Source organism: Palaemon carinicauda, chromosome 13, assembly GCF_036898095.1.
Source record: "Palaemon carinicauda isolate YSFRI2023 chromosome 13, ASM3689809v2, whole genome shotgun sequence".
NCBI lineage: Eukaryota > Metazoa > Arthropoda > Malacostraca > Decapoda > Palaemonidae > Palaemon > Palaemon carinicauda.
The window spans coordinates 3,864,430-4,008,608 of record NC_090737.1 but is presented as its reverse complement, the minus strand read 5'-3'; the positions used below and the strand labels follow the sequence as shown (position 1 = coordinate 4,008,608).

The 144,179-nt window shown below is 43.4% G+C and overlaps 1 long non-coding RNA gene across 2 annotated transcripts; it reads left to right on the top strand.

The window, feature by feature from the left end:
• The first annotated feature begins 44,152 nt into the window (after positions 1 to 44,152).
• LOC137652135 (uncharacterized) lies at positions 44,153 to 122,494 on the top strand. Of its 2 annotated transcripts, none has more exons than XR_011046203.1 (4): positions 44,153 to 44,205; positions 64,070 to 64,244; positions 85,670 to 85,799; positions 113,657 to 122,494. It is a non-coding gene; the product is annotated as an uncharacterized lncRNA (long non-coding RNA). The 2 variants fall into 2 exon arrangements; XR_011046204.1 differs by having other exon boundaries at positions 44,153 to 44,209.
• The last annotated feature ends 21,685 nt before the right edge of the window (positions 122,495 to 144,179 follow it).

The following is a 144,179-nucleotide window of genomic DNA, read 5'->3' as shown; positions in this document are numbered from 1 at the left end:
GAATGGACTGGGTTGGAGCTGGTACAGCACTCCACCCCCATGCCTTCGGTTTTTCCAACACTCCACCCCCATTTTGGAGGAGTACGTTCAAGAACTGTTGGAGAAAAATGTGATCCGAAAGGTGAAGTCCATCAAATTCCAAGGGAGACTGTTTTGTGTTCCCAAGAAAGACTCGGAAAAGCTCAGAGTCATTCTGGACTTGTCACCACTCAACAAGTTCATAGTGAATTGCAAATTCAAGATGCTAACACTGCAACACATAAGGACCTTACTGCCCAAGAGGGCATACTCAGTCTCTATAGACTTGTCAGACGCCTATTGGCACATTCCAATCAGCCGTCGACTCTCCCCCTACCTAGGGTTCAGGCTACAACGGAAACTGTACGCCTTCAGAGCCATGCCATTCGGGCTAAACATAGCCCCAAGGATTTTCACGAAGCTTGCGAGCGCAGCTCTCAAACAATTACGCCTAAAGGGAATTCAGGTAGTAGCCTACCTGGACGACTGGCTGGTGTGGGCAGCATCCGAGACCGAATGCTTGCAAGCTTCCAGTCAGGTGATCCAGTTCCTAGAGTACCTAGGCTTCAAGATCAACAAGAAAAAGTCTCGACTTTCTCCATCCCAAAAGTTCCAGTGGCTGGGAATCCACTGGGACCTTTTGTCACACAGTTTCTCCATCCCAATGAAGAAAAGGAAGGAGATAGCGGGCTCTGTCAAGAGACTTCTAGATTCCGAAAGGATATCAAGACGCGAACAGGAGAGGGTACTAGGCTCTCTCCAGTTTGCTTCAGTGACAGACCCAGTGCTAAGAGCACAGCTAAAGGATGCAACCGGAGTTTGGAGAAGGTATGCATCAAACGCGCGAAGAGACCTGAGAAGACCAGTGCCGCCTCGGCTACGTACTCTTCTCAGACCTTGGTCCCAAGCCAGACATCTAAAGAAGTCGGTTCTTCTTCAGCCACCTCCCCCGTCGATGACGATTCACTCAGACGCCTCAAAGGAGGGATGGGGAGGTCACTCTCATCGGAAAAAAGTCCAGGGGACTTGGTCCAAGCTATTCAGGACCTTTCATATAAACTTTCTAGAAGCTATGGCAGTGCTCCTTACCTTAAAGAAAGTCTCCCCGCGTCACTCGATCCACATAAGATTGGTGACAGACAGCGAGGTGGTTGTGAGATGCTTGAATCGACAAGGGTCAAGGTCACCACCTCTCAACCAAGTGATGTTAGCCATTTTCCGATTGGCGGAAAAGAAGAAGTGGTACCTGTCGGCAGTTCACCTTCAAGGAGTCCGCAATGTGACAGCGGACGCTCTATCCAGGTTCACACCGATAGAGTCGGAATGGTCCTTAGACGCAGGATCATTTTCCTTCATTCTGAATCAAGTCCCAGAACTGCAAATAGACCTCTTTGCGACGAAAGACAACAAGAAGTTGCCCCTGTACGTGTCCCCGTACGAGGACCCCTTAGCGGAAGCAGTGGACGCAATGTCCCTCGACTGGAACAGATGGTCCAGGATTTATCTGTTCCCTCCTCACAACCTTCTGTTGAAGGTCCTCAACAAACTGAGATCCTTCAAGGGGGTAGCGGCAATAGTGGCCCACAAGTGGGCGAACAGTATGTGGTTCCCCTTGGCGTTGGAACTACAGATGAAGTTCGTGCCGCTACCACATCCAGTTCTGACCCAGCGAGTCCAGAAGTCGACTGTCTGCGCTTCATTACAGAAAACCCAGACCCTGCAGCTCATGATTTTCTCGCCCTAGCGGTGAGAAAGCGCTTCGGGATTTCGAAAGCCAGCATAGACTTCCTAGAGGAATACAAGTGCAAATCGACTAGAAGGCAATATGAGTCATCTTGGAGAAAATGGGTGGCCTTTGTAAAGGCAAAGAATCCGCAGGAGATCTCAACAGATTTCTGCTTATCTTTCTTCATCCACCTCCATGGCCAAGGATTGGCAGCTAACACGATTTCAGTGTGTAAATCGGCTTTGATGAGACCCATTTTATTTGCCTTCCAGATCGACCTAGGTAACGAGATCTTTAATAAAGTTCCGAAAGCCTGCGCTAGGCTCAGACCTTCAGCACCTCCAAAGCCCATCTCATGGTCTTTAGACAAAGTTCTTCATTTCGCCTCCTTGTTGAGCAATGAAGAATGTGCGTTAAAGGATTTGACGCAAAAAGTTATTTTCCTATTTGCACTCGCGTCCGGGGCCAGGGTTAGTGAGATCGTAGCCCTCTCGAGAGAGGCAGGTCGTGTTCAGTTCCTGGATGGGGGGGAGCTGAACCTGTTTCCGGATCCTACGTTTCTCGCCAAGAATGAGTTACCCACCAACAGGTGGGGTCCCTGGAGAATCTGCCCTCTGAAAGAAGATGCATCTCTATGTCCAGTAGAATGCCTAAAGGTCTATCTTCGTAGAACTTCAGACTTCAAGGGTAGTCAACTATTCAGGGGAGAAACATCAGGCTCAAATTTATCTCTGAATCAACTCAGAGCGAAAATGACATATTTTATTCGCAGAGCGGATCCTGACAGTACACCCGCAGGTCACGATCCGAGGAAAGTTGCCTCATCCCTAAATTTCTTTAATTGTATGGATTTTGAACATCTCCGTTCATACACGGGCTGGAAGTCTTCCAGGGTGTTCTTTCGCCACTATGCGAAGCAAGTAGAGGAACTTAAGAGATCTGTGGTAGCAGTGGGTCGTGTAGTTAACCCTACTGTTTAACTCTGCGAGGAACAGTGGTCTTAATTGGGACGATTAAGTCCAGGGTGAGTGTGTAGGTACATACTGTACTACAAACTAAATAAGGGCACCAAGTGCCCATATAGACTGTTCCTTCTTTCAAAGGTGAACCTTGCATAAGTTCAGACATGTGTGCCAAGCGTTTCTAACGCTAATGTGATTGATTTGTAATACAGATTTTTTATGACTTGATACCTTGGTATCTCATTAAAGTGGTGTTTAATGGTTTTTCTTTCAGATAAACAAGTTCTGTTTACTATCATACTTATGCTTAAAGTTTTGGGTTACCCTCTTTTATATAAATATATATATTTGTTGTTAACCTGTCTGTTTATTATCTGTCAATAAACTTGTTCTTGAGAACCTTGCGTCTCTTTCACCTGTGTCAATTTATTGGTATAATTGAGCATTTTAATTCTATGTATCTTATCTGGGATAATTCTGATAGAATTGTTCTGTTTTGCAAGCTATGTTGCATTGGTTTATGTAAGTCCCCTAATGGGAGGACTCCGTCCCATAAAGGGACGAGGGCGGTTTTATTAGTTTCTTCCTATGCGGATATAAACCTTTGTCCAATACAAGTATTGTGCGGATTACTGGTCAATATATTGACGCAGTGGTTCTATACAAACTATGCTTTACTTAATATAGGGCGAGACCACTATATTAGCTTGCCTGGTATTCATACATAGATATATGTACTCTTCGAGACTTTCCAGAGTCTAGTAGGACTCTTCCCTGTAGGGGGCAGGAAGCTCTAACATAGTTTATAGTTAGTTGAAAAGATGTATAACGGTAACATCTTAGGTCTCTAGGTCTAGTCGACCGGGAATAAATATCTCCGGGGAGTACGGCACGTTCTGAGAATCCACAGATACAGTAATGCTCTGGTACACTTCCATCAGGACGACATGGCTTGAGCCCAAAAAACGGATTTTGAGCGAAGCGAAAAATCTATTTTTGGGTGAGATAGCCATGTCGTCCTGATGGACCCGCCCTTGCCTTTCTAAGAAAGGGCTGTAGGACCCCTCCCTACATACAGTATCTGTAGCACCTCGTGTACGCTACAAGGAATACAGATGGCGCCAGGATTGGCGCCAGGCACGCATACGAATCGGGGGATAGGGAAGCCTTGGGAGCGGCTCCCCTTTTTCTTTCCCGAATTCGTATCTCGTCAATCTCCCTCCTACGAGACGAATCTCTGTTCAGGTCGTAGATTGCCATGTGACGTGTCTAGAATACGTCCTCTGATATGTCGCGATATCCCTTTCACGAGGGATACTCGCTCCAGGAGTTAGAATTCTGGTACCTTAAGGTAAATTCTCTGGGAATATCGCCGTAGTTGTAATATACCCTAGGAAGCTACCCTATAGGAACTTCCATCAGGACGACATGGCTATCTCACCCAAAAATAGATTTTTCGCTTCGCTCAAAATCCGTTATATATAAATATATATATATATATATATATATATATATATATATATATATATATATATATATATATATATATATAGATATATATATATATATATATATATATATATATATATATATATATATATATATATATATATATATATATATATATATATATATATATATATACACATACATATATATACATATATATACATACATATATACAATATATACATATATACATACATACATATTGTATGTATATATATATATATATATATATATATATAATATATATATATATATATATATATATATATATATATATATATATATATATATATATATATATATTTATATATATACAAATATATAAATATACTCATATATGTATATATATATATATATATATATATATATATATATATATATATATATATATATATATATATATATAAACCCTTGAAGATCTGATACCTTTATTATACCAATGAAGAGAAATCCTTGTTTGGAAAGGATTTATCTAAGAGGCTGTCCTTAAATTCCTTCCCTTTAGAATGAAATCCTTTCCCTTAATCCCTAAGGCTTCTGGTGTTTAAAAAGGCCTATCAGTGTGACTGTAGCTAAAGGCAAAGTCTCCACTTGATCCGCAAGTGACAATTCCTCCCCGATAATTAATCCACCTTTTGATCCTATTACTCATCTTGACAATGACCATAATAATGTTATCAGAGTTGTTGTTGGGAGTTATCACGGGTCATAGGTGTTATTAAGGGATGGACCAAAGATTTGAGGTTTCCCTCTGTAATCTACAAAAATACACACAGTTTTATACACGGCTTATATATCATTGTGGAACATATATACATGTGTGTGTATTTATAAGTCTATACATACAATACATTAGAAAATAAACTTATCTATAGAAATAAATCTTTAAAAATAATATATAATGAAAATTAGTATTAACCTACCTTGAACTCTTGATTCACTCTTAATGCAAAGACAGAAGATCATCTTACCTGAAAAATTAAAGGAAAAAGATTTGTATCAAACCAACATGAGAGTAATAAAATGAGATTCAGTTATAACAGCTTAGATAAGGTCAGGTCAGTAAAAATATTACTTAATATAAACGTGTCATTCATTTTCTTTCATCAGTTCAAAGTAGTATACCAGATGATAAGGAGACTTGGAAAGAAATTAAATTTAAATTCTTTCATTAAGAAAAGCTAGATAATAGAGTTGGTTATAAAAACAATAATATTTTTAATATATTAATTGTAATACGTCTAGGAAGTTTTCGATATATGGCTCTTGTTTCTTATTTATTCCCTCAAAGAATGAAACTAAAGTTAACTTCGCTCTTTGTGCAATACTGTATAACTACTACTGGGTTTAATACATGTTCTGTTTCAGGTTTTCGTAGAATAAGGTAGGACCATATAGTTGAGTGTTGGGGTTGGGGAGGCTAATCATTGCCGTGGTGGGAGAAAACCCATACGTCAGGCACTTTACCTCCTAAAGGAAAAATCCCCTTAGACATAAACTTCTAATTTCTTATCCATAAAAGGATAAACCCTTACTCAAGTATTTAAACCCAACAAATTTCCCTGAAAATCAGCCAAAATTCCTACCGTTAGGAAGACAAGTGTCTGAACAACACAAACAAATAAATACACATTAAATACTAAAGAAAAAATACGAGAGAGAGATCCCGTATCAAACTTCAGCCAACGACTCGCGCGCCATAAGAGAGCCCTGTATAAAAAGAAGAAGAAGAGGAGGAGGAGGAGGAAGAGATATTATGTAAAGAAACAATGAGGACATCACTTGGGGTCACTTGGATGTCAGATGGGAGACGAAGGTGACTAAAACACATCAAGGGAAAGTGACTGGAACCTTTGATGGTTTTGGGTAGATTTGGAAGGTGACAAGACTTCTTTTAAAAAGATCTCTTGATGTCGATGACAAAGTTACAGTAGAACTTTGGAATATTGACTCGCCACCGTTGACTCATAGAACTTTGGTAGAGGTCCCTTTCATTGATTTAAAGGCTAATGATGGCAACAGAGTTCACAGGCGAGCGAGGACCCGTAGGCGAGCAATGGATACTGCAGGAATCGAGCCGGCGTTCGCGCGACGGAACACCGTCGGTTCGCGCGACGGAACACCGTCGGTCCGCGCGAGGTAACACCGTCGGTCCGCGCGACGTAACACCGTTGGACCGCGCGACGGAATACCGTTGGTCCGCGCGATGGAATACCGTTGGTTCGCACGTGGGCGAGCGGCCGCGCGGGCACGTGGGCTGTGTGGTCACACAGGCACGTGGGCGCGCGGGTGAGCGCAGGCGGTTGGGAGACCGATGGCGCGTAGGCGAGCGATGGCGCGTTGACGAGCGATGGCGCTTTGACGAGCGATGGCACGTCTTGGCTAGCAATGGCCCAAAGGCGAGTGAAGGCGCATTGGCAAGCGATGGTGCGTTGGCAAGCGATGGCGCGTTGGCGAGCGGTGGTGCGTTAACAAAACGCTAGCGCGCAGGCGAAGAATCGCGTGGGCGCGTAGTCGATCGCTGACGCGTAAGAGACTAGGGCTGGTTAGCACGCATCGCACTAAACAGAAGGCGCGCAGGAGCATCAGGAAGGTGAGCGCTGAAGCGAGCTATCAATCAGGCGATCCCGGACAGACAGGAAAAACCGTTGGCGCCCATTGATGCGTGGCAGAGAAGGGCGCGCAGATGTGCGCTGGCGATTGAAGAAAGCTGGCGCACAGAAGGACAGACGTAAAGGTGAGCGCTGGCGAGCATGAGGAAGATCTACGGCAAGACTCAGCTACCGGAGATCGTCCACAGCAGGCGAGCGCTAGATCGCTACTGATGCTGTCCAAGGGAACTGACACGCGTAGCAGATCGATGGCGATCGTTGACGCGCAGGAGATCGCTGACGAGCAGGCGAACGTTGACGCGTCTGTGGTCGCTGGCGAGCTGGTGATCGCTGGCAAGCAAAAGGCAACGCGTGGAATCCTGTGCGTAGAAGAAGAGTCCTTGTCCAAGACCTGAACCGAAGTTCTAGATTGCGCGGGCAAACGTGGGCGCACAGGGCGCGTATCAGGAACTGGAAGCGCAGGTGCGCTCTGACGGGCAGGAGATCTAGAGCGCTCAGGAGACCGATGGCGCGCAGGGCGCACAACAGGAACAGCAGCGACGATCATCAGGAGAGCGCTGACGAACAGGAGAGGGCTGGCGATCAGGAAAACGCTGATGAGCAGGAGAGCGCCTGTGCGCTAACACTGAGCAGGAGAGCGCCTGTGCGCTAACACTGAGCAGGAGAGCGCCTGTGCGCTAACACTGAGCAGGAGAGAGCCTGTGCGCTAACACTGAGCAGGAGAGCGCCTGTGCGCTAACACTGAGCAGGAGAGCGCCTGTGCGCTAACACTGAGCAGGAGAGCGCCTGTGCGCTAACAGTGAGCCGGAGAGAACACTGCAGAAGGGCGCGCAGGGGAACCCTGACACGCAAGGGAAGCAACCCCGTGGGAGGCAACCCTTTGCACCGAAGGGACCGTTGTCCGTCAGAAGACGAGGTCAGACTACTGTCCATCTGCACCAGGGGCGGAAGGTCAAGAAGGCATTGGAGATCATCCCCGGAGAGATCTAAAGAGGAAGGAGCTGCAGGCTGCATACGGGGATTCAAAAAGGCGCCTCTTAGCACCCTTATAGGGAGATGGGAGGCCCTTACAACGTAGCGGACGGAGAGCCTTAAGGCGAAGGCGGCCAACAGCAACAACAGCAGAAGAGTCCTCCGAAGAGGAGTCTCTATATGAGACGGGTCAGCCAGCGACCTAAAAAGAGCAATCCTCCGAAGAGGGGCTCCTGCAGTTGCCCAGCCCCTTGAGCATAACTGCAGGTGCGACCGCTCAGCACCAAGAGCATAGTCGCACGAAAAAAAAAAAAAAAAAACATTAGTTAACATTCATTCCCCCAGGAAGGCTCCGAAGAGGAATCCCGAGGGAAAGGAACACAAGAATTACACAACAGGCACGAGCCCTCACAACCACTTACACTCAAGAAAAAAGAGCTGTAACCAACACAGAATTATAACAATTATAATTATGTAACTATGTAATTATGTAATTTAAAAATGAATGAGCACTAAAGAAAGAACGAAAAATCAACAAATACAATTAGATTCATAAACTAATTGAGACAAAACGTACGACGTAGCAACCCCCCCACACGGGAAGGAAGCTACTCAGACGTAGTAAAAGTAACGTAGTAAAAGGGTGAACGACCTCAAAGAGAGAGAGAGAGAAAGACCGAAGTCAAACTCGATCGCGACCCATGAAATTACACCATGGTGGCCTAACTGCCGAGGGCTCCACGGATATATCGTACACTACACACACAAGCACAAACTCTGAAAAGGAAACTTACTGATTTCTATACTCAAATATAAACATAAACACGAAAAAAATGTTCACATATATATTGAGTAAAAGAAAAGTAAGTGATTAAGTAAAGACAAAACAAACAATGGCTGCCAAGCGAGGACAAAGACAGAGACATCTGTCCATTGTCCGAGCCAAAAGTGAAGTGAAGCAGTTCACTAGTGTGTGAGGGGGGAGGGGTAGCTAGCTACCACTTCCCTACTCCCCTGCTAACTTGCGCGGGGGTAATACACCCTCGTTAAATTCTAATGGCTCGCCATTTCAGCTACGCTAAAAGGTAAACCCAATGTAAATAGCGTGATTTGTATTTCGGTTACGGAACAATTATAAAATGTTAAGGACTGTACATAAGGATGCAACTGAAGGGTGCGATCCAAAAGATAAACCAAACCACAGTAGGGACAATAAGTGAGGCAGGTAAGGGGAGGAGAAAAAGGGGGGGAAAGCAAGACCCTGTGATTAAGATTCATGATGATCAGGAGGAACCACATTCCCTGCTGCCAATGTAGCAAATTTTAGGGCTTCCAAAGGTTTCAAATAGTAGCGTTTGAAAACTATTGGGGACTTCCAGCCTGTATATTTCGTGAGGTCATCAAATTTCATATGATGGAAATAATTAATAGAAGTAGCTACAGCTCGAATATCATGAACATGTGGGAATGATTCTGGGTTAGCCTGTTTAATGAAGTACAGAATCTGTTGTCTGATCCCTTTAAGGGTGATGGTTCCCCTGTTCTCTCTAATAAATAAGGGCCCCAAGGACTTAGTGGAAGTTCTATTTAGATAGGCTTTCAAAGTCGCAACTGGGCATAAGGATGGATCCCGTGGAAGGGGAACAATCTTCCAGGGGGACCATCTATTTTGGGGGTCCTCATTGTTTGCTAGGAATGTTTTGTCAGGAGAGAGTAGAACCTCTCCTGACGAGAGAAAATCAATATGGCCTGGATTTATAGACAAGGCTGAAAGCTCCGAAACTCTGGCGCCAGAGGCTAAGCTCATTAGGAATAGGGTTTTCCGTAATAATGGGATATAGGCACATGATTCATTAGGAGTGTCAGAAGCTAATTTGAGAACATCATTTAGAAACCAGGAAACTGCGCTAGGACGAGTTGATGGTTTCAATCTGGCACAAGCTTTAGGAATGGAAGAGAGGTATGAATCCGTAAGGTCAATATTGAATCCAATTTGAAAAATCTTTTTCAAGGCCGATTTAATGGTAGTAATAGTGCTAGCTGCTAGGCCAGATTCAAATAGAGTCCTAAAAAAAGTTACTGTTAGGTTCATAGTCATTCTCTCAACCTTTGAGTCCTTTAAGAACTTGGTGAGTTTCTTGACAGCCGAGTCATATTGTCGAAGGGTGGACTCCCTCTTATCCGATTCCAAAAATAAAGTATTTTGAGGGTCAAAATCTGCGCCTCTTTGGGCCGCGAATTTCATAAAGTCCATAAAGTTAGAGCATTCCCGAGCGTTTGAGGGAGCGAACACAGTGCAAGTTTGTACTGTCTGTGTTAGTATTGGATTGGGGATCCGCCGGGGGTGGAGGCCCAGTTCCACCAGAAGAGGGAACCAATTGCTCTTGGGCCAGTTGGGGGCTACTAGAATGCTTGCCCCTTGAAAGTTCTGAGCTTGTCCAACACTTTCATCAACAGGTTGATTGGAGGGAATAGATAAATCCTCTCCCAAATGTTCCAATCCAGTGACATTGCGTCTGTGGCGTAGGCTAGGGGGTCCAGGTTGGGGGCTACGTAGCACTCTATTTTGTGGTTGGACTCTGTCGCAAAAAGGTCCACCTGGAGGCCCGGAACCTGGGATAGAATCCAATTGAATGACTTGAGTTCCAGGGACCATTCCGACTCTAGCGGGGTTGTTCTGGACAGAGCGTCCACCAACACATTGCGTACTCCCGCCAGATGGACTGCTGACAGATGCCACTTGTTGGATGTTGCCAAGGAGAAAATGGCTATCATCACATGATTTATGTGTCCCGATTTGGAGCCTCCTCTGTTTATGCAGCGAACCACGACTTCGCTGTCTAGAACCAATCCAATGTGTTGGTTTCGGGCTGGCGGAACATTGGTGACCAAAGACCTTGGGTCTTCTTGAACTGGGAGTATCCCCCCCCAGCCTGTTAAGGAGGCATCCATGTGAATGACCAGCTTTGGAGGTGGATATTGCAAGGGGATGGATTTTGTCAAGTTTTTGACCAATGTCTATGGTTGGAGCCTTTTCTTTAGGATTGGAGGGAGACGAGCTCTTTTGTCTCGATACCTCTTGTTCGCCCTGGAACGCAAAATCCGATTTATGTCTTTTAGTCTGGCCTTCAGTAATATGTCTGTTACTGAGGCAAACTGGAGGGCACCCTGAATCCTCTCTTGGTTCCTTCTGGACGTCAATTTGTCCTTGAGGAAACGCTTTGTGTTTTTTGTTATTTCTCTTCTTTTGGCCGATGGAAGGCATAGGGTGTGGGAATTTAGATCCCATTGTAATCCTAGCCATTGGAATGTCAACTTTGGGACTAGGCAAGATTTCGCGAAGTTGATCTGGAACCCCAAGTGTTGAAGGAATGATATGACCTTGTTTGTTGCCGTCAGGCAGTTCTCGACGTTGTTCGACCAAACGAGCCAGTCGTCTAGGTACGCTACTACCTGAATTCCTTGGGTTCTTAATTCTTGTATTACTGTCTCTGCCAGTTAGGTGAATATTCTGGCTGCTATATTTAGTCCGAATGGCATTACTTTGAAGGTGTATGCTTGTTTGCCTAGCTTGAAGCCTAGGTACGGACGAAAATGCCTTGCTATCGGAACATGATGGTAGGCATCAGTAAGATCGATAGAGGTGGTGACGGCCCCACGGGGATGTAAGGTCCGCACCTGAGAGACGGTTAGCATGTGAAACTTGTCGCATTGAATGTAAGAGTTCAGATGGGACAGGTCTAGGATTACTCTTCTTTTGTCCGAGTCTTTCTTTGGCACGCTGAACAAGCGACCTTGAAATTTCAAGTGACGTGCCTTTCTGATTGCATTCTTTTGAAGCAGATCGTCTGCGTACAAGGCTAACTCTTTTGTTGGGTGTTGGTAAAAACTGGTTGGTGGAGGGGGCCCCTCTATCCAACTCCACCCCAGACCTTTGGAAATCATACTGAGTGCCCAACTGCTGAAAGTCCAGTTCTTCCGGAAGATGTAGAGTCTTCCCCCTACCTGGGATGTTTCAATAATTCGTGGAGGGTTTACCTCCTCGTCCTCCACGGAGACCTTGGCCTCGGGGGGCGATCCTTCCACCACCTCTGGCACGAAAGGTGCCTCTCGCGCCAGAGCCTCTGGTACGCTGGTACCCATCAGAGGCCCCCTGAGTCTCAAAGGTGGGGTTCAAGACCGGGGAAGCATAGGTAGCGGAGGCTATCTGAGCTTGAGGGACCAACACGTACTGTTGTTGGGAATGGCCCTTTGAGGTGGAAGGGAGGTTTCCCTGAGCTAATGGGACCGGTTGAACCATCTGATGGGGCTGACGGGTTTGATAAGAGGGGAATGGCCTCAGTCTCTTCCTGCCGCGAAATTGGGGAGCGACAGGTTCAAACTTACGTTTAGGGACTAGACCCCAACGAACCTTGAAACTCTGATTAACCCTGGCCGCTTCACTGAGGACGCTATTCACCAGATCTTCGGGGAATAGGTCCGTACCCCAAATTGGGGCCTCAATGAGCTTGTTAGGCTCATGCCTGATGGTGGCTTCCGCTAAGACGTGCTTGCGGCAGCAGCGCCTAGCTGTCAGGAAGTCGTAAGCATCCGACAACAAGGTGTGGAGCAACGACTTTGTTAAAACTTTGAAGAGGGGTTCCTCTTCATATAGTAAGGAGGTCAATTCCACCATAGTTGCCGAGTTAATAGAGCGACTCAGGCGCATACGAGCCTCATACTCGAGGCGAGTCAGGGACTCCGGAAGCTTTGGGAGTTTCTCACTAAATTGAGTGGAGGCGCAATCAGGGCTCAGTTTACCCACAGTAAATGTCCCCGGGGCACCAGTCCAGCACTCATGGTCCCCCGGGAAAACAAGGGAAGTCAAGTCTGTCTCCCGCAACTGCGGTAATGGCTTGTCTTCGTTCACGGCCTGCTGGGTAAGGTCCATAATCTTAGTGACATACGGTGTAGGGGTGCGCTCGTCTGCCACAAACATAGTGTAAGAGCTCTTAAAGGGAGTGAGCATCATGTTGACGCACTCCAGCTCATTTAGGGTCCGAACCCAGTGGATTGGGCCTGTTCTTTAGGGTAAATCACGGTCTCCATAGGAACTTTGTCTAGGCGAACCAGAGCCTCCTCAGTGAGGCGAGCGAAACCAGGGAAAGGAAACTGCAGACCCGGCGGGTAGAACTCAAAATCTTCCACCGGCCAGGTGCCAAAACCCTCGATGGTCAACATCAAGTCCTTAAAGGGAGCATGAATGGCCAACTTCCACGGATTGTTTTTGACAAACTCCGGGAGTTTCGAGGCATCTGGAATAGCGTACTGTTGTTGTTGGGGCAGACCGGAGCGCATGAGACCCTCGACGAGAGACTCTTGGTTATGTACCTTCGAGACGAGGGTGTTAACCAAGGTACCCAGGCGTTCCAAGGTGTCGGAAAAGGCCAAAACGTCGAAGGAAGGCACCGGGGTGCTTACCGCCGGCTGCGTAGGTTGCGAGCTGGGTGTCACTCTCGACTCCGGGGCGGGAGGAGCATGTTTGACTGGGTCCGCAGGGACCATAGAAAACGAAACTCGCGAGGACGAAGTCCTTGGGGTTTTGAGCGATTTCGTCGGATTGGAAGACCTGCGGGTCTTAGATAGGGATTTGCGTGACGACTTAACCTTGGGCAACACAGAAGGGTTGCCGACATCAGTGGGATGTCGTCCTGAGAACCCCAGAAAGGAAGAAGCGGAAGATGTAGAAAAAGTCGGGCTAAGGACAGGAATCTTAGACCGAGACACACTCGCTTCACTTACAGTCCTACCTGGGTCTCGCTCATCCAAGGCCATGGGCTCGACATCCAGATTCATAGCCGCTTCGTCACTGGTGATGGATTCTCCCGGAACACCGAGGTCTTCGGAGAGGAGTTGTTCAATGATCCCGGCGATGATAGGGTCCGCCACCTCCTTAGGAACCGCCGCTGAATGTTTGGTGTTGGGATAAGGGAGGGTGCACATCTCCTCGGAGAGAACGTAGGGGTGCCGGGCCTTGACATTGCCGGCGAACCCGCCGACCCATACCTTAAGAGTCACCAAGGCTGAAGACTTGGAAGACTGTGAACTCTGAAAGAGAAGGTACCGCTACTAATGAAGGGGAGGTAGAGAACCCCGAGAAGGTGAATATACCGAACGCATGCATCGTCGGAGCCTCCTATGACTAATTCTATATTAAAATGTAACAGGATAGCAGGTAAATCCCGAGATTAGCCTAAGTAAAACCATAACATATAATAACGGTAAGAACACTTACCGAGTTCGAAGTGAGAATGGAGACAAGGTCGTAGCAGACCACACAGTTGTCGGGGTGTCAAACAGTTAAATCACCGACGTGGACCGCACAGTGGGCGTGTGACCTGCACACATCATGGCCGCATGCTTGCTGCAGAACGGCAGCACAGGCTGTCATCATACAGCGAACAACCTGTAATATAAAGGATACATAAGTATCACAGATGATTCAGTATCCTACGGGGATCCCGGGTGTGCCGGAACTATAATAAACGATAAGTAACGTTAGTATTAGGATACTATATGAGGTCCTCCCGGTAGGGCCAGGAGAAACAGCATAAAAATTAAATTAACTTAATTAATTTAAATTAACCGTATAAGTTAATGATTAACGTAATAATAATAAGGGAATTCCGTGTATGGTGAGATCATTCCGGGTAAAGGGTAAAGGAGATATACAGTAAACCCTTAGGCATCAGTGTGTGAACACGTAGAGATATAAGGTTAACATAACATGCTTCCGTTGGCTCCGGAGAGACAGCTGAGTAAGGGAGATGGGCACCTGACCTACCGGGGTGGGGGGGGGTGGACTCCCTACTAATAGGAACCTTAAGTTGATAAACACTCGTTAAAACCATGTAATATCCCGCATGGGGGATGAACAGAGAGCTCACAACCAAAGGAACAACCAATCTCCTGATGCCAATCGAAGAGGGCAGGGAATCCGGCTGTGGCGGAAGGAAGTGAGCAACTCGCAAGTGTAACGGCAGATCTCGGCTCTGATAAGGCAAGGAGTCAAGCGGTATCCCGGGGTGGGATGGGGGGGAGGTCGGGCGTACGGACGAGAACCCGAACAGCTGACTCCAGGTCTCTAAGAGACAGCAGGTATCCCCAGGGGGGATGGGGTGTATGCGGTGGCATGCTCAGGTAGTGGGAGGAGCCCCAGAGGGGAAGAGGAGTATGGGGAGGCATACTCGAGATCAGGGAGTGGGAGGAGCCAAAGAGCCACAGGTGGATACGAGGCGATCGCGAGAGGCCGAGCGAGGACAGGAGTACCAACCTGTCCGACCAGGATCGCGAGATACTAACATAACGAATGATCACAACACGGAATAAAATAACTAGGTTAAGGCATGCAAGGTATGTTGATAAAATAAAGATGAGAGAGAGGGACGCAAGAAAAGGCAGGGAAAAACAAAACAAACGCAAGGGCGCGCCCGCCAGTACGGGGAAGACCAGGGCTGGACAGGGGTGCCAACATAACACCAAACGGATACAAACCGAACGGTAAACTAAAATACGTTAAACACTGCCGATCTAGAGTCCCCCTCAAGATAACATGACTAACCTCTTAAAATAACAGCGATTCCATAGAATCGTGAGAAGAGTAAACTAATCTTGAAATACCAGCACAAGGCATCTTCACGGTACTAACCGAGAGGGGCGCTGCCATAACCTAACACGGCATGGGATAACCATGGTGATAACAATAACAGTAAAATAACTGCTCAAGCATCGGTAAAAGCGCAAAAGTTCAAAACGAATAACAATTAGTAAGGGAGACCAAGTGTAAATTGTTAAGAACGAGCTAGGAGGTAGCAAGAAATAAAATGGCTGCCAACAATAGCGAAACAAATAAACATGAATAACACTAAAAGTAAGGTTAATGCTACCTCCGAAAGCTCAGAAAACATAAGTCTGGTACTTAACTTTGATGAGGAAGCTTGAGAGTCCGACATCATGAACAGAAAGGGCGCTAAAATCCAAAAAGCACAAGCAAAAAAAATCACAGCAACAAAGCGAGAGTAATGCTAATGAGGAGTGCCGTCATTGGCGTGGGTGGGCTTGTTGGTAGCGACGGTCAGTAGTGGACTTGGGACGACTCCTCTTGGTTTCGGAGATATTTGACGAGGAGATATCTAATTGGTACGAGACCTCTGCTTGTGATTTTCACGCCCTTGTTATAATATACCGACACCTTTCAGGTGAGCGAGCTGGGTTCATACCTGGCATTTCTATACAATTTTTTCTCTGGTATTATTTAGCAGTTATATACCTTAGAAATGATGCTAAAGGAGCATTTCACTGGGCGGCACAGGTCGGAGCCCAGAAAAAACACATTTGGATTTTCATCCACATATTAATTTTGCTATATATGTTTGTGTTTTTGCTTACTTATTTGATTTTTTTCTATATAAAAGAATTGAAAAAAATGAAAATGAAAATAAAAAATCGACTTATTTGTTTTGACTCAGAATTTTTATTTAAATTAGTTCTTTTTAATTTGAATTATTTTTTTTAGAGTATATTGAAGGTTGCTTGGATGAGGATGATATAAAAAATTAAACTTTGTAAAATGTAGCTAAAAAAAATGGGTTTTGCATCCACATATCAAATTTGCTAGGCTATAAATCCACAAATTAAATTTGGCTATATACGTTTGTGTTTTTGCCTACTTATTTCTAGGATGCCATTCTAATTATAAGTAAGAGCTTGGATTATATCTAGCATCAAGAACAAGAACAACAACAACAACAACAACCACAACAACAGCAACAACATAATAATAATAATAATAATAATAATAATAATAATAATTATATTACAAATGAAAATGAATGACACAATTCACATTGGATTAATTATCCAAAATCAAAAGAAAAAAACACAATTGAAAATTTTCCGATAAAAAAAAAAGCTATAGATGCTGTCAAGTAATATCTGACAGTATATTTCCTTTAGATTTAAATCATGATTTGATTACAGTACACTGAATTAAATCATTTGGTTTAAATCCCTTTAGTTAAATCAATTGATTCAAATCAAACTAACGCTGATTGTGACTATTGTCCAAGGCAATTTCTGACACTATATTTCCTTCCGAGTAAAATCCGCCCTAATTGTGTCCACCGTTGAATGTTACCAAGTAAAGAATAATGTCAATAAGAAAAGAATAGAAAGTGTTCTCTAAGAATCTGCTGAATCTCTTGAGATTGTGTTTATCAATAAAACAATATAGAAGTACATTTTATGTTTAGCAAGTAAACATGTTCTTAATGGCACATTTGATTCCTTTTTTTTTAATATTATCAGTATAGATTTCTTCAATAGTTCATCCATTGCCTCTGCTATTCATGAGCAACCTTTAAATTTTTAAATAAATGCATATATATATATATATATATATATATATATATATATATATATATATATATATATATATATATATATATATATATATATATATATATATATATTTTTGGGCTCAAGCCATGTCGTCCTGATGGAAGTTCCTATAGGGTAGCTTCCTAGGGTATATTACAACTACGGCGATATTCCCAGAGAATTTACCTTAAGGTACCAGAATTCTAACTCCTGGAGCGAGTATCCCTCGTGAAAGGGATATCGCGACATATCAGAGGACGTATTCTAGACACGTCACATGGCAATCTACGACCTGAACAGAGATTCGTCTCGTAGGAGGGAGATTGACGAGATACGAATTCGGGAAAGAAAAAGGGGAGCCGCTCCCAAGGCTTCCCTATCCCCCGATTCGTATGCGTGCCTGGCGCCAATCCTGGCGCCATCTCCATTCCTTTTTGCGTAGCTTAACAACTCGGTGTTTTTTCCTGTTTTTCTCGCAAATCTTGGATTTATTCAGCTTTTCATGGCTTCTTCGTCTTCGTTGACCTCGGATAAGTTGAGTATAGTGTCTGTTATGTATAAATGTAGGCTCTTGGTAAAATTTTGAGTGATTAATAGGATTAATCTTTGATACAAGAGCCGTAGCCTACCAGAGGTGTCCTGGACACTGTCACTCGCTAGGTATAAATTAGTTAGTCAGAGTGACATTCCTGGTTGTTTTGCTTAATAAAATTTAGCTATTTAGCTTTACATAGGATTTCCTTTCGTGCTTAGTATTATTTGGCGAAGTATTCGCCATTCTGGCCTACGCTAGGCCATGTAGCCTAGTCGTTTGGTCCTAGTACTTAATGCATGATTATGGTTTTTCCGAGTGTAATTAAAATTTTATTGAAGCTTTAGGCTATATTTTATACATTTTAGACTGTGTGGAATATTTCCAAGATTGTATACGTGAGAGTTTCGGTGAATTAGGTAATCGATTCTCTTGGTGCCTAGGCTAATTGCTTATGGAGCCTTAGTATACTTTATTGTACTCCCCGGTTGCTTTCTTTTCTTCGGAGAAGGTATGCAATCCCTTTCCCTCTGTTTAAGCCTTGGGCTTATCCCTAAGTGGTTTTTTCCGAATTTATTTTCGATAAAACTATACTAGGGTGTTACTGTACCTTCCTGTTCCAGCAGAGTCTGGTTCAAAGAGGGACAGAACAACAGAGTTTTTAGTCTGAGTCCGTGTTGTTTGGATTGGGGCAGAGTCTCCCTCGCTGACCTAACACTTACAAAGGGAGCTGAGCTCCCTTAGGTCACTGTCGAAGGTTTCTGTAGTTATGATTCCTTCTTGTGTGATCGACCAGACTAAGTCCTGTTGCTGTTCTCGGGGAGGATAAATCTTCCCTTGGGAGTTGCAACGCCTTCCTTGCTTTGGTGCTCCGGAAGCTGGCAGGTATTATACTACTGCGCTGGCCCTTTCCCTTAGATCTCCCTTAGGCTAAGACAGAGTTCTTGGCTGCGGGTGATCTGTCACTAAAGCAAGGTTGGCAGGACCCTCTTGTCCCTTCCCCTTCTATCTCCGTAATGGCCTAGCCATTACTGTACTGTACCTTGCCGGCCGGCAGAGCTGGCCGGCAGGGGTATTACTGTACCATATGTCATTCTACTTCTGGACCTAGTATAGGTTGGGATATGGATTGACTAAGCCCATTGCCGGCCGGCAGAGACGCTGGACGGCAAGGGTCTTATGTTTTCGAGTGCTGCCCGGACCTCTCTTGGTCCCTCATCCATGCCTGCCGGCAGAGCCGGACGGCATTGGTCAAGGAAGCCTGAATTAAGTTTCTCCCCTTCCTTATATGCACTCTTTCGGTTGCCGGGCTTGGGAGGTTGTGTACACTCTTATCCTGGCATCCATTCTATTTTCTTCTAGTGCTGTACCTGTCCCGGCAGCCGGCCTATGAGGCCGGCTGCCGGCCTATGAGGCCGGCAGCCGGGCAGGTGTAGTCTTCTGGTTCTTTTGCTGCCGGCTGGCATCGGTCTTGTACCTTTGCCGGCCGGCTTATGTCAGTCCTTGTCTGCCGGTCACCAAGAGTGTGGCCGGCAGCTGGGTACTACCTTGTGTAGTTGCTGGCCGGCAATCATTGCCGGCCAACACTGGCTGTTGCTGGCCGGCAGCTGCTGCCGCCGGCACAGGCATTTGAACCAGAGGGCTGCCGCCCTATAGCTGTTAAGTAGTATACTTTAAAGCTAATTGTGGTGTGTGCCGGCCGGCAAAGGCAGGCCGGCACACATCCTCCTATACTGTACTAGTATTCTTCTGTATAGCATATACAGTAAGAAGAAAACTATAGTAAAAGTTTAGGTACAGCACTGTATCTTCTAACACTATTGTGTTTTCTTACACAGCCCTTTGCTGTTGCCCTCAGACAGGAAGCAGAGTTCTTCCCCGTCTATTATCCAGGATTTTTAAAATCATTGCCTAGGTGTGAGCTCCACCTGTTTCCTCTGGAAACCTTGCATTGGTTACTCTAGTAGAGATAAACCATTCTTGATTTTATTATCTGGAAGGCTGCAACAATGGGTTGTGAGGGAAACACAAGTGTGTGTCTTTCATTTATGAATTGTTATGCTATACTATGCATATCCAGTGATACATAGTTCACTTGATACTCATGGAAATTTCTTCTCTTTACAGGAGGACCCTCCGAAGTGCGGAAATGTTTTCTGCAATGTCCGCAGCAAGAACCTCTGCGGACATGAGTGTTGTAGGAGACACGCAGCATGCGCTGTCTCCAAGGATGATCTCCAGTATTGGGACCCTCAGGTATGTACTGTATGCACTAACCTGATTACTGAGGCTTTTGATTCCCCTAGAACGGCGGAATCAAGGGATATAGCTAGGGAAAAGCTTCGTACTTGGGTAAGGGGCTTCAAGAAGAACACCTCTGGCCCTTATCTTCCAAGTGAGAAGATGAGGGCGTATCTTTTTCCCCAGGCATCAGCTGAGGCAGTGATTCCCCAGCCTCAAGAGGAGATCCTTCAAGATCAAGTCCAGGTGGACGAGGAAGTCGCAGATGCGATGCAAGACATCCAGTTGTGTGACAGGATGTCTGACCTGGACGATCGTTTGGAAGAAGACCTCCTGGCAGAAGGTCAGGATCAAGTTCAAACCCCGGATGTCGTAGAGGATGAGGTCGACGAGGTGTCGGCTACTCCGGTTCAGATGCCGGAGCCTATCCCCTCAACATCGGCTGGCCTCCCAGTAGAACTGGGACAGGCCCTCTCTTCGATTGTTGGAATGATCCAACAAATGCAGAAGGAGAATCAGGAGAAGGCGGCTGCAATGGAACTGCGTATGCAGTCCCTGGCAGAATCACATGGGCCCCGGAAAAGGCTCAATGTGAAAGACCTTCCCATATGCTCAGATGCTAACCCATGGAGGTATGCTGAGCACATGCCGATGACGACTGGAAAGATCGTCATCTCGGATAAGCTGGGTTCAGTTCCCCTAGAGGAGGTAGAATTCTGGCCCAGCAAGGCATCATATCCGGACTGCTATGTCCGGCTGAGAAAAGAACCAGCTTCAAGGGAGGAGACAGAGCCGAAGGAGGTCATTGTTATGGACCACGCTAAGGCTCAAGCCCTACTTTCATCCTCGATGAAAGAGAGGGGCTTCTCGAATTCGAAGGTAGCTGCATTGAGCAAGAAGCTCCCTTCGTTTGTGTCCTCTCCTGATAGAGCCTTCCCCTTTTTACAGAAAGGGTTTGCGGCTGTCCTAAAGGCAGTCGAGGCCGGCAAGCCTTGCCCCTCCCTGGAGGAGTGTAAACCCTTGTCGCTGGCTCTACCTATGGACCACAAAGACTGGAAGGATGTCCATCTGACATTCTCAGTGGGAAAGTTGGAGGCTGATACAGTATTGCCGGACGGCAATTCGGCGAGGACCTCCCCAAGCTGTCCGAATCTCTTTTACGAAGAGAGTTCGAGACAAAAGAAAGACTGGCTGCCTCAATGTCTCATCAGACTACTCTCGAGACGATGGCAAGTGACCCCAAGGTCCATGAAATGTTCATGGTAGTGGCTAAGTCTCACTTAGCCACAGTGACGAAGGACCTTTATAGCTTCGTCAAGGCAAGGAGAGCTTGCAGGGAGTTCGTGTTCACCGGGGCTTCGGTGAGACACGAGCCAAGGAAATTAATCTCCTCCAACATTTGGGGAAAAGACCTTTTCCCTACCGATGTGGTCAAAGAGGTTGTTGATAAGGCCGCCGTGGAGAATAGAAATCTTCTCCAGAAGTGGGGCCTGGCTATCAAAAGAAAATCTTCCCCGGATGAGGGTCCTCAACCAAAGAGGAAGAATATGAAGACTAGGCTACCATCTCGGCCAGCCAAGCCTTATAGACAGCAACAGCAACTGCAATTGCCTTTGCCTCCAGTGCCCCAGATGGTGGCACAAACCCCGACTGCCTTTCAGTGGGTACCCCAGGCGGTGCCAGGTCAGTCAACCACATTCGCCCCAACGTTCGAAGGACAGTCTTCTTCCTTTCGTGCAAAACCTAGAGGAGCAGCCAGAGGCTCGTCTAGGCGCCCCTCAAGGGGAAGGGGATTCAGAGGTGGTCGTGGTCAGGGAGGCAAGACCTCAGGACGGCCGTCCAAGTGAAATGATACCGGTAGGAGGGAGACTGATGAAATTTTGGGATCGCTGGACCTTCGATCCCTGGGCCCAAAGCCTACTCAAGAATGGACTGGGTTGGAGCTGGTACAGCACTCCACCCCCATGCCTTCGGTTTTTCCAACACTCCACCCCCATTTTGGAGGAGTACGTTCAAGAACTGTTGGAGAAAAATGTGATCCGAAAGGTGAAGTCCATCAAATTCCAAGGGAGGCTGTTTTGTGTTCCCAAGAAAGACTCGGAAAAGCTCAGAGTCATTCTGGACTTGTCACCACTCAACAAGTTCATAGTGAATTGCAAATTCAAGATGCTAACACTGCAACACATAAGGACCTTACTGCCCAAGAGGGCATACTCAGTCTCTATAGACTTGTCAGACGCCTATTGGCACATTCCAATCAGCCGTCGACTCTCCCCCTACCTAGGGTTCAGGCTACAACGGAATCTGTACGCCTTCAGAGCCATGCCATTCGGGCTAAACATAGCCCCAAGGATTTTCACGAAGCTTGCGAGCGCAGCTCTCAAACAATTACGCCTAAAGGGAATTCAGGTAGTAGCCTACCTGGACGACTGGCTGGTGTGGGCAGCATCCGAGACCGAATGCTTGCAAGCTTCCAGTCAGGTGATCCAGTTCCTAGAGTACCTAGGCTTCAAGATCAACAAGAAAAAGTCTCGACTTTCTCCATCCCAAAAGTTCCAGTGGCTGGGAATCCACTGGGACCTTTTGTCACACAGTTTCTCCATCCCAATGAAGAAAAGGAAGGAGATAGCGGGCTCTGTCAAGAGACTTCTAGATTCCGAAAGGATATCAAGACGCGAACAGGAGAGGGTACTAGGCTCTCTCCAGTTTGCTTCAGTGACAGACCCAGTGCTAAAAGCACAGCTAAAGGATGCAACCGGAGTTTGGAGAAGGTATGCATCAAACGCGCGAAGAGACCTGAGAAGACCAGTGCCGCCTCGGCTACGTACTCTTCTCAGACCTTGGTCCCAAGCCAGACATCTAAAGAAGTCTGTTCTTCTTCAGCCACCTCCCCCGTCGTTGACGATTCACTCAGACGCCTCAAAGGAGGGATGGGGAGGTCACTCTCATCGGAAAAAAGTCCAGGGGACTTGGTCCAAGCTATTCAGGACCTTTCATATAAACTTTCTAGAAGCTATGGCAGTGCTCCTTACCTTAAAGAAAGTCTCCCCGCGTCACTCGATCCACATAAGATTGGTGACAGACAGCGAGGTGGTTGTGAGATGCTTGAATCGACAAGGGTCGAGGTCACCACCTCTCAACCAAGTGATGTTAGCCATTTTCCGATTGGCGGAAAAGAAGAAGTGGTACCTGTCGGCAGTTCACCTTCAAGGAGTCCGCAATGTGACAGCGGACGCTCTATCCAGGTTCACACCGATAGAGTCGGAATGGTCCTTAGACGCAGGATCATTTTCCTTCATTCTGAATCAAGTCCCAGAACTGCAAATAGACCTCTTTGCGACGAAAGACAACAAGAAGTTGCCCCTGTACGTGTACCCGTACGAGGACCCCTTAGCGGAAGCAGTGGACGCAATGTCCCTCGACTGGAACAGATGGTCCAGGATTTATCTGTTCCCTCCTCACAACCTTCTGTTGAGGGTCCTCAACAAACTGAGATCCTTCAAGGGGGTAGCGGCAATAGTGGCCCACAAGTGGGCGAACAGCATGTGGTTCCCCTTGGCGTTGGAACTACAGATGAAGTTCGTGCCGCTACCACATCCAGTTCTGACCCAGCGAGTCCAGAAGTCGACTGTCTGCGCTTCATTACAGAAAACCCAGACCCTGCAGCTCATGATTTTCTCGCCCTAGCGGTGAGAAAGCGCTTCGGGATTTCGAAAGCCAGCATAGACTTCCTAGAGGAATACAAGTGCAAATCGACTAGAAGGCAATATGAGTCATCTTGGAGAAAATGGGTGGCCTTTGTAAAGGCAAAGAATCCGCAGGAGATCTCAACAGATTTCTGCTTATCTTTCTTCATCCATCTCCATGGCCAAGGATTGGCAGCTAACACGATTTCAGTGTGTAAATCGGCTTTGATGAGACCCATTTTATTTGCCTTCCAGATCGACCTAGGTAACGAGATCTTTAATAAAGTTCCAAAAGCCTGCGCTAGGCTCAGACCTTCAGCACCTCCAAAGCCCATCTCATGGTCTTTAGACAAAGTTCTTCATTTCGCCTCCTTGTTGAGCAATGAAGAATGTGCGTTAAAGGATTTGACGCAAAAAGTTATTTTCCTATTTGCACTCGCGTCCGGGGCCAGGGTTAGTGAGATCGTAGCCCTCTCGAGAGAGGCAGGTCGTGTTCAGTTCTTGGATGGGGGGGAGCTGAACCTGTTTCCGGATCCTACGTTTCTCGCCAAGAATGAGTTACCCACCAACAGGTGGGGTCCCTGGAGAATCTGTCCTCTGAAAGAAGATGCATCTCTATGTCCAGTAGAATGCCTAAAGGTCTATCTTCGTAGAACTTCAGACTTCAAGGGTAGTCAACTATTCAGGGGAGAAACATCAGGCTCAAATTTATCTCTGAATCAACTCAGAGCGAAAATGACATATTTTATTCGCAGAGCGGATCCTGACAGTACACCCGCAGGTCACGATCCGAGGAAAGTTGCCTCATCCCTAAATTTCTTTAATTGTATGGATTTTGAACATCTCCGTTCATACACGGGCTGGAAGTCTTCCAGGGTGTTCTTTCGCCACTATGCGAAGCAAGTAGAGGAACTTAAGAGATCTGTGGTAGCAGTGGGTCGTGTAGTTAACCCTACTGTTTAACTCTGCGAGGAACAGTGGTCTTAATTGGGACGATTAAGTCCAGGGTGAGTGTGTAGGTACATACTGTACTACAAACTAAATGAGGGCACCAAGTGCCCATATAGACTGTTCCTTCCTTCAAAGGTGAACCTTGCATAAGTTCAGACATGTGTGCCAAGCGTTTCTAACGCTAATGTGATTGATTTGTAATACAGATTTTTTATGACTTGATACCTTGGTATCTCATTAAAGTGGTGTTTAATGGTTTTTCTTTCAGATAAACAAGTTCTGTTTACTATCATACTTATGCTTAAAGTTTTGGGTTACCCTCTTTTATATAAATATATATATTTGTTGTTAACCTGTCTGTTTATTATCTGTCAATAAACTTGTTCTTGAGAACCTTGCGTCTCTTTCACCTGTGTCAATTTATTGGTATAATTGAGCATTTTAATTCTATGTATCTTATCTGGGATAATTCTGATAGAATTGTTCTGTTTTGCAAGCTAGGTTGCATTGGTTTATGTAAGTCCCCTAATGGGAGGACTCCGTCCCATAAAGGGACGAGGGCGGTTTTATTAGTTTCTTCCTATGCGGATATAAACCTTTGTCCAATACAAGTATTGTGCGGATGACTGGTCAATATATTGACGCAGTGGTTCTATACAAACTATGCTTTACTTAATATAGGGCGAGACCACTATATTAGCTTGCCTGGTATTCATACATAGATATATGTACTCTTCGAGACTTTCCAGAGTCTAGTAGGACTCTTCCCTGTAGGGGGCAGGAAGCTCTAACATAGTTTATAGTTAGTTGAAAAGATGTATAACGGTAACATCTTAGGTCTCTAGGTCTAGTCGACCGGGAATAAATATCTCCGGGGAGTACGGCACGTTCTGAGAATCCACAGATACAGTAATGCTCTGGTACACTTCCATCAGGACGACATGGCTTGAGCCCAAAAAACGGATTTTGAGCGAAGCGAAAAATCTATTTTTGGGTGAGATAGCCATGTCGTCCTGATGGACCCGCCCTTGCCTTTCTAAGAAAGGGCTGTAGGACCCCTCCCTACATACAGTATCTGTAGCACCTCGTGTACGCTACAAGGAATACAGATGGCGCCAGGATTGGCGCCAGGCACGCATACGAATCGGGGGATAGGGAAGCCTTGGGAGCGGCTCCCCTTTTTCTTTCCCGAATTCGTATCTCGTCAATCTCCCTCCTACGAGACGAATCTCTGTTCAGGTCGTAGATTGCCATGTGACGTGTCTAGAATACGTCCTCTGATATGTCGCGATATCCCTTTCACGAGGGATACTCGCTCCAGGAGTTAGAATTCTGGTACCTTAAGGTAAATTCTCTGGGAATATCGCCGTAGTTGTAATATACCCTAGGAAGCTACCCTATAGGAACTTCCATCAGGACGACATGGCTATCTCACCCAAAAATAGATTTTTCGCTTCGCTCAAAATCCATTATATATATATATATATATATATATATATTTATCTATATATATATATATATATATATATATATATATATATATATATATATATATATATATATATATATATATATATATATATATATATATATATATATATATATATATATATATATATTATATATATATGTATATATATATATATATATATATATATATATATATATATATATATATATATATATATATATATATATATATATATATATATATATCTCACAAGATTAAAACTGCATATTTCTAACAACTAATTCTATATAGCGTTGATGTACCTTATAATGCAGCCGAGACATTGCGCAAGTTTTCCTCTGTCACATCAAGTTCTTCATATGCGTATGACCACAACTCTTGCGACGCTTGTCCATTCTTCATCTCTTAAAACCTGAAAAGACATAAAAGATAATTCAGTTGAGCAAAGACTGAATTGACGGAATCTAATTCTGAGATTAATGTTTAATGAATATTTGGATGATTATCTAAATAAAAACCAAGTGATAATTCATTTCTGTCATCTCTTTCAGCAAGATTTTGGTCACAAAATTAAGATAGGGAAAATAAATGTTCATATATTTGTGGATGTAATCAATAGAATTTTGCCTGAATATATATAAACAAACACACGCTGAATATATAAATACACACACATATCTATATTTAAATATATGTATGTATGTATGTATGTATGTGTATATATATATATATATATATATATATATATATATATATATATATATATATATATATATATATATATATATATATATTTGTTTATATATATACAGTACTTATATATGTGTGTGTATACATACACACACAATATATATATTTATATATATACACACACATATATATATATATATATATATATATATATATATATATATATATATATATATATATATATACATATACCGTATATACGTATACATATATAAACAAAAACATATAAACATATATATATATATATATATATATATATATATATATATATATATATATATATATATATATATATATATATATATATATATATATATATATATATATACAACATGTGTGTGTGACTATGTCATAACACTATAAATACATATAAAGATCTACGGAACTTGTAACACATTCCCACTCCCATGAGAGATGAAGACAAGACACTTCGTTGGAAATAATATTGGTCCTTCGACTTTAGAACACAGCCTTGTAAATATTTCAAATAAATTCCACTTTTCTCAAGGACCTGCTGCAAACACTCCACCATACGAGGGTTAAAATATCCAGAATTACATAAAAGCCAAAAACAAAAATAACATAAAAAATAAAAAAGGAAAATAGGAAGGAATGCCGAGTATATATCCAATGTTTCATGGTTGTCATATTTTAGGGATACTGATGCGAGTTATGAAATCCCAAAGGGATAGGAAGGCAATATTACGAGAGAGAGAGAGAGAGAGAGAGAGAGAGAGAGAGAGAGAGAGAGAGAGAGAGAGAGAGAGAGAGAGACAACAGTTTTGGTAGCCTATTAAATACGTTCTTCCTGGCGATCTCCTGGACAGGAGTTCGAGACCCACTCAATCTCGATAGTTCCTAGTATTGTCTGGAACCTCGCCATCCTTGTGAGCTGAAGACTATAGGTCTACCTGCTGAGTCTAAAGGTAGTCCCCCATCTACTTAAAGTTCTAACCAAACATAACGTTTTCAGCACAGTCTGGCCTTTGACTGCCTCAACAGGATTGGTCAACCAGGACAAGAAAACGAGGATATCTCGTACTACTAGGATATCATCTATCTGTAAGACATCAGAGACTCTCAGAAGAAGGATAAGAATGAAAAAGCAAGTTTTAAGGTCACTCGTGAATGGCTGATGCAAGGGACAGTGACAAAGACCTAGGCCTAGTAGGTCAATACCATAGATCCCGACCATATATACATTTGACCAATGAACAAGACCCCTCACTATCAAGCTAGGACCAGGGATGCCCTGACAATGGCTGCTTATGACTCAGCAGGTACAACCTATAGCCAATCCCAACACCCCATCCTTAGCTCACAAGGATAAGGATAGTGAGGTGGCAGACACTACAAGAAACTATCGAGCTCGAACCCCAGTCCAACAGATCGCTAGGCAGTGACATTCTCTAGGACTAGAGAAAACTATGTACCGATACAACTGTGTTGGGAACAATCTTAGTACTCTCCTCTCATAAGTGGAGAGAGATCAAACGGAGGCACAATTGTGGCCGACTGATAGTTTAGGCCGACATCTTTTTCTTCAAAAAAAAAGAAATGGTATACTAGGCACAGAGCAATTAAGATTAATAACTATCCCATGAGGTCGATAGCATGCGTACCCAAGGAAGCGAGGAATCCAGAAATGAGGTAGTCAGTCAGCTTAGGGCAGATGCGGACTAGCCTGACTAGACAAATTGCATGTCACCTGGTTCCTTACTAATGTCATCATACGCATGCACGTCAATTATACAGACCAAGAGTGTGGACTAGATGCGATCCCAGATTCCAAGCACAAATGTGCACACGTAGGGCTATCCACTAAAAACTAAGGTGATGGTGTCCTAGCAAAAGGACAAGAAAATGAGCGAGCGCTATTATACGAGTGCGCACTAACAGAAGAACGCGTGCTTGAGGGAGTGCGCACTAATAAAAGAGCGCGTGCTTGAGGGAGCACTTCATAAGAGATGTTTGCTCTCTAGACTCCCCTGTCCAGCAAACCAGGAAACAACCAAAATCTTTCCCCTCAGCTTTGTTCTTGGCATTTGACTGATCAAGTCAATGTTCTTCCTTGTCCTTGGGCTTGACAAGCTTTGGATCTAGTGCAGCAAACGACTATGACTACCCAATGATTGAGCTTGGGAGTTGGCCTTGGAGCACCAGACTTAGATGTCGGGACATCGTGTCGTTGTGCTTAAATCTCCATCAGGGTGTGTCCCGACTCCGCTGATTCGATCAATTGGAGAGGGCGTCTGCAGAAAGCCTAGGAATCATGATTCTATCGATCGTTATAGTGTATAAAATTCCATTACTGTGCTTCAAAGAAGTTTGAATTGCCATAATAAGCTCACCTTAAGGCAATTGTCTTTGGCACCTTCCTAAAAAAGATACACAAAAAACACTTGGTTAGAAAAGATCCTTACCAACAACTGTGTGTATGCACAATGTGGCATATCAGTGATTGTTTGAATGCTGAAATCAGATTTGAGAAGTAACCTGTTCCAACACTTTAAGTGTGACAGAGATGGAAGATCTTGGCGACTAGGGAAAAAAGTCATGGACAGGTGTCTGAGCATAGGAAAATCTATGTAGAGAAAGAGTATCGGCGCGTAGGGAGAATTTGGACAATGGTGATAGAAAAACGTCTAGGGAATGTCCTAAAACAACAGAGGGATGAGTGGCTGTCAACATCCCAACCAAGCAGTGCTTGTGCTCAATCACTTAGAAGACTGAATACTGTTAGCAGGAGCAGGAGCTCCGGTACCCCAGACCAAAAAACTTTCCAGGGGTTGGGTAATGGTACAGCACTGCTCCTTCCATGACACCATGCAGAGGAATCAGTTGAAGTCTTGAGAACAAGTGCCATGTCAGTCGTCCTGTGCTTTGGCGATTTCCCCTCTTGAGCAGTGGGAGAGCCGGGAAGGAGTAACAAAACAGGTGAATTAGTTCCTGGCAATTCAAAGGTGATGATGATTGAGGCCTGAGTAAGTTCCAAGCATTGTTCTAGATCATGTCGTTCCCAAATGCAAGATTCCCGATTGCAGAAAGTAAGGGTCCCATTTGTAGTACTGTACAGTAAAAGGTCGTACTATAATGCGATTGAGGTAAACAACCGGAAGGTTAAAGATTGCTGTATACGATCACATTGTTCCTGATACTGGTAAACTATTGTAAGGTTACAGACAGTCGTAAACAATCGTAAGGTTCCTAATCGCAGTAAAAAATAAGGTTCCCGCGCAATAAAGAGTTGTAAAGTTCCCGGTTATCGTAAACAACTGCAAAGTACCGAATCATGGTAACCAATCGAATGGTTACTTAACGATAGCAATAAACGATCGTAAGGTTCCTGAGGGCGGTAATCAATTAGTTTTCCAATTCCGGTAAAAGATCAGGAAATTTCCGATCGTAGTAACTGATCAGAATATTTTTTATCATAGTAACAAATCAGAAGGGTTCCAAATCATGGTAACCAATTGGAAAACTCCCAATCACAGTAACCAATCAAAAATTCCCATGGGAAACACTGATCACGGAGAACAAGTGCCAGGGGGCGAATAGAATCTGAACATTCCAATAAAAACAAAACACAAATGAGTAGGGCACAAAGAAACCTCAGCACTTGTGAAGGTAAGATCTTATAGCCTGTACAGTACTGTACAAGCAATGAGAACATTCCAAGGTTCCTCTTCCAGCGTATCGTGCTATGGAAGAGCAAGATGAAAGTAGATACAAGAAGTTCTGCAACCCAAAGGTCACTAAAGAACATATGAGAAGTGTCTCCTTGTATAGTGTTGATCAAACAAGGTGAAAATCTGAACCTAGTATGAAAACATATTCTTGAGGAAGTAAACATTCCTCATAAGTAACCTCTGAAAACATAAGTGTTCAACCTAATCATGCTGGGTAAAGTCCTTTTCTCTTAATCGAGAGAATGGGAGCTTGAACTCATACAAGACAGTACTAAAAATGGGCAAGAGAGCCTTTGTACCATAAACCAAGCTTTGGGTACAATCTTGGTATGTACCACTTTTCTTGATACATACTGTCCTCATGTACTTAGTGTTTTCCCTCTCTCTTCTGAAGGCAAAGGAGGATCATCCGGGAGGGGGAGAGAAAGGCAAGGCCCTTACTCCTACGAGCAGTGCGTGAACCTATTCTTGTGAGAATAGAGCACAAGGACCTGATGTGAGCACCTGTATCACATATCGATAAGTATTTTTGTGGAAGGAACATTCCAAGTACAGTACAGTACTGTATATATTATGCTGCCTTGCAAAATATGCTGGCGAAAGTAGAACTGTCAAATTTCTAGTCTTACTAGATGGCAAAAGTGTGCTTTCAGAATGAGGTGAGAGCACACACAAACAGTTGATGGAATGCTACTGTAGTGCAAGCATATAAAGTCAAGCGCACGAGAGGACTTATGGGCCCGAGTGGGAGAGCATGTACATGGACAGATGTTGGGCGAGCAAAAAGGAAAACTCCGAGGAGAATATGCACACAAACAGGTGAGGGCATTTGCCAAGAGGTAACACTCTCATAGGGAGAAAAAAGGTAAGAGTCACATAAAAATATCTCCTGTCTATTGGTTTTTAGGACTTCTTTATCAAAAAAAAAAAAAAAAAAAGAGAAAAGAGGGGTAAAAACCCTTCCACCTTGACCAGTAGTGCTATGAGACGAAGGAGCGCTCTGGTGCCCTGTGTATTGTCTCATCGTCTCTCAAGGTAGAGACGGGACTCGTATGTGCAACTCTTTGTTCATAAAGGGGCAAAAAAGACCGGAGCCCTTTCTTTACGACTGGCAGTGTGTGAAGAGACAAGGATGAGGCAGAAGTGGAGAAGAAAATTGAAAACATCTTTCTAGCATGCCTATTCCAGTCTGATAGCAACAACATTCCAAGTAGGAAATATATCCTAAGAACTTTATTAAGATACAGCCCCACCAGGAGATAAGTCTGTAGTGCCTGTCTATAAACGGGAAGATGCTGACAAGCAGAACAAGGGTGATATTCCTCCTCCTCAACTCAGCAGCAGCAAACACCCCTTCCTCTGACAGCATGCAATGATGTTCAAGGAAAGCCAAATCCCAGTCACGATGACATCATCAACACCAGGGAACACTTGCAAAAGAATACAGTAAATAGAAACGGGAATGCTGTCAAACCCAAACAAGAAAGTGTATACCGCTAAGTTACACAAACTGTCCATCAGTTACAGTTATTAGGAAAACTGCAAAATCATTCTTCTTCCTTAATATCCCTTGCACACAAAGAAATGCCACCCATTATCTAAAAGAAAAATACAGTAAAATCAACAGCGAGTGACAGGGCCAGTACATCTGTATTCTCCGGTGGATAAAAACAAAATACTGTAGCTACTTGATGTGCTGGCAGGGGATAGGACTTCTAATCCACCCAACAGTCATAAATCTTAACATCCGAGTTTCAAATACCGTACACTAAAAGCATGCAGTACTCCTGTTAAAGAACCGGGCTTTGTAGTTAAGTAGGAACACTCATGTTATCATAAAATCTAGATGCTCTTCTTGCCGAATCATTTTCTTATACGCAACTTTTGTCATGAACAAAGTTTCCCTTAGCCAGATACAGTAGTTTTTTTAATTTCCCCTCTTTCCTTTGCATTAAAACCTGGCCACCAAATGCAATTCCAGACATATTTTCATGTCTGAAAAATGTTATTTTCATTAGTAAAATAAATTTTTGAATATACTTACCCGGTGATCATATAAGCTGTCAGCTCTGCTGCCCGACAGAAAAACCTAAGGACAAAATACGCCAGCGATCGCTATACAGGTAGGGGGTGTACATCAACAGCGCCATCTGTCGAGCAGGTACTCAAGTACTCCAAGTAAACACAGAACAAATTTTCTCCTCGGTCCACTGGGTCTCTATTGGGGAGGAAGGGAGGGTCCTTTAATATATGATCACCGGGTAAGTATATTCAAAAATTTATTTTACTAATGAAAATAACATTTTCCAATATTAAACTTAGCCGGTGATCATATAAGCTGATTCACACCCAGGGGGGTGGGTAGAGACCAGCATTATATGTTTACATTTAAGAGCTAAGTATTTTGTATTTCATTTTAGCAGTTATTCAAAATAACAAACATAAAATAAATAAGTACCTGGTAAGGAAGTCGACTTGAACAATTACTCTGCCTTTTTAAGTACGTCTTCCTTACTGAGCCTCGCGATCCTCATAGGATGCTGAGCGACTCCTAGGAGCTGAAGTATGAAGGGTTGCAACCCATACTAAAGGACCTCATCAAAACCTCTAATCTAGGCGCTTCTCAAGAAAAGAATTTGACCACCCGCCAAATCAACCAGGATGCGAAAGGCTTCTTAGCCTTCCGGACAACCCAAAAACAACAATAAAAAACATTTCAAGAGAAAGATTAAAAAGGTTATGGGATTAGGGGAATGTAGTGGTTGAGCCCTCACCAACTACTGCACTCGCTGCTACGAATGGTCCCAGGGTGTAGCAGTTCTCATAAAGAGACTGGACATCTTTAAGATAAAATGACGCGAACACTGACTTGCTTCTCCAATAGGTTGCGTCCATTATACTCTGCAGAGATCTGTTTTGTTTGAAGGCTACTGAAGTTGCGACAGCTCTAACTTCATGTGTCCTTACCTTCAGCAAAGCTTGGTCTTCCTCATTCAGATGGGAATGAGCTTCTCAAATCAAAAGTCTGATATAATAGGAAACTGAATTCTTCGACATAGGTAAAGAAGGTTTCTTAATAGCGCACCATAAAGCTTCTGACTGCCCTCGTAAAGATTTAGTTCGTCTCAAATAGTACTTAAGAGCTCTAACAGGGCATAAGACTCTTTCTTGTTCATTTCCGACCAAATTAGAAAGGCTTGGAATGTCGAACGATTTAGGCCAAGGACGAGAAGGAAGTTCGTTTTTGGCTAGAAAACCAAGCTGTAAGGAACATGTAGCCGTTTCAGATGAAAATCCGATGTTCCTGCTGAAGGCGTGTATCTCACTGACTCTTTTAGCTGTTGCTAAGCAGACGAGGAAAAGAGTCTTCAAAGTGAGATCTTTAAAGGAGGCTGATTGTAGTGGCTCGAACCTTTCTGACATAAGGAATCTTAGTACCACGTCTAAATTCAAACCTGGTGTGGCCAAACGACACTCCTTCGAGGTCTCAAAAGACTTAAGGAGGTCCTGTAGATCTTTGTTGTTGGAAAGATCTAAGCCTCTGTGACGGAAGACTGCTGCCAACATGCTTCTGTAACCCTTGATCGTGGGAGCTGAAAGAGATCTTTCCTTCCTTAGGTATAAAAGGAAGTCAGCTATCTGAGTTACAGAGGTACTGGTTGAGGATACTGATACCGACTTGCACCAGCTTCGGAAGACTTCCCACTTCGACTGGTAGACTTTAAGAGTGGATGTCCTCCTTGCTCTAGCAATCGCTCTGGCTGCCTCCTTCGAAAAGCCTCTAGCTCTCGAGAGTCTTTCGATAGTCTGAAGGCAGTCAGACGAAGAGCGTGGAGGCTTGGGTGTACCTTCTTTACGTGTGGCTGACGCAGAAGGTCCACTCTTAGAGGAAGTGTTCTGGGAACGTCCACTAGCCATTGCAGTACCTCGGTGAACCATTCTCTCGCGGGCCAGAGTGGAGCAACCAACGTCAACCGTGTCCCTTCGTGAGAGGCGAACTTCTGCAGTACTCTGTTGACAATCTTGAACGGGGGGAATGCATAAAGGTCTAGATGGGACCAATCCATAAGGAAGGCATCTATATGAACTGCTGCTGGGTCCGGGATCGGCGAGCAATAAATTGGGAGCCTCTTGGTCATCGAGGTTGCAAATAGATCTATGGTAGGTTGGCCCCACAAGGCCCATAGTCTCTTGCATACATTCATGTGAAGGGTCCATTCTGTTGGGATGATTTGGCCCTTCCGGCTGAGGCGGTCTGCCATGACATTCATGTTGCCTTGAATGAACCTCGTTACTAGAGATAGGTTTAGATCTCTTGACCAGGTGAGGAGGTCCCTTGCGATCTCGTATAACGTCATCGAATGAGTCCCTCCTTACTTGGAGATGTACGCCAAGGCTGTGGTGTTGTCGGAGTTCACCTCCACCACCTTGCCTAGAAGGAGAGACTTGAAGCTTCTCAAGGCCAGATGAACTGCCAGTAGCTCCTTGCAGTTGATATGTAACGTTCTCTGATCCGCGTTCCAGGTGCCCGAGCATTCCCGACCGTCTAATGTCGCACCCCAGCCCGTGTCCGATGCGTCCGAGAAGAGAACGTGGTTGGGGGTCTGAACAGCCAGTGGCAGACCCTCTCTGAGGTGAATGTTCTCCTTCCACCAAGTCAGTGAAGACTTCATCTTCTCGGAAATAGGGATCGAGACCGCTTCTAGCGTCTTGTCCTTTCTCCAGTGAACAGCTAGGTGAAATTGAAGGGGTCGGAGGTGCAGTCTCCCTAACGCAATGAACTGGTCCAGTGATGAAAGCGTCCCTATCAGACTCATCCACTGTCTGACTGAACATCGGTCCTTCTTTCGCATGTTCTGGATGCATTCTTGGGCTTGACTGATTCTGGGGGCCGACGGAAAAGCCCGAAAAGCTTGACTCTGAATCTCCATTCCTAGGTAAACTATAGTTTGGGATGGGACGAGTTGGGACTTTTCCATATTGACCAGGAGACCCAATTCCTTGGTCAGATCCAGAGTCCACTTTAGATTCTCCAGACAGCGACGACTTGACGAAGCTCTTAGAAGCCAGTCGTCCAAATAGAGGGAGGCTCTGATGTCTGCTAAATGCAGGAATTTGGTAAAATTCCTCATCAGTTTCGTAAAAACAAGAGGTGCCGTGCTTAGGCCAAAGCACAGGGCTTGAAATTGGTATAGAACCTTCCCGTAAACGAACCTTAGAAAAGGTTGGGAATCTGGGTGGATGGGGACGTGAAAGTAAGCGTCCTTGAGGTCTAAAGAGACCATCCAGTCTTCCTTCCTGACCGATGCTAGAACCGACTTTGTCGTCTCCATGGCGAACGTCTGCTTTGTGACAAAGACATTCAGAGCACTGACGTCTAGCACCGGTCTCCACCATCCTGTCTTCTTCACGACTAAGAAGAGACGGTTGTAGAAGCCCGGGGATTGATGGTCCCGGACTTTGACTACCGCTCCCTTTTGAAGTAAGAGAGACACCTCTTGCTGCAAAGCTAGTCTTTTGTCCTCCTCTCTGTACCTGGGAGAGAGGTCGATGGGAGTTGTTGCTAGAGGGGGCTTGCGCAAGAATGGAATCTTGTACCCCTCTCTGAGTAACTTCACAGATTGTGCGTCTGCGCCCCTGTTCTCCCAGGCCTGCCAGTAGTTCTTGAGCCTGGCTCCCACTGCTGTCTGAAGAAGGTGGCAGTCAGACTCTGCCTCTAAAGGACTTGGAACCTTTCTTCTTGCTCCCACGTTGACCTTCGGCACGAGCACCTCCTCTGCTGGAGGCTCTGCCACGAAAGGGCGGAATGAACCTTGACGCTGGAGTATCCATCCTGGGCCTAGACACGGAGGGCAAAGGGGTGGCTTTGCGTGCGGATGACGCAACCAGGTCATGTGTGTCTTTCTGAATCAAGGAGGCAGCAATCTCCTTGATCAACTCCTCAGGGAAGAGGCACTTCGAGAGAGGAGCAAACATAAGCTCCGACCTTTGACATGGGGTTACTCCAGCTGACAAGGAGCAAAGGTGTTCCCGTTTCTTGAGGACCCCGGAAACGAAAGAAGCCGCAAGCTCACTAGAACCGTCCCGTATGGCTTTGTCCATGCAGGACATTATGAGCATGGAAGTTTCCTTGTCAGAAGGGGAGGTCTTCCTGCTCAACGCTCCCAAACACCAGTCCAAAAAGTTAAAAACTTCGAACGCTCTGAATACTCCTTTCATCAGATGGTCTAAATCCGAAGGAGTCCAACAAATCTTGGAGCGTCTCATGGCCAGCCTGCGGGGAGAGTCTACAAGACTTGAGAAGTCGCCCTGGGCAGAGGCAGGAACTCCCAAGCCGAGAACTTCTCCCGTGGCATACCAGACGCTAGATCTGGACATGCGTGACTGCACTGGACGCAACGTCATGGAACTGTTGTTCAGTCTGTGAGCTGGCAACAACCATAGCTGTGTGGGGACGCAAAGCTTCTACTCCTGACTGTTTAGTCTGCTGCGGGCGAGTAGTGGTAACCACAGTGGGTTGCGGAGGTTGACGCACAGCGTCACAACAAAGCAACTTAACTCCACCCTCCTGTTGTTGTGGTAGCTCGCGAACATCAACGGAGGGTTCCGTGCGTCGGTGAACGTCAACGTGCGGCTGGCAGGGTACACTGCGCATGGGTGGTGGAACTCTCACAGCTGTAGTGCGGGAGAAGGTAGCCTCAGCGTCTACTGGACGCACAACCGTGGTTGGTTGTAGGCTAACGGGTGCAGCGTCAACCTTCTCCGCACGATACTCCTGCATAAAAGATGCTAACTGTGTCTGCATAGACTGTAGCAAAGACCACTTAGGGTCTACAGCAGCAGGTGCGGCAACAGACGGTGTTACTGCCTGTTGCGGTACCACTTTGCCTCTCTTAGGAGGTGTGCAGTCATCTGAAGACTGCAGCGAGTCCGAACTGACCCAGTGGCTACACCTGGGCCGTTGGACTTGCTCGGAAGGGACCTTGCATTTGAGAGGCCGTGAGACCTTGGTCCATCGTTTCTGGCGTGAAACTTCTTCCGCAGACGAGGAATGAACGGGCTCTCTCGTCTTCTTGTGGGTGGGGCGATCTTGGAAAGATACGTCCGAAACCACGGAGGGAACGTCTGTCCGCTGATTAAAGCCTGTCGAACCCTTTGGTCGTACGACATTGCTTCTCCCCTGGGCTTGGGAGCTTGCAAGAGGTCCCGGACTGGGAGGACGACAGGCACGAACAGACGCACCCTCATGCGCAACACTAACTCCCTGACGTCTGCCATGAGTTGGTTGCGGTCACTCGCCAATGACTCGACTCTCTCACCCAGAGCCTGGATGGCACGCATCATATCTGCCATCGAAGGTTGAGTGCTAGAAGGGGGATCAGGAGCAACCACTACAGGGGAAGGAATAGGTTGGGGGCATGGGGAGAGCAAAAATCAACTGAGCGAGATGAACTCCTCCTGACTCTATCTCTCTCTAGCCTACGTGAATATTTAAGGAATTCGAGAAAATTGAATTCCGAAAGCCCAACGCATTCCTCACATCGATCTTCCCATTGACAGGATTTACCCCGACAATTGGAACAAATGGTGTGAGGATCGATAGAGGCCTTCGGAAGACGCCTTGAACAGTCCCTAGCACTACACTTTCTGTATTTGGGGACTTGAGAAGGGTCAGACATCTTGAATTAGTCAAAGGGGGAATTCAAAATCTATCCAAGTCGTCAACAAATAATCCAAAATTCAATCAAAGAATGCAAGGAAGTATTGAAGATAACCTCTGCAAAGCGAAAGCTAATAACTAGAAATGAGTACTTCACAAAAACTGTGAAAATCAATCCAGTAAGCAACAGCGTATTTAGTAGGTCTTGCCGGTGGCACGACAGAGAGAAAATTGGTTCTGTGTTTACTTGGAGTACTCGAGTACCTGCTCGACAGATCGCGCTGTTGATGTACACCCCCTACCTGTATAGCGATCGCTGGCGTATTTTGTCCTTAGGTTTTTCTGTCGGGCAGCAGAGCTGACAGCTTATATGATCACTGGCTAAGTTTAATATTGGAAACCCACATTTCACACGTAAAAAAAAAAAAAAAGCACTGGAAAACAACCCACCTAACCTAATTTAGGTTAACTACATAGCCTCCTGGCTTGTACAGTGGTAACATGTACGTCTAGTGTTTGCATGGCAGAAGATCAATCCCAACACAGGACCGTGAGTTTAAGCTTTTTTACTGGGGAAGCCAATGCTGTGGTTGGGCACCAAAGTGAGGGGTTGGGCTAGCCGGGCTAATGTTTTGGTGAGCATCTATTCTGATGAAACTGAAACTGAAACCTGACACCTTTACCTTTACTGAAGTGGACTACACTAAACAAGCCCTCTAATGTGTCTTTATCTTTATCCAAGTCTCTTTTGTTATTATTTGTAGGTATAATTCCAAGGTTATGCCCTACAATATACTGTAATGGTCTCAGCTCCTGTAGAGGATATGATTAAGGAAAGGAACTATTTTTCATGGCTAAAAGTTTCTTTTTTCTTTGTAGTCAGAAACAGCAGGAATGGCAACATTTCTTGGTCTTTGATAAACAAAATTTCTTGTGGTACCTCCAAACATGAAGTTTTTCCCTTCATATACAGTAATTAGGCCTACTACAGTTCAGCCCATTTCATAATGACCACTTATCAGTAGTTTCTTCAAGTTTAAATCTAATGGAAATAACTGTATAATAGGAATGCTTGCATCCAAGGCACATAAACATCATACCAAAACAGGGGAATGAGTGTATAAAAATACAAATAATTATGTCAGGCATTGATTGGCCATAAAGATGATAATTGCAGTAGCAGCCTAGTTCTAATGATCAGAGCAAATGGGATGCTAAAAATCCCAGATAAAGCAATTCGTATTTTTCATAACTACTAAAGAAGGTTAAAAACGTTTAAAGGTTACTCATGAGTGGCAGAAGCAAGGGACAGTGACCTTGCCTTATCAAGCAGAACAATGCCCTAGATTAAAACTGACCATATATACATATGATCAGCACCCATGCTCCTCTCTCCACTCAAGCTAGGACCAAGGAGGGCCAGGAAATGGATACTAATGACTCAGCAGATAGACCAATAGGTTCCCCCAAACCCCCTATCCTTAGCTTACAATGATGGTAAGGTTACAGCGACCAAAAGGAACTAACGAATTTGAGCGGGACTCGAACCCCAGTCTGGAGATCATTAGTCACGGACGTTACCACATAGGCCACCACAACACAGTCTTTTAATAGGCATATGATTCAGTGAAGCTGGAACTCGGCAGTGAAAATTTATAGAGGTGGTAGTAGTTAATACCAGATGGTAGGTAGGATCAGCCAACCAGACAGTCCACTAAGAAGCAACTTTGGCCTTAACCCACCAGGTAGTGTAACCTCCACTTTGAACTTACCCTTGGACTTGTGTGGCAGTTGAGGCAGGCAGTATAACCTGAAGGTTTCAGGTTTTTATAGTTCATGTGAAACGCATACAAGTGGTGGTTGAGTTTGTAGTTGTGTAGCTGAGACAAGACAGTCAGCTACGTCATCATGCTAGCACTGTACAGTTCATTGATTGTATTATACCATATACCCAGTCCCTTCTGCTGGGTTGTCCACTCTGGAACTCTGAGGGAAGAAGGGGATGAGGGCAGACCCAATCATTCTACACAAAGGTGTGCTTGCTCGGTATCATACTAGACCGATCAGAGGTAACAGGCATCTGAACACCTGTACTGTACCTGGTACGGAATGCATTCAGATCACCTCCTGGAGCACAGTAGATATGTTCTCAGTACTGTCTTTCCCTCAAGGATGGTTCTCTTCATTCGGTTGAGAGAAAAGAAATCTTTGAAGACTCTTCTTAACCTCTGGAATATTTCTTTGCCGTCAGCTTTCATTTATTAAGAGTGTGGTGATGATATCGTAAAAGCGTCTCGGGAACATCCAAAGGAAGGAAAGAGATGACAGTGGCTGCCTACATCCTCACAAGCAGTCTTTTGTGCTTGGTCTTACCATTGCATGAGACGTAATATTCTCTATCCGGATTCTGTTCAATAAAGAACTATCAGAAGAAAAAATCAATTCCTCCAGGACCGAGGAAGGACCGTATTTAGGACGATAGTGAAACCTGCATTGCAGAGTCCCTAGACTTATACTCTGGACTCCCTCCCAGCCATCATTCAAGTTGCTCTCTAGTGGTTTTGGGGAGCATTTATCCCATCATTATCCTCTCTACCCTTGTGTATGTCATGCCAACAATGCATGAGTAAACCTTTTAGAATGAAAAATCCAGAAACGACCTCCATCGCAACCCTAGATATGAGATGCCAATGCATACAGCCTGTATCCCACCAGTGTGACAGGACAATCTTATCCAGCCATCCATCCGAGACCTAACACTGGTTGCAGGAGCATGAGCTCCAGTAACTCGTATGGATACATCTACTTGTTAGGATGGTTGGATTTTGCAACTGGACACCTCATACCACAATGCTTTGCAGAGGAATCTGTTAATGACCTGAAAAACCTAGTTTAGAGGTTATCCTGCGCTTCACTGACTTCTTCCTCAGCCCACATGACTGTTTGGTTGTCTCTGGAACTGAGAGAGAGAGAGAGAGAGAGAGAGAGAGAGAGAGAGAGAGAGAGAGAGAGAGAGAGAGAGAGAGAGAGAGAGAGAGTGTGTGTGCACACTCATTCTCGTAGGAAACAGAGCCCAGGTTGTAGGTGTGTGAGTACGTGCCCCTCGCACTGATGAGTACAGTATATTTGAGGATGGGAATGTTCCACATAAGAACCATCTCGCCTCAAAAATGAGGCATGAACATACAGTACAGTACTAGGATCTCTTCCCCATGTGGAATGTTCCCAGCATAGCTTTTTTCTGATGTTAGCACAGGGTATGGGGGGTGGCAGAGTGGGTCCACTTCTCCCACGAAATAAAGAAACAGTGATTTAGGTCAGGCTAGGTGTGAGTTATTTAGTGCATGACCCCTTCATTTCCTCGTACCTCAACAACATCAGTAATCGCCACCACCATATAATTTCCCACTACTGTATCTATTGTGCTTCTAATAATGACCTGTTCTTGTAATGCTTTAAAGCTTATCAAGTAAAATATGCTTCTTCAGGCAAATTTTCATGTTTTTTTTTATTGTAGCTTGATTTAAGTCAGGCTAGGTGTGAGTTATTTAGTGCATGTCCCCTTCATTTCCTCGTACCTCAACTACATCAGTAATCGCCACCACCATATAATTTCCCACTACTCTATCTATAGTGCCTCTAATAATGACCTGTTCTTGTAATGCTTTGATGCATATCAGGTAAAATATGCTTCTTCAGGCCTATTTTCATGATTTTTTTTTATTGTAGCTTGAGGTATTTTTCTAATATTAGCTTAGGGCAAGGGTGGATTGAATCCCAGTACGCAAGAACATGGCAATTTAGAACATAGTGATCTAGGTCAAGTTAGTTAGGGGTAATTCAGGTTAGTGCATATCCCTTCCTTTCCTTGCAACTCTAATACATCAGTAATTCCTCTCCAAATACAATTTGCCACTTTCTACAATTCCTATAACTTTGACTGTTCCTGTAAAGTTTTGATATTTATCTGGCATTATACAATTTTCTTAGACTATTTTCTTGTGTATTTGGATACTCTAAGGAGTTTATTTACTTAAAATATTGGTAATTTCTTGTTAAATTCCACCCTGCCAGTTTTGCAAGAAAAAAAAATTTTTTTTTCCTGGTAGTTTTCTTGTTATGTTATTGTGCTTTAATGTAAAATAAAACTGTCATCTTCAGCAAAAATATAGTTTCGCGATTACAACCATCCTACGTACATTAACATGTATGGGAGGTATGCGTACACATCGTAGGGTCACCTGGCTATCGCTCACACGCCAAAAAGAGAGGAGGATCTTTCCTAACACTGCTCGTAGAGATTCACACTTAAGCATGATCATATGTAATAATTTACATACTAGTCTTTGCCCAGCTAGCAATTTAACCTTAACTCCTTGCTCATCTGTGCTGACATGCAGTACAGTACATGCTGGATTACGCAAGTTAGCTTAACTCTTAACAGTGCCCTTGTACTGTACATTACACCTCTATGAAACTAACTACAATGTATTTCCAGATGGTTTTATTACATGGAAGAAAGCTAATTGGCAAAACATGATTATGTAAATAAAAAGTAAGTAAACAGTGAGGTGCATTTGTAAATATATACTGGACCGCAAAAGTGTAGGCTACCCATAAGTCTAGCATCTGTAACTTGTCCCTGATTTAGGTCTGACACATGATTTTGTTGGCCAAGATCATTAAAATTAATAAAAATACAGAAAAAAAGAAATTAAAATCAATCTAAATAGGCAAAACACAATAAATTAATAGAATGTGAAAATGGTCAAAATACTCACCAACTAAACATATATTTCCCCAAAGACTTTTAAAAACTCTGCCAATGCATAATTTTGTATATTATTCGAATAATATACAATGAAACCGCATTTTATATTATAAATGTCTTTAATATGAATAGTTACACTTCAAACACAACTCACCAATAAGTAAAACTATTTTAGTAATACAATAAACGTAATAATATTCCACCTGAGAGAATACAGTAAAGACGAAAAATTTATTTTACAAAATTATTACAATAAATTACAAAAACTAATACTTTATGTTATAAATATCCTAAATATCTTTAATGTGAATAATTATATCTCAAACACCAATCACTAATGAAAAAATATTTGAGTAATCCAATTGATGTAATTGTATTCCACCCAACAGAATATTTTAAAAAAATAGGATTTCACAATAAATCACAAAAAAAAATGAATTTGATTTTACTATAAAAACACAAAAATTAATTTTCGTACTTTTATGCAAATTTTCTTAGTTTATAATATGATATTTCTTTATATTCTTAGCAATTTAAATCCCAAATGTTTTGTGGAAAACAGGTAAATTCCCCCTTTCTTTTCTTTTGCTTTTGGCTAGTTCATTGAATCTCTCTCTCTCTCTCTCTCTCTCTCTCTCTCTCTCTCTCTCTCTCTCTCTCTCTCTCTCTCTCTCTCTCTCTCTCACCAAGAGCCCCTGTCTTGCCATAGGCAAAACGTTCTAAAACGAACGACCCCGCCCTTCTCTCTCTCTCTCTCTCTCTCTCTCTCTCTCTCTCTCTCTCTCTCTCTCTCTCTCTCTCTCTCTCACAAAATGTAATCCAATTACAACGTGATATAAAAGAACAGCGACGTAATATCAAAATTCCTCACAATATGTTCTCACTGAAATCGACAAGGGAAACAAATTACGAGTTATCAAAAATATTTAAGTACAGTCTATTTATTTTTCAATTCTCTTGGTATTTCAACGACATTGTTCCCTTTTATTAATATTGTTTTTATATATGTATAATGATTCTATTTTCATTTTGCCTTCCATTTGTCTGTTTTCCATAATTCCTTCTTTTTCAGGAATGTGGAGATGATTCAGATTTTGTGAGGGACTTTAAAATTCCTTCCATTTCTTCATTAAATCATCATCATCTCCAACCTCTATTGACGCAAAGGTCCTCGGTTAGATTTCGCCAGGGAACCGGACGCAGGAAACTTGAAATCAGGAAAACAAAATACGTTTATAGTAGGTATATGTTTTGTTTTATCCTTTTGACCATGCATATTTTATAAGGATAGGGTTTATCATCATGGAGCCTTTGTATATCAGCGGCCAGTTGCTCATGTTTGCTTAAAAAATGAAAATCAACTAACCTAACCTTTCCCCGTTACCTAACCTACAAGCAGCGTCCTTACCTATTTACCTAACGGGGGGGGGGGGGGGGGGGAAGGTGGTGACGCCTTGCTCTGACCCCCCTTACACTGCCGTATTCTAAGTTAGACATAATAATACATACCGGTGGCCGCTATCATACATACACCCCATCATCCTTAAGCCGATTCGGTATTGTATGAATTATTTAGCCGTGTCACCGCAAGCAGTCAAAGCACGCACGCGTGTAGGATAGTGAAATCCCTAATATGTTAATTAGTGCATTTGTTTTGGTATTATAGCCGTTTCTGTGACCATCTACGATAAAGATTTAAGACCTTATGTAATATAGTCCGCCAGTACATGCATTTGATGTATGGTACAATTTGGGTACACTGACCTCAGATGTCAACTGTGCTCGGAAAAAGATTTACAGTAAATTTGACTTCTTGTATACCATAGGTTTAAGACAAATAGGTAGACATTTTAATAATGGCTATTCATGGTTAGAATGCAGATGAGCAGATAGAGTTCCTTCCGCAAATTAGAAAACTTTAGCTAATCTTATTTTCAGAGCTTTTGTAGGAAGTTGGGTGACTGTGTGAAAACTGAAGTAGAAATGTTCTAACTTAACCTTACCTACTCTTTCCGATCCTATCCTATTCCGACATTATACATAACACCCTACCCCTATAAAGTGCCTTGCCATTAAACAGATTAGCAAACTTGGTAAATTTGTATCCATGCACCGTTCCTTGTGACCGTGGTGAAATATGTTTTGGGTAGTTTGTAAAACGGCCAACACACGCTGACTTGTCTCGGTAAAGGATGTGACATGACGTAGGGAAGAGTCGGTTAGGACAAACAGTACAGTATACAGCATCTTTGACCGACTGTAGTTTGTAGTTAAATGGGTTCACTTATCCCCGAGCCGCCCCTAGTCCGCTGATCTACAAACTTATATGTTTTCAGATGTAATTTCATGATTTTTTGAAAAATTTTTATATCCATTTTACCAGAAATTGATAGGTTTGAATTGAGGGCTTATTCCTTCTAAGTCTAGAACCATTTAATGTCTAGTAAAAAGTAAAAATGTTATTAGAACTGTTCAAGAACTGAAAATTTCAACCTAGAAAATCTTAGATATGAATGTAGATTAGCAAACAATTTACTGTTAGCAGTATAGCTAGGAAATGTGTAATAGATTGAAAATTTAAGTAAAAAACTGCTAAAGCTTTAAGTGTTGAAGAGCGTGCATATTGATCCCAGGTTTTATTGATGAGGAAGTAAGTTAATTATTTTCGATGAAAACGGTGCATTTTCAGGAAAATTGTTTAGTATAGAATAATTTAGCACTAATAAGGTTGTTAATAAAAATACCTACAAAGTCATGTCTATGCGCAGTTACTCAGGTACCATATACTGTACAGGGTTTTGCTTTCCTGCGACCCTGACCTGCCCCTGAAAACCTGCGACCCTGACCTGCCGCTTGAAAAACTGCAGTCTTAGTCTTAGGGCAATTGAATACTGTGTTCAAGCATGTACATCGACCTTAGTTTCTGTCATTTTTTTTCAGAGTGCACACCACAGAGTATGGTTAGATAATCTTTGGACGTTTCAAGATACTGTACGTTGAGAAATTATTCTTTTATATGTCCAGAAATGAATTTTTTTTATAGAGGACAAATAGGATGAAATGTGGAACATATCCGCTGATCTACATATTATTCCTACACTTGTAAAAATATCTAACAAACAAGATTGAGTCGTATGATATCACTGTACCATTGCTTATGCTTGGTGCTACCATCCTGAGTGTAGACGTTTTACTTTTTTTATTTTGAATAGGTTTTTTTGTGTATTTTATCAGCAGTGCTGCACTTGTGTAATAGTGATGATCTGATGCTTTCATAAGTTTCTTTTTTGTTCTGAAGTCTAGACTTCATTTTTATGTTACTAGAGACATTTTAAAAGATTCTAGCTATTGGCTTTAGGGCCTAAACTTCAGAACAAATCCACCATATCTATCATCATTATCATCTCCTCCTATGCCTGTTGACGCGAAGGGCCTCTGTTAGAATTCGCCAGTCATCTCTATCTTGAGCTTTTAATTCAATACTTCTCCATTCATCATCTCCTACTTCGGGCTTCATAGTCCTCAGCCATGTAGATCTGGGTCTTCCAACTCTTCTAGTGCCTTGTGGAGCCCAGCCGAACGTTTGCTGAACTAATCTCTCTTTGGGAGTGTGAAGAGCATGCCCAAATCATCTCCATCTACCCCTCATCATGATCTTATCCACATAGGCACTCAAGTAATCTATACACTACTTAGATGCCTAATTCTAAGAATGACTATTAGTATTTAGCAGTGTAACGTGATTTATTGGTCAATAAAACCATGCCTAAACTTTAATGTACTTTTCAATTAGTTTGAGGAATTACGTCAAATTTTAATTGTTCCGTAACTGGAATACAAACCATGCTATTATTATTATTATTATTATTACTATCCAAGCTACAACCCTAATTGGAAAAGCAAGATGCTATAAGCCCAGGGGCTCCAATAGGGAAAAATAGCCCAGTGAAGAAAGGAAATAGGGAAATAAATAACTGAAGAGAACAAATTAACAATAAATCATTCTAAAAAAAGTAATGTCAAAAGAGATATATCATATATAAACTATTAACAACGTCAACAACAAAAATGTCATATATAAACTATAAAAAGACTCATGTCCGTCTGGTCAACAAAAAAGCATTTGCTCCAACTTTGAACTTTTGAAGTTCTACTGATTCAACAACCCGATTAGGAAGATCATTCCACAACTTGGTAACAGCTGGAATAAAACTTCTAGAGTACTGCGTAGTATTGAGTCTTATGATGGAGAAGGCCTGGCTATTAGAATTAACTGCCTGCCTAGTATTACGAACAGGATAGAATTGTCCAGGGAGATCTGAATGTAAAGGATGGTCAGAGTTATGAAAAATCTTATGCAACATGCATAATGAACTAATTGATCGACGGTGCCAGAGATTAATATCTAGATCAGGAATAAGAAATTTAATAGACCGTGAGTTTCTGTCCAACAAATTAAGATGAGAATCAGCAGCTGAAGACCAGACAGGAGAACAATACTCAAAACAAGGTAGAATAAAAGAATTAAAACACTTCTTCAGAATAGATTGATCACCGAATATCTTAAAAGACTTTCTCAATAAGCCAATTTTTTGTGCAATTGAAGAAGACACAGACCTTATATGTTTCTCAAAAGTAAATTTGCTGTCAAGAATCACGCCTAAAATTTTGAAAGAGTCATACAAATTTAAAGAAACATTATCAATACTGAGATCCGGATGTTGAGGAGCCACCGTCCTTGACCTACTTACAATCATACTTTGAGTTTTGTTAGGATTCAACTTCATACCCCATAATTTGCACCATGAACTAATTTTAGCTAAATCTCTATTAAGGGATTCACCAACCCCAGATCTACATTCAGGGGATGGAATTGATGCAAAGAGAGTAGCATCATCTGCATATGCAACAAGCTTATTTTCTAGGCCAAACCACATGTCATGTGTATATAGTATGAAAAGTAATGGGCCAAGAACACTACCCTGTGGAACACCGGATATCACATTCCTATACTCACTATGGTGCCCATCAACAACAACTCTTAGAGATCTACTACTTAAAAAATCAATAATAATGCTAAGAAACGACCCACCCACTCCCAACTGTTTCAGTTTGAAAACAAGGGCCTCATGATTAACACGGTCAAAGGCAGCACTAAAATCAAGGCCAATCATACGAACTTCCCGACCACAATCAAGGGATTTCTGTACTGCATTGGAGATTGTAAGAAGGGCATCACATGCTCCAAGGCCTTTACGAAAACCAAATTGCAAACTAGGGAATAGATGATTACCTTCAGCAAACCTATTATACTTTCGGCGGAGCTGAAATGGCGAGCCATTAAAATTTTAGCGAAGGTTAACTACCCACACCGCTAGTTAGTGGGGGTAGGGGGGTGGTAGCTTGCTACCACTCCTGTTCACACACCTGTGATTTAGTCACTTTACTTTTGGCTTGGATCGAGAGCGGTTGTCTCCTCTCTCCCTCCTCGCCTATTCTGGACTGTCATTAATTTTTGTCTTTTACTTACTTTTTCTTATACTTGTATATATATGAAAACATTCTTAATGTTTATGTATATATACAGTATGTGTATAGAAATGTGGTAAGTTTCCTTTTCAGTGATTGTACTGTGTGTGTGACACATATACGACAACAACACTTGCATAGTAGCAAGGCCAGCACAGTTCCACTTCGTGGGGAACAACCTCTCCCTCTCTGGTCCATCGATCTTCCCGTCGGCATATAACCGTTAACTCGGCTGCCGCAGGGGAATCGTCATCGCCTGGACCCTCTTCATTCAGCTATTGTCTTCGCCTTTTCCTTTTTTCCTACGGGAAACATGGATTCTGAGCGAAGGGAATGTGGCCTTTCAAAGATTGACTACGGTCTCTCTCTTCTCGAGGTCGTTCACCTTTACAACAACAGCGTACTATTGGGGAAGCTCCTTTCCCGTGCGCGGGTCAAGTTGCTCTTCCGATTGTTTGTCTCAATAATTGTATTTTAACTTTTCAGCTTTCTCCGTGGGGAAAACTTCAGTGGTTCTCACTATTAGTGAATATTCTTAGCTGATTTAAATAATCGTAATTCTGTTTTTATTACAGTTACTCCGCTCCCCCCTTCTCCCGTGGATGTTGACTGGGGAAGGAAGGGCGCAATACTAAATTATTTAATTTTATTTTTCCCAGTTAACTATGCAGTTTTTCTTCGTTCGACTAAGAGTGCCAACGAAGCAGAGCTGTTCTGTTCATGCGTAGGGAATCTGCTGTCACTGGGGTCCCTCAGGGGACGTCGTCATGGCGTCATCCCTTCTCTTAGAAGTACTCCCGTGACAACATGACCAGCACTTCAGATCATCTTAGAATGCTTAAGGAGGTTCGCCTCCAGGGGTTGGACAACTTCCCCTCCGAGGGAAGTTTCCTCCCCAGGTGCGAGGTTGTTTCTCCCTTCAGAAGGAGAACTTCCCACATCTTAATAAATTCATTGTCTCCGACTGCTGTTGCTGCCTTCGCCCAGACTTCTCTCCCCCCTTGCTGAGTTTCTCTTCCTTTAGGTGCGGAGCACGGTCTTGGCAAGTCTCTTCTACAAAGTGTTCACCTCTCTCGTTCGCGAGAGAGACCACTCATAGAGACTCCTCTTCGTAGGATCGCTATTGTTAAGGTCAGCTTGCTGATCCACCGGCCCTCAAGGGGCATCATCATGGGCGTCTTCTAATCTCTTCTACGAAGTGTTTACCTCTCTTGTTCGCGAGAGAGGCCACTCATAGAGACTTCTCTTCGGAGGATCGCTACTGTTAAAGGGTCAGCTTGCTGATCCACCGGCCCTCATGGGCGTCATCACGGGTGTCTTCAAGTCTCTTCTATGAAGTATTCACCTCTCGTTCGCGAGAGAGGCTACTCATAGAGACACCTCTTCGTAGAATCAAGCAGACCTACCAGGACCTCATCGGTGGATGCTCGCCCTTCCAAAGGGCACATCTCAGTTCCTGATCGTCCTGCCAGCTGACCTACCGATCTACCAGCGCAACCTTGTGCTGCAACATAGTCCTTTGGACTTCGGTCCTGGACTCTAACACGGACCTTTTTTATGGTCCCCACCGGTGGATGCTCGCCCTTCCAAAGGGCACATCCCAGTTCCTGATCATTCTGCCAGCTGACCTACTAATCTACCAGCGCAACCTGCTTACGGTCCCCATCGGTGGATGCTTGCCCTTTTTAAAGATACATCCCAGTTCCTGATTGTCCTGCCACTGGTCATCCTACCAGCTGACCTGCCAACCTACTAGTGCTACCTTCACGCACGAGTCTTCCGGGCGCGCTCTCCGACAGTCTTACGCGCGTTAGCGCCGACGATCTTCCGCGCGCGGGTGCCGATGGTCTTCTGCACACACGCCGATAATTTTCCGCGCGCGCTAGCGTCAATGCTTTTGCGCACGCGGGCGCCGACGGTCTCCCGCGCGCGTCCCAATGATTTTGCAAGCGCCAATGCCCTTGCGCGCGCGTCCCAATGATTTTGCAAGTGCCAATGCTCTTGCGCGCGCGTCCCAATGATTTTGCAAGTGCCAATGCTCTTGCGCGTGCGTCCCAATGATTTTGCAAGCGCCAATGCTCTTGCGAGCGCGTCAATAGTCTTGCGCCGATGGTCTCCTGCACGCGCGCCAACAGTCTTGCCAGCACGTGAGCTCACCAATAGTCTACCCGCACGCGCGCCGACGGCCTTCGCGCGTGCGCGCTCCAATAATCTTGAGTGCGCGCACGCAGCCTTCCGCGCGCGCCGACGGTCTTCTGCGCGCGGACACTGATGGTCTTCCACACGTGCGCACAAACAGTCTCCACGTAGTACTCTCACGCACGCGCCAATGCACCCACCCTTGCGCAACCAGTCACTCGTTTCGGCGCATCCTAGGGAGAATGCACAAAACTACACAGTGCCTTACAGCACGCCAGCGCTCTTCCTCACTTTCCTTCAGGATGCCTGAAAACTTTAAATCAATCAATCAATCCTCACTTTCCTGCGCCCTCCTGCGCATTTACGGTCCCGGACTCAATGCGCCAGCTCTTGCCAAAGAGTCAAGGCTCGCAGATCCAATGCACCAGCTCATGCCTAAGAACCAGCGCTTGCCTGCTCTCCAGGCAGATATTAAGCACCTGCATTATCCTGTGTGCCATCGCTCCAGTACTCTCCTACACACTCGCGCAATTGTCATTAAAAGGAATGAAACTTTTTGGACAGGTCACCATTGCCCCATTCCTCCCCGCAAACATAAACATTGCCAACGGGAAAAGAGGAATAAGGCTTCACAGAAGGATTCAAGATCCTGAAGATTCCATCCTACAAGGGGAATCAAAATGGGGAATCCTTGGTCCCTGTCTCTTCTGAAGTTTCTTTTTCCTTGACAGACCACCGTCAGCAAACAGGAAAGCATCAAGAGTCTGATCTCTAGACCACTGTTTGCTGATGGCTAGTTCAGTTTACTGATCGCTAGGTCGCCGATCACCAGATCGCCAATTGCTAGCCCAATGCTGATCTTTGACTTCTAGTCCCTCCAATGACTAACGATCTCCAATTGTTACTGGCCGTTCGCCATCACACTAAAGTGATCAGCAAACGTTCGACAACCCTCATCAATGGCTTGCCGATAGGGAACTACTTGCGAGCTCTCTCCAACTGCACAGTAACCACGATACCCAACGGTTAACCATTGATTAACACTCGCCAGATTGATTCTATTCTAAGGAATAGCATCAATCCCATCAGGGCGCATGGTAAGGCTAAGTGTTGCCTTCCTTCTGTTAGTTAAAGAAATTCTCTCTCAGAGAAGAATTCTTACACTGGGTATCGCGCCTGATCCTTTACGACATGAGTCAAGACTCCAGCGTCGACAATCTTCCATGCAAAAGGATTAGCAAGGAGCTGTCCCTTTGGGTCGATGTCCACACCATGTTGGAGTTCGAACAAGGGCTAAGACCTCAGGTCTTCATTTGCACACTGGACCTAAAGGACACTTACTCCCAGGCCCAAACCATCCATATAGGAAGGTTGGAAGATTCAGTCTAGACAAACAAGAAACACCAGTTCAAGGCACTGTGCTTCGGTCTTTCCACTAGACCCATCCTGGTCTCACAGGATCGGCTTCTCTCTCCTCTCTTTCGGGACGACTGACTGACCTTAGCAGACTCAGTGGCAACCTTGCGTTAACACTGGAACTTATGAATTCTTTTTTACCAAGATCCAGTGATCAGGGTAAACCTACGGAAGTCTTCCCTACTTCCCTCCCAGGAGACTGGTGTATCTGGGAATGATTCTAGACACCAATCTCCACAAAACCTCCTCGAAACGAGACCGACTTCCATTCCAAGAGACTTGAGTCGGAAAAAAGAAGAAAGGAGGGACCATAGTGCTGCACAACACGACCTCAGCCCTCTGGACAGAGCCCGAAGGTACCTTCACGTAAATCTCTTAAGAGATGAAGGCCAACTTTCCGATCCTTCAGCAGTCTCATCGGTTCCTAACAGGCCACTCAGTGATGTGATGGATGACAAACCACACACCACATAGAGACTCACTTCGACAAGCAAGAAGGAACTTGCTTCTACAAGCAAGTTCCTTCTTGCTAATAGTATAAACACTAAGATGAACCAAAGTCCGTTCGGTACCACTATCAGCCCGCTTCATTCCAGATGGAAGAACGTGCTCGCCGACAATCTGTGCACAACATCTCAGATAAGGTATAATGAATGGACTTGGATCGCCATGTAGCCAACAAAGTCCCGACTTTATGAGGTCTTCCAACTAGGGGGTCTGTTCGCAACGCTCCTGATTCTCAGGCTACCGTTGCTCACCAGCCCTAGACCCCAAGGCTCTCTGGCAACAACGGTGGGTACAACAATGACGTTAACGTCTCGTCCCTGTTTTATCTGGAGAAGGGCACTCAACAAGGCTAGAACAAGGACTCTCCTACCTCCGCTATGCCATTATGCAGAACGGTCTCCAAACCTTTTGCAGCTCCTGATAGAGTCTCCAAGAGAACCCTCTCCACATAACAGACAACCCACTTCAACACCTACCACAAGCTATAGCTTTGCTATGATTGTACGCCTGAGGACTACCCAATACCTCTTTGCGAAAAGGTTGTCTAGATATCTGAGGAATTCCTCAGCATCAGTCTACCAGGCAGTATCGCATCTTGTGTGGTTAGTGTCATGTGAAAGTGTCTCTTCACTCGATACCTCGATTCCAGCAATAGCGGAATCCTCGAGTACATACAAGTTCCGACAGGTAAAGATGATCACTCAACCTTGATCCTTCACCTTCAAACTGAAAGAAAGGGACACCCTCTCATCGATAGACTTTTCTTAACTCATACGGACTTACAATTTGCCTTTCCCCAGTCGGAATCGAGACCTTCCTCTCAGAACACGGTTCAAATCTCCGATCCCTAAAGGGACCTCCTTATGTTCCACTTTACCAGGCAACAAATTTTCTCCTGATTTAAGAACATAGTGTTCCTACACACTCGGACAGCAACCATATGAGTCAAGGAACTTCATGGTCTCTCTTTCGACATCGCCCATTATTGAGAAGGGCGAGAGACAATGTTCAGTTTCGTCCCTGAGTATGTCGCCAGACACAGTCTCCAGAGGTGACGGATCCTACACAAGTCTCAACTAGGTAACGGACGATCCAGATCATCCGTTACTGTACCCAGGGTAAGGTATGAGACTTTACCTAAAGAAAACGGCAACAGCCTGCCCGGGTCCCTCCTCTTGTCAGCACTGGGAGAGACTAGAGGAGGATTACCGAAACATCATCTCGACATGACGACTCACAGTGTCAGGGGCATAACTATGCTCCTGGTCCTTCTTAGCAGATTACTCTGTGACGCAGGTTTTACAAGAAAGGATGTGAATGCTCCATGTGACTTTCACAACATTTCTCCTGCAAGACGTGACGCACAGGAACTCGATAAGATCTCTCGGTCCGGTGGTGGCTGCACAACAGCTGGTTGTATACCTCAAGCTCCTTATTGGACAAGTAGCAGAAGGTTGAGGGCACTGTTACCCGGTTTTAGTCTGCGTGGGAATAAAAGATTTGACTGGCTCTTATTCTTTTCTTCATCCTACCCTCTCGTGGGGAAAGCAGCATCCTGGGTTCTCTGCATAAGCTGACCTCAAACCACTGCAGGTAAACCATGCTCTCTTGTGTACCTAGTATTAAGCTAATACTGTTGCATCCCCATACCCTGGCGAGGTGGTATTGAGAAGTCTTGGTTACGTCAGGTTTTTTCCTACATAGACTCGGGATAACTTTACCTAGACAGTCACACTTCTGCACGTCTCAACACACAGCTTGCGTAGGCCGCGGACCTTGCGTAACAAGGTTTAGCGAGGGCAGGGACTCCTTATTTTTGAGTACGAACATACTCAGATAAGGAGTCCCCGGGCAAAGCCAAAAGCCAGATTGGCAGGGGCGTCCACCCTTCCTAATGGGTGAGTCACCCCTAATAAATAGCGTGGTTTATGGAACAAATGACAAATTCGTAGATAATTTGTATTTTTCCTAACTATACAAACCTTAGCTATTTATACAAACTTGCCTGCCATCCCTATCCCCCTTGAAGTCCTACCTCCAAGCAAAGTGACTAAATCACAGGTTAACTAGCGGTGTGGGTAGTTAACCCTCGCTAAAATTTTAATGGCTCGTCATTTCAGCTCCGCCGAAAGTATAACCCCTAATAAATAGCTAAGGTTTGTATAGTTAGGAAAAATACAAATTATCTTCAAATTTGTCATATTAATTTAAATTGAAAATTCATGGTTAACTTGTTGCCTTAGTAAGAAATTATATCTAAGCTAGACAGTAGGAGACTCTCATAGACAGGTGGTGGTACTCATCCTGTCCTGCTATAGTAACTAACACACACACACTGGAGAATTGTTCCGAGGCTATATACAAACCATTACGCTCTTTACAGTGATTATTTTTATTTTTATTTCAATTATTTTTTCATTTTTAGGCAGTATACCTCGGGGAATTGTCTGCCGTCATATATCAAGCAAAGTGGTCCATCTTCTGTGGTTGGTGCCGTAGACGGGGTATCGCTCCTCTTAGTGCTACTATTCCAACGATAGCAGAAATTTTGTTGTACCTCAGGGAGGAAAAACTTTGCTCGGTCTCAGCAGTGAAAGGATATCGCTCACCTTGAGCCTCGCTTTTAGATTGAGCGGAGTTAACATTTTCTCCTAGATGGAGTTGTCTCTCCTTATACAGAACTTTGAGCCCACCTTCTCTCAGTTAGAAGTCAGACCTCCTCTTTGGAATGCAGTGCAATTGCTACGTCCTTGGAGTGCAGTGCAAGTGCTATGTTCTCTGAAAGGAGCGCCTTATGAACCACTCCGACAAGCGTCAGATCGTGACTTGACTTTGAAGACGGTTTTCCTGTTAGCCCTGGCCTCTGCAAAGAGAGTCGGCAAGCTACATGGTTTGCCCTACTACATCGCCTATTCAAGATAAGATGGGTGCTAGTGACACTGTTTCATCCCTGAGTTTGTGGCTAAGACTCAAAATCTGGCTGTAGCAGATCCTAGATTCCAAATTGAGAGTCTCGCTCAGATTAGATGTTACTCTGTCCTGTAAGGGCTCTGAGGAAATACTTTAAAAGAACTTCCTGAGCCCGCCCTCAGGTCATTAGGCTCTTAGAGAGCACGGGAAGGGTCAAAAGGAAGGTCAAGAAGAACATCTTTCCTTGCATTAGACAAGTGATCGAGCGAGCCACACAACCAGGCTCCTTACCCTCCGGTCTTCGACCCCGAGCTCACGACGTCAGAGGTGTCAGTACGTCTCTAGCTTTCAAAAATAATTTCTCTGCATGTACTACAAGCGGGAGTGTGAAAATGACAAACCACGTTCACCTGCAAGACATAACCCACAGGAACCTACAGTAGATACCTTTACTGTAGGGCCTGTGGTGGCTGCATAAAACGTGGTTGCTAACACCTTTGCTCCCATGTAGGACAAGTAGCAGTCAGTTGAGGGCAGATGTTACCTGTGAGTAAGTCTAGAATGAACATGTGAGTAACTGTCCACTTCCTATTTCATTCTCCCCTCTCTTGGGGTCCATCATCCTAGGAACTCCGCAAGTTAACCTCCTCTAACTGCAAGTGGGTACCATTGTCCCTTGTGTAACCTGATATATGTTTATATATTTATGTCCCTGATCTCCAAACGAGGTGAAGTCGGGCAATTGGAGTCAAGTTACATTGCTAAATTCTTACACCTAGCATGGGTTGGCCGGACTGTTAACCCTCAAGAGTTAATGAGGTGTCAAGGTACCTATTAACAGCTTGTGCGAAGCACAGAGTAGCGCCTGAGATCAGTCACCAGGCAGTTGGTTTTTGGACTTCCACCCACCATGGAGTGAGTCTCCACTGTTAAAGAGCATAATGGTCTGTATATAGTGTCGGAACAAATGACCAATTTGGAAATAATTTTAATTTTTCCCAACTATACAAACCGGGAGCTCTTTAAACATGCTGGTCTTGCCATCATCTTTCCCCGGAAGTCCTGTTGCAATTGCAAAGTAACGGTTTGTTACTAGTGCAGGCTGTTAGCGGGATGGCTGATCAACCCCCCCCTCCCTTCTTCGCTAACTAGCAGAGGGTAATTATACCTCGCAAAAATCTTAACAGGTTAGTTTCAACTATTGCCGAAATATATCTCCACTGTAAAGAACTCCAGGTTTGTATAGTTAGGAAAAATACAAAATATTTCCAAATTTGTCATTGTTTCGTAACCGAAATACAAACCACACTATTTACATTAGGTTTACTTTCGGCGTAGCTGAAATTGACAAGCCAATAGATTTTAACGAGGGTTAACTACCCCCGCGCTAGTTAGTGGGGGTAGGGGAAGGGGTAGCTTGCTACCCCTCCCGCCCCACACACCGGTGATTTGCTTCACTTCACTTTTGGCTCGGACGATGTGCAGACGTATCTATCTATTGTCCTCGTTGTTGACAGCCTTAATCTTTTTTCTTTGCTTTTCCTCAGCTGTGTGTTTGGAAGTTGGCCTCGCCCTTTGTTATTCATCATGTGCAAGTGCCCTGGGATCACCGGCCGCCCTTGCGGTACCTTCATGTCGGCGTTGGATACCGATCTTCACACCCTTTGCCCGCAGTGTCGAGGCCGACGGTGTGATAGGGTAAATACGTGCAGTGAGTGTAGGGAGTGGTCTGCCTCCCAGTGGGAGAGGTTTGCCCGCCGGCGTAAGAAGAAGTCCAAGAGAGACCGCGCGATTACGCACCCGCGCTCCAGCAGCCCCTCGCGCGCGATTCTTTGGTAACGCCCCCGCGCGAGCGCCAGCACGACCCCCGTTCTCGTCGGGTTCAGCAGCTCGCGGCGGCAGCAGGGACGCGTGTTTCCAGGTCGCAGTCAGGATCGCATCCGCGTAAGCGCAGGTCTCTCTCGCAGGACAAGGAAGGATCGTCGGAGAGGTCAAGGCAACTTTCTTCCCCTTCTTTTTTGCAGGCAGGTCCAGTTGTGTCCACTCCGAAGGGTCGACCGATTCCCTTCCCTCCAGCGGGAATTACGGACTCTGCGTCCGTATCTCGGCAGTCCTGGTTTGGTCCTCTAATGCGGGCGTTAGTGAAGGCTATGAAGCTGGCACTCGCCGATCTAGGACTCAAGCCAACGACGGCCTCGCCCCCGCTGAAGAGAAGGAGAGGAGTGGACTTCGTGGTGACTTCTCCCAGGGAGAAGTTGGTTCCTAAGAGGTCCGCCAGGAAAGCTCCATCCCCCTTCGCAGTCGTTTTCTCCTTCTCCTGTAGACGAGGTCTTTCCGTCCTCAGGAGAGTCCAGCGAGGCGGCGGTCTCCCCCTCGGCACCAAAGGGGGAGTCTCCTCCTCGTGGAGGGGAATCGTCTCGCGTGGAAGGTACCTTCCATACTTCTTTGCTGGAGTCATGTATCCCGCCCAGGAGGGAACCCAAGGACTCCAAGACGATTCCGAAGTCTTCTTTGCGAATTCGTCAGGAACCAGCCAGACCCCGGGAGAACGTCCACGTGTCTCCTCAGGAAGAGCTTCCGGGGACAGGAGACTTAGCTGCCAGTTCGCAGGGAGGAGAGCAGCACGAGTCTGAGCATGCCTTCTGGCAGGTCTTGGGCCTGATGAGGCAGCTCAACAGGTTCAAGGACCCGGTGATCGCCCCTCGTGAAGGCAAGGACACAGTCCTGGATCAGGTCTATGGAACTCAAAAGCCCCCAAAGGCCAGCGCGGCTCTGCCCTGGTTCTAAGAGGTGAAGAGTGCCAGAGACAGGGCCAACGCTCAGCTCGCAGACCTCGCCTCCTCCAGTCGTACCTCTGCTGGGAACAGACTCCTCCCACCTCCTCGTCTCCAGCAGAGGAGGGCCAACGCTCAGCTCGCAGACCTCGCCTCCTCCAGTCGTTCCTCTGCCGGGAACAGACTCCTCCCACCTCCTCATCTCCAGCAGATGAGGTATTTTGAGATCATGGGGGAGTCTAGCCTCGCTCTTCCCCTCCACCATTCGGTGGAAGAGCTTACGAGGGGAGTTCCTCTTGAGAAGCTCTCCGCCCGGCAGGTGACGTTCTCGGCGTCTGAGATCCTGAGCCAGGAGAAGGTCGCGAAGTGTGCCATGCAGGCCACTTCGTGGCTGGATGTCTGGCTGGGTTCTCTGGGCATCCTATTGCGCTCCAAGGATCTGTCTAAGGAGAGCAATAGGAAGGCCCTGGAGACCTTCCTCCTCTCGGGCACTCGCTCCATCGAGTTCCTGGCACATCAGGTTACCAACCTGTGGGCCAACTCGGTGCTGAAGCGTCGTGATGCGGTGACCGAGAAGATCCACTCGAAGGTCCCTGCCGTGGACGTCTGCAGGCTCAGACACTCCTCCATCCTTGGGGGAAGTTTGTTTGAGCCCCAAGATATGGAACGTACAGCTGAGAAGTGGAGGAAGTCTAGCCAGAACTCCCTCCTCCAAAGGGCCCTTGCATCTCGGCCCTACAAGCCTCCAGCTCCGCAGCAACATCAGCAGCAGCCTCGCAGGACACCGAAGCAGGCGCCGGCAGCTAAGAAAGTGGTGTCTAAGCCCCAGCCCTTTCCTGCCAAGGACAAGAGGGGCGGTAAGTCCTCCAGGGGAGGCAAGACTCCTAAAGGAAGCGGCCGCGGCCGCAAACGCTAGGAGTGGCAGTCTCCCCGCGTGTCCACCTGTGGGGGGATGCCTTAGAAGTTGCGTGCACAGGTGGCAGCAACATGGGGCCGATTCTTGGGCGGTCTCCGTGATCGGCCAAGGTTATCGCGTCCCATTCACGGCATCTCAACTTCCACTGACAGCGAATCCATTGTCGTTGAGCTCCTATGCCATGGGATCGGCAAAGGGGCTAGCCCTTCGGGCAGAAGTCGAGACCATGCTCAAGAAGGATGCTCTCCAGGAGGTCGTCGACGGCTCCCCAGGCTTCTTCAGTCGACTCTTTCTTGTAAAGAAGGCGTCTGGAGGCTGGAGACCTGTCATCGACCTCTCAGCTCTGAACAAGTTTGTCAAGCAAACTCCGTTCAGCATGGAGACAGCGGACACGGTCAGACTTGCGGTGAGACCACAAAACTTCATGTGTACACTGGATCTGAAGGACGCGTACTTCCAGATCCCAATCCATCCGTCTTCCAGGAAGTACTTGAGATTCAGCCTAGACGGCAAGACCTACCAGTTCAAGGTGCTTTGCTTCGGTCTCTCCACAGCACCTCAGGTGTTCACCAGAGTGTTTACCCTGATTTCGTCTTGGGCGCACAGGAACGGCATCCGTCTCCTCCGATATCTGGACGACTGGCTGATCCTGGCAGACTCGGAGTCGACCCTTCTTCGACACCGAGACAGGCTTCTGGGACTTTGCCAAGATCTGGGGATCTTGGTAAATCTCGAGAAGTCCTCTCTGCAGCCGTCCCAACGACTGGTTTATCTAGGCATGTTATTAGACACCAATTTCCACAAAGCCTTTCCATCAGACGACAGGATAGCAAGGCTGAGGAGGGTGGCGGAACCCTTCCTCAGGCGGGAAGAGCTTCCAGCCCAATCATGGTTGCGTCTCATAGGTCACCTAGCCTCCCTGGCTCGTCTGGTTCCAAACGGCCATCTCAGGATGAGATCCCTGCAATGGCGGCTAAAGTCCCGGTGGAGTCAAGGATCCGATTCCCCGGACTTTCTGGTCCCGATAGGACCCGCGGAACAGGCGGACCTGCGGTGGTGGCTGGTCGACGAGAACCTACGAAAGGGAGTGGATCTTCTCGTCCTCCCCCCGGAATTGACACTGTTTTCGGACACGTCAAAAGAAGGGTGGGGGGCTCACATTCTGAACCAGAGGACCTCAGGCCTTTGGTCAGAATCAGAAAAGTACCTGCACATCAACCTGCTAGAAATGAAGGCCGTATTCCTGGCTCTTCAACAGTTCCAACGGACCCTGGCGGATCACTCCGTGGTGGTTATGAGCAACAACACCACGGTAGTGGCTTATATCAACAAGCAGGGAGGTACTTTTTCACATCAGCTATCCCATCTTGCAGTAGAGATTCTGAGATGGACCGAAGTCCACTTGATAACACTATCAGCTCGCTTCATTCCTGGCAAGAGGAATGTGCTCGCCGACAGTCTGAGCAGGGCTTCGCAGATAGTGAGTACCGAGTGGTCTTTGGATCCTCAGATAGCCAACAAAGTCTTGACTTTGTGGGGTTCCCCGACGGTGGATCTGTTCGCGACAGCTTTGAATTTCAAGCTGCCCCTGTACTGCTCCCCAGTCCCGGACCCCAAGGCTCTCTGGCAAGATGCTTTCCAACAGCGGTGGGACAACATCGACGTGTACGCCTTCCCACCGTTCTGTCTGATGAGAAGGGTGCTCAACAGGACCAGACTATCGGTCAACCTGTCGATGACTCTGATAGCTCCGCTATGGCATCACGCGGAATGGTTCCCGGACCTTCTGCAGCTCCCGAGAGAGCTTCCCCCACGACACGAGCTACTCAGAGAGCCACATTGCAACATCTTCCACAAGGCCGTAGCCTCGCTTCGGCTTCACGCTTGGAGACTATCCAGCGTCTCCTCACGGAGAGAGGATTTTCGCAACAGGTTGCGGAGAGAATGTCTCGGCACCTGCGAAAGTCCTCTGCGGGAGTCTACCAGGCGTAGTGGAGAGTCTTCTGTGGTTGGTGTCGTGGGAGGGGCATCTCTCCGCTCGATGCCACTATTCCAGCAATAGCGGAGTTTTTCGTTTATTTGCGGGAGGAAATGCACCTTTCGGTCTCAGCGGTGAAAGGCTATCGCTCAGCCTTAAGCCTGGCTTTTAGGCTGAAAGGAGTGGACATTTCTTCCTCGCTGGAACTCTCTCTACTCATACGTAGCTATGAGCTTACCTGCCCTCAGTCGGAAGTGAGACCTCCTCCATGGAACGTGGATGGGGGAGGTAACGTTCAGGTTCGTCCCTGAGTTTGTTGCCAAGACTCAGAACCCTGGAGTGCCGGACCCACGGTTCGACTCTTTCAGGGTCACGAGTCTCCGTTCTGTAACAAGCGACCCAGACCATCTGCTATTATGCCCAGTGAGGAGTCTGAGGCGTTACTTGAAGAGAACAGCTGCAGTTCGTCCTCGCATGCAAGCACTGTTTGTTAGCACAGGCAGGACGAAGAGGAGGGTCACCAAGAATACCATCTCGGCTTGGATTCGAAGGGTCATCCACCACGCCTTGAATCCGGACCCTCCTCCGTCACGTCGCCCTAGGGCACACGACGTCAGGGGCATCGCTACGTCCCTGGCCTTCAAGAGAAACTTCTCTGTGACGCAGGTGCTTCAAGCTGGGGTCTGGAAGCGTCAAACGACCTTCACAGCCCACTACCTGCAGGACGTGACCCACAGGAGCCTCGATACTTTCTCTATCGGCCCCATGGTGGCTGCACAACAGCTGGTCTAACCTCAGGCTCCTTGATGGACAAGTAGCAGTAGGTTGAAGGCGTTGTTGCCCGGTTTTAGTCTGTGTGAATGAAAGAGTATGTCTGGCCCTTACTTCTTTTTTCATCCTCCCCTCTCTTGGGGAAAGCAGCATCCTGGTCTCCGCATAGCTGACCTCAACCTCTGCAGGTAAACCATGCTCCCTTGTGTTCCTAGTATTAAGTTTAATACTGTCGCGTTCCCCATACCCTGACGAGGTGGTATTGGGAACGTCCTAGCTTAGATTTCTATCTAAAGGACTAAAGGTCAACTTCCTAGGACGAGTCACGCTCTTTCCTCCACACAGGAACTTGTGAGGTGCAGGGACTTCCTCTCTCGAGTGATACTCACTTGGAGTCGGAGTCCCCGGGTAAAGCCAAAGCCAGTAAGGCTGGGGACTTTCCACCCTTCCTAAGGGGTAAGTCACCCAATGTAAATAGCGTGGTTTGTATTTCGGTTACGGAACAAATGACAAATTCGGAGATAATTTGTATTTTTCCTAACCATACAAACCTTAGCTATTTACACATATTTGCCCGCCAGCCCTGTCCCCCAAGTCAAGTTCTACCTCTAAGTGAAGTGAAGCAAATCACTGGTGTGTGGGGCGGGAGGGGTAGCAAGCTACCCCTTCCCCTACCCCCGCTAACTAGCGCGGGGGTAGTTAACCCTCGTTAAAATCTATTGGCTCGTCAATTTCAGCTACGCCGAAAATAAACCCATTGTAAGTAGCTAAGGTTTGTATGGTTAGGAAAAATACAAATTATCTCCGAATTTGTCATTTTTATTCTCTCATATGCCTTTTATTGAAGGAAGTAAGACTGAATGAAGTAGATATGGTTAATAAATTATTTTTTAATATCAAGTACTGTAAACCAGTAAGAAGTCTTTTTAGGTAGGTTCGGTAGGTTTAATTATATGAACGAGATCTCGGTTAACAGTGAAAAACCTGTGGTATGTTTTGCTTATTAATGAGGATGACCTACTGGGTTCTGATTTATGTTTTAGTCCATAAATGCTTATAAGAAGACATACCAACTTACAAATATTGAGGGTTAAAGGCCTTCATGTTAATGGGGTCATTGAGGAATAGGCATATTTTTTTATATCTGAGGTTGTGCCTGTTTCAGAGAGAGAGTTGTAAACTTCATATCAGACCTAGTGGTTGAAGTACAAGTAGTTGGTTTATGTCTGTGAAATAAAAATGGACAATATATATTTTTATACTTGAGTTTGGTCATCTAGGAGAATTTATTACTCTTAGTCTCTTTACCTATGAGTTTGGTCTTCTAGGAGAATTTATTACTCTTAGTCTCTTTACCTATGAGTTTGGTCTTCTAGGAGAATTTATTACTCTTAGTCTCTTTACCTATGAGTTTGGTCTTCTAGGAGAATTTATTACTCTTAGTCTCTTTACTTATATCTGTACTGTAGTTTCAGGAGACTGAAATTTATTCTTGCTTAGGCAATGGATTATTTCAACCCTTTGTAATTTATTTTGATTGCTGTACTAATTTTGGTAAAAAAGTCTTTGAATTTAACCCTTTTACCCCCAAAAGACGTACTGGTACGTTTCACAAAAGCCATCCCTTTACCCCCATGGACGTACCAGTACGTCCTTGCAAAAAAATGCTATAAAATTTTTTTTCATATTTTTGATAATTTTTTGAGAAAATTCAGGCATTTTCCAAGAGAATGAGACCAACCTGACCTCTCTATGACAAAAATTAGGCTGTTAGAGCAATTTAAAAAAATATACAGTACTGCAAAATGTGCTGGGGAAAAAATATCCCCCTGGAGATTAAGGGTTGGAAATTTCCAAATAGCCTGGGGGTTAAAGGGTTAAAGCAGTTTCAGTAGAATTATTAGTGGCAGAGAATTGAGTTAAAGATACTGTATGTTATCCTTTTTTTTTTATACCTGCCATGTACAGGAGATTTTTCCACATTGATACTGATTAATAACGTAATTTTCTTTGTATTGATTAAGCTCAGGATTAGAAATTACAGTAAAGAGAGGAGACATTTTGCCTATTAGATATTTGTAACGCTATCACAAGTTTATCCATATTTAGATTCTTGTACTAATTACAGAACAGTCAAAATAACTTATTTCCTCTTGTTTCAGGCCCTTGAAGGGATGAAGATGGATTTATTTATATGGATTGATAACTATCTGGTCGCAACCACCAAAATAGGATCAAGAATGGAAAATCTTATGGTAGATTTTATTTCGTCTAAGGAATTTGGTTGACGTCTCATACCAGATTTTCCCAAGTGCTCTATGGCCATTCTAGCGAGTTGTGAGTATCTGCAAGAAAATTGCTACTGCGTATTATAGAAAGAGAATAATAAATTGTAATGGTGTCTGTTCCTGAAAAATATACTTCATTGTAAAGAGATCCACTTTTCATAGGCTGTTTTGTGATATGTTTCCAAAAGATCTGAAAATACATGAGATTTCGCATAATATGTTATTAGTGATGGTTTGCACTTAACATTCTAGTGGAGCTAGAATGATGATTCAAAGGTTTGCCATGCTTATGACTTAAGGGAATGATGGAACTTTGGGTCATTAGACTTTTGATGGAAGAAGAATTCCTGTATATTTAGCAGTGCTGATACTTGCAATCAGCTTTTCAGCAGTTATCATGGATGATGAAAACGGCCAGAATACATTTTCTTATCTGAAAAAAATAAACAACAAGTAATTGATGGAAAATAAAGAAACTATAACAAGTATTTGATGGATATTCATGTTGTGATAATAGTAAGAAACTTGTTGTACACTAAATAGACATTGTTCCGTAACCGAAATACAAACCACGCTATTTACAGAGGGTTACCTTTTAGCGCAGCTGAAATGGCGAGCCATTAGAATTTAACGAGGGTGTATTACCCCCGCGCTAGTTAGCGGGGGGTTAGGGGAGTGGTAGCTAGCTACCCCTCCCCCCCCTCACACACAGGTGAATGCTCACTTTCACTTTTGGCTCGGACTGTGACAGACGTCACTGTCTTGGTCCTCTCTTGGCAGCCATTGTTTGTTTTGTCTTTACTTAATCGCTTACTTTTCATTTACTCAATATATTTGTAAACATGTTTTCATATATATTTGAGTATAGAAATAAGTAAGTTTCCTTTTCAGATTTGTGTGTGTAGTGTACGATATCTACGTGGAGTCCTCGGCAGTTAGGCCACCACGGCGTAATTTTATGGGTGGCGATCGAGTTTGACTTATGTCTTTCTCTCTCTCTCTCTTGAGGTCGTTCACCCTTTTACTACGTGTTACTACGCCCTTGTAGCTTCCTTTCCGTGTGGGGGGGGGGGGTTGCTACGCCGTACGTTTGTCTCAATTAGTTATGAATCTAATTGTAGTTGTTTTTTGTTTTTCAGCTCGTAGAACGATTCCTTTCGGGGTTTTCGTTCTTTATTTAGTGTTCATTCATTTTTAAATTACATAATTACATAGTTACATAATTATAATTGTTATAATTCTGTTTTGGTTACAGCTCTCCTTCCGTGAGTGTAAGTGGTTGTGAGGGCACGTGCCTGTTGTGTAATTCTTGTTTCCTTTCCCTCGGGATTCCTCTTCGGAGCCTTCCCGGGGAAATGAATGTGTACTAATATTATTTGTTTTATTTTTTTACAGTTACAGATCTAGTTCGTTTCTGTAATATGGCAACGGTGTGAGCTGTCTGGTTGAGTCCTGGGGATTCGGCTGTTGCTGCCTCCCCCCTTGTATTTTCGTCAGGGGCGTGTCTCCTTCTACTGGAAGTACTCCCGTGACGACGGACAGCTCTCCAGTTCATTTTAGAACTCTCATGAGGCTTTCCTCCTTGGGCGGGTAACTTTCCTTCCGAGGGAAGTTTTTCCTGTCCAGGCTTGAGTTTTCCCCTTTTGGGGGGTTCTTCTCTTGCCTTTTTTTCGTGCGACTATGCTCTTGGTGCTGAGCGGTCGCACCTGCAGTTTCGCTCAAGGGGCTGGGCAACTGCAGGAGCTCCTCTTCGGAGGATTGTTCCTTTTAGGTCACTGGCTGACCAGTCTCTTCTATGAAGTGTTTCTCTTTCGTTCGCGAGAGAGTACACTCATAGAGACTCTTCTTTGGAGGTTTCTTCTGTTGCTGTTGGCCTCCCTCGCCGTAAGGCCCACCGTCCGCCTCGTCGTAAGGGCCTCTCATCTCCCTATAAGGGTGCTTGAGGCGCCTTTTTGAATCTCCGTTTGCAGCCTACAACTCCTTTTTCTCGATCTTCCACCTTGGTGCAGATGGACAGCAGTCTGATCTCGTCTTCCGACGGGCAACGGTCTTCCCGACGGACAGCGGTCTTCCGACGGACATCAGTCTCCCGGCGGACAACGATCCCTTCGGGGCAAAGGGTTGCCTCCCACGGGGGTTCTTCCCTTGCGTGTCAGGGTTTCCCTGCGCGCCCTTCTGCTGTGTTCTCTCCTGCTCCTGCTCAGTGTTAGCGCACAGGCGCTCTTCTGCTCATCAGCGCTCTCCTGTTCGTCAGCGCTTTCATGATGATCATCCCTGCTGTTCCTGTTGGTTCCTGTTACGCGCCCTGTGCGCCCATGTTCGCCCTCGCGATCTAGAACTTCGGTTCAGGTCGGGGTCAAGGACTCTTCTTCTATGCGCAGGCTTCCACGCGTAGCCTTCTGCTCGTCAGCGATCACCTGTCTCTCGGCGATCTCCGGATCGCCCGCGTGTGTTACAGCCGGCACGCCAACGTTCTTCAACACTTCTGAAGGAACATGGTTCGCCAGCTACTAGCTCACCTGCGGGTGCTGATCGCCATCGCGCGACCCTCAACTGCGGATGCTGATCGCCATCACGCGCGACCCTCAACTGCGGATGCTGATCGCCATCGCGCTACCCTCAACTGCGGATGCTGATCGCCATCGCGCGACCCTCAACTGCGGATGCTGATCGCCATTGCGCGACCCTCAACTCGGATGCTGATCGCCATCACGCGACCCTCAACTGTGGATGCTGATCGCCATCGCGCGACCCTCAACTGCGGATGCTGATCACCATCGCGCGACCCTGCGCATGCTGATCACCATTGCGCGACCCTCAACTGCGGATGCTGCTCGCCATCGCGCGATTGCCCACCTGCAGATGCTGCTCGGCATCGCGCGACCGCCCACCTGTGCATGCTGATCGCCATCGCACGACCTTAGCATGCTGATCACCATCGCGCGACCCTGTGCATACTGATCACCATCGCGCGACCCTGCGCATGCTGATCACCATCGCGCGACCCTGCGCATGCTGATCACCATCGCGCGACCCTGCGCATGCTGATCACCATCGCGCGACCCTGCGCATGCTGATCACCATCGCACGACCCTGCGCATGCTGATCACCATCGCGCACCTTCGCATACTGCTCGCCAACGCACGATCGCTCACCTGCGCATGCTGCTCGACCATCGCGTCGGCATAACACAACGCGCCATCGCCAACCTGCGCGTTAGCGCTCACCAGCTCACCACCGATCGCTTGTTGATCCATATCGCCAGCGGTCTTCCTCGCCCACGCGGCAGCGCGTTTCCTCGCCATCGCGCTAACGCTTGCGTTCGCCGCCTCGGACTCGCGCTCATCCACCTGCCCACCCTCACGACCGCTCGCCCGCGCGACCGCTCGCCCGCGCGACCGCTCGCCCGCGCGACCGCTCGCCCGCGCGACCGCTCGCCCGCGCGACCGCTCGCCCGCGCGACCGCTCGCCCGCGCGACCGCTCGCCCGCGCGACCGCTCGCCCGCGCGCCCGCGCGACCGCTCGCCTGTGCGCCCGCTCGACCATTAGCCTGCGCGCCCGCGCGCCCGCGCGACCATTCGCCTGCGCGCCCACACGCCCACGTGCCTGCACGTCTACGCTCATGCGCGTCCGCGCCCATGCTCTTCAATGTTCGCCCACGCGCGAACCAACGGTTTTCCATCTCGCGGACGGATGGTGTTCCGTCGCGCGAATCTACAGTGTTTCTTCGCACAAACGTCGGCTTATTTCTTGCAGTATCCATTGCTCGTCTATGGGTCATCGCTCGCCGACCACCAGCTCTCGCCCTTCCTACCACGCTCGCCCTCCTTCTGGGCTCCTTCGCTCACCTTCGTTTGCGTTACCGCGCATGGGCGCTTTCACGTTCGCCCACGCGAAAATCTTTGAATTACCGTCGCGCGAGCTCCAGGGCGATTGCGACCACGATTCCCAATGGGGTTTTCGCAGCATGGCCAGCCTGGCGAGTTCTTCTGGAGCGTATTTCCAGAACACGGCCTCACCCCATAAACGCAGAGCATGGCACTTGCAAGAATAGGAGAAACTTAAGGGAGATCTGAGCAACACTCCTCTTTCCTGAACCTGGGTTAGCCCTTCCCCGTCATTCCCTGGAAGGATTTTTGGCGGGGGGGCTTTCCGTTCGAGATTTCTCCATCGGACAAGGGGTGACTGCTTACCCCTTCCTCTGGGAGCTTACCAGGTTCTTTCCCTCCTCGGTTACGGCCCGAGGTTTGGTTCAAGGAAGCTACAGGAAGATCATGGGTACTTTCCTCCTCTCGAGCTCAGGCACCTTGGCCTTTCGTCGTTAAGTATCTAACTTGCGGACAAGCTCGATGTTGTACCATCTGGACGCGCTGACTGAGGGCTTCCTTCGGGTGTCTCATCTGTGGAGGTCGACGACCTCAGACACCCTTCCATCCTTGAGAAGAGTTTGTTTGTGCCCAAGGACAGAGACTGTGCGGCTGTGCGGAGGAAATCGACTTCCGTTTTCACTCCTCCAAGGCGCTTTCTTCCAGACTCTGCAGGGCTCCAGCGCCCTTTTCTTTCAACCACGTCAGCCTAAGTTATCGGCTACGACAACTGGGACAAGGTGTCCAATTGCAGTTTCCTCCTGTCAGGAACAGATGGCACGGGAGACTTCCCCGGGGGGGCATAGTCCTAAAAGGAGTTCACGAACTCTAGGATTGCAGGTTTTTCTCTGGGAGGATGCTTAAGGTTACTCATCCGAATGACAGCTTCCCGATGCCCATTCCCGCACAATCTCTGTGATCAGCCAAGGATATCGCGCCTGCCGTCGCTGTCAGCGAATTCAGTGTCTCTGAACCTCTATGCCATAGCGTCAGCAGAGTTGCCCGGTTGGGCAGAATGATCCATACCTTAGGCGAAGGTCTTCCTTAGGATCATCGACGGCTTCACCCCCGGCCTCCTCAGTCGATCCTTTCTTGTAAGGAAGGATCTGAGAGGGGATGTCCGTAGTCGACCTCTCAGCCCTGATCAAGTTTGTCGAACAAACTTCGGCCAGCGTAGACCAGCAGAATCGATCAGACTGGTAACGAGGCGACAGGACTCCTTAAACCCTGGATCGGAAGGACGGGTACTTTCAGTTTCCATTCCATCCATCTTCCAGGGTGCTCGTCGAATTCAGCCTAGACTGCAAGTATTCCTGCTTATGATGCAGTGTGGCTATCCCGCCGTGGCATAGCAGGTTTGTTTCCCCAGAGAACTCTCCCTGCCTTCTTCTTGGCTGCTCAGGTGCAGGCTTCCGCCTCCTCTGCTGTTTGGAGGGCTGGTCAACTCCGGTAGGCTCGGGTTCGACCTTCTTCAGCGCCGGGACAAGCTTCCGGATGCTTACCATGAGTGTGGGCTCATGGTATTTTGCTTGGAGCCTTCTCTTCCTCTGCCTCAACATCTGGAGTATCTGGCCATGATATTGAGTCAACGGCCTTACCACGTTGGAAACCCCGCTTCTTGTCCGTCCAGCGAGGTTAAGCAACGTCGGTACTGTACTTGGATGGGTGACCACCTGGGGACGCCAGATTCTGTTACCACATCTTCCGAGCCTTCCTTTCGGTTGACTGTGGCAAGACTGAGGAGAGTCGCAGTACCTGTTCTCAGTCAAGCAGAGCTTTCAGCCCTACCTTGGAACGTTTCCTAGTTCTCCTTTCCTCATTGACCCGTCTATAGTCCGAACGGTGGCCTCAGGATAAGTTCCATGTGGGGCGATCCAAGTTCCGGTGGCTTCAGGCAATGTTTAACCGGACTTCCTGGCCCCTATGGGACCAGCGGAACTATTATACCTGCAATGGGTGTTGACCTATGGAGCCTCTTGATGGTAGTGGATATTCTCGTCCTTTCCCCACATTCTTGATGCTGTTCTCGGACTCGTCAAAGGAAAGGGGGGGGGGGGGGGGCATGTTCCGGTCCAGGCCTATGGTCAAGACCTGAAGGATACCTCTCCATCATTCAGGCAGGTTTAGGGGCCTAGTCTGGCCCCTCTACAGATCCTACAGCTCCTGCCGAGTCGCCCCGTGCGCGTCGACTTCATGATTCTGGCGTATTCTAACCAGCAGGGGACGCATTTTCACACCTTCACATCTTGCAGTAGAGATACCGGGATGATTGAGATTCTCTCAATACCACCATCGGCTCTCTCATTCCAGGCAGGGGAATGTTCTCTCAGACTATCCGAGCAGAGCCTCGTAGAGAGAGTGTACCTGGAGGTCTTTGACCTTGGGTAACCAGCAAGTACTGGTCTGGGGGACCTTATCGCGACAGCTTGGAACCTCAAGCTTCCGCTATTCTTCCCCCCAGTCTCAGACCCTGAGACACTGGCAAGATGCATTCCGGTGATGGTGGGACAACTTCGACGCCTGCGTCTTCCCTCCTTTTTGTCTGTGGACAATGGGTCTCAACAAGACCAGGTTGTCTGTCAACCTTTCAATGGGAGAGCTCCACTGGGACTATGCGCAGAACGGTTTCTGGACCCTCTGCTTCCCCTGACGGAACTCCCGGGAGAGCTTCTCCCACGGCGCAGACTACTCAAGCAACCACACTGCGACATCTCTCCCGAATCGGGGCGTCGCTTCGGCTTCATGCCTGGAAACACTACGCCTCCTCCTCAAGAAGAGACAACCCGCTAAAGTCGCGGTACGGAGGTTGCGTCATCTGCGATAGTCATCCACAGGGGTCTCCCAGGCAAAGTGAAGAGTCTAAGGTGGTTGGTGCCGTGGGAGATATACCTCTTCCCTTGAGGCCTCTTCTCCAGCAATACCTGTAACGGTCTTATTGCCTTTCGGCGGGAGGAAACTCCTTTCCACTCTCGGCAATGAAGCCTGTCGCTCAGCCTTTCCCTGACCTTCAGGCTTAAAGGAATAACTTTTTCCTGCCCGCTGGATCTATCCTCGCTCATGCGAAGCTACGATCGTCCCTGCCCTAGTCGGAGGAAGACCTCCAACTTGGAGCATGGCTCGGACTTTTAGTCCTTTAAGAGATCTTCTCAAAACCCTTTACGACAAGCCTCGGATTGTATTCCGCCTTGGGTCTCCTGCTCACTCTGGCCACGGCCAGTGTGTAAGCAATCTTCTTGGTCTCTTACGACTCCCCCCTTTCTAAGGAAGAGGGGAAGGCAACATTCAGGCTCGCTCCTGAGTTGTTGGCTAGACTCAGAATCTGGGGGTCCCGGCCCTTCGGTCCGATTCATTCAAGATTTCGAGTCTCCATTCTGTATCTGATGTCCCAAGACCTTCTCTTTCTTGCCAGTAAAGGAATCGAGAGGTTAGAGCTGGGAACAGCTGCAGTTTGTCCTCAGTTGCAGCCGATTTGGGAGCACAAGGAGGACATGGGGGAGAGTCACCAGTATACCTCTTCAGCCCGAACTCAAGGACATTAATCTCGACCTGTCTCCAGACCCTCCCCCGTCACGTCGCCCTACAGCACGATGTTGGATACATCGCAACGTCCCTCGCCTTCGAGTAATACTGTACTACTCTGTGACGCAGGTGCTACAAGCTGGAGTCTGGAAGCGTCTAATGACCAACGCAGCCCGCTTCCTGCAGGGCGTGACCCACAGGAGTCTCGATACGTTTTCTATCGCTCTGTGGTGGCTACACAACAGCTGGTCTAACCTCAGGCTCCTTTTTGGACAGGTAGCAGAAGGTTGAGGGCATTGTTATCAGGTTTTAGTCTGCATGAACGAAAGAAGTATGTCTGGCCCTTACTACTTTCTTCATCATCCCCTCTACGGGGAAGCAGCATCCTGGTCTCTGCATAGCTGACCTCGAACCTCTGCAGATAAACCATGCTTCCTTGTATTCCGAGTATTGAGTCAATACTGTCGCGTCCCCCATACCCTGACGAGGTGGTATTGGGAATGTCCTAACCCAGAGTTCCTTCTGGAACTCCAGGTCAACTGCCTAGGACGGGTCACACTTCTTCCTTCACACACAAGCTTACGTAGGCCACATGGTTCCTTGCGGAGCAAGGAACTTGTGAGGTGCAGGGACTCCTTTTCTCGAGTGTGACTCACTCGGATTCTGAGTCCCCGGGTAAAGCCAAAGCCAGTATGGCTGGGGACTTTCCACCCTACCTAAGGGGTAAGTCACCCTCTGTAAATAGCGTGGTTTGTATTTCGGTTACGGAACAAATGACAAATTCGAAGATAATTTGTATTTTTCCTAACCATACAAACCTTAGCTATTTACACATATTTGCCCGCCAGCCCTGTCCCCCAAGACAAGTCCTACCTCTAAGTGAAAGTGAGCATTCACCTGTGTGTGAGGGGGGGGAGGGGTAGCTAGCTACCACTCCCCTACCCCCCCCCCCCCCCCCCCCCCCCGCTAACTAGCGCGGGGGTAATACACCCTCGTTAAATTCTAATGGCTCGCCATTTCAGCTGCGCTAAAAGGTAACCCTCTTTAAATAGCTAAGGTTTGTATGGTTAGGAATAATACAAATTATCTTCGAATTTGTCATGTTGAGTAGCTAGAGGCATTTGAGGTATTTAGTGTAGTGGCTGTCTAGATATGTAATGAGGCAAAAGACCTAGAACTAATCTCCAAGACCTGATTTAAAATTATTAGAACAATCCATTTAACCAAGGGGTAAGAAGCTATACCTTTAGGATTAAGTTTCTTGAAGTACAGTACATTACTACAAAGATAGCATGCTGGCCTAAGGAGAAAATGTATTTATTGAAAGTGTCCTTAATAATTCCTTATTATTTTGAGTGCGTGACATTCTCACACACATATATTGACCAGCACTGTTTTTCTTGATATCAAGTGTTTGAATACTTTGAATTGACATGGGTCAGGCCCGGGAAACACCAACCTTTAGTGATGGCATCGTCATCCAGTAAGCGCCGAAAGGCTAAGAAGAGCCTGAGCCGGGATGTGACGAGTCTTATCCAGATTGTCAGTGACCTGGCAACTCAGGTCAAGTCCCTGACACTTGAAGTAGCGGCCCTGAAGAGTGTGGAGCCGTCACCAATGTGCCACGTTGCCACTGGGGTCACGACTACAGTGACCACCAGTGCTCCTGCTACATCCCCAGCTTGGCCAAATTACAATGGTCTGGCAATTCCAGTGACTGGAGCAGAGCCACTGATTGGAGGACTCCAGCCCCCTCCAGGGTTCACATCGTTAATCCCCCCTGTACCAGGCTTCTGGGAGTCTCCTGTCCCAAGTGGACTGCTTGCTTCCTCGCCTGTTCTGGCAACTAACTCTGTTAGTCCACCAGAGCCTGCAGCCAGTAGACTAGGGGAGCAGTTCCTGGACAATCTAGTTGAAGCCAGTAGGCCAGAAAAGGCTCCAGCAGCTACCGCTGAGGCAGTTCTTGCCCAGACAGGAGCTATCCTAAAGCGGAGACGCCAGGCCAAGGAAAGAGCTAGACCAGCCATACCTGAAATGACATCTTCATCACAGGAGTCTACCAGTGAAGATTCTGGTAGTGACACTTCTAGCTCCTGTCTCATTGTCATCTCAGAAGACACTGTCTCCACCGACCATGTCCAGTCCCTCCAGACAGAACGCAGTCTGTCTGATCTTATCAAGGTTCTTGACTCCAGGAGGAACCCCAAGCCTGGAATCTTCCAGCTGGAAACTGGCCAGAGTTTTGCCCGATTCCTGAGGGATTTCGAGGCCTACTGTGCCAGTAAGTATACCGCAGGAAGCTCTGGTCGATGGACTGTTGATCTCGGGAAATTTCTGAAGGGAGAAATTCATGAGGCGTTCTCGGCCATGGGGGGTCCCGAGGTCTCATACCCCGACATGAAGGAACGCCTCCTCGACTGGTGCCGAGAAGCCCGAGAGAGGCGTGATGCGGGCAGGAAGGCCCGGTTCAGCAGTGCTACCTGTGGCGAGGGCGAACTGCTGAAAATCTACGCCGTCCGGTTAGCCTCCCTGTACAAGTCTGCCTATCCTCGCCGTAGTTTGGACCGGAGGGAGCTTAGGTGGAAGCTCTTCAGAACTGTTCCGAGCAGAGCTGCGAGTTGGCTGGAACAGTCTCTGGCCACCATTAATGTCTCCGCTGGCCGTCAGGCCACTTGGCAGGATGTTCTACACCTGTTGAGTGTTCTCGACGAGGCATCCCGTCAGCGAAGCCAGAAGGCAGAGGATTTGGCCATCAGTCGTGTGGGACAGTCATGGCACGGTTCTTATGCCGACAGGGTTGCCATGGCTGCCCCCAGCCGTTCACCTGGACCTGACAGAGCGTATTTACGCACTCCTCCTCGACCGGTCCCCAAACCTGCACCTGTGGAAGTGCGCCTGCCACCATCGCGCACCCCGGATAGATCTCCCCAATTCCAGAGGAGGTACTGTGCCTGGTGCCGAAAACCAGGGCACTTGGTGGACGAGTGTCGCAGACGCCTCAACCTCTGCCTACGTTGTGGCTCGTCCAACCATCATGTGGCACAGTGTGGACGACAGGCGCCGGTTATGAGCAGATCACCAGTCCAGAACACAGCTAATGCCCACAGCCCTGGGAGGGAGACTACCTCTGTCCAGACTCCTTCAAGGTGGAGAGCACTACCGGTGAATGCTACTCCGACCCCGTCATCCTATTCTGGATCAACCAGTAGCCGGGAGACCCGAAGTGGGAGCGAGTCCAGTGCTCCTTCTCGGACTGTGGGGAAGAAGAAGAAGAAGATCAAGAAGGCAAAGCCCAGGAAGTCAAGAACTGAGGAGTATCATAGGGCTTTAAACACCAGGCCTTCGGTGTAGAAGATGGGGCTACATCGAAGGAGGGTGTGAGTGCTAGGGTGCATGCTCCTAGTATTCCGGCGGCAGCCTCGGAAATCTCGATTTCCAAGGTTACCCCTCAACCTGAAAAAGTCATTGCACCTCCAATGGCTCTTTCAGGATTGGCCTGTGATAACCTGTCCTCGACACAGTCCAGAGCTTCTCCAACTGACTCCTCCAGGGAGAAAGCAGAAACTGAGGCTGTATTGAAAACCCTTCTTAGGGTTAACCTGGCGCAGTTGGCTCCTGTACCACTCATGGTTGTCCCAGTGACCATGTCTGAGTTTCCATCGGGAGCGTTGGATGCTCTCATTGACTCCGGAGCTGAGGTCAACCTCCTGTCATCGAGAGTAGTACAGGATTACCAGCTGCAGATGGTACCCAACACCATTGGACTGAAGGGTTTAGGACAAACAGGACCTAAGACCCTAGGTACTGTACTGTTGACCCCTATACTGCATGGAATGACATTCGCCCCGGGTGTGTTCTATGTAGTGCCTTCAGGAACTATGGCTGAGCACGTAGTGCTTGGTTACCAGTTTTTGAGAGCAAATGGGGTGATAGTTGACGGAGCCCGAAATCGGCTGAGCGTTGGCAGTACTCCCCAAGAGCCTCTTTGGGAGTATTATGTCCCGATACGTGGAGCCTGTTGTCAGCAAGTGCTTTATGCACTTGATGTCCACGCAACCGATTCAATGAAGATTGCCAGTATTGAGCCAGTACTTGTTCCAGTTAGTGTTAACTTTCCTAAGGGACTTGACACGTCTTTTAGGTGCCCTGCTTGTCCGACCAACTGTTGGCCGGAAATGTATTATGATGGCGACATCATAACCCCCGGTCTGTCAAGGAAAGTTACAGCAATTCCTGGCATCCTCGAACTGAAAGATGGAAAAGCCTCAGTTTTAATCAAGGGTTCATCTAAAGAAACTGCCAAGATCAAGAAGGGCGATCTCTTGGGGAAAGTGTTCACCATGGTAATGGTGGATGCTCCTCTATCCTGCCTGATAGCGCAGGAGTGTGACCTGACTCCTGAACCGAGCGTATTGGAAGAGATAGACAATCTGTTTATCTCCGACGAACTGGACTCTTCTCAGAAGGACCAGTTTTGTCAAATGCTTCGACGTCATCTTCCAGTCATCAGTACTGGTGATGATGATGTGGGAGAGTGCTCAAGCACACCAATACGCATCCACCTGTATGACAAGACGCCCATTTATCAGAGAGTTCGACGGTTTGCCAAACCCGTCGCTGACGCCATCGAGGAACAGTGCAAGGAGTTGCATGAACTGGGTATTATTGAACCCAGCATCTCTCCTTGGTCTTCACCCATTGTTCCAGTCTGAAAAAAGGACAATAGTATACGGTTGTGTGTGGACTACCGTAGACTGAATAAGGTGACTGTCTCTGATAAGTTCCCGATGCCTAACATGGCCGACTCTGTATTTGGACTTCAAGGAGTCAAATACTTTACAACCCTTGACCTGGTTCGTGGATACTACCAGTTACCGTTGGCAGAGGACAGTAAGGAATACACGGCTTTCTCTACTGCCTTTGGACACTGGCAGTTCAGACGCTTATCGTTTGGGCTGAAAAATGCACCTGCAGTGTTCCAGAGAGAAATGCAGAGTATTCTCCAAGAGTTCCCGAAAGCCAAGGTGGTTGTCTACATTGACGACATATTGATACTTGGGTCTTCTTTCGAGGAACACCTGAAACTGGTAGAATGAGTTTTGGCTACTCTCCAGAAGCACGGACTCAAGATAAAACTCGGGAAGTGTTCTTGGGTTCAAGCCGAGGTCCAGTATCTTGGTCATCTGGTTGGACGTTCTGGTATGCGTAAGCTACCAGAATACATCCAGAAAGTGGAAGACTTCCCTAAACCGACCACTGTGCGTGAGCTACGGGGATTCCTGGGACTGGTCAACTTCCAAAGGAAGTTTATCCCCATGTGCTCACATATAGCCAAACCATTATCTGCGAAGACTGGAGGACGAAAATCTCAAGGAACTAGGAAACTGAAGTGGACTGCAGAAATGAATACAGTAGTGCCTTTGTGCGCTTGAAGGAACTGATCAAAGAGGACATTATGTTGTCATACCCTGACTACTCCGCTGATGCTAAATCCTTGGAGTTGTTTGTTGACGCTTCGGGTGAAGGTGCTGGTGCTTGTCTGTGCCAGGAGTCCTTGGAGCATCCAGGGGAGCGTCGGGTGATAGCGTACGACTCCATGACTTTCCTTGACTGCGAGACCCGTTACTCTACCATTGAGCGTGAGTTGGCTGCTCTGCGATGGGGAGTGAAAACCTTCAGGGCCTTCCTTTATGGTCAGTTCTTCGTGATCCATTCTGATCACCGTCCCCTGATGTACCTTCATGACATGAAGATGGTGGACAGTCGTCTAGCACGGACACTGGAGGACCTGTCCGAATTTAACTTTATTGTTAATTACTGTCCAGGAGATCAGAATGCCGCTGCTGACTGGTTATCCCGCTGGCCCGCATTGACTGACTATCTGTTAGCTACTGAACCCAGCACTCCGAAGTTGCCTACTGGACTGGCCTTGTATAAGGAGGTTCGTGGTGGTCCAGATTCTCTCATCGAATCCTTGGAGCTAGTCGTGAACTGCTGGACAGAAGGGTCAGGTGTCGCACCCGACTCTCCGCTGAAGGGAGCCAAGCTCCGGGATGCCTTAGTTCAGCATTTTCTGAAAGACGCCGGTCGACTAGGCTTCAAACTGGACAAGACCAGCAGGAACAGGATCAAGGCAATGAGATTTCCAGGTACAGTCCCAGCTCTGGAGTTGCTATTGGCAGCATCAAAGTTATTGAACCTGGAAATCTGGGTCCATTGGGGTCCCACTTGTCCCGTAGTCTATCGTGATCCATCCGTGACTGAGCCTCAGTGTGTGCATCTTCAGTGTCTGTCTGGAGTGCATTTTAATCCTCTGATTGAGCTCCGCAATTACGTCCCTCCAACTGACGTGATTCTGGGCCATAAGGCGGAGGTAAAATCTCGTGTTCCTGACGCTGAGGGCTTGATCACTGATGATCAGGAAGCGCCGGAGGATTGTCCTGTAATCCAGTACGTGACAGAAAAGGCACCTCGTCAGTCCAGTTGTACCCATGTGTATCAACACTCGGCAGTAGGTATAGTAATGATGCAGGAGACCTTATTTTGTGCTCTTGTTGATACAGGAGCACAGGTTTGTCTAGTAAGTGAGTCTGTACTGAGCCAACTTGGCATGGAGTACCAGGTACTGTCAGGAGAACAGCTAGAGGGGTTGACTGGTTTCTGCACCAGCATTCTAGGCTACGTCCAGTTAGAGGTGAGGGGGCTACCGCTGTTTAACTATGCGGTGGTAGCTGCCAAAGACATTAACTTTTGTTATGTTCTTGGTAGGAATATACTGGACGCAGCCTACCTGACACTGGATTCACCCCGAGAACAGTTGGTGTATGAGCACACTACTGTTCTTCAGTTGTCTCCCAAGGTACTCTCAGTCTCCTCCCTGCATACCGAGACCACTGTTATGAAGGTAACTGATCCTGAATCTGAACAGGGAGTGTTCTCTGGAAATGCTCTTCTGTCCTTTAGTCAGGTGTCCAAGATCCAAGGAGATCATCGACAGATTCAATCTGTCATTAAGATGATCTACTCTGGGGTTCCTGCATCTCGAGTTCCACGCTCCTGTCTACCCTATAGAAGATGTTGGTCAAATCTGGAAGTTCACCAGGGTTTGCTAGTGAAGCGGAACCCAGACGGCTCAGTAGTCCCAGTAGTCACCTTCAATGTCCTGATTGACCTAGTTGCCGAGACACACCTCCAGAATGCTCACTGGGGGATCGGAAAAATGATTGCAATGCTCCGTCGATTCGTCTGGCACAGATCTTTAATTAATGTAATCAGAGATATGTGCCGGACGTGTTGGGAATGTCAGACTTGTAAGGTCTCAAGGGAGGTGGTTGCCCCTCCGACCTTGAAAATAGTGACCTCTTCTTCCTTTGAATTGGTTGCTATGGATCTTGTGAGTCTCCCAACAACCAGTACTGGTTTTATTGGGTGTCTGATGGTAGTCGACCATTATTCCAAGTGGGTAACGGCAGTACCCATAAGGAATAAGAAGAGCAGTACGATATGCCAGGCGCTTGAAGACCGAGTTTTTCCTGTTATTCCTCGTGTTCCAGTCCGGATATTGACTGATAACGGCCCTGAGTTTATTTCCCAGGAATTTACTGAGTTGTTGGAGCGGTATAATGTAGTACATGTGAAAACAACTCCGTATAAACCCTCTAGTAACGGTGCAGTGGAGCGAGTGAATCGTACCATTGGTGAGTTACTGAGGGTGATTTCTGGGGAATCTCGGAAATGGGACCAGTTCTTATCCCGAGCAGTTCTCAGCTACAACCATTCCCACCACACTGAGATTGGCTGTACACCAGCTGAGAACATACTGAAGGGTGCTCACGATGTTGATAGTATCCCGTTGCTATCAGCAGAAACGAGAGACCCATGGGCGGAAGGACATCCTCGGTACAAACCGTTTAAAAAGGGTTCTCTGGTGCTTAAGAAGGTGCACCTGTTGGGACACCTTCTGACGAACAAGCTCATCCCTAGGTTTGAGGGGGTATTCCGTGTTACTAAGGTACACGAGAATAAGGTCACCTATGAGCTGCAGAGACTGCCTGATGGTGAACTGGTAAAAGCTCACCATATCCAGTTAAAGGCCTGGTTTGAACCTCCAGTTTATCTTAGGAGGCACTTTCTCTGGTATCCGAAGGGTCCTGATCCTGTTACAGAGACTCTGAGTAGTCCAGAACTCATGGATGACAGTCCTGTTTCTTCTGAAGTCTCTGAGAGTTCTAGTTCTAGTAGTGATGGCGACTCCTATGGGGTAGCTGCAGTAGTGGCGTCCTACCTTCTGTCTCGAGATTGTAACAAGTCCCGACGACAGAGGAAAAGTCACCATCCTACTAGGGCTACTACTCAGCCTAAGCCCATTCTTAAGCCAGCTAGGACTTACGAGAGAAAGAAAGCACTGGATGCTTGGTTATATCCTCCGGAAAATTGTGATGAGACTCCTGTGTTAAAGCCTGAATCGTTTCGAGATCATTTGGTCCTCCAACTATGGGAGAACAGCCCCACTGGAATGTGTAAAACCCCTATTTTGTCGCCCGAGTCAGTGGTTCACTGTCCTGTTCCTGAATTGCCAATGCCCCAGTTCTTAGCTTCTTCTTTCCAAGAGGAAGGTATCGTTCATCCTCCGGGGAGTTGGGAATTCTGGGAAGTTTCCAGTATTCCATTATTGGAACTACCTTCTGGTGTTTCCAAGAGTTCCAGTCCAGATTGGTCAAGACCTGCTACTTTAGAAAGCCCTGTTTCTGAATCGGCAGTGTCTAATTATCCTGATAATGACTTTCTTGGTTTATTGCCACCCGATTGTGACGACCGACTGTCGCCTGAAGATCCCACCTTTAGTGGATTTAGTCCCCCATGGACTAGGTCAAAGGGTCCTGTTCTTGACCTACCTTTAGTTCAGTCTCGAGTCCTGGAGTGGAGACCTCGTCTCACTGACCAGACGAATATTATAGAGAGGGAACCATCCTCCATTCCTAAGTCACCTCAGAATTTAAACCCTTTCCTACATTCTGATGGTGGATTAAAACACCGGTCAGAGCTCAAGGCTGAAGTGGCACAGTCAGGTATATCAAATCTGAACGCTACAGCACTGTTTGGGTCTCCCGAAATACAAAGTTGCCCCGAGTCATCGCCTGATTTTTCGGGATTTTTATTGTCCTCTTCTGAGTCTACGGATTCTGTCTCTGGTTTACCTCAAAGTATGTCGATCACCCGCAGATACCAACTGTTATGTGAGGTTATCGACCGATTAAAGACACCCAGCCTGTATCTGGAGAGTCGCCGGCTTAGCCTGTCTCCTGTGCTGCGAGAAATTAATATGGCTCGCCAGCAGATTGCTGAATCCCGGCGCATGTCCCGAGACAGAATTTTGAGACTCAGAAGAAGAACTATAAATCTCCCACGGAATTAATCTTGCTACAGTTTTTAAAGAAAGTTTTGATAGTAATTACCCTTTTTTGTTCTTATTAGTTATATTTTAATTCCCACATTGGGTATCTGAAAGGCTGGGAAAGGGACACGTGGTGTGAGGAAATCTTTATTTAGTCACGGTTTCTGTAACTGTTGTATTTATTGTTGTACTGTAAATTGACTTTGACCGTGACAGTTATAATAAATTCAGTAAATTGCTTTTATCAGGTAACACCTGTAGTCCAAAATCAATGAGTTTTGTATGTTTTTTAAATTGATTTTGGACTGCAATGGATGTAATTTTTTTTCCTTGTTAGATCCTGAATGTATACCTGTAATACTGATGTTTTCTGTATGATATGGAAATTGTTATATTGTATATTATTTAAGCATTGTTGGGAAGAATAGACAATAATCTAACTTTTTATTTGTAAGTACTGGATCTCCATTGTGTTTAAAAGGTTGTCTATTCCTATTGCTTTTTGTTAAGTCATGAGTCTGTGGAAAAAAATGTATTGTACCTAGTGTAAATTTATGTAATTTGATATGTAACTTAAGGAAGGGATGATGAATTAAATCTCTAGTTGATCATCCTACCTTTTTACTGAATTTTTTTTGCAAGGTAAATTTTCTTTTTCCACTTGAATGTACAGAGTTTGTGTGGGGTGTTGCTGTCAGTTACGAGGCATTTTTTGGATGGGCTTGAGGGCTAATGGGGGGGAATGCAATATATAAGGGTTTGTGACTGAGAAAACTTTAGTGGTTTGTGTGTGTATGAAATATATTTGATTTTATTTTTTTCTTTTGTATCCCTCAAGCCCCCCTTTTTCCAAAAATGTCTTAATGTGTTATTGTTCCTTTTCAGGTATTGACAGCAGCCCCTACACTCAGTAGGGAGTGTAAGGGAGAGCAAATTTAGAATATTTCCTGTTATCAGTCTGTACTAGTCTGTGATGCTGTTCTATATCCATACCTTGTAACTAGAAGTAAGCTACTGTGTTGCTATATGAGAGTGTGTCATGAACATTAAATAGTTAACATGAGCTATGGAAATGGCATATCTGGTCAGAGGCCCAAGAAGTGAATTCCGATGTTAGGAAGAGGGTGACTTTTGAGTTTAGTATGAATTCAGACTTATTCAAAACCCCTTCCAAGATTGAGAAATTTCAAATGTGCTGTTGACAAACTTTTCAAGACATTGCAATGGTGGGCCCACACAGACCTGTACAACATAGTATGCGGCTGTATTTTTCAGAAATTAGGACTGTTTAAGTGACTTTGCATCCCAATGGTGGACGGGAGATTGATGAGAACAGTATTGATTTAGGGAAAATTGTGGTACTGTATTTTTCACCGTTATATGTTCTTTATAGATGGCATACTGGTACTTGCCCAAATAGATACACGGTTAGGTGTGCCTTGGTTTAGACTTGGCCTGTATAGGTACACTTATGAGTGTCCCACCTGGGGGAAGAAAATTTCCTGTTTGTTTATCAGTTACACTGTTGCTGAAGTTTGACGTTAAGGAATGCTAATTTTGTCTTTAATTTTCTATTTGGATTGATGGGTCCATGCTAACATAACCCTAACAGTTTTGTACAAATAAATTTTATTTTCTTGTTTTATGAACACTGCATATCATTCCTGTTCCTACACCAATGTGCCCCCCTTCCCCAGCCACTGTTTTTTAAGATCTTTTAAGTACCGTAACTTATCATAATTCTTTCCTCCCACACTGTGTCCCGTAATTAATTAAACAATATTTCCTTTCACCTAATGTTCTTATACTTGTACTTATGATCAGCAAGCAAAAGGGAGGAGAAGTAAACGTTTTAGTCAGGTTCTAGCTGGGTCCCCTTGCCCAGTATAAATCAAGGGGTGGTGCCCAGTACTCAGGTCTGTTGAACTGTTACTCAGGTTTTTTGGGTATTCCACTGTTGTATATTTTTTGTGTAGTGAACGTCGGGTTGTGGTCGGCATTCGGACACTAGGCAGTTCGGGTGCTACCTCTGGCCACAGTCTGCAAACCACTACAGCGTGACATTCTCACACACATATATTGACCAGCACTGTTTTTCTTGATATCAAGTGTTTGAATACTTTGAATTGACATGGGTCAGTTTGGTTTATATTGTACGGTGGACAAAGATTAGTGAAAATTAAAAATAAACTATACAGCTAGTTAGGAAGAGAATATATGAAAAGAATGAAATAAGAAAAGTGGAAAGCAATGTGAATACCTTTATGAGTAAGAAAATAAAAGGCCTCTACTATCTTGGAGAAAAAGTAAACTGGGGCTTTGAATGGTTGGCATTGAAGGTATAATTTCTTGGATGCGATAAACATTTAGCCAGTTGAACAGTGGGATAATAATGGAGTTGCTGAACTTTATTGTCAAAAGCTTTAGAAGTTATTTTATTATCAATTCTAAAACACACAAGAAAATATTTTTCTAACAGAATTTTGTATTTTACTCAAATGCCATAAAAGAGAGACTAAAGTTAAAGTTAACATCCCATTGTATGAATTGTTCAGAACCGTTTAATACAGCACTGTATTATGGATGCAGTGAAGGTTGTGGCTGATATATGGCATTGGATTGGCCAATTGATATATTGCATTTTCGTGATTTTATCTCTCTAAGTAACTATTCATGTTGTTTTGTGATCCATTCCAGATCTCAGCCAACACTTGGAACTTTTGGTTACAAAAATCATCAGGAGTTCTCTACCAAGGAAAGTGTGCCATCTTCTATGATTGGTGTTGTAGAAGGGATAAGTCTTTGGTAAGAGCCTCTCTGCAACTAATAGCTGATTTCCTCATCTACTTTTGTTTGAAGAAGCTCCTCTCAGTCCCACCGACGAAAGGCTAATGCTCGGCCTTGAGCTAAGTCTCTAAATTGAGGGGTTTAGACCTTTCCTCTTTGTGGGAACTGTCTATCCTTGTGAGGAACTTTGAGTTGTCTTGTCCTCCCAGTGAATACAAACCACCATATGCAGCATCACAGAAGTTCTCAAGTCCCCTCAAGAAGTCCCCGAACGAACATAGACAGGGATCTGAACCTCAAGACATCTTCCCCTTGCCTTGGCCTCAGCAAAATTAGTTGGCAAACTGCATGGAATCTCGTATGTTACTAATCATTTTGAGGTATAGTAGAAGGTCTCTTTTACCTTTGGTCCTTAGTATGTAGTGAAGACCCAAAACCCCGCCATCCATGACTCCAGGTTCGAGTCCCTCTCCGTCTACTTCTTAAAGGAAGCGACCTAGGATCAGGAGGATTTGCTTCTCTTTCCTTTGGTGGCACTATGATTTGGTCCTTCAGACTGCAACACCAGGAACTTCTTTAGTACCAGCAGGGTGAAAAAGAAAATTTCCTGGTTTATCATCTCCCTCTGTCTTTAGGTAAACAATCAGATGAGAGAAAGTCATCTGAAGAATCAGAAGGAACTTATAAAGAACGTGTTCATGTTCGACACAGGCCTTCAGGAACAACCTGTCAGTGGGCAAGTATTTCCTTCATCCTCCTTACTAGGGGAATGATTGATAGATACTTTATATATGCAAACCCATTTCTTTTAATGGCCATGCGTTTGAGTCACCGTATCCTTAGTTGGATATATAGTAGGTTCTTCCATGACAGTCTGTCAAAATTAGGCAAAAATCTAGCCTATACTACCTTAGGCGTCCTATTCCCAGGTTGTTAGGAGATTGGCAGTTGTCATTACTTTGGCTCTCTTTTTTGCAGGTCCAAATCCTTTAATATTCTTGGAATTAAACAGGCCAGTTAGGTTATAGATACTTTCTCCCTCCCAAGGTTAAGTGTCCTGTTAAAGGACAAGGTTATTGTATTTGTACAAGAACAAATCATATATTTTTAAAGTCATTACATTTTTCCAAACTACTGTATACAAACCTGAATCCATTAAGTTATATGTCCTACCTACAAGTCCTAGGTTAAGGTCAACGTGGCTGCTGCTTGGTGGACTCTTAGGTGTGCAGGTCCACCTGGATGTAGCTACTACCACCATCTCTCTGTGAATTAACAGCAGAGTTTCAGCGAAGTTGAAAGCATACTCTTATTAAAGGACTGAGGTTTATATAATTAGGAAAAATACAAATTACTCTAAAATGTTATAATTTTACTTATGCTGTTTATATTTTAGGCAATTTACTGTCTTTAGAGCAGTAATAGAGTAGTAATTTTTAATCATGTTTGTCCTATGCACTCCTTTCACAAAATGTCAGAATGTCATTCCCCATCCTTTTCAATATTGTCTGCCTCAAAAAGGGATTCCAATTAATATTTATATAATACAAAAATTTCTTTTATTTTTTCTAAATAAGTACATATACATTTACAATTTTGCATAGGTTATTTTTGTAATGCTCATTAAGAACCTAAAAGGCAATGAAAACTCAACATTAGGAGTTTGAGTTTGCCAATCTGGGGTCCCAATTCCTCCCCTGAAAATCTGAGAACCCTTGCTTTAGATTATATTTCTTTACTGTTTTATGATGATTTGTATACTGTATGTGGACTTGATTGTTATGAAACATTGCACAATTATATTGATAAGACGTTTGGGCTTATTTTTCCATTTGATATGTGTGGAAAGTAAACTGATATTTCCTATTTACACTAACCTAATTTACACATTATTGTTATCGTCACCAGGTTACAACGTCTTCTAGTAATGCGTCAATTTACACAAGTTTACTGTATATTCAAGAGTACGCTGATGTACCCTGCACTTAGTTTCTGAGATGTGAAGCAGCTTTACATTTCTTTGAAAAATGATCTGAAGGTGAGTGGTGTGCAGTTTGCTCGATTCTGCTATAATCAAAGCCGAAATATATTGAAGTTTTTAATAGCTTTAGAAAGTGATATTTTGCAGTTCCTGAAAATTTTTCAGTTGTTCCGTAACTGAAATACAAACCATGCTGTTTTATATGGGTATTACTTTCGGCGTAGCTGAAATGACGAGCCATTAGAATTTTAACGAGAGTTTACTACCCCATCGCTAGTTAGCGGGGGGTAGGGAGGGGTAGCTTGCTACCCCTCCCCCCTCACACACACCTGTGAGAGCTCACTTTGCTTTTGGCTCGGGTAATGAGTGGACGTGTCCGTTCCTACCCTCACCTATATTGACAGCCATTAATCTTTTTTTGCTTTTTCTTCTTGACAGTGTTTGGAAGTTGGCCTCTATTATGCGGAAGTGTCCCGGATTACCTGACCGCCCTTGCAGAACTTATATGTCGGCAGTGGACACAGACCCACACACCTTGTGTCCTTTTTGTAGGGGCCAACGGTGTGAAAGAAATAAAGTATGTGGTGAGTGTAGGGAGTGGTCTACCTCCCAGTGGGAGAGGTTTACCCGGTGCCGGAAATAGAAGACCAAAAGGGATATTTCTCCTTCAAGGGTTCCCTTGAAGAGAGAAAATCTCAAGGGCTCTTCTTCCGTAGCCCAAACCTCCTCCAAAACTCCACTCGATCGGTCTCTCCCGAGAGGCCGTCGAGTGGTAACGTAGGCCGCAGTGCTGTTAACCGATCTCGGGGTTTGGGAGAGGGAGTTGCCTCCCATAGCGAGGCAGTTCTTCCTCCTCCCCCGGGGGAGGATTTTAATTTTGATAATAATGTATCTAACAATGATTTATTACAGCTTTGGGCTTCCTTGGGGCTTCAGGGCTCGCCCTCCAAGGAAGCCCTGTTTGACATGATCAGGTTGGGAGCAGCTGTCAAACAGTCGCCGGTGGTAGCAGAGTTTGATCCTCTGTCTATCGTCGACATTGTTGTGGCAGAGGCTTCTGACGAGTTAGGTCAAACCCATGCTGCGGTTGTTGATGTAGCGGAAGGCTTAATTCCCCCCTCCGAACATCCTTCGAGGGAGGAGCTAAGTCCAACGGTCTCTCCTGCAGGTGTTTCTCCCCCTTGGGGGAGTGCACTAACAGAGACTCCTCTTCGGAGGACTGCCGATGGTCTGCCTGCTGCCAGAGGTCATATCAGACGTAAAGCTCGCCCTCCCCTTCGCCGTAGAGGCCTTCCTTCACCCCACAAGGGTGTTAGGAGGCGCCTCTTCGGGTCTTCATCTTCGCAGTCCCCCGCAGAGGATCCTCCACACCGTGCTCCGACCGTTCCTGCTGCATCCCTGGACCTCTCCGCAGATCGTTCGCGATCTCCTTCTGCCAGGCCAGCTGACCTGCCGTCACTGTTCCTGGCCGCTGATGCGCTGTGGGCGCCCACGCATCCTGTTATTAAACGGGCACCGTCCCTTCGGGGCAAAAGAGGCTTTCTCACAATGTGAGTAAGTCCCTTAAGCGCCAGTTATCCCCTGCGCGCCAACGTTCTCCTGCGCGCCCACGTGCAATTGCGCGCAAGCGCTCTCCTGCTGCACTCAAGAGTTCACCTGTTCCTGAGACAACGCACCAGCGATCACCTGCTCGGCAGCGCTCACCTGCGCGCCATCGATCTCCTGTTCGCCAGCGATCTTCACCTCGCCAGCGCACATCTGCGCGCCCTCATCCTGCTGCGCACCACGCACGCCCACGATCTCCTGAGCGCCCATGATCTTCGGATCTGGGCGCAGGAGGGAAGATTCCTTCTTCTCCTTCTCGCCAGCGATCTCCTGTGCTAGACCTAACACCGACGCGCCATCGGACCTCACCTGCTCGCCAGCCTTCTCCTACGCGCCGACGCGCACAGTCTCCATCGCGCGCACCTGCGCGTTCTCCTGCGCGCCCACGCGCTAAGGGTATTTCCCTACGCGTGCGCGCCCAACGCTTTCGCCTTCTAGAGCTCGTCGGGACCCTGCGCGTTCACGCGTTCGTGAGCAATCGCCTCCGCGCGCGAACGCTTATCCAACCTACTGCGCACACTCAAGAATGCGCCCCTGCGTGCCACCGATCGCCTGCGCTCCCACGCGCTCCATCTCCTGCGCACCATCACTCGCCAACGCGCCCTCTGGCCGGCGCGCCATCGCTCGCCCTCTCGCCTGCGCACCATTGAGTTTCTGGCCCATCAAGTCTCGAATTTATGGGCCAATTCCATTCTGAAATGACGTGATGGGGTGGCTGAGAGGTTCCACACGAAGGTCCCCAGTGTCGAGGTCAGTAGGCTCAGACATTCTTCCCTCTTGGGAAAGAATCTGTTTGAGCCGAAAGACGTGGAACAGGCAGCTGAGAGGTGGAGGAAGTCCAACCAGGACTCTCTCCTACATAGGGCTCTTACATCTAAGCCCTATAAACCTCCAGCACCCCAACAACCCCGCCCGTCTAAGACGACGAAACCGGCAGTGGCAGCAAAGGCAACGGTGTCGAAGCCCTTTCCTGTCAAAGACAAGAAAGGCAAGAAGTCCTCCAGGGGAGGGAAAAATCCTTGAGGGAGTGGCCGAGGCCACAAACGCTAGGATTGGCAATCCCCCTGCTTGTCCACCAGTGGGGGGATGCCTACAAAGTTGCGCAATCAGGTGGCAGCAACTCGGGGCCGATTCCTGGACGATTTCCGCAATCAGTCAGGGATATGACGTCCCGTTCATAACATCTCTACCTCCCCTGACAGCGGATCCAGTGTCGTTGAGCTCCTTTGCCATGGGATCGGCAAGGGGCCAAGCCCTACGGGCAGAAGTCGAGACCATATTAAAGAAGGACGCTCTCCAGGAGGTCGTCGACGGGTCCCCAGGCTTCTTCAGTCGAATCTTTCTTGTAAAGAAGGCGTCTGGAGGCTGGAGACCAGTCATCGACCTCTCGGCTCTGAACAGGTTTGTCAAACAAACCCCGTTCAGCATGGAGACGGCAGACACAGTCAGACTTGCAGTGAGACCACAAGACTTCATGTGTACACTGGACCTGAAAGACGCGTACTTCCAGATCCCAGTCCATCCGTCTTCAAGGAAGTACTTAAGATTCAGCCTAGACAACAAGATCTACCAGTTCAAGGTGCTGTGTTTCGGTCTGCCCACAGCACCTCAGGTTTTCACCAGAGTGTTCACCATGATTTCATCATGGGCACACAGGATCGGCATCCGTCTCCTCCGTTATCTGGACGACTGGCTGATCCTAGCAGACTCGGAGTCAACCCTTCTTCGACACCGAGACAAACTTCTGGGACTTTGCCAAGATCTAGGGATCATGGTAAATCTCGAGAAGTCCTCTCTGCTTCCGACTCAACGACTGGTATATCTAGGCATGATCTTGGACACCAATCTCCACAAAGCCTTCCCATCAGACGACAGGATAGCATGGCTGAGGAGGGTCGCAGATCCTTTCCTCAGATGAGAAGAACTCCCATCCCAATCGGGGTTACGTCTCCTCGGTCACCTTTCATCCCTGGCCTGTCTAGTTCTGAATGGTCGCCTCAGGATGAGATCCCTACAATGGCGACTCAAGTCTCGGTGGACTCAAGGACACGATTCCCCAGACGTCATGGTCCCTATGGGCCCTTCGGAACGGACGGATCTGCAGTGGTGGGTGACAGATGAGAACCTACGGAAGGGAGTGGATCTTCTTGTCCTCCCCCCAGATTTGATGCTGTCTTCGGACGCTTCAAAAAGAAGGGTGGGGGGCCACGTTCTGAACCACAGGACCTCAGGCCTGTGGTCAGAATCAGAAAAGTGCCTCCACATAAACCTGCTAGAAATGAAGGCCGTCTTCCTGGCCCTTCAACAGTTCCAACAATACCTGGCGGGCCACTCCGTGGTGGGGATGAGCGACAACACCACAGTAGTGGCTTACATCAACAAGCAGGGAGGTACCTTTTCAGAGCAGCTATCCCATCTTGCAGTAGAGATACTGAGATGGACCGAAGCCCACTCGATTCCACTATCAGCTTGCTTCATTCCAGGCAAGAGGAATGTGTTCGCCGACAGTCTGAGCAGGGCATCCCAGATAGTGAGTACCGAGTGGTCTTTGGATCGTCTAGTAGCCAACAAAGTCTTGACTTTGTGGGGTTCCCCGACTGTGGATCTGTTCGCGACAGAATTGAATTTCAAGCTTCTGCTGTACTGCTCCCCAGTCCCGGACCCTAAGGCACTCTGGCAAGATGCCTTCCAACAACAGTGGGACAACATCGACGTGTACACCTTTCCCCCGTTCTGTCTGATGAGAAGGGTACTCAAGACCAGAATATCGATCAACCTTTCAATGACCCTGATAGCTCCGCTATGGCATCACGCAGAGTGGTTTCCGGACCTTCTGCAGCTCCTAACGGAACTCCCGAGAGAACTCCCTCCACGACGCGAGCTACTCAAACAACCACACGCCAACATCTTTCACAAGGCCGTGGCCTCGCTTCGGCTTCACGCTTGGAGACTATCCAGCGCCTCCTCACAGAGAGAGGCTTTTCGCAGCAAGTTGCGGAAAGGATGTCTGGACACCTGCGAAAGTCATCCGCAGGAGTCTACCAGGCAAAGTGGAGAGTTTTCTGTGGTTGGTGTCGTGGAAGGGGTATCTCTCCACTCGATGCCACTATTCCAGTAATAGCGGAGTTCCTTGTGTATTTGCGGGAAGAAATGGGCCTTTCAGTCTCGGCAATGAAAGGCTATCGCTCAGCCTTAAGTCTTGCTTTCAGACTCAAAGGAATGGACATTTCCTCTTCGCTAGAACTTTCCCTACTCATACAAAGTTATGAACTTACCTGCCCACAGTCAGAAGTGAGACCTCCTCCATGGAACATGGTTCGAGTTCTCAGGCTCCCTTCGAACCATTACGCCAGGCTTCTGATCGCCACCTGACTTGGAAGACGGTGTTCCTACTTGCTCTGGCTTCGGCCAAGCGAGTCGGTGAACTTCATGATCTCTCGTATGACATCGCCCATTCAAGGGGATGGGGGGAGGTAACGTTCAAATTCGTCCCTGAGTTTGTTGCCAAGACTCAGAATCCAGGAGTGCCGGACCCTCAGTTCGACTCTTTCCGGATCTCGAGTCTCCGTTCTGTAACAGATGACCCAGACCATCTCCTACTATGCCCAGTAAGGAGTTTGAGGCTCTATCTTAAGAGAACAGCTGCAGTTCGTCCCCAAGTGCAAGCACTTTGTTAGCACCGGGAGGACAAAGAGAAGGGTCACTAAGAATACCATCTCAGCCTGGATTCGTAGGGTTATCCATCATTCCCTGAATCCCGACCCTTCTCCGTCATGTCGCCCTAGAGCACATGATGTCAGGGGCATAGCTACGTCCCTGGCCTTCAAGAAGAACTATTCAGTGACGCAGGTTTTACAAGCAGGGGTATGGAAGCGGCAGACGACCTTCACAGCCCACTATCTGCAAGATGTGACTCACAGGAGGCTTGATATGTTCTATATCGGCCCTGTGGTGGCTGCACAACAGCTGGTTTAAACCTCAGGCTCCTTAATGGACAAGTAGCAGAGGGTTGAGGGCATTGTTACCTGGTTTTAGTCTGCATGAATGAAAAGGTATGCCTGGCCCTTATTCTTTTCTTCATTCTCCCCTCTCTTGGGGAAAGCAGCATCCTGGGTTCTCTGCACAGCTGACCTCAAACCACTGCAGGTAAACCATGTTCCCTTGTGTTCCTAGTATTAAGTTAATACTGTCACGTTCCCATACCCTGACGAGGTGGTATTGGGAGAGTCCTAGCCTTAAAGTTCCATCTAAAGGACTTCAGGTCAACTTCCTAGGACAAGTCACACTTACTTCCTTCACATACAAGCTTATGTAGGCCGCGGCCTTAGCAGAGCAAAGCGCTAGCGAGGTGCAGGGGCTCCTTATCATTGAGTGCAGACACACTCAGATACTGAGTTCCCAGGCAAAAAGCCAAAAGCCAGTAATGGCAGGGACTTACCACCCTACCTAAGGGTTAAGTCACCCATATTAAATAGCGTGGTTTGTATTTCAGTTACGGAACAAATGACAGATTCGTTAGGTAATTTGTATTTTTCCTAACTATGCAAACCTTAGCTATTTAATCAAACTTGCCCGCCAGCCCTGTCCCCCGGAAAGTCCTACCTCTAAGCAAAGTGAGCTCTCACAGGTGTGTGTGAGGGGGAGGGGTAGCAAGCTACCCCTCCCTACCCCCCGCTAACTAGCGAGGGGCTAGTAAACCCTCGTTAAAATTCTAATGGCTCGTCATTTCAGCTACGCCGAAAGTAATACCCATATTAAATAGCGAAGGTTTGTATGGTTAGGAAAAATACAAATTATCTCCGAATTTGTCATTTTGCAGTTCCTGAAAATTTTTCTGTTTTCATAATTATTTCAAGTATTAACCCTTTTACCCCCAAAGGACATACTGGTAGGTTTCACAAAAGCCATCCCTTTACCCCCATGGACGTACTGGCACGTCCTTGCAAAAAAATGCTATAAAATTTTTTTTTTTTTCATATTTTTGATAATTTTTTTTAGAAAATTCAGGCATTTTCCAAGAGAATGAGACCAACATGACCTCTCTATGACAAAAATTAAGGCTGTTAGAGCAATTTAAAACAAATATACTGCAAAATGTGCTGGGAAAAAATAACCCCCTGGGGGTTAAGGGTTGGAAATTTCCAAATAGGCTGGGGGTAAAAGGGTTAAAGTGGTTTGCAATAGTTTTTGCAGTGAATTCTTGTAGATCATGAGTAAATATTTATTGTATGGCAGAATCACTATACAGTATTCAGTTCCCCCATAGTTTTAGGTTCTGAATTGGTAGGTAGGCTAACAATTATCCAGATACTCAGAAAATGGTCTTAGTGTTCAAGCACCTACCCACACTAGTCGAAATTAGATTTCAACGGAGACACAAAGATGCTGAACTAAAGATGACTTTGTTCTCACAAGATTACAGTACATTACTGTACTTACAATAACTGATTAGGGTAGTCAACGACTGGAAAATACACAATAACTAGTTAGGACAGTTGTCGACTGTAAATAAGAGCAATCAATATACAAGAGTGACACTCTTGGAGTTGCTTCCTTGAGCTTGTGACTCCAACTGACTTCCTAATGTATCGCACAAACTTCTGACGTGTTTTTCTGTTTAAATTTTACAGCTGTTTACATTTGAAAAATCATACATTAAGAATCAATCTAATGAAATTAAATTATAGAAAATAAACAATTACAAATAAAATAAAAAGATTTCTTTTCCTTAACATTTTCACAATTTTATTTGTAATTTTAACCGGTGCGATAAATTCTCTACATGCCCCCACCAAGCTTTTATAAATTTTCAATAATATTTATTATTATTATTATTTTTTAAACATTTAAACTTATCCGCTGGTTATATAACAATAGCTTTATTCTTCTGTCCGGCAGAAATTCAAAACTCGCAGCAATCGCATAGATATGCCAGGTATACACTAGCGCCACCATGGAGCTATGTCGAACTATTCTTTCTAGCACCAGATTTTCTTCTGCCGTCATATTGGCAACACCTTTGGGAATTCACTCGCCGTTTACCTGGAATTAACAGTGTTCTTGGTGATGTACAGTTGTTTTTTGGTTATTAACTTTCGCATTATTGGACTCGCTTTTGGATTCTCTAGAATACATATTGAATTTGGATTATTTCTTGACCCTTGCTTGATTTTGATCTCCCTATTTACTTTTCAAAATGGCTGACCCCTCCCTTTCATATAGGAAGTGTGTGAAAGGGTGTAAAACTCGGCTTCCAAAAGCCTCTGTTGATCCCTATACGATTTGCATTAAATGTAGGGGTAAGATTTGTATTTTTGAAGATCGATGTCAAGAATGTTTTGGATTATCCGAGAGTGAGTGGTTGGCTTATGAGCGCTACTCTCGCAAACTAGAAAGGGATAGAGTTAGGCGTAGTTCCTCTCGATCTAAAGATTTATAATTTTCTAATATCATTGAACCTAATTCCTCTCCCTGTAATGGTAGATCCTGAACCTAATTCTGTTCATTCTGAGCCTACAATGAAAGATATGATGACAGCGATCCAGGCTCTTGGTTCAAGGGTGGAATCGCTAGCAGCGGACAGAAACCAACTCATGTCCGATGTTAATCAACTTAAAAGTGGTAATATTAAAAGTGCTATTAATTTGTTTAGTGATTTGGAGGCTACGTCTGCGCGATCTTGTCGTTCACCTAGCCTTAGACCTCTTTCAAGCTGCCGAGCCCATGGGAGAAGTAAAGTCGATCGGCGAAAGGGAACGAGAGGCGTCATCGCTCGCGCAGACGTTCCCTTGAGCGTTTCTGTTATCTCAATATCACAGATTGCTCCCCCTCACCGTGGGAAAGGTGAGGTTAGTTTTTGTCCTCATCTTCAGATGAAGCTACGCATGGCAAAGTCTGGCGTCAGACTTCCAGACCTCTTAAAAGAAAGGCGGATGAAGGCGCGCAGCGACGCGATCCATCACCGCAAGGACCTGGCTGTAGCCATTGGGATTCGCCAGAGCGTTTTCAATTGTCGGTTCAATGTTCTCCTCCTAAACGTCCTAGCAAGATGTCGGAGATTGGTAAGGGTATGATTTAGACTGAATCAGAGCTTTTTCTTGAGTCTGGTGTTACGGTACATGCACCGCCGCTTTCATCAGACTGGATTCCATCTCCCGATAATGTGGAGCGTTATGCGAGCGATGAAGAAGGCGAATTTGCAATAGAAGTTTCGACTCCTGTGTCGTCTAAGGTTGATCCTAAGTGGTCTATGCTGCTTGACATGAAGCAGCAACTCTCAACGTTTATGCAATCTTATCAGCCCGCTGTCAGCAAAGCGTTGGTTCGTTATGATTCCGATCGTGACGCGATGTTGCACAGGCGGCTTACCATTATACGCGATGTTGAGCAGGGTGATAAGACTGCTACTAATAAGACTGCTAGTGTTCATAGAGCTTCTATTTCTCTTGACAGCAAACGTCAAGCGAGTAAGCGTAACTTAGAGCGTCATCATTCCAGGCGCGACAACAAGTGCCAGGCGGCTGAGCGCGAAGTCACGCGCCAGGCACCTGAACGTGACGTTGCGCGCCAGGCGCCTGAGCGCGAAGTCACGCGCCAGGCACCTGAACGTGACGTTGCGCGCCAGGCGCCTGAACGTGACGTTGCGCGCCAGGCGCCTGAACGTGACGTTGCGCGCCAGGCGCCTGAACGTGACGTTGCGCGCCAGGCGCCTGAACGTGACGTTGCGCGCCAGGCGCCTGAACGTGAGGTTGCGCGCCTAGCTAATCGTGACTTAGAACAACAAGAATGGGACGTTGAACGTCAAGCATACCGTGATGCCCAACGTCAGTCGGATTCAGTACAACATGCGCACGGACGTGACGCCAAGCGTAATATTATTGATAGTCGAGTAGACAAACAGACTGAACGACTTGATCGCGCGCACCACGCTGCTGACGTTTATGCTCGCGTGGGGCGCTTTTCGGAACAAGAAGCTGTTACAGCAGCTGGAATTATTTCGGAAGAGGATCAGGATGATCACTATTCTCTGGATGAGCCATTAGACATTGTCTCGGAGGAGAAAGGAAATAAAACACCACAACACTCTGTAGATCTCAAGAAGATTATGTTGGTTTTTTCAGAATTATTTCCTGACAGCTTTACTCTTGTAGCTCCTCGCTCACCTCCATCGGAGTTTACTGTGGGATTATCATCAAAAGTTTCAAAGTTTACTAAGATGGTTCTCTCCCGCTCTTCTAAGAGAGCATTAAAGTTGATGGAGAATTGGATGCAATCTAAGAGAGTTCTAGGAAAGACAAACTTCTCTTTTCCTCCAGCCAAGTTAGCCTCCAAGTCTAGCGTATGGTATGAAACAGGAGGTGTCCTAGGCTTGGGAGTTCCTGCCTCTGCCCAGGGCGACTTCTCGAGTTTGGTAAACTTTTCTCGTCGCTTAGCTATGAAAAGGACAAAGATATTATGGTCTGTGACTGAGTTTGACCATCTTCTCAAGGGCATATATAGTGTGTTTGAAGTTTTCAACTTCCTTGATTGGTCTCTGGGTACCTTGGGAAAGAAAATTTCTGCTTTAAAGGACCCTGAGACTTCTAACCTTATCCATATAATGTCCTGCATGGACAAAGCTGTTAGAGATGGCTCAATTGAATTAGCAGCCCTATTCACAGCCGGAGTTGTTAAGAAAAGGGAAACTATGTGCACTTTTCTCTCCATGGGAGTCACTCCGTTCCAGAGGGCAGAATTGCTTTATGCACCTCTTTCTCCTTCGCTTTTCCCTCAGGAACTAGTAAAGGAGGTGGCTGCTACCCTTACTCAAAAAGCTACTCACGACCTAGTCTCTAAATCAGCAAGGAAGGTTCTTCCAACATCATTCTCCGCCCGTAGATTCAAGGAGGATTCTACCTTCCCTCAAACAACACAGTTTTTTCTTGGAAGGACAGTCGGTAGAGGCAGCTTCAGATCCGATAGTAGAAGGGCCAGAACAAGGAGAAGTGCTAGGTCAGGCAGAAGCAGAGTTCGACTGCCTTCGCCTTCAGACAGCAGTGGGGGCCAGGCTAAGCAACTTTTGGCAAGCCTTGGAGAGAAGGGGAGCGGACCCTTGGTCCGTTCTAGTTTTAAAGAAGGGATACAAAATCCCCTTTATCTCGAAACCCCTGTTAATTTCAAACCCTGTGGATCTTTCTCCCAAATACAAGGAGGAATCAAAGAAGCAGGCCATGCAGCTTCAAATGTCTCTTGCTAGAGAAAGATGCAATAGAGAGGGTACGGGACTTAAAATCACCAGGCTTCTACAACAGGCTGTTCCTGGTTCCCAAGAACTTGGGAGGATGGAGGCCAGTCCTGGACGTAAGTACCCTCAACAACTATGTCCAGAAGACAAAGTTTTCTATGGAATCCCAGAGTACGGTTCTTGCAGCAGTAAGGATCCTGGAGGTCTAATAAGATCATCCAGTCGCCTTGACTGGATGATCTCATTAGACCTCCAGGATGCATATTTTCATGTCCCGATTCACCCAAATTGCAAATGTTACCTAAGGAAGGAAGTATTCCAGTTTTGGGCCTTGTGTTTCGACTTCACCACCGCCCCTCTAGTCTTCACAAAGATCATGGTGAATGTGGCAAGCATGCTCCACTCAAGAGGCATCAGAGCCTCCATGTACTCGGACGATTGCTACTAAGAGCCCCCTCGCTGTCTGGAGGATTTGCATCTGATAATGAGTCTGTCAGAGAAACTAGGACTTCTGGTCAATTCAGAGAAGTCTCAATTGATCCCATCCCAAAAGATTCTTTATTTTAGGGATGGAGATTCAGAGTCTGGCTTTTCAGGTTTTTCCATCACCTGCAAGAATACAGCTAGCTCTCCTAAAGCTTTGTGCCTTTCTAAAGAAGGAGTTTTGTTCAGTGAGGGAGTGGATGAGTCTCCTGGGAACCCTCTCTTCGCTGGAACAATTTGTGTGTCTGGGGAAACTAAATTTACGACCCCTTCAGTTCCATCTCAATTGCCATGGGAACAAAGAGGACAGCCTCGACAAGAAGAGCATTCCTTTTACGGAACCAATAAAAGAGTGCCTTCATTGGTGGAACAACATAAACAGATTCCAGGAAGGTCTCTCTTTGGATTTGGAGCAAAAGAACCCAGACCTTGTGTTGTTTTCCGACGCCTCGGACTCGGGGTGGGGAGCAACACTGGGAAAGTCAGAGATTTCGGGTCTGGACAAAACAACAGCGAAGTCTCCACATCAATCAAAAGGAGCTGTTAGCAGTCCTGTTGGCTCTCAAAGGGTTCGAGAAGCTAATACTGAACAAAGTAATACAAATCAATGCAGACAATACCACAGCTTTGGCGTACATAGCGAAACAAGGGGGAACGCATTCGAGGCCGCTTTACGAGATAACAAGAACTCATCTCGTTTGGGCACAACAAAGAAAAATATCCCTGTTGACAAGATTCATTCAATTGGAAAAGAATGTGAGGGCAGACAGCCTCAGCAGGAGGAATCAAGTTCTCCCCACAGAGTGGACACTGTATCTAGATGTATGCAAGAAACTTTGGCGGATTTGGGGTCGCCCTCTCGAAAATGAAAAGACTAGAGACTTATTGCTTATTCGGAAAAAACTTATATGAAGGTTGTAAAAAATGGTGAGAAAACAAACATCAAAGTGAACATTGAATTTATTATTGAACATACAATAAATTTAAAGCATAATATTATGCAGAATATAAATTAATATTAACGACACTTGATGCTGCCCCGATATCTAGGTAACTCTGGCACTAGTTACCTAACCTCCACACTCCGAATCGCTTATAACCAGTGAAAAGTTTATAAGATGCATCTAGCAATACCATTACCACGATGCCACAGCATATAGCCTATAAAAGATATGATACGTCTATCAGAAAATTGTATTTGAAATTATTGCCTATGCAAGCGACTTAAAGTTCAGAGTAAGATTCAATAAAAAGATCTCAAAAGATATGATAAATGGCAAAGCAAAATATTAACCAGAGTAAATTCTTTCTGGTTACAAGTTTTATTTTTTGCGGGATTGATGACTCAGCGCTAAAATTATTCATTCAATAACTTTAAATCTCGTAAAGTGTGCCAACATTTACAGAGACCTACCTCAAAGTTATCAAGAGCCTGCTTGCTCGATATAAATCCACGGAGTTGAATCCGTCGGAAGTAATCCAGCATTATGTGGTGGATGCCAAAGACTATGGTAGGGAAATGGAATCCCCGTCTTGGCCTCTTCCATGCTGCTACACAATTCATTATATGGTTCCTCCGAAAACACACTCCCTTGGAGAATCATGCCTTCGTCTCTCCATTGCACTTTGGTGAAACTGGTAGTACTTAACACTTCATTATTTCACAGCAATAAAAGTCCAAGTAAAAAGAGTTCATTAGTAATGATCACACATTAGTTGGCAAGTTTCTAACGAAGGTTGAGTTTATCCATTTTCCTTTAGTCAAGAGAACTGCTTCCTTGGAGGGTTAGGCAGATACAAGGTCTATATATACCAGGTCAGCCAACGCGCAGCTTAAGCTGTGAATCGCCCATACTGTGACGTCAAGCTTCCCCGTCTCACACACGTGGGTAAACAAAACAAAGGACCGTTGCCTTAGTTAGCTACCTATGGAGGTAACGTAAACAATAGGAGACGCTGTGTCCATTATCATTTTATTCATTCATTCATTCCGTCACTAATAATGCCAGGTAACTGCGCAGTATTATTATTATTATTATTACTATCCAAGCTACAACCCTAGTTGGAAAAGCAAGATGCTACAAGCCCAGGGGCTCCAACAGGGAAAAATAGCCCAGTGAGGAAAGGAAACAAGGAAATAAATAAATGAAGAGAACAAACCAACAATAAATCATTCTAAAATAAGAAACAACGTCAAAACAGACATGACATATAATAAATTATCAACAACATCAAAAACAAATATGTCATAAATAAACTATAAAAAGACTATGTCCGCCTGGTCAACAAAAAAGCATTTGCTCCAACTTTGAACTTTTGAAGTTCTACTGATTCAACCACCCGATTAGGAAGATCATTCCACAACTTGGTCACAGCTGGAATAAAACTTCTAGAGTACTGCGTAGTATTGAGCCTCGTGATGGAGAAGGCCTGGCTATTAGAATTAACTGCCTGCCTAGTATTACGAACAGGATAGAATTGTCCAGGGAGATCTGAATGTAAAGGATGGTCAGAGTTGTGAAAAATCTTATGCAACATGCATAATGAACTAATTGAACGACGGTGCCAGAGATTAATATCTAGATCAGGAATAAGAAATTTAATAGACCGTAAGTTTCTGTCCAACAAATTAAGACGAGAATCAGCAGCTGAAGACCAGACAGGAGAACAATACTCAAAACAAGGTAGAATGAAAGAATTAAAACACTTCTTCAGAATAGATTGATCACCGAAAATCTTGAAAGACTTTCTCAATAAGTATTTGGCTGTTATAATAGATATGATAAAACTAAAAGCTCAAACATAAAATACCATCGCTTTCCAAAAGAAAAACCATACATAGACCAGTGGATACATGCATGTTGCCGTGCAGACAGAATTAGCGTTGTGAATGCTACTGTTTGCTCGATTCATTTTAAACCAGGCAATTACAAAGATGACATGAAGTCTAGGTTACTACTAGGTACTTACACAAAGACTAAATAAAGGTTGCCTTGAACATTTCTTTGGGTGTATAAGGCAAATGGATGGGCACTATGATCATCCTCATGCTGTGAACTTTAAATTTCGGCTAAAAAGAAAATGTTACTAGGAAAGGAAATTAAAGTATTAAGTGAAAAGTGTAATATCACTACTGTTAAAAAATCTCACGAATCAGCCAAAGACGATGAATCTATCACGAAAGAAAGGGACTTAGCGTTAGAAATATGCCTAACAACGCAGATATTCAGAAATTTAGATTTTGATTTAGAGAAAGATGCTTTAGACGAGGAAGAAGACCTTTTGAGAGCAAATAAAGAAATAAAGAAAAATATTGGGGGAGTAATTGAGGAAGAAGCTCTCTTCAATACATTGGTGGATATATTGTTAAAAAAAATTGTGTAAAATATCCTGAGTTAGGAAATAAGACTGAAGAAGTGCTAAGGAATAATACTTGGATAGCATGTGTTAATCGGGGGGAATTACATGCACCTTCTAATCAGTTTTTTTTCACAGTTGTTAATAACACGGAGATTTTTAATGCTGTAAACGGGGAAGCTCTCATGGAGGCAATAAGTTGTTTTAAAAAGCTTTATTTAGAATTAAAACAGTCTGGTATTGAAGTTCCTGAGGATGTTACTGCTTTTTTTGTTAAGATATCGTTATATTTTCGAATGCGATATCTTAATAATTTGATAAAGTATATAAAACCTCAAGGACAACCATGCAGGGAGGCCCTAAGAAAAAAAAATGAAAGTTATAACTTAATAAAATATTTTCCAAAGGTAAAATGTTGTTTTATTTACATTGACTGTGTGATAGATCTACGTTCTTAATGGGTCTCTCCAACACTAAGCCCCTTCAGATGACGTAGGTGCGCAGAAGAGGCTTAAAATCGGTACGCTGTCTGGCTGACCTGGTATATCTGGACCGTGGGCAGATACTGCTTGGTAAAAATTCTTACCATTACTCGCTAACTTCGTTAACTAATTCAAGAAGGGCTAAATACTATGAAATGGTCTCAAATGCCAGCACACAGTATTTACAGGTATTAAAAAATAATTATTAACGTTAGTTAATGTTGCGTTTGAGATCTTTTTATTTTTAAATATTTAACTTAGCCGGTGAATATATAATAGCTGCAACTCTGTTGCTCGACAGACAAAAAACAGTAAAAACTCGCCAGCGATCGCTATACAGGTTGCGGGTGTGCCCACCAGCGCCAACTGTCGGCCAGATACCACTCTCTCGATGTAAACAAAGACTCAATTTCTTCTCTGTCGACGTGTCGACAAGACGTACTTTTACTCGCTGTAGAACCTGGAGTTTTCTCAACATATTTGGTGAAGTACTTCATTTTGGTTTGAGCTTTCGCAGTGCAGGTGTTTTATCTTCATCTTAAATCTTGAACTCGTTTTGGATAGATTTAATTTTTGGTGACAAAGAGAGTATGGACTTTCTTTGACTTTTAAATGGCCGACCCTTCCCTTAGACGGAAGTGTGTTTAGGCTTTTAGTAATTATCTTATCACGTTATAAATTAATTATAGATTTTCCTCTATATATTTTATATCTCACCGCCTTTATTAGGCCTCTTCGATTAACTTTCCATTTATAATAAACATAAAAAATAAATTTTAATGTTTTGTTTATATGCGACCTTTCCTGAGAGTAGGCGGTCCTAACTTGGAAACCGAAGTTAAACAACGTTGAGCCCTTTCAATCGTAAATAGCTTTTAAAGAGCTAATGATTTAAAACTTTTTAAATGAATATTTTTAATAAATATTTTATGAAAGAATTTCTTTGAATAGTCTTCGTACTGTTTTCAAAGATGAACTAACGTTTAGTTTATTTATGCTACGCAGTTTGCGCTCTATCGTTACGATAGAGAGAGAGAGTATCACGGTTTCACTTTGCAGAAAGAGTAAATCGATTCTGACGTTTTGTTCATTCTTCTTTCAAAGCTTAAATGTTTTAAATTCTATTTTAAAGGAACTTTTTAATTGAAAAACCTTTCAGTTTTTTCCTTTGGTCAAATAACATGTTTTTTAAATATTTAACTTAGCCGGTGAATATATAATAGCTGCAACTCTGTTGCTCGACAGACAAAAAACAGTAAAAACTCGCCAGCGATCGCTATACAGGTTGCGGGTGTGCCCACCAGCGCCAACTGTCGGCCAGATACCACTCTCTCGATGTAAACAAAGACTCAATTTCTTCTCTGTCGACGTGTCGACAAGACGTACTTTTACTCGCTGTAGAACCTGGAGTTTTCTCAACATATTTGGTGAAGTACTTCATTTTGGTTTGAGCTTTCGCAGTGCAGGTGTTTTATCTTCATCTTAAATCTTGAACTCGTTTTGGATAGATTTAATTTTTGGTGACAAAGAGAGTATGGACTTTCTTTGACTTTTAAATGGCCGACCCTTCCCTTAGACGGAAGTGTGTTTAGGCTTTTAGTAATTATCTTATCACGTTATAAATTAATTATAGATTTTCCTCTATATATTTTATATCTCACCGCCTTTATTAGGCCTCTTCGATTAACTTTCCATTTATAATAAACATAAAAAATAAATTTTAATGTTTTGTTTATATGCGACCTTTCCTGAGAGTAGGCGGTCCTAACTTGGAAACCGAAGTTAAACAACGTTGAGCCCTTTCAATCGTAAATAGCTTTTAAAGAGCTAATGATTTAAAACTTTTTAAATGAATATTTTTAATAAATATTTTATGAAAGAATTTCTTTGAATAGTCTTCGTACTGTTTTCAAAGATGAACTAACGTTTAGTTTATTTATGCTACGCAGTTTGCGCTCTATCGTTACGATAGAGAGAGAGAGTATCACGGTTTCACTTTGCAGAAAGAGTAAATCGATTCTGACGTTTTGTTCATTCTTCTTTCAAAGCTTAAATGTTTTAAATTCTATTTTAAAGGAACTTTTTAATTGAAAAACCTTTCAGTTTTTTCCTTTGGTCAAATAACATGTTTTTTAAATATTTAACTTAGCCGGTGAATATATAATAGCTGCAACTCTGTTGCTCGACAGACAAAAAACAGTAAAAACTCGCCAGCGATCGCTATACAGGTTGCGGGTGTGCCCACCAGCGCCAACTGTCGGCCAGATACCACTCTCTTGATGTAAACAAAGACTCAATTTCTTCTCTGTCGACGTGTCGACAAGACGTACTTTTACTCGCTGTAGAACCTGGAGTTTTCTCAACATATTTGGTGAAGTACTTCATTTTGGTTTGAGCTTTCGCAGTGCAGGTGTTTTATCTTCATCTTAAATCTTGAACTGGTTTTGGATAGATTTAATTTTTGGTGACAAAGAGAGTATGGACTTTCTTTGACTTTTAAATGGCCGACCCTTCCCTTAGACGGAAGTGTGTTTAGGCTTTTAGTAATTATCTTATCACGTTATAAATTAATTATAGATTTTCCTCTATATATTTTATATCTCACCGCCTTTATTAGGCCTCTTCGATTAACTTTCCATTTATAATAAACATAAAAAATAAATTTTAATGTTTTGTTTATATGCAACCTTTCCTGAGAGTAGGCGGTCCTAACTTGGAAACCGAAGTTAAACAACGTTGAGCCCTTTCAATCGTAAATAGCTTTTAAAGAGCTAATGATTTAAAACTTTTTAAATGAATATTTTTAATAAATATTTTATGAAAGAATTTCTTTGAATAGTCTTCGTACTGTTTTCAAAGATGAACTAACGTTTAGTTTATTTATGCTACGCAGTTTGCGCTCTATCGTTACGATAGAGAGAGAGAGTATCACGGTTTCACTTTGCAGAAAGAGTAAATCGATTCTGACGTTTTGTTCATTCTTCTTTCAAAGCTTAAATGTTTTAAATTCTATTTTAAAGGAACTTTTTAATTGAAAAACCTTTCAGTTTTTTCCTTTGGTCAAATAACATGTTTTTTAAATATTTAACTTAGCCGGTGAATATATAATAGCTGCAACTCTGTTGCTCGACAGACAAAAAACAGTAAAAACTCGCCAGCGATCGCTATACAGGTTGCGGGTGTGCCCACCAGCGCCAACTGTCGGCCAGATACCACTCTCTCGATGTAAACAAAGACTCAATTTCTTCTCTGTCGACGTGTCGACAAGACGTACTTTTACTCGCTGTAGAACCTGGAGTTTTCTCAACATATTTGGTGAAGTACTTCATTTTGGTTTGAGCTTTCGCAGTGCAGGTGTTTTATCTTCATCTTAAATCTTAAACTCGTTTTGGATAGATTTAATTTTTGGTGACAAAGAGAGTATGGACTTTCTTTGACTTTTAAATGGCCGACCCTTCCCTTAGACGGAAGTGTGTTTAGGCTTTTAGTAATTATCTTATCACGTTATAAATTAATTATAGATTTTCCTCTATATATTTTATATCTCACCGCCTTTATTAGGCCTCTTCGATTAACTTTCCATTTATAATAAACATAAAAAATAAATTTTAATGTTTTGTTTATATGCGACCTTTCCTGAGAGTAGGCGGTCCTAACTTGGAAAACGAAGTTAAACAACGTTGAGCCCTTTCAATCGTAAATAGCTTTTAAAGAGCTAATGATTTAAAACTTTTTAAATGAATATTTTTAATAAATATTTTATGAAAGAATTTCTTTGAATAGTCTTCGTACTGTTTTCAAAGATGAACTAACGTTTAGTTTATTTATGCTACGCAGTTTGCGCTCTATCGTTACGATAGAGAGAGAGAGTATCACGGTTTCACTTTGCTTAAATGTTTTAAATTCTATTTTAAAGGAACTTTTTAATTGAAAACCTTTCAGTTTTTTCCTTTGGTCAAATAACATGTTTTTTTGACGAAACGTAATTGGGCTCTTCTCTTAGGTGCGAAATCAAGAGAGAAAGAGAGAGAGAGAGATAGAGACGGAGGGAGAGAGAGGAGAGAAAACGTTCCGTTCAAGCGGGTAACGTTGTTCTCGAGTTACTCTCGTCCCTAGTCTCTGTACGGGGAGAAAGGATAAAACGTTTTTAGTTTTATTCTCGTCCCCAGGCAATGTACGGTGAGAGATTGAAAACGTAGTTTTGAATGAACTAGTGTTTATTCTCTTCCCCAACCACTGATTTTTTTTATCTTAAAAGATGTTTACTGTTTTTTTGCTGGTATTAATGTGCTTGCATTATACGACTGATTTCGCATTTACTACCTTTTGATGAGGGTAGAATTGCGTGCTTCAGGTAGAAATCAGTAAAAGTTTCGGTTTCAGTGAAATAAGTGCAAAACAGAAAATCGTAGTGATAAAGTGATATTGCGCAAAGTGTTACAGTGTTGCGTCCGAGGGTTCGTCTGTTCGTGCCTGTCGTTCACCTAGTCCGGGACCTCTTGCAAGCTCCCAAGCCCAGGGGAGAAGTAATGTCGTACGACTTATGGGTTCGAGAGGCCTTGATCAGCAAACAGACGTTTCCCTCTATGGTATCGGGTGTATCTTACCAAGATCTCCCCTACCATAAGGCGAGAGAGACAATTTTCTCCTCGTCATCCGAAGGCTTTTTGCATAAGAAACCTGAAACAAGGTTTCGAGGCCCTTAAGCGAAAGTCAGTCCTTTCAGGACAGGTCCAGCGTCCTGGTTGCAGCCATTAGGACAGCTCTGACCCTATGCAGTCATCGGAAAACTGCTTGCCGCCTAACAAAAGCGTAACACAGACTCCGAGAGTCTTTTTTGTTGGCAAAGTGTTGCGGTCACAGACGTTACCCTCGTCTCTTACCGCAACCATTTCCGTTGATCCTAAATGGGTTGTACGGCAAGACATGCAGAATAAGCTTGCCTCCCTTATGGAAGACTATTCTGCCGATTAGTCCGTTGAGCCTAGCCGTTTATCTCATCGAGATCCTGGCTTTCAGCCAACCTAACGTTCCTTTGTGCGTCCTGTTGACGTTGGCGTAGCTAAATCACGTCAGTCAGGTTGTTTAGAACCACACTCGATGCGGTCTCGTGTGGATTTTCAGCCACATTTGGACGTTAGGCCACTTGCTGATGCTCCTGTTGACGTTCAGGACGTTCGCTAACAATCGGAGTTGACTTGTTTTGACGCTGTGCGTCAACCTCCGCATTCTGGAGTTGTTTTGACTGCTCAGTCTAGGCAGTCAAAGCAGTCTCGAGTGGACGCTGTGCGTCCTCACGCACCTGTTGTTGTTGACAGTTCACAGACTGTCAAGCAGTTACATGACGTTGCGTCCTGGTCTCTCGCACCTGTTGTTGTTGACAGTTCACAGACTGTCAAGCAGTTACAGGACGTTGCGTCCTGGTCCGCTACTAATGCACCAGTGCGTGTGGACTCTGCTTGTAAAGCATTGCCACCACGGTAGGTCTCTCCCTTGCTTGAGACTCGGCTATTATCGGACAAGGTTCCTTTAGATGAGGAAGTTGCTGTTCCCCCTCCTACTGATATTCCCTTGAGGACTCTGTCAGACGGAGAGGAGCCTAAAGCTGCTTAGCCCTCTATGGACTTTAATTAAATCATGCTGATTTTTAAGGATCTTTGTCCGGATCTTTTTGTAACTGCTGCTCCTCGTTCGCCTAAACGTCAGAGCTTACACTAGGCCTAGCTACTTCGAAGCCGTTGTTTATAAGCTAGTGCTCTCTCGCTCTCCTAGAGAGCTTTACGTTTGCTAGGCGACTGGTTTATCACCAGGAGGAGTTTGGGGGATACAGCCTTTGCTTTCCCTTCTTTTTAACTGGCTTATAGAGCGAGAGTCTGATATGACACGAGAGAAGTTCTCGGCTTGGGAGTTCCTGCCTCTGCCCAGATAGACTTCTCAAATCTCGTAGACTCTCCCTGGCGCCTGGCCAGGAGACGCTCCAAGATTTTACAGGTCAACTTCACAGCTGTTTTCGAGCCTTTGAAGTTTTGCTGTACAATTATGTCATGCATAAACAAGGCTTTCAGGGATGGCTCCAATGATCTGACAGCCACGTTCTCTGCAGGGACAAGTCCCTCAGGGATGGCTCCATGATTTGGCAGCCATGTTCACTGCAGGAGTACGTAAGAGGCAAGTGCGCTCAATGTGTTCATTGTCAAGACAAACTTCACGATGAAGTCTACCAGGCTGTCTTGACAGCATTTATGGAAGGCGACTGGATGGTCTCTCTCGACCTTCAGGAGGCATACTTCCACATTCCTATACACCCGGATTCCCAACCGTTTCTGAGGTTTGTTCACAGGAATGTGGGGTACCAGTTTCGAGCTATCGGAGATCAGAGCCTCCCTGTACTTGGACGACTGGCTTCTCAGAGCCTCTTCCAGTCATCGCTGTCTGAAGGATCTCAATTGGACTCTAGATCTGGCCAAGGAATTGGGACTCCTAGTCAATTTGGAAAAGTCACAGCTGGTCCCATCCCAAACTATTCTGTATTTAGGGATGGAGATTCACAGTCAAGTTTTTCGGGCTTTTCCGTCGGCCCCCAGAATAGATCAAGCCCTGCTCTCCATCCAGAAGATGCTGAAGAAAGAACGCTGCTCAGTCAGGCTGTGGATGAGTCTGGTAGGGACGCTATCATCCCTGGAGCAATTTGTCTCGCTAGGAAGGCTACACCTCCGTCTTCTTCAATTCCATCTGGCTTTTCACTGGAAAAAGGACAAGACGCTAGAGGCGGTCTCGATCCCGATTTCCGAAAAGATAAAGTCTTGTCTGACTTGGTGGAAGGACAATATCAGCCTACGAGAGGGTCTTCCCCTGGCAGTTCAGATACCCAACCACGTTCTCTTCTCGGACGCATCGGACTTGGGCTGAGGCGCGACGCTGGACGGTCGGGAATGCTCAGGTCTGTGGAACTCGAGTCAGAGGAGCATGCAAATCAACAGCAAGGAGCTTTTGGCGGTTCATCTGGCCTTGATAAGCTTCGAGAATCTCCTTCGAGGCAAGGTGGTGGAGGTAAACTCGGACAACACCACGGCCTTGGCGTACATTTACTATCAGGGAGGTACCCACTCACTGACTTTGTACGAGGTCGCAAGGGACCTGCTCATCTGGTCAAAAGATTGAGGCATCTCCCTAGTAACGAGGTTCATCCAGGGCGACTTGAACGTCCTAGCAGATTGTCTCAGTCGGAAAGGTCAAGTAATTCCAATCGAATGGACCCTCCACAAGGATGTGTGCAAGAGACTTTGGTCGACTTGGGGTCAACCCACCATAGATCTCTTTGCAACCTCGCTGACCAAGAGGCTTCCAATCTATTGCTCTCCAGTCCCGGACCCAGCAGCAATACATATAGATGCCTTCCTCCTAGATTGGTCACATCTGGATCTTTACGCATTCCCACCATTCAAGATTGTCAACAAGGTACTGCAGAAGTTCGCCTCTCACGAAGGGACAAGGTTGACGTTAGTTGCTCCCCTCTGGCCCGCGAGAGAATGGTTCACCGAGGTACTTCGATGGTTAGTAGACGTTCCCAGAAGTCTTCCTCTAAGAGTAGACCTTCTACGTCAGCCACACGTAAAGAAGGTACACCAAAGCCTCCACGCTCTTCGTCTGACTGCCTTCAGACTATCGAAAGACTCGAGAGCTAGAGGCTTTTCGAAGGAGGCAGCCAGTGCGATTGCTAGAGCAAGGAGAGCTTCTACCATTAGAGTCTACCAATCGAAGTGGGAAGTCTTCCGAGACTGGTGCAAGTCAGTTTCTGTATCCTCGACCAGTACCTCTGTAGCCCAAATAGCTGATTTTCTCTTATACCTGAGAAAAGGACGATCCCTTTCAGCTCCCACTATCAAGGGCTACAGAAGCATGTTGGCATCGGTCTTCCGGCATAGAGGCTTAGATCTTTCCAACAATAAAGATCTGCAAGACCTCCTTAAGTCTTTCGAGACCACTAAGGAGTGTCGTTTGGCTACTCCTGGGTGGAATTTAGACGTGGTCCTAAGATTCCTCATGTCAGACAGGTTTGAGCCTTTACAGTCAGCCTCCCTGAAAGGTCTCACTCTTAAAACTCTTTTCCTGGTATGCTTAGCCTCAGCTAAAAGAGTCAGGGAGATTCATGCCTTCAGCAAGAACATCGGATTTTCGTCAGAAAAGGCCACTTGTTCTCTGCAACTTGGTTTTCTAGCCAAAAATGAGCTACCTTCTCGTCCTTGGCCTAAATCTTTCGATATTCCCAGCTTATCGGAGATCGTAGGCAATGAACTAGAAAGAGTCTTATGCCCTGTTAGAGCTCTTAAGTTCTACTTAGCTCGTACTAAACCTTTACGAGGCCAATCTGAAGCGTTATGGTGTTCGGTTAAGAAACCATCCTTGCCTATGTCAAAGAATGCTTTGTCATGTTTTATCAGATTGTTAATACGAGAAGCTCATTCACACTTGAGTGAGGAAGACCGATCTTTGCTTAAGGTTAGAGCTGTAACAACTTCCGTGGCCTTTAAGCAAAATAGATCTCTGCAAAGTATCATGGACGCAACCTATTGGAGAAGCAAGTCAGTGTTCGCGTCATGTTACTTAAAAGGTGTCCAGTCTCTTTACGAGAACTGCTACACACTGGGACCATTCGTAGCAGCGAGTGCAGTAGTGGGTGAGGGCTCAACCACTACAATTCCCTAATTCCATATCCTTTTAATCTGTCTCTTGAAATGTTTTAATGTTTTTATGGGTTGTCCGGAAGGCTAAGAAGCCTTTCGCATCCTGGTTGATTTGGCGGGTGGTCAAAGTCATTTCTTGAGAGCGCCCAGATTAGGGGTTTGATGAGGTCCTGTTGTATGGGTTGCAGCCCTTGATACTTCAGCTCCTGGGGGTCTGTCAGCATCCTAAGAGGATCGCGGGGCTCCGTAAGGAAGACGTACTTACAAGGCAGAGTAATCGTCTAAGTCGACTTCCTTACCAGGTACCTATTTATTTTGGTTTTGTTATATTGATAACTGTCAAAATGAAATAAAAAACTCTTAGCTTATACGATGTAAACATATTTAACTGGTCTCTACCCACCACCCTGGGTGTGAATCAGCTATTATATATTCACCGGCTAAGTTAAATATTTAAAAATGATATTTCAATTATAAAATAAATTTTTGAATATACTTACCCGGTGAATATATAAATCAAACGACCCTCCCTTCCTCCCCAATAGAGACGCAGTGGGATGAGAAGAAATTGAGTCTTTGTTTACATCGAGAGAGTGGTATCTGGCCGACAGTTGGCGCTGGTGGGCACACCCGCAACCTGTATAGCGATCGCTGGCGAGTTTTTACTGTTTTTTGTCTGTCGAGCAACAGAGTTGCAGCTATTATATATTCACCGGGTAAGTATATTCAAAAATTTATTTTATAATTAAAATATCATTTTCCAACAGAGTTGGAAACCAAGGATTATGAAGAAAGGCAAAGTACTTTTTTTGTACTTAAGACAAACAAGATAAAGAAAACGAGAATACAAGGATTCTGAAGTTGGAAAGAAAAGATAAAAACAATATATTTAACATATGCTCCTCAGTTCCGGACCTCGAAGCGTCACACACAGACGCGTTCCTGATGGACTGGTCACAACTAGACGTGTACTCTTTCCCTCCATTCAAAGTGCTGTACAAAGTACTACCGAAGTTTGTATCTCACGAGGGAACCAGATTGACGTTAATAGCCCCCTTCTGGCCGTCAAGAGGTTGGTTCATGGAGGTACTGCAATGGATGGTAGATGTTCCAAGAAGCTTGCCATTGAGAATAGATCTTCTCAGACAACCTCACTTGGCAAGAAACCATCTAAACCTCCAAGCTCTACGTCTGACTGCCTTCAGACTATCAAAAAACTTGCAAGATCTAGAGTATTTTCGAATGAGGCAGCCAAGGCTATTGCTAGAGCAAGAAGGGCTTCTACCATCAGGGTTTACCAGTCCAAGTGGGAAGTTTTTAGAGCATGGTGTAAAGCTAACTCAGTTTCTTCATCCAGTACCTCTATAGCTCAAATTGCCAATTTCTTTTTAGAGCTTAGAAGAAGGCACAATTTCTCCTCCTCAACCATCAAGGGGTACAGGAGTATGCTAGCAACAGACTTCAGGCATAGACATTTAGACCTCTCGAATAACAAGGACCTTCAGGATCTTCTCAGATCCTTTGAAACCTCTAAGAAACGTCAACAGGATTCACCAGACTGGAATTTAGACGTGGTTTTAAAATTTCTTATGAATGACAGATTCGAACCTTTAAACTCTGCTTCTTTTAAAGATCTGACTTTAAAGACTTTATTTTTAATAAGTTTCGCGACAGCTAAAAGGGTTAGTGAAGTTCACGCTTTTAGCAAGAACATTGGCTTTAGAAACGGCAAAGCTATATGCTCCCTGCAGCTTAAATTTCTAGCCAAGAACGAACGTCCTTCTCATCCATGGCCAAAATCTTTCGAAATTGCTAACCTCTATGATTTGGTGGGTGAGGAACTGGAGAAGGTTCTTTGTCTTGTTAGAGCACTGAGGTTGTATCTAGACAGGACTAAAGGCTTAAGAGGCAATTCAAAAGCTCTTTGGTGTGCAGTCAAAAAGCCTGCTTTACCTATGACTAAAAACGCCTTATCATATTTCATAAGACTTTTGATTAAAGAAGCTCACACACACTGCAGTGAGGCAAACCTTAACCTCCTTAAATTTAAGACTCATGAAGTTAGAGCTGTGGCAACTTTTGTAGCTTTTAAACAAAATCGTTCTCTGCAAAGTATAATGGATACAACGTTTTGGAGAAGTAAATCTGTATTTGCATCACATTATTTAAAATGTGTCCAGACTCTTTATGAGGACTGCTACACTTTGGGTCCATTCGTAGCAGCGAATGCAGTAGTAGGTGAAGGATCTACCACTACACTCCCTTAATCCCTAGAATCCTTTTCCCCTCTTGGAACTTTTATATAATTTTACGATTGGAGGAAATTGTTAGACAATTTTTCGCAATCTTTGACTTAGTCAGGTGGTCATTTGTTCCTTGAGAGCGCCAAGAACAAGGGTATTAGTTGAGGTCCTGTCAGCATATAGGTTATTCACCGTTTGACAGCTCCTAGAGTTCTTCAGCCCCCTGGGTGGGACGCTGGTTCTCAAAGGACAGCAGACTTATTAATGCAGAGAACCATTGAAGTCAGCTTCCTTAATAGGTACGAACCCTTAAGCTAGTTTTGTTTTTAACTCTTAATTGAAATTCCATTAATGTTGCTGTCTCTGACCCGACACAAGGGTGTCAATCAGCTATTGTTATATAACCAGTGGGTAAGTTTAAATGTTTAAAAATGATATTTTCATAATAAAATAAAGTTTTTAACATACTTACCCGCTGGTTATATAACTTAAAATCCCACCCTCCTCCCCTCTAGAGACCTATGGGCATGGAAAATCTGATGCTAGAAGGAATAGTTCGACCTAGCTCCGTGGTGGCGCTAGTGTACAGGTATACCTGGTATATCTATGCGATTGCTGCAAGTTTTGAATTTCTGCCGGACAGAAGAATAAAGCTATTGTTATATAACCAGTGGGTAAGTATGTTAAAAAATATCATATTATTAAATGCTAAGCTACAACCCCAGTTGGAAAAGCAGGATGCTATAAGCCCAGGGGCCCCAATAGGGAAAGTAGCCCAGTGAGGAAAGGAAACAAGGAAAAATAAAATATCCTAAGAACAGTGACAACATTAAAATAAATATTTCCTAACAGTAAATAAATGGTAGCATTCAATGTATACATGAAACTTGAGCATTAAACAAATATCGATAAACAATCAGACATCATGTTTTTCTTTCCTGCTATGTAATTTATTTCATAGTCATAGTAATTAATATTATTATTATTATTATTATTATTATTATTATTAATAGCTGAGCTACAATTCTAGATGGAAAAGCAAGATGCTATAAGCTTAAGGGCTCCAACAGGGAAAAGTAGCCCAGTGCAGAAAGGAAACAAGGAAAGAAAAAATATTTTGATAACAACACCACCAAAATAAATATTTCTTATATAAACTATAAAAACTTTAACAAAACAAGAGGAAGAGAAATAAGACAGGATAGTGTGCCTGAGTGTACCCTCAAGCAAGAGAACTCTAACCCAAGACAGTGGAAGACCATGGTACAGAGCCTATGGCACTACTCAGTTACTCAATATGAGGTCCCACCTTCTCAATTTATCTTTAGATTTGGAATGCTTATTGATACAAGAGAGAGGCTGGTGATCAGTTTCTAATACAAGATTTTGACTTAACAAATAAAAACTGAATTTTTCCATTTCTGTTTTGGAATCCAAGTTACAAAAGTTTAGTACTGTAAAGGATACTTTAGTACACTATACTATCTTGTGTATTTGCCTTTTGAGGGAAGATTTTGATGCTTATATCCAGAAAATCTATTTATTTCTGGTTTCACTTATGCTTCATTAAAGAAATAAAATGGCTAGGTAAAATACATTTGTAAAGATATCTATATGAGTACAAAAAAAATTTGAGCTTTGTAGGTATATATAAATAAAAAGTGATGAAAATTTTGAAAATACACTATTGCAGCATATTGCCTCTATATGTTTGAATATAAACAACTTTTGTGTAGACTGTGAAAGAAGAATAGAAAATTGATTCAGAATTAGTCAATGTCAGAAATATTTTCAAGTGATTTAATTACATTACTGAAGGTTTATTTTTTCTTTTCAGATTACTCTCATCTGTATATGAAACGGATGACTTCCCTGAGTACTGAAATACGAGTGAAGTTTTGGAAAAGAGCGCATTTTCGAATGAGGACATCTTCGTCCAATGGACACAAATCTTTCTTACAATGGGGTTGTAGGAAAATAATAAGTAAAAAAAGTTATAAGAAATATTATAACTTTTTTCCTTATTAGAATGATTTTAAATACATTTACCTATTAAACTGTAAGGTGTATATGAAGTTTTAGATGTTTATTAGCTTTTAGAGGACTTTTCAGCAGTATTTTTTGCAGATGTACTTACATGAAATTTGTCATAATTTCATGTAATGAATGCATGCTTTTATTACTTGACCTTGCATTATGCACCATATTTATTGATAGGTTTATTTATTCATCCTTAAATTTTTCTTCCTTTCCCAATATCGGAGTCAGAAATTATGAACTTTGCCGTTACCTTTACGTGGGAATAAATCTTGGAACTTGAAAAGTTTTTGCTGAAGTTTATAAAGTTTATTTCTCAAATAATTTCAGATTCTTTTACAGTCGTTGTTCTGTTAATGTCACTCTGATTGATTAATTTAAAATGCTATTTCATTTGGGACATTTTATGCCCATATGATATTATCTTACAAGTAATATTATATTTGGATATGATTACTGTCTCTTAACTTTTGTTTTACAATAGTTTTTCATATTAGGAATTTAAGTTTGTGAGTTTTAAATTGACAAGAACTTGAGACTTGGGAGGAATGTTATTAGTTTTTTGGAAAGGATAGAATCAATAGTTCTTGATATACATGCATGGGATTTTACATATACAGTGTGTTTGAAAGAATTTCTTTGGAAGATTTAAATGGATTAGGCATTATTACGAATTAGAAAATTTTTCCAGATTTATATCATTTGAAAGTCCATATATGTTGCACCTTACAGAAATTGTTGAAAAATTTTGGTATGTTTAAGTTGTGCAGATGCCAGCAAGCTTAATACTTTTTTTTTTTGTATCATGAATGCCTTATTCAGTATTTTGATATGATATTGAGGAATGGTAAAACAATTCATTCGTCTTTTGTAAACTGATTTTCATTTAGGGCATACTGTTAGCAAGGAGAAACCGTGATAGCAAAAATTTTTTTTATTTATTTTAATCAACAAAATAAGAATAGTTTCACGTACATCAAGTTATCATTTGACTTTGTAGGAAGTGTTGATTTCTCAATATTTTCAGCTAGAGAATTTATATTCTTAAGTTTTTCTCTCATTCATTTTCTTTTAACTTGTAAAATAAGAGGTTAGCTGATTTTATAAGTCTCGAGTTATCCTGTAAAAAGCTTGCATAGTTTTCCTTTGAAGTTTCCGATTTCTTGCATCAAATTTTACTGATATAGAGATAAGTTTTAAGAGAGGAATATCAAAAAGGATAAAGAATATTTCAATCTTACATTTTTTTATGACAAAAAATAAGTTAAAGCATTCTCACAGTAAGTTAAAAAATAAAACACTTGAAAAAATGTGTTAACCCTTTTGTTCTTTTAAAAACGTGTAACACCTTTTCTGTTCAGGTAAAAATTGACCCATTATAAAAATGATTGACAGTTCCTCACCCTACCACGCTATTTTATGGTGATTTTTGCATTGCCAGGGTCTACTACGTGGAAGTAACTGTCATTGAGACCACTCGCTTACCCCTCCCAACCATCCTGCTGTTAATGAAGTCTAGGATATTAGTTGCAATTATTGCCTTTGAATGTTGCTACCCCAGGATTATTACATGTACTTTTCTGGCATTTACAAGAGGTTACCTTGTGGTCATTGTTGCACATATAACAACGATGTCTTTCAGGATGCCTTTCCTGGAACTGTGAATGGTAATCTTCCCTCTTTGGTTTTGCTGCCTCAGCAAGTCTCTCTGCATTTGCAGTTCTTGGGAGAGTAACCCTTGATGATAATACAAGTTGAACTAAGGACATTCCTAGTTCTTGAAGAAAGATTCTTCTGATGGTAGTATTTGCCTTCCAGTTAGACTCTACTATCATTCAAAGGACAAATGCATTGTAAGCAAGAATATCAATCATATTATGAAATAAGGCTATAGGCCATCATCCTCTCTAATGCTTTGGCCTATAAGTTGCTACAAGCTTATCTAGATTGTAAACACCTCCTTTAAGGCCCTTCCACATGTAGGGCAAATGCAGGGCAGGCACTCTGATTTGCCTGTAATTCTTTTGCTTTGAAACAGTGTTACCAGATCAAACAGTCCAAGGCAGTCAGTAGGCACAGGCAGGCGAACGTATCACTTGGGCTAGACACCCAGGCAGAGAGCAGAGTGCAGTCAGAGTTACGTCTGACAATAGTCAGGTGCCTCAACAATGGGCTCGGGCACTTTGATGGTTTGCCAGTTGATTCCTCATCTATGAAGTTATTGTATCTACCTTCGTAATTGTTCACCCATACAACAAAATTGGTTGTTTGCCCCTCGTATGAAAGGGCCTTAAATTATAGTATTCTATTTCATTGGGTTTCCTATTCTCATTTTCACTGTAAGTTACAGAATCCAGCATACAAGTCATCAATACCACAGTTTTACCTTTCTTAGGACAATAAGAAAAAAGGATGTGATCATCATGATACCCCTCGACAGTAGAATATCTTGCTTTCTTTGGCTTACAGAACTGTGTATCAACTTCTTGTTGATTTTTCCTGATCGTAATAAGAATGGTTTGCTTTCAAGCTTTCAGCTCCTTAGCTAAGCCTAAGCTACAAAAGAAGTTATCACATGTTGTACTCCTTCCTTTGAGGCCTTCAGTTAATGTCAGTACTGCACGCTTCCCGATTCACATTCGGCTGCATCATATCTGCGACCAGTTTATACTTCGGCATTCAAAATGTAGCTATATTCTGCATCACTTGCTGACCATACTTTCATCCCATATCTATCAGGCCTTGAAGGAATATACTACCAAAATGGATATTTTCCCTTAAAAGGAACCACTTGCTCATTGACTGTAACTGTTATTGAAATATTATACAGTACATCAAAAGAAGTCTCTCTACCAAGGCATTCCAATCATCTCTGATGGGAGCAAGTATGTTTTTGCATCTAATAAACCTGGAATATTAAAAGAAAAAAAATTATAAAGCCATTGTAGCTCAGAGTACATATCATCTTATAAACTCCTGAGGGACTCTCCGTAAGACTTGCATAACCCTGCTAGAATTCTCAATGACTTCGTTCCATTAAGCTAATGATGTTTTCCTTGTGCAGTACTCGAACAGCTTTTTTATTGGTCATTTTCAAAATGATGAGTAACTTTGGAGTAATAAACAACTTGAATGCAGAAGGAATATCTGAAATCCTTGATGCTGCACAACAGGTTATACCAAGGACTTGATCAGTTGAATTATTTGCTCAATCTGCCTAAAGTCGTAGTTGATCTTTGTGTATTCCATGTGATATTCCCTTTTTTGGATGTAAAATCTGAGCAGGTAGAGCTACTTTGTTAGTTTTCATTATCAGTTTCACAGTCACTACTTTACTAGCAAGTTCCTTATTCACTGAAAGATGGTTACTTTTTTCATCGCTATTGTCTGAGTTATATAATCACTTATCGTCTTCAATGCAATGAACATAGGAAGGGAATGCAAGAAACGTTATGGTGTTACTGAAACACAACAATTATTGCAATTGAATCTCCGGTAACCAACAAATAGTTTTCATTACCAACTAGGCTTAAAATCCTTTATTTTGGCTACTAAATGATTATAGCTTATCCTACACAATTATTCTCTTCAGATTTTATTCTTCCACAAAAAAATAACAGGTTATACATTCTGTATAATGTTATAAATAAAAATACAACTCAAAATTTTGAAGGGGAAACAGTCAAAATCTTTCGTTGTAAAATTTCCACAAAGTAAAGAAAGAAGCCTCTCTGTTTTCTATAAACTGTGCAGTTGTAAAAGATAACAATTGTATTAGGAGATGGAATGAGTAACTGCACTAGATTTGGATAGGGTATACAATTAAACTTACTGCACCAAAAAAAGGTAAATATCATGCATGGGTCTTTTTTTACCTGAACAGTTTGGATGTTACTTTTTTCATGGTTGCAAAACTAATAGGTATATATTTTTCAAAATTGGCACATATAGTAACCTTAAAAATGGAGAAAAAGTAAAGGAATATGGATATTTTATTTTACAATGTAAGAGACCTGTGCAAAACTAAAATTGCTTCCGGTCAAGAAATTCCTCCAACGGAATAGAAGGGTTAAAGTGTCATATGATGGAGAAAATTAAGGTGTACAGTATTAAAATCAATGTCATTTACAAATGTTATAACTTTAATTGTATTTTAAGATTTCCTAACTGAAGTTTTGTGTATTGATAGACGAATACCTTTCTTTAATCTATTTTTCGTTAAACTACGAAACGCTTATTTCTAAAGTGTTAACATTTCAGGAGCACTTTTGTAGCTACTTTGTAGATCGATTGATTGATTGGGAGTTGTCTGGTATCCTAGGGAATCTGATGCAATTAGAAAAGTTTGACCTTGTTCATAGTCCACACATGGCCATACATCCTGACAGGTTTTACTTCGTAAAAGTAATCTTATTGTATCAGCAGTATCCCCTGTATTGGGAATTAAGGCTTACTCAGCTCATAGCATTTCTATAAGTTTACAAGTACTTTATTCTGTGTTCTAATGATATTAGCTCAATGAATGGGTGATGTTCTAGTAGGAGTATTAAGTATAAGGTTGCATATCTTTTGCGGTTTAGTTGCTCTGTGAGTTAAATTTATTTTGCCATTTCCATAAAGCTTGCTGGCATTTTTTAATGTTTTTTTCCTGTTAACCGGCAGAACACATTTTACTTTTTTGTTATCAACTGGCAAAACCCATTTTACTTTTTTCTGTTATTAACTGGCAGAACATTTACTTTTCAATGGAAGTGGTAGTCTTGATATTGTAAAGAATGTTTCAAGTACATTAGAATATTTGAAAGTTGACATAAAAAGTTTAAGTTTATTTTAAGGAAGTCAATACTTGTATATATGACATAATCATTATGTAGAATAGCTTAATTAAAGTACTGAGTCAGATATCTAAACTGAAATAATCACCCCACTTGATTAAGTCTGCAATGTGATTAATCTTAAGTTTGAGAATTGATAAGAAAGATAGACAGTCAAGTAGAATGGAAGTTTATAAGTGTAATTATTAACCAATTTTTATTAAGGCTAAGTTTGTTAGCATCTTTAATTTGATATCTGATTTGTATTTTTAAAACTGGGAAAAAGTGATATTTTCACAGTGTCTTTTTTTGGATTAGAAAGATTATTTCCTTTTTGTTAAGATCCCAAATGTTTTCTGCCTGTTAATAATGATGGTAGGATTTTGTATTGTATACCATTGCAGGAGTGACCAAATCTTTTAATTCAGTCAGAAAGATGACCTATATATAGTGTGTGTATTTTCATTTTTTATGTAAGTTTTCTTGATACATTTAAATGTTGTTTCATATAGGTAAAGAAACTGGCTTTTTATTATGTCTCTGAAGCTCCCCTGATGTTCATATTGCTTCTCTCTTGAAGCTTGGCTTATACCAATGTTTACCCCAAAATGGGTAATGGAAAATTTCTTGCTTTCCTTTCAATAAAATTAGGCCTTTAGTATAATATTAAGATAATCTAGTAGTTAATGATAACTTTGGCTGGGGTACATAGAAAGTACTTTATCTTTCAGTCTTCTGGTTAAATTGTACTAGATAAGTTTACGTTTTCTTTACCTCCTCCAGATCGTAAAGCATTAAACTGTTATTTAAGTTTTTAGTTATCATTAGGGATGTCTTCTTGATTTGTTATGAATTCCTGTGTAGATTGTTCAAGGGGACTTATTTCTTGGGATCAGGATCCTTATTCTCTCTTGTGCCTTAGGAAATACTCTGATTTAGGGAATCATTGTGAGGAATGTGAATTACTATTCTGTTAATGGAAAAGTATAGGTAGCTGAAACTTTTAATTTGGTCAGCTACCTGTACTTAAAATTGATCATATTGCAGACCCTATAAAGTTTTGTACAGTAATTACAAACCAATTCAGAAAAAAGACAACTTACAACACAATAAAACTTATCACAATCTAGAAGAGGTTACATTCTTAATCAGCAGCGGAAGGTTTCATCTCTCGAAACCTTGTGGGCGAGTGCCATCAGTGCATCTCGCACGGTGTACTCTAGGCCTTGCAAAAGGGTCTAACTGCACCCATCTTATATCTAGCCTTCTTTACTTCTGTTTCTGCTTCCCTTCTGTCCTGTTGTCCGGCCTCTTATGACATTCATAGTTCAATTGAGGGGCTTTCTCCCCCTATTTGAACCCTATCATTGAATGTCCCAAATTCCATAAATTATGATTTCAGTCTTACTTTGAGGTCAGAGCATTAATTTTTGGCTTTTTTCAATTTTTTTTATAACAATCTGAGTATATGGCATCATGAAAACTGATTCAACAGAGTGGAAAACCTTTAGCTTTTACTTTCTAAGTGTTCTCATGCAAACTACAGGTACTTGCAACAGAAAGTGCAAATGTGTTAGTTGTTGAAGAGTTGGAACCAAGTTCTAAGCTTCTAGTCAGCTTTTACTACATCCAATATTGAAAACGTGGCATGTTACAATTACACAATCTTAACTGCTTATAATTTGTGAGATTGTTATCCTTTGTTACACCCTATTTCTCAAGTGTTTTTAATGATCCAATTGCTGGTTTGTTCAGTACCATGTATTTGAAAAATTGTGCTGAATATATATATGGTTTTAAAATGGTCCTAGATCCAAGGTAGTAGAAAACATAGAGTTCATACTCAAGAAAGTTTATTGATACATGTAAGAATTTGATTTATCAAAATAGAAAATCATAACTGATAAACCACCTTCCAGGTTTTGGATATTCAAGGCAGCCTAGTATTCAAGTCAATCATGAGGGTAAATGAATATTAAGCATTGGTAAAAAGTAGTCATTTTTTTATGTATGACCTAAAAAATACCATGAGATCATGTTTCACAAATGCAAATTTATTCCAATCCATGTGAAGGGAAAAAGAACTCAGGAATGCTTGAGACAAAGAAGCCAAAACCTCCAGTTCATGGTAAATAGTAGATTACCCTTAATGGGGGAGCTCTCAACTCTCAGCTACCACAATTTTCTTGGATTTTACTCCAAGCTACTAACTCTTGCTTATCTCTGGACCTATGGGTTTGTGTCTATGAAACTAGAATTTGTATGAAAGAATCTTAAATGAATTAAGAATGTTTTTAGTTTAGATATTTGGAATTACAGTTTATTGTAGGAAATCATAAATGTAAAGTTGTAGATTGTGCTGTTTTTTTATTTATCTCTAAATAGATTTTATCAATATTAGATTATCAGATCCTTAAAGTTTCAGAGTAGTTAGGGATACTGTATACCGTATTTCCCTTGTCATAAGACGCACTTTTTTTCCTTGAAAATGCCCCCCCAAATTACCCTGCGTCTTAACACTAAGATAAAGTTGTATAGGAGACTTTGAAAACTCTGAAACACCTCGGTAATACCATACAAACGCTTGCACTGGACATAAAATATAAGCCTAGAATTAGCCTATTATTTATATGTAATAAATAAATTTGTTTTTAATACACTTTCTTTGATTATTGAAGACAACAAGATATTTATTTTTGTTTTTGTGGACAGCTAAAGACTGGCCAAGCCATCTACATGCAAACATGCCAACTAATGGAATTGAAGCCGACGATGCCAGTATTTCTTATTGTTTATGTAGTATTCATCTGTTTTCTCATATTTTGTTGACATTTTGTAATAAAGCAATATTTTAGTACAGTAATGACTGTTGTATAGGTTCCAAATTCATACAAATAGTGGTTGGTGAACAGAAACTTGAAAAAAAAATCTCACCTCAAGTTGAGTGCAGTTACCAAGTTAACTAAAAACAAAGTAAACCTAGAATCATACAAGCAGAAAAAATTATTCCACCCTGTGAAATTTTTAAAGAATTATTTATTTGATAAGTAACTAATTTTGTATGAAATTTGTACGTGAGGAATTTGGGAAATGTTACTGGAATTTTACTTCTCTACCAAAATTTGGGCGTGTGCAATTGTCAACACTGCTTTCATGTAAACAAACACTGGACAACATCGTTACAATAGCAGCAACTACAACTGGTTTAGGGGTTTTTGATATGAATATATTATAAAATTGGGATAACAGGTGTACAGCTAATTGATATTAACCTAACACATTTCATCATACACCCATAAATATGAAAATTTACTGTGCCAAACGAAAAAACACACTAGAATTCGCCGACTAGGAATTTTTGGTACGATAGGTTGTTAAATCCTCCATTTCTTTTCTTCCTAAAAATTTCTTGGCTAAATATGGATGCGTCTTATCACTTGTAGTGTCTTAAGACACGGGAAATACGGTACAGTACTTTTTCTTGTTTTATTAAACATTCCAGATATGTTTCTTCAGATAACGTCAAGGCTTTGTCACTTTGCGGTTGTTAATGCAATACGTTTAGCATATGAATTTATTTTGCAAAAGCACCTCTTATTTTTTAATCCTTCTGTTGAATTTGTGTTATTGATTATTAGTAGTTGGCAGGTTTGTCTATTAAAAGGACTTAAATTTTTATAGATTTTAATGGTAAAATGTTTATGCATAAATTTTTAACTTTTCAGGATATTTTTGTGTACTGCAGTAGTTAGCCATATATAATGTAAAAAGTGATTTAATTTTTTCAATATTTAACTTAGCCGGTGATTATATAGCTGCAACTCTGTTGCCCGACAGACAACTCTACGGTAAAAACTCGCCAGCGATCGCTACACAGGTTGCGGGTGTGCCCAACAGCGCCATCTGTCGTCCAGATACCCAGTACTCAATGTAAACAAAGACTCAATTTTCTCTCTGTCGAGCTATCGACAAGACGTACTTACTCGCTGTTGCTAAACTGGAGTTTTTTCACAACTAATTGGTGAAGTACTTTATTCTAGTTTTGAGCTTTCGCTATGCAGGTGTTTTATCTTCATCTTAAATCTTGAATTCGTTTTGGATAGATTTAATTATGGTGACAAAGAGAGTATGGGCTTTCTTTCACTTTTAAATGGCCGACCCTTCCCTTAGACGGAAGTGTGTTTAGGCTTTTAGTAATTATATCACGTTATAGATTTTCCTCTATATATTTTATATCTCTCCGCCTTTATTAGGCCTCTTCGATTAACTTTCCATTTATTATAAACATATAAAAATAATTTTAATGTTTTGTTTATATGCGACCTTTCCTGAGAGTAGGCGGTCCTAACTTGGAAACCGAAGTTAATCAACGTTGAGCCCTTTATATCGTAATTAGCTTTTAAAGAGCTAAGGATTTAAAACTTTTTAAATGTAATATTTTATGAAAGAATTTCTTTGATAGTCTTCGTACTGTTTTCAAAGATGAACTAACGTTTAGTTTATTTATGCTACGCAGTTGTTGACGTTCAGGACGTTCAACATGCGCTCTATCGTTACGATAGAGAGAGAGTGTATCACGGTTTCACTTTGCAGTAAGAGTAAATCGATTCTGACGTTTTGTTCATTCTTTCTTAGCTTAAATGTTTTAAATTCTATTTTAAAGGAACTTTTTATTTGAAAAACCTTTCAGTTTTTTCCTTTAGTCAAATAACATGTTTTTTTGACGAAATATAATTGGGCTCTTCTCTTAGGTGCGAAATCAAGAGAGAGAGAGATAGAGACGGAGGGAGAGAGAGGAGAGAAAACGTTCCGTTCAAGCGGGTAACGTTGTTCTCGTGTTACTCTCGTCCCTAGTCGCTGTAAGGGGAGGAAGGATAAAACGTTTTAGTTTTTTATTCTCGTCCCCAGGCTATGTGCGGTGAGAGATTGAAAACGTAGTTATATGAACTAGTGTTTAGTCTCTTTCCCAGCCACTGATTTTTTTTTTATCTTAAAATATGTTTTCTGTTTTTTGCTGGTATTAATGAGCTTGCATTATACGACTGATTTCGCAATTACTACCTTTTAATGAAGGGTAGAATTGCGTGTTTCAGGTAGAAATCAGTTAAAGTTTCGATTTCAGTGAAATAAGTGCAAAACAGAAAATCGAAGTGATAAAGTGATATGCGCAAAGTGTTACAGTGTTGCGTCCGAGGGTTCGTCTGTTCGTGCCTGTCGTTCACCTAGTCCGGGACCTCTTACATGCTCCCAAGCCCAGGGGAGAAGTAATGTCAAACGACTTATGGGTTCGAGAGGCCTTGACCAACGAACAGACGTTTTTCCCTCTATGGTATCGGGTGTATCTTACCAAGATCTCCCCTACCATAAAACGAGAGAGACGTTGTTTCTCCTCGTAATCCGAAGGCTTTTCGCATAAGAAACCTGTCACAAGGTTTTGAAGCCCTTAAGCGAAAGTCAGTCCTTTCAGGACAGGTCCAGCGTCCTGGTTACAACCATTAGGACAGCTCTGACCCTATGCAGTCATCGGATAACTGCTCGCCGCCTAACAAAAGCGTAACACAGACTCCGAGAGTCTTTTTTTGTAGGCAAAGTGTTGCGGTCACAAGACGTTACCCTCGTCTCTTACCACAACCATTTCCGTTGATCCTTAATGGGTTGTATGGCAAGACATGCAGTATATGCTTGCCTCCCTTATGGAAGACTATTCTGCCGATTAGTCCGTTGAGTCTAGCCGTTTATCTCATCGATATCCTGGCTTTCAGCCAACCTAACGTTCCTTTGTGCTTACTGTTGACGTTGGCGTAGCTTAGTCACGTCAGTCAGGTTGTTTAGAACCACACTCGATGCGGTCTCGTGTGGTTTTTCAGCCGCATTTGGACGTTAGGCCACTTGCTGATGCTCCTGTTGACGTTCAATACGTTCACTAACAATCGGAGTTGACTTGTTTTGACGCTGTGCGTCAACCTCCGCATTCTAGAGTTGTTTTGACTGCTCAGTCTAGGCAGTCAAAGCAGTCTCGAGTGGACGCTGTGCGTCCTCACGCACCTGTTGTGGTTGACAGTTCAGTTGTTGACAGTTCACAGACTGTCAAGCAGTTACATGACGTTGCGTTCTGGTCCGCTACTAATGCACTAGTGAGTGTGGACTCTGCTTGTAAAGCATTGCCACCACGGTAGGTCTCTCCCTTGCTTGAGATTCAGCTTTTATCGGACAAGGTTCCTGTAGATGAGGAAGTTGCTGTTCCCCCTCCTACTGATATTCCCTTGAGGACTCTGTCAGATGGAGAGGAGCCTAAAGCTGCTTAGCCTCCTATGGACTTTAATTAAATCATGATGATTTTTTTAAGGATCTTTGTCCGGATCTTTTTGTAACTACTGCTCCTCGTTCGCCTAAACGTCAGAGCTTACACTAGGCCTAGCTACTTCGAAGCCGTTGTTTATAAGCTAGTGCTCTCTCGCTCTCCTAGAGAGCTTTACGTTGGCTAGGCGACTGGTTTTTCACCAGGAGGAGTTTGGGGGATACAGCCTTTGCTTTCCCTTCTTTTAAACTGGTTTATAGAGCGAGAGTCTGATATGACACGAGAGAAGTTCTCGGCTTGGGAGTTCATGCCTCTGCCCAGATAGACTTCTCAATTCTCGTAGACTCTCCCTGGCGCCTGGCCAGGAGACGCTCCAAGTTGTTTGCAGTTCAACTTCACAGCTGTTTTCGAGCCTTTGAAGTTTTGCTGTACAATTATGTCACGCATAACAAGGCTTTCAGGGATGGTAAACGGTACCGCCTCAGTCGCTAACCCCGTCTGTTGCCACACCTGCTCCCGTAGACCATAAATGGGCTTTGCTGCAAGACATGCAGTCCAAGCTTGCGTCCTTGATAGAGGACTTTAATGCGGAGAAGGTTGCTACCGAACCTTCTGGCCAACAACCTTCCAACCGGTCGGTTGTGCGCCCTGTTGACGCTGAGGTAACCTACTCGCGTCTGCCAGTTGAGGTGGTTCCTCCACCGATGCGACCCAGTGTTGGTTGCCAGCCGCACGTTGACGTTAAGCGACGCTCGGAGGTGGTTGTTGACGTTCAGGACGTTCAACAACCAGCAGAGGTGACTTGTTTTGACGCAGTGCGTCAACCTCAGCAACCCGGTAGGGTGTTGACTGCACAACCCAGACGGTCTAGACAGTCTCGGGTTGACGCTGTGCTTCCTTGCGCACCCATGGTTGTTGACAGTTCACAGACTGTGCAGCAGTTCCATGATATTGTGTCCGGCTCCGTCACGCATGCACCAGTGCGACCGGACTCAGCGAGCCAGACGTTGCCCACTCCGTTGCCGTTTCCTCATCAGTTTTCGGATGAGGAACCCTCTGATGAGGACGTTGCTGAACAACAAGACGATCAGCCCCCAGAATAGATCAAGCCCTGCTATCCATCCAGAAGATGCTGAAGAAGGAACGCTGCTCAGTCAGGCTGTGGATGAGTCTGGTAGGGACGCTGTCATCCGTGGAACAATTTGTGTCACTAGGAAGACTACACCTCCGTCCTCTTCAATACCATCTAGCTTTTCACTGGAAAAAGGACAAGACGCTAGAAGCGGTCTCGATCTCGGTTTCCGAAAAGATAAATTCATGTCTGACTTGGTGGAAGGACAATATCAACCTAAGAGAGGGTCTTCCCCTGGCTGTTCAGACTCCCAATCACGTTCTCTTCTCGGACGCATCGGACGTGGGCTGGGGTGCGACACTAGACGGTCGGGAATGCTCAGGACTGTGGAACTCGAGTCAGAGGAGCATGCATATCAACTGCAAGGAGCTGTTGGCAGTACATCTGGCCTTGAAAAGCTTCAAGTCTCTCCTTCGAGGCAAAGTGGTGGAAGTTAACTCGGACATCACCACGGCCTTGGCGTACATCTCCAAACAAGGAGGTACCCACTCACTGACGTTGTACGAGATCACAAGGGACCTGCTCATCTGGTCAAAAGGTCAAGACATCTCCCTAATAACGAGGTTCATCCAAGGCGACTTGAACGTCATAGCAGATTGTCTCAGTCGGAAAGGGCAAGTAATTCCAACCGAATGGACCCTCCACAAGGATGTGTGCAAGAGACTTTGGGCCACTTGGGGTAAAACCATCCATAGATCTCTTTGCAACCTCGCTGACCAAGAGGCTTCCAATCTATTGCTCTCCAGTCCCGGACCCAGCAGCAATACATATAGATGCTTTCCTCCTAGATTGGTCACATCTGGATCTCTACGCATTCCCACCGTTCAAGATTGTCAACAAGGTACTGCAGAAGTTCGCCTCTCACGAAGGGACAAGGTTGACATTAGTTGCTTCCCTCTGGCCCGCGAGAGAATGGTTCACCGAGATACTTCGATGGTTAGTAGACGTTCCCAGTAGTCTTCCTCTAAGGGTAGACCTTCTACGTCAGCCACACGTAAAGAAGGTACTCCAAAGCCTCCACGCTCTTCGTCTGACTGCCTTCAGTCTATCGAAAGACTCTCGAGAGCTAGAGGCTTTTCGAAGGAAGCAGCCAGTGCGATTGCTAGAGCAAGGAGAGCTTCTTCCATTAGAGTCTACCAATCGAAGTGGGAAGTCTTCCGAGACTGGTGCAAGTCAGTTTCTGTATCCTCGACCAGTACCTCTGTAGCTCAAATAGCTGTTTTTCTCTTATACCTGAGAAAAGGACGATCCCTTTCAGCTCCCACTATCAAGGGCTACAGAGGCATGTTGGCATCGGTCTTCCGGCATAGAGGCTTAGATCTTTCCAAACATAAAGATCTGCAAGACCTCCTTAAGTCTTTTGAGACCACCAAGGAGCGTCGTTTGGCTACCCCTGGATGGAATTTAGACATGGTACTAAGATTCTTCATATCAGACAGGTTGGAGCCGTTACAATCAGCCTCCCTGAAAGATCTCACTCTTAAGACTCTTTTCCTGGTATGCTTAGCCTCGGCTAAAAGAGTCAGTGAGATTCATGCCTTCAGCAAGAACATAGGATTTTCGTCAGAAAAAGCCACTTGTTCGCTACAACTTGGTTTTCTAGCCAAAAATGAGCTGCCTTCTCGGCCTTGGCCTAAATCTTTCGATATCCCCAGCTTATCGGAGATCGTAGGCAATGAACTAGAAAGAGTCTTATGCCCTGTTAGAGCTCTTAAGTTCTATTTAAAGCATACTAAACCTTTACAAGGCCAATCTGAAGCTTTATGGTGTTCAGTTAAGAAACCATCCTTGCCTTTGTCAAAGAATGCTTGGTCAGACTTTATCAGATTGTTAATACGAGAAGCTCATTCACATCTGAGTGAGGAAGACCGAACTTTGCTTAAGGTGAAGACGCACGAAGTTAGAGCTGTAACAACTTACGTGGCCTTTAAGCAAAATATATCTCTGCAAAGTATAATGGACGCAACCTATTGGAGAAGCAAGTCAGTGTTCGCGTCATTTTACTTGAAAGATGTCCAGTCTCTTTACAAGAACTGCTACACACTGGGACCATTCGTAGCAGCGAGTGCAGTAGTGGGTGAGGGCTCAACCACTACAATTCCCTAATTCCATACCCTTTTAATCTGTCTCTTGAAATGTTTTTATTGTTGTTTTTTGGGTTGTCCGGAAGGCTAAGAAGCCTTTCGCATCCTGGTTGATTTGGCGGGTGGTCAAAGTCATTTCTTGAGAGCGCCTAGATTAGGGGTTTTGATGAGGTCCTGTTGTATGGGTTGCAACCCTTGATACTTCAGATCCTAGGGGTCGTTCAGCATCCTAAGAGGATCGCGAGGCTCCGTAAGGAAGACGTACTTAAAAGGCAGAGAAATTGTTCAAGTCGACTTCCTTACCAGGTACCTATTTATTTTGTTTTTGTTATTTTGATAACTTCTAAAATGAAATAAAAACTCTTAGCTCATAAAAGTGTAAACATATATTGCTGGTCTCTACCCACCCCCCTGGGTGTGAATCAGCTATATAATCACCGGCTAAGTTAAATATTGAAAAATGTTATTTTGATAATAAAATAAATTTTTGAATATACTTACCCGGTGATTATAAATTAAAGGACCCTCCCTTCCTCCCCAATAGAGACGCAGTGGGACGAGGAGAAAATTGAGTCTTTGTTTACAGTGAACCCTCGTTTATCGCGGTAGATAGGTTCCAGAGGCGGGCGCGATAGGTGAAAATCCGCGAAGTAGTGACAGCATATTTACCTATTTATTTAACATGTATATTCGGACTTTTAAAACCTTCCCTTATACGTAGTACTGTTAACAAACCACCCTTTAATGTACAGAACACTTAATGCATGTACTACAGCACCCTAAACTAAAACAGGCACAAATATTAAAGGCGATTTTATATCATGTGTTTCCTAAACACCTAAAAAGCACGATAAAAAATGGCAACCAATGTTTTGTTTACGTTCATCTCTGATCATAATGAAGAAACAAACTCATTTAGTGTACAGTACACATATATAGGTTAGTTTTTGCATCGATTATATTGATTATACAGTACTGTATGTTGATTTTTTTATTACCAATGTTTTAGTTTACGTATTTTTCTTAGGACTTCCAAATGAAATCTTTTTCTTTATGACGCCGCCTGAAACGACGGCGTGTACGCTCAGTAAACAACCACGCTCAGAACAAACAAGGCATTTAACGCGCATGATGATAGTGATAAATAATGATACAGTACATACAGTATTTACAGTAAAAGCATTTACAAAATATGTTACCTTACAAATATAAATTATACAGTACTTGTACGTAGCAAAGCAGGAAAACAATTTGAGAGAGAGAGAGAGAGAGAGAGAGAGAGAGAGAGAGAGAGAGAGAGAGAGAGAGAGAGAGAGAGAGAGAGATTGTTTTACGTACGAATGTAAATTTTAAACAAAAAAAATATGATAGGTTACAACATGTAGACTTTTAAAACCTTCCCTTTAACTTAATGCATACAGTACGTACATTACTAAACTATAAAACAGGTTAAAGTAAAAAATAAAGATTGTTACTGTACTCACCACGAAAGAAGTTCAAGAAAAACTTGAATGACGATGGCGATGAATTTGCTGCACAGTAGAAATGATGATGATGAAGCTGATGATGTGTTCTACTGTGCAGTCAATGATAGTATTTTACGTCTCTTCAGACGGAGGTGCCTTTTCCTGGGACACCTCTTCAACTTCTTCAATTTCTTCCGAAGGCGTACTAGCAGGAGGAACTGGCTCTTTTTTGCGAGGCTGGAAGAACATTGTGATCGGAAGTTGTTGCCGCTGCTTCTTTTTTCGATCCAAGAGCATCCTGTAGGGAGTCATGATGTCATCGACCTTATTTGAGAATTGCATCGAGCGAACCATATCCTCGTCCCACTCTTGTAACATTTCTTTCGCCTCCTTCATATGGTTGCAGAACTTGGCAAGCCGTTCTAATGTTAAGCCCGTTTCTTCGACATTTTCTTGGGTCTCTTCCTGGGCACCCTCACTCTCTTCCTCACTTGCCGATTTCGTCAGGTCTTCGAGGTCTGCGTCAGTTAGGGGCTGGGAATGGCAGTCCAACAACTCGTCGACGTCTTCAGTCGTCATGTCGCCAAACCCGTCACCCCCAATTATGGCAGCCAACTGCACAGATTTCCGTATTGCAGAGTGTTGGATTTCCGACGGAGTAAATCCCTTGTCGTCGTAAACAATCTCGGGCCACAACTTCTTCCAGCTCGCATTCACGGTTGCAGGTTTCATCTCTTGAAGTGCCTTTTGAATATTCTGCAGGCACGTGGCTATGGTGTACTGCCGCCAGTACGCCTTCAAGTTGAAATCTTCATCCTCGTCATCTTGGGCAGCATCCACACACGCAACGAGGTCCGCCAAGGTATTCTTCGTGTAGAGGGCCTTGAACGCCCTGATAACCCCCTGGTCCATCGGTTGAATTAATGACGTGGTGTTGGGTGGCAGGAACTCAACCTGAACGCCCTCACGCGACAGGTCAGTTGCGTGTCCACCAGCGTTATCCATAAGGAGAAGGATCTTGAATGGCAAGCCCTTCTCTAAGAGATATTCATGGACTTGCGGGATGAAACACTGGTGGAACCAGTTGGAGGTCAGCATCTTCGTAATCCATGCTTTTTGATTATGCATCCAGTACACGGGAAGGAGATTCTTATTTTTATTTTTCAAAGCGCGAGGATTTTTCGACTTATAAATAAGCCCCGGCTTTAACAAAAATCCAGCAGCATTGCCACACATCACGAGGGTAACGCGATCCTTGAATGCCTTAAAGCCAGAGGCTTTGGCTTCCTCTTTGAACAGGAAAGTTCACGACGGCATTCTCTTCCAAAACAAGCCGGTTTCATCCATATTAAACACTTGTTCCGGCTTGTATCCACCTTCAGCGATAATGTTCTTGAAAGTCTGGTTCACGTAAGTTTCAGCAGCGGCAGTGTCAGCGGAAGCAGACTCCCCATGCAGGGAAACGCTTTTCAGGGCGAAGCGTTTCTGAAACTTCGCGAACCATCCTTTGCTGGCGGAAAAACGTTGTTTCTGACGCTGGGAATCAGTGGAGGTCCCTGGTTGAGGATCATCTACATCATCATCTTCTTCAGCATGGTCGCCATCGTCGTCATGAGGTTCTTTTGCCGCAAAATTCTCATACAAGCTCAAAGCCTTTGTTCGGATGGTGTTCGTATCCAACGCTATGTTCTTCTTCCGACAGTCGGCAATCCACACAGCTAAAGCACCTTCCATGCGTACGATCGTTTTATTACGCGTTGTAACGACTCGCTTCGCTGATCTGCTAAAGGTGATTGCAGCAGTCTTTCTAATGTTCGCCTCATCCTTCTTGATGTAGCGAACGGTGGATTCGTTGATGCCAAAATGGCGGCCGGCGGCCGCGTAACTTCTACCATCTTTTAACATGTCGAGAAGCGTAACCTTCTCAGCTATCGTCATCATCCTTCGGTGGCGTTTAGGCTCACTACCAGCCTTACTAGAAGCAGAACGCTTGGGAGGCATTGTAACAGAAAGTTCAACAAAAAGTTCAACTTAAAACAGTCGCACACAGCACAGATTAAACTTCACAAACTTAAGAACGTCTACTCAGCAATACGCGGAAAGAGAAAGTGAACGATGCAGCCCCGCGAGAACTTTGATGCTGCGGGTAGAAGATGCGGGCAAAACACCAATCACAGGATAGATAACAAAACTTGAGTTTTGATTCGTCATCTATCAGCGCTTGAACCAATCACAACCCGTCTTATACAGTACTATGGTGCGTTGGTTACTCATAGAAGATGTCCCGCGCACACTGAACGTACGTAGATTAAGTACAATACCGTAATAATAATAAATAATGATAATAATACTGTACAGTAATAATAATAATAATAATGATTAATAATAATAACAATAATAATTTTATTAACAACAACAACAATAATAATAATAATAACAATAATAATAAAAATTTACGTACGCTATTTTACGCCTCTCTCTCTCTCTCTCTCTCTCTCTCTCTCTCTCTCTCTCTCTCGTACGCTTACAGTATTCGAATTGTGATTTTTGCAACAAAGAATATTATTGGATGCAGTACTGTACTACGTACGTATACATACAAAAGATTCATGGAAAAGAAGCACATCCATTACAGTACACACCATTCTAATATGGTATGACTGCATCTGATTTGCGTTTCATGTTCGATTTAATTTTACTACGTACTGAATTATCGTATGATCACATTCTCTTTTCGTGTTTTATTTCTTTCTGTGCTGAATTATATATCATATGTAATGCAATGAACAATCAGTAAGAGCAGATATTACTAATTTAATGGAATTACAGGTAACAAAATATCGTATTTGGTTGTCTTCAGATTTCGCGGTATTTTCGAATTTTCCGGAAAATCCGCGATATGTATATATATATGGGTTATGGGAAAACCCCGCGAAGTGGTGAATCCGCGATGGTCGAACCGCGAAGTAGCGAGGGTTCACTGTACAATGAGTACTGGGTATCTGGACGACAGATGGCGCTGTTGGGCACACCCGCAACCTGTGTAGCGATCGCTGGCGAGTTTTTACCGTAGAGTTGTCTGTCGGGCAACAGAGTTGCAGCTATATAATCACCGGGTAAGTATGTTCAAAAATTTATTTTATTATCAAAATAACATTTTTTTAATATGTATTACTGTACTGTTTAAAATTTAACCTCTACATTAAATGAATTTGGTCATTCCTGCAGTGTAATTTTATATTGATTTATGTATAATATTGTACATATGTAAAGATATTCTGATTGTATGATTTATTTATTGTTAAAGAGAACTTTATTCTAAAGTCAGTCACCAGAAGTTTCTTTTGACGTTGGACTGGTTTTCCATAATTTTTAGTCGTGAGGGATAATTCTTTTTTCATTGACCTGGAATGAGAAGGGATAGGGTAATAGCTGGTCAGAAAGGTAGTACTGAAGATGTTTATAAAGACTTAAGAAAGTATATAAAATTGGTATAAATTTTCACTTGGAGCTGATAACGGTTGAGGAAGACTAAGTAGAGTTGAGAGAAGCCCATTAACCCTTTTACCCCCAGGCTATTTGGAAATTTCCAACCCTTAACCCCCAGGGGGTTATTTTTTTCCCAGCACATTTTGCAGTATATATTTTTTAGATTGCTCTAACAGCCTTAATTTTTGTCATAGAGAGGTCAGGTTGATCTCATTCTCTTGGAAAAATGCCTGAATTTTCTCAAAAAAATTATCAAAAATATAAAAAAAAAAAATTTTTATAGCATTTTTTTGCAAGGACGTACCAGTACGTCCATGGGGGTAAAGGGATGGCTTTTGTGAAACGTACCAGTACGTCCTTTGGGGGTAAAAGGGTTAAGGGAAAGAGGATTTTGAAATGTTTATAGATAACAATAATGATTATATCAAAGGCTGAGAGGAATTAGTTTTAAATGGTATGTAAGGGACACGTGGGATTGAGAATTTTAGATTTCTAATGGTAAATGAGAAGTTGGACAAAATTTATAATATCTGGTTGAAGAAGGATGATTCAGTTTATCAAAAGCATCAAACTCTTGATATCCGTTGGGGAAATGATAGATAACTATAAGGTCAGTAGTTTATAGTGATGTTTATGCAACAAATATTGTAGCTAGTGTTTTTCATTTTACAATGTACCATAAAGGGTGGGAAGTATTAAATGTATATTGAAAATAATTTGGGAACATTTAGTCAAATATTTTTTCAGGTTATAACAATTATGTCAATTAAACATGGTTCCAGTCTTATGTCAAAAGGAAATTCATATTGTAACTGACATTTCTATTGTATTGAATCTGATATTGAAGTTCTCTTCCAGATGTAGATGTAGATTAATTGGAAAGAATAAAGGCCTTTAGCCACACCTCAAGGGGCTGAGCTTACCGAACTACCTAAAACCCGCCCTCCCTGCTTGCTAGAGTACATACAGTCGTCGAACAGTCCCAGAGTTACTGCCGTTTCAAATGTGGTATGTGTTTTTCTTCTGTAAGTGGAAAATTATTCATTGTATTTGATAACTGTTTGTTTACTGGGAACATTTTATCACCAGGACATCTTCCAGTTGATTATTATTTGCTGAAATTGGTTATCATGATTCAGCTAGGTAAGAATGTATAGTTATAGCTTAAGATTATGCTGTTGAAGTTTTTTATTGATAAAGTTATGTTTACTTAGATGATTTTTAATTCTTAAAGGTGTTTTTCAAATGTTATAAAATCAAAGGTAATCTTGGATACAAGAACTTGAGGAAAATCCCGAGTCATAATTTTAACTTTCCCAACTGTCGTAGTTTTCAAATTCCATTTCGGTAACTTAAAGCAAAGTTGCTTTTTTAAATCATGACTGGTAGATCAAGGTGTTATAGATTTTTTTTTAGATTTATCAATGGTCAAAACCATCTTTGGAAATTCTATTTTATATTAATTTTTATGAAGATATACAATTTGTTCCATACTTTCATTATGATTGACAAAGGGAATAGAGTACTATACATTGAAAGCATTTCTTAAAACATGAGTACAGTGGTTGGATAACTATACCATGAAAGTGAAAGGCTTCATATTTATCAGGAATTTTTTAGAGTAACTCGGTTTTGCTTTATAACCCAATTTACGTAGTGTATAAACTAGATGGTAAGTCCAGTTCTTATGAGAGTATTTCAGAAAGTGAAAGAATCTACCATTGGTCTTTCACATTTCTTTCAGATTGAAAATGCCTAGATAAACTTTATATATTCTGCTATTTAGATGTGAGTTTACGAAAATATCGGTGTATTATAAATATAACTTATTTGTCAAGCAATCGTCCTTGTATTTATAAGTAAATGGATTGATTATAAAGAAACGTTTTGCTGTATTTTGCCAGAGGTATCTCTAATAGTTAAATCTGAATATGAAAACGAAGTGAGTGCTTTGTTAGATATACAAATTTGGCAATGTTGCATTATTTTTTGTGGGAACATAGCAATTAGCCTGTCTAGTAATACCATTGCATCTTAGTGAGCATTGTAAACCACATGAATATGAATGTGAGTGTTATTAACTCTAAGGGATTTTTAGCTTGCGATTGTACCATGTCCCATGAAGGACACGGAAGAATTCGGTCACAGTTTCTTATATGCAGGATCTTGAAAATTTCTTTGAAAGGGGACCAGTATCACTCTGTACATGTGTAGGTTTCATCACACGTTTTGTTCCTTAATGTGTAATTGAAAGAAGAAAAGTGTAAAATGCATCTTTGTTGCATCATTTCACCCTGAGGTGATGCTATAGCCTTTCATTGTAATGAAATGTGTGTCCATATATTGTTTTTCCTGCTAATCTGTATAAAAAAGGGAAGCAAATGGCCTTGTAAATCTGAGTACATTTATTATTTGGAGGGAGTCAGTTGGACTTTGTTTTAGGAAGTGGCATTAAAAGTTTCTTCTTAATTGCTAAATGCCCCAAAAATGTACTATGAGGTATTTCTGTAGTTTCGATTTCTATAGTTTTTCTCAAGAATTTTCATGGGAATGTCTCCTGGAAAGGTTGATGTTAAGTAACCCATTTTGGTGGTAGACTTCTTTTTGAAGCTTATATTTAATGTGGTGAGAATAGTCTTTAATATTGCATTCTTTTGGGTAGTCATAAATGGAGGTTCGTTTTTTCCACTTTTGCTAAGATTGGTAGGTGTGAAAGTCTGGTCCTTTGGATGATTAAGGCTTTTTTGGCTCTGTCAAAAGGTAAATGATACTTTGGAATCCTGTAAGGAAGGCTACATTTTAAGCAGAGATTACAGAATGACAACTGAACAAACTGTCTTTATAGAAGTCGTTAATAAAACGACTGTTTTTTGGCTGTTTTTTCATAAAGCGATGGTAAAATTTAGATTTCATTAATACATTTTATCTAAGTTTAGAACTCCTGTACTCGATAATGAACAGAATTTTGTAACCACTATCTGCATTAAACAAAAACTCCAGGTTAAGCTCCGTATATTTTGAAGCAGAGAAAATTGACTAAGTAGTCATTTTGATTTGTCAAATTATTGTCAAGCTGAAAGGCTTCCAAATTGTAACCTGGTGCGATTGATGATAGTCTTATTGTATTTATGAATTAGTTTGATAAGAACAGTTAGTCGTTTTGATTGATTATTGTAGAATTTACCAAGGATTTGTTCTTAAGCAAAGGGAAATGGAACTAGGTAAATAGAGGTAAGACAGCTAAGTGCTGTCTAATACTTTTTGGGGCAGACTTTCTGGTGCAAGACTGGCACACGCTTTCTGGCGCATGACATTTTGGCGCAGTACTTTGTTTATTCTTCAGTAGAATCCCTGTATAAATTTGGTCTGTATTGATTATAATGAAAATTAAATTTTGGTTATAGATAATAAAAGAAAAAACATGTCTAAGCATATATACATATTGATAGATAAATTAACAGACATAGATTTTGTTTTCCAGTAACGGGTTTTAGATCGTTTGGCTAATTTAAGAAATGAATTAGCTTTTAGAGTAAAGTACTATTCGAGTAATGTACCATTCAATGAAAATCTCAGTTAGTACACAAAAATTAAAGTGCCATTAAACACAAAATTGAAGCTACTAAGCTTATATTTTTTTCCTGCTTTCTCTCCATTTATCTCGGTCACAAATTCACAAGTTATCTGTTCTTCGTTGTGACTGCTGGTGATTTCAGTTCTCAAAAATATCACTATATACCCCATTACGGTTCCAAGAATTTAAAATAGAAAAGGAAGAGGAAAATTTCTTCATAACGGGTATGTTTACGCATTTGACAGATGTAGATCTCGTGATCATTCAATCAAATTTTGGCGATGTTAAAAGAAAAATTCATGTAAAGGCAGGAATCACAATGAGGATGGTGATTGATATTATCATAATCTTGGTACTATATTTATTTAATGTATATCAGCTTTGGTAATTTCTTTAATTTAAAACAGCCTTGCCCAAAAGTCCTGCACCAGAAAGCGTGCGCCAAAAAGTCCCAGAGAAAGAAAGGAACCAATGATAGGTATACAGTAGAAAGGTACTTTATATATTGCATTAATTTAGAGGAATTGTTCTGGCAGAGCACTTGGTTAACCTGACTGTCAAGTGTCAAGTCAATTAGGAAAATTAATTTAGATGTAACCAAGAAATGAGATAAGGAAGAATCAGGATGAAGAATTGGAGCAGGTCAGTGAATGTCTTGTAAAAGGGTGTCGGTGAATATCTAAATTAAGCAGAAATTTAGATAGGAATTGCATATGACAGGAGACTAAACTCATTCCAAAGTGATGGCTATCAATCAGAAGCAAAGTGTAGAACTGAATGTTTTTTAAAGAAGTTTAAGAACGTTTTAGTATCTTGTCCATTTTACAGAGGGCATTAGTGTTAGCCACTTAAATGTACAGTTTTGGAAGATTATACGTTGCTGTAAGAAATAATATTGATTAGTTATACAGATTTGTGTAGCAAAAGTATTGAAGAAATATAAGAATTAGGACATTTTCCAATAAAAAGTGAAAGGAAACTACAGTTTCACACATTATTTTTAAGACACTGTGGCTTAACATAATGGTAAAGGATTCCAAAGTATACTTTTTGTTTTAGTTGAAGCCGGGCTAGAGAATACACGATTGTTATGACCCAAAAAATTGATTGCGTAAATTTTCTAATATTCTGTGGAAAATGTCTTGGAAAGTCTCGTGTCGCAATACTAAACCTACGCATTTGAGAAGTTCTTTATGTTGAATTTTCTTGTGGTAGCTTTGGTCTGTCATTAGAATTAGAACCAAGGTAAAAATTACTCTGATTTCTAATGGGAATTTTATCCTCTCATTCTTTTACATCCCACTGTTACTAGAAGCTCTTTGTCTAAAAGTTTCATTTTGTGATCCTATACCCAGTACAAAAGGGTTCTTATATATAAATTGGAATTTTTTTTCATTCTTCCATAGAGGGTTTATTTATTGGTGGCTCCATGTGGTTCTGTCGTGTAAACAGTCTGCATTACCTTGCATGGAAAATCCAATTTAGATTTACCTCTTGCAGTTTTAAAGACTTCATGGTAAAGTTGCCTTGGCAGAAGCTTAATGAGCTCTGTAGATATGTTTTATTTTTCTATACTAAATTCATCTTCATATCTGCTCAGATGTAGACCCTCCTACCGTAGGGCTTTTTCTCTTTTTTTTTTGAACCCCTCCATTTTCCATTACCTTTTGGAAGTATCTGTTCAGAAGCTTCTTATCGAAAGCTCTTTTATTCCATCCTAATTCTGGTCTCATAATTTTAACCTTGAAACCAAAGCTTAATTATTATTTCTAGCTGTTCACTTGTATCTTGGTTGTGGTAGTCTATTGGAAACGTCCCTACCTGGCAATCTTTAGGTAGGATGAGGTTTGAAAGCTTGATTGTTTATAATAGTGTTTGCAACCTCATTATCCTTGTGAGCAAGAGATTGGGCCTTTGGAGGAGCTTATAGGTGTACATTCTTGGTCATCATCATCCATTGTTTGTCCCTCCCTTGGTCCTAGCTTGATGGAGAGGGGTCTTGGGTGCTGATCATATGCATATATGGTCTGTCGATAGGGCATTGTTATTGTCCCTTATCTGTCATTCATGAGAGATATAAACCTACATAATGTTCTTTGGATTTTTCTGTATTTAGAATAACCCTATTTAGGTTCTTAATTCTGTTCCCTCCCTACTATAAGGGAAATTGTTCATTGTACATACTTTTGTTTTAAATTTCCCTCATATCCCTCCTTATAAAATAAGTTCAAGTGCTTATCCAGCAGTACTTTTTGCTGCCTTCTGTACATATGCCAAGGTGTTTTCCTGTTGTGTTGAATCTCAGCTCTAAGTTTTTCTTGTTATACGTTATAGTATTTGATAATTAAGTAACCATGTTTGGAAAACAGGTTACCTCTCAATATGAGAAAGGTATATATTGGCATTAGATGCTGTACTTACTCTATGGTTATCCTTCTGTTATTAATGTCACTGAAGATTTTAATAGTGTGACCTTTTATTTTTTATAGAGAATTTACTTTATGAAAAACTGCACCTTAGTGTTTGAAGCTGGTTGGTTGTTATTAGATCAAGCTGTCCATTTGCCAGCATTGACTTTTGAGCAGCTCATATTCAGTGACTGTACCATTTCTTTTTGGTGTCCTGCTTCCTCTGATTAGATAAGAGGTTTGGTTGGTCAAGTTTCTAACTCCATTGTACATTCTGATGCACAATTTGAAGTTTATTGCTGAGTCTTAGTTGAAGTTGGATCCCTTAGGAGGAGAGATGAAAGTTAATTTTGATAATTATACAAGAAATCCTGGTTGATTTTGAATGAGCTAGAAATGTGAGAAGAATTTTGGTTGGAGAAAAACTAGCATTATACCTCAATAAGAGTTTTATTACCTTCATGTGTGGTTCATTTCTAGTCATTGATCTTCATTGCTGTGACTAAATCATTGGAGGGCATTAATCTTGATGTAGTTTTAGGATGATATGGGGATTCCTTCTTGGATGCTGTTAATGTTGAGAAAGTGTTGATGAACTTATTATATCAAGGTGAAGCTTTTAGCTCCATACTACTGGTTAAACTTTTGTCTTTCCTTGTAAAATTAAGGTTGACGGTGGTAACTTCTGCATAATTGAAGACGGGTTCTTTATTTCTTGTCATTTCTGTATCCTTCAAGTATTTTTGTCATTTAACTATTTCTGTAATTTTTGGTTATAGTTTTGTGTCTTGCATAAGCTGATTGGTGTTTGTGCAGTGGACATGGCATTTGTTGTCTACTCGCTAAATATGTATTTATTTTGTTTCCTCTGAATAGGCTATTTATTTTTAGTGCCCTGAATGATATTAATTTTCTATCCCCTGAACATGCAATTTAATATGGTATTTGTTCAGTTGCACATTATTCTGGTGATTACTTATAAGTCTGGTTATAAGTTAGAGAAATTGTCTGCAGCCATCAAGTTTCTTGTAAAATAAAAAGAAATGGGACTGGTGCAACAGGCCTTTGATCACCATTATAGGTTTGGGTGATAATGTGCCATTTATAACTTTTGTTGATACTCTTCACATTTACCAAAAGAAACCTGTTACTCTCTCTTGTTTGTAAGAGTACAGTGTTGCCATTTCCATGGTTAGAATTATAGGTGTATTATTTTTCATCCCCTTCATTCTCTATTTCTGGTTTCCTGCCAGAAATAGAGAGGTACGATGAGCCATTATTGCTGACGTCCTTGGGATATGGCACCTGGATGATAATGATGATGATGATGATCATCATTATCATTCTCTACCGTTGCATAGTAGTTTGCTTGCTTTAAATCTTTTGGTGGTGTTTGTCAAATTTGTTTTTGTAGGGAGGCCTCAAAGTTTTGTATCAGGTGACAAATGCTTGTCTTTTTTCTTTTATTTTTCATATGGTTCTCTCCACATCCTTGCTTTGTTATTTATGAGACTGCTTCCATGCTTGTTGTGCATGATACATCTGTAGTACATAATTGTTGCGTTGTTTGTTGAATGAATTGATATACTGTGGAGCAGTATATCCTCTATATCTTCATTAGGTGTTAGATTGAAGCTTATCTTTAATGTAAGGGATCTTTGAAGGTGAGCGTTATATCGTCAGTGCTTGCATTTTGATGGCTTCAAATTAACTTTGATTGTATTTTTGCAATTATAATTCTCTCATTTGGAGTAGATGGGGGTCTGTTATTGGATCTTTGTTATTCTTGTTACAGTTTGATAAGGGTGTACTTAGAATTTTCATACTTGTTTCTTTGTATGTTCAGCATCATTATATCTTAACACACCATTGTTCTACTCACTGGAGCGTAGTATCTTTGCTGTTTTTAGATCCATGTTCGAACAGGTGGGCCTTAGTGGGCAGCTAGACAAGATGTGATTCATTGTTAGATTGACTCTCTTGCTCTCACCAAATCAGTACAATATGTGTAACCCCATCTCTAGGTTATCACGTGTCCTACCAGTTTTTGTTCTTCCTCTATTCAGGGTGACCCATTTCCTCCTGGTAAGAGAGAATCCACAGGGCAGGTCTTCACTCTCTCAGCAGTTAGGGAGGCCATTGTTAGTGATCTGACTGCCACTCACTCCATTTATGCAGTCTGTATTTTGAGAGGTCTGAGGTCTAGCTTTTTTTTTTACGGTCATGAAACTCTTCCATGATTTTTTACATCTTGTTTTGTGATGGTTGTGTAGTGGTTGCCTTGGATCATTTGCTTGTTTGGTCTTTTATTTCTAGCTATGGCATCTTGAAGGATGTCAGGTGATGCATTGCTGGCTAGTCTGTTCAGAGCTGGTAGGGGTGTTACTCTCTGTGTACTAGTGATTATTTGGCAAGCTTTACTTAGCTCAGTATCCACTCTTTTGGTGTGGCACAATATTCTGCATTGGAGTAACTTAGTGCTAAGGCTGTTTGTTTTAAAGAATTTATGTCAGCTCCCCACTTGGTGGATGCTACTTTGCTGAGGTTAATTCTGGTGGCCACTTTTTTTTCTTGAGCTTGTTGACATGATCCTTGAAAGTTAGTGTTATATCAAGAGGGACACCAAGATAGACTGGATGAGGGTGGTTTTGCAGTTCTTCGTTTTCCCATTTTAATTTCAGTTTTCTCTATGCCTGGTGGTTGTTAAGAGGGAATGATTGTACCTGTGTTTTCATGGGGTTTGCCTTAAGATGCCCTTTTTTGTAATAGTTTGAGGGAGATGATAATGTCCTCATCACTCAGACAATTTTAAAAAACAGTCAACTGTTGCAATGCAGAGATCATCAGCATATATAACCCTTCAAATGTCCTGGAGTTGAGGTGTGTCATTTGTGTAGATGTTGAATAACAATGGGGCTAGTACAAAGCCCTGCAGGAGACCATTTGTCTGAATCCTCCACTTACTCTTTTTGTCATCTATTTCAACCTAAGAAGATGTATTTTTTAAGAGTGATCCGATGATGCTTACAATGGCGGGTTTTCGGGTCATTTGGGCTACTGTTGTTGACTGTTGTCATAGGCAGCTGTGAGGTCAACAATTACAGCACCTGGAATTTACTTGATCTTGAATCTTTCCTCTATAAATTGGGTTGGGTGCAAGACTTGATTGCAGCATGATCGTCCAGGTCAAAAGCTTCCTTTGTTTGGTGTAAAGTTGCTCTTTGATGATGGAGTTAGGCACGACATTATCATGCGTTCATAGAGTTTGTTAAGTGATGCAGAATAAGGATATTGGTCGGTAGCACTTAGGTTACCTTGGATCTTTACCAGGCTTGATGAGAGGCACAACTCTTGCTCTCTTCCATGTTAAGCCAAATCAGTTCATGAGGTTTTAAGCTGATCAATTGCTGTTCTTTTTGTTTCATTAGTATTTTTCCATTTGTTTGATGGAGTTTAATGAGTCTTATGGAAAAATTTAAGATTTTTCCATTCCTAGTAGAGTACTTGTATTGATAAATGATTTTGTATTAAATGGTATAGGCAACATCTGTTTGGAATTTGTTGTTGTTTCGTAATCAGTTGAAGAAAAATTTGATTAAGTATAGTTGTATAATCTTTATAGTTGATACAATATTAAGGTCTAGCAAAGATTAAACATGGCCATTTGCTCTAAGACAGACAAATAGAAGGGAACATTTAAAAAATAATTTTGCCTTTTGATTTACAGAACATGCAGGAAACTATTATGTACAGATGTTTTGTTATAATGTAAAGGTCAGGTAGTTGCCCTCCAAGGAAGGTATTTGACTGCTGCCTTATGGTATCCAAGATTATATTGGTGCCATAAGGCAAGTCTCTCAGAGCTTTGCCTAGGTGGGTGCACTGTCTGTGCTAACTCGTCAGTGTAGAGGAATGTGACACCAGTCCGATCTGGCTCCTCGGTGGGGATGAAGTTAGGGGAGTCAGGGTAGTACCCTGCATTGATGTCATCTCCCTTTTCCCAAGTCTTTTGCCCATTTAAGAAACATTGCGTGAATGGTGTTTCTTGGACATGTATTTGGTTTTACTGCTTTCTAAGAAGTTTTTAAAATCCTGCTATAATATACTGTGCTCGGAATACTGACTCCTGCCTACAGTGGTGACTTAGTACATATAAGTAAACTATAAATGTCTGAATGTTAATGATATTTCATTCATATTCAGGGTCTTATAAGCTTTTTTCACCTTAAATATTCAGTTTAGTTTCTTAAATTTACATTAATAAATGACAACGCTCAGAAGTTTCTATTTTAATTTTTTGTAACCTAGATGCTAAAGTAAAGTAAGATGTGCTCATTGCAATAAGTTGCCTTCAGTAAATTTCACTAAAATTACATTCCGTAGATTTAGTATTGTACTTATTTTGTTAGTGTCAAGTAGCTTAGCAATGTTCTTATAGGTGCAATGTGAATAGGCTTTGGGTTAATTACTGTGGGATTCACATAAATGAATACTGCGTTACAGAATTCGTATGCTTAATTAAGCACATGTTTACCGCTTTCCATATTTGGGACAAATTAAGGAGATACGTCTGCATAAAAGTTTGTAAAATAATTTCTTTATAATTTAATAATTTGATTGTAGATGCAGGAAAACATTTGCTTGACACTTAAGGCTGCATTTAAAATGCATCCATAATTTGGCAAAATTTACATTTATTTATTTAGTTATTAATAGTCTTATCCAAGTGTTGTCGATCTGAGAGTGTGAAAGCTTAGGCCGAGGCAAACGCTTTCTGAATATGCTGTCTTCTTAAAACTGGACTTATATTCTAAACTATATTGCACTATGGAAATTGTGATGTAACAAAACTGGAAATCCAGCTGCTAAGTCTCTTATAAATATGACCTTTCAAAATCATGGTATTGTCACCCAGTAACTCATCTTGTGCAAAATACTTCCCATGTATAGTACTCTTATCAGTCATAATGGAATAGGAATTAGTTTGTCTTCTTAAAAAGGTTTAAAAACTGTATTGTCAAAGATGGTCCAAAGGCATTGAATTTCTGATAAAAATCA